The sequence below is a fragment of the Malus domestica genome, chromosome 17 (assembly GCF_042453785.1).
Source record: "Malus domestica chromosome 17, GDT2T_hap1".
Taxonomy (NCBI): Eukaryota; Viridiplantae; Streptophyta; class Magnoliopsida; order Rosales; family Rosaceae; genus Malus; species Malus domestica.
In genome coordinates this window covers 34,074,318-34,196,498 of record NC_091677.1, presented here as the reverse complement: position 1 = coordinate 34,196,498, position 122,181 = coordinate 34,074,318, and the positions used below count along the sequence as shown (strand labels likewise).

The window sequence follows — 122,181 nt, the reverse complement described above, 5'->3', positions numbered from 1 at the left end:
AGCAAGCAAGAAACAGAAATTAAGGTACTTATGTTTAAATTTGGTTTTCTCGATCCATCTTCGAATGTTTTTTACAAGAAATGTGGTTTATGGTTTCCAGTCTGGTCTGTTGAGCTAGCTAGCTTTTTATTAAAGACCCTTCCAAAAATAAACTTCGCAAAGCAAGGCTGAAAGGCATAAACATCGCTCGATCATGAAATTGAGAATCCAATTAAGTTTTGAATTGAAAATAATGAAATTAATATCGGGACAAAAGTAGTTTATGGTAGTTGTGTGCTTGTTGCTTTTTGTATGTATGGGAAGATTCTTATTTCTTCTTCCTCAAAAAGAGAGAGAGAGAGAGAGAGAGAGAGAGAGAGAGAGAGAGAGAGAGAGAGAGAGAGAGAGCATTAGAAAAGCCCGGGAAAGTTTCTTATTTTAATTTCTCTTGTATTTTGTAGCTTTATATTCGTGGGTGCACAAAGTGGAAATTTTCCTCGTTTCCAAAAAAAAAAAAAAGTGGAAATTTTCCTCCTGCAGCAAGTGTTGGATTGGACACGAGGAGGGCTAGCTTTTAGCCCAAATTTGCGAAGGGTCTCTAATTTTGGGGTCCATTATTTTCCAGATTTGTCAATTGAAGATTTGAAGCTTCTTTTGTTAATCCTAAACAGAAACAGGCCTTCTCCTCTCTGCTAGTAGTAGTACACACGTATTATATAAACGAGGAACTGTTGTAAATAGTGGGTATGTATGCCCACATGCACATAGTAAATCCACATGCACATAGTAAACCTTTCACAAGTTTAATAGTGTTTTGTTTGCTATATAAATAGAGCATTACAAGTGTTCAAAAGGGGTGATAAAAAAAAAGAAGGAAGAATTGGAGATGAATGTGAGGGACTCACGGGAGAGAGAGGAAGGAAAAGAAAGAGAGAAAAGAGAGGAAGAGGAGAGAAGATAATAGAGAGAGTTATCTTTGTACTCCTATTATTTCAGATTATAATGAAAGCACCACTGCTGCCCCGAGGACGTACTCCAATCACACTGACTGTAGAGGAACCTCGTAAATTTTGTGTCTTATTTATTTATTCCACTGCACGCACCATCGATTTTACAACATGTTATCAGCACGAGAAGCTCTCATGTCAGTGGAAAGCACAATGCCACAAATCCTGTTCACCTGTCGCATGGAATCTCATAGATAAGAAAATCTTTTCATTTCATCTTAAAATCTTTGTACTACTGATTTTCATGAAGTAAATATATATATATATATATATATATATATTGTTATATGACTGTATATCATTCTTTGCAGAAGCAAAAGAGTACAGACTCAAAATTCGTAGAGAATTTGACAACCATGTAAACAGCCTTGGAACTCCAACTTGCGGACCTCGGATTGAAATACTTTCTTCTTAAAAGTTGTTCGTCCATTTGGCGTCGAGGACTAATTTGGAGATGTGCGGTAAAACTTGGGTCATGCGACCCCCATCTTCGTTAGTTCACATTCTCAACAAAGATGGACTTCATTGCCCTCCGTAAGTGTTTTTTGGTGTGGGCGTGGGTTGGGATGACGTCTCACCTTTGTGGTAGCGTCTTTGTTCTGTTGTTCTCCCTCACATAGCCCTTTGTCTGTTTTGTTGTGCTTGCCTTTTGTGGGCTTTCTGTGTTCAGTTGGCTTTTGCCCTGGGTTTTTTATGATATAAAAAAAGCCTCGTGTTCAAAAAAAAAAAAAAGTTGTTCGTCCACTCAATATCTACAACATATCAAAATTTCAGAAAACTTTAACGGTGCGATCGTCACAGATGTCTGAAATACCAAACTAGTTTCCAATTTCGACAGAAAACTGGACAGCCACCTTATGAGTACCAAAACTCCATTTCGGTAGCTCAGATCGAAATTGTTTCTTCAGGAAAGTTGTTCGGTATCCTCTTAACCATATCATACTAAAATTTGAATTAAATCTAACGGTTTGATCTTCTCATAAGTTGTAGACACTCTTGACTCCAAAACTTATAGGAACTGTTTCGACTTTTTCGAAACTCACTGGAGGAGGAATACCAATTGGAACTTATTGTTACTATTATTTCTTGAGTAACTAAAATGACTTCAGAATTGTGAAATAAAAATAAAAGGAATCAAACAAAAGAAGTGGCAGACCAAGAAAAAGAAAAAGCAAAAGATGAGGACTTAATCATTGCATTTTCTGTTTTGGCATATTTATGTGCACGGTGTTGGTTTAAAGCCCATGTCACAAGTTCTGTTTATTTAAAGCAATTTATTTACAGTGGGTAGAATTATTACCCTTTGCTTTAAAGATTTGATATTTATGTGCATGGTGTTAGTTTAAAGTCCATGTCACAAGTTCTATTTATTTAAAGCAATTTATTTACAGTGGGTAGAATTATTACCCTTTGCTCTAAAGCTTTGATATTTATGTGAATGGTGCTGAATCAAAGCCCTTGTCACAAGCTTTATTTACTTTAAAGCAATTTATTTACCATGGACGGTTTTACCACCTATTGCTTTAAGTTTTGATGGTGCTGAATTAAAGCCCTTGTCACAAGCTTTATTTACTTAAATGCAATTTATTCATTATGGCTGGAATTACCGCCTATTGCTTTAATTTATTTATTGCACTTATCTTTTGTTACAATGAGTATATATAGGATCTAAAATTCATTGATCATATCAGAACCTGCAGTTTCTTGATCTTCATCATATAAAAATGATTGGACCTGAAGTTCCATCACGCAAAAAAGATCAGGACATGAAGTTCCTAGATGAGAACTGTAAGTTTGAAGTGCCGTAGTGCCTTAACTTAATTGTAATAAAAGAGTCTCAGTTTACAGACTATTAAATAAGGACTAGAAGTTCCTTATGTCCATACTCAAAATGGTTTAGCAGAAGCCTTTATTAAGCAAATGAAATTGATTTCCCGCGCTCTGCTCATGAAAACGAAATTGCCAGTTTTCTATATGGGGACATGTAAACTTTACATGATGCATTATTAATTCGGTTGAGACATGTTACCAACCATCAATACTTCTCAGTACAACTCAGGTTTGGGAACCAGCCAAACATTATACATTTACGAGTTTTTGGTTGTGTTATTTATGTGCCTATTGCACTGTCACAACGTACTGAAATGAGGCATCATCGTGGATTAGGCATTGAAGTTGAACACCATCTATCATTCAATATATAGAACCCTTGATTGGAGATATGTTTACCGCATGGTTTGCGGTTGTTATTTTGATAAGACAATTTTCCCGCTGTTAGGGGGAGAAAATATCGTTCCAGAAGAATGATGAGAAAATACCGTTCCAGAAGAACGAAGAGAATTTGTCTTATTTTGATTCACGAAGCAATCAATGAGAAAATGAAATAAATGAATGATGCAACGAAAGTGATGAAATCATATATACTTGCTGCAAATGTGCCTACAAGAATTGATGTCCCTATTGGACAAAATAATATGGCAGCAAATGATTTATCTGTTGCACGCCTGAAGCGTGGCAGACCATCAGACTCAAAAGGTTCAGTCCTTCGAAATAAGAAGATTATTGCATTACTAAACTATTGCATTTCCGAAGCATAACTATTGCATGCCAGAAGTATGACAGTCGTCGCATGGATATACGTCCCAGAAAGGACGATCCGCGGACATGGGAATGTTGATGTCTCATGCATGGAGCATAATAGACATATAGGTTCCAATGACTCAACTCCCCGGAAGTGGAGATTAAAATCCAAGCTCTATAACGCTCAAGAGGAGGTTATGATCCACATTCTCTAAATTATGACTATCTTGGAAGAGATAGTGTCATGCCATTGAAAAGGCAATGGATATCCAAAGAAATGAAAAACTTTTATGCATGCGCATGCACATGAGAATATGGGATCACTAATTGATGATAACCAATGGTAATTTTGGTTTTTACAAGTAGCTACTAAATTCATCAATGAGCTGTGTTAATATTGAGTCACGTTCTTTTGTTCATCGACAAAAGGAAAATTATTGGCCAAAATGGAGAAAGGCAATTCCATTACAATTTTGTAAGAACGTAGGAAATGAACCTATATATTTGAATACAATACAAATAGCCAAAAGATGTTGAACCAAGGAGGTTACATATGGCATTTGTAATACAGTGTAATACACTCACATGATATGACACAAGGTTACTAATTGAAACCTGAAATTATACTCTTGTAAACAAGTTCATATAAATGGAGAATTGTATACGAAGGGTTGTGAGTCGCCCACATCATATCTCCATAAGTAAATCCCTCAAGTATACATGGGAGCAAATTGCTTTGTATAAATTCCAAAGGAAAATGTGTCATGAAGTGTAGAAAATCCCTGAATGATTCAAATTGCTTGAAGTAAGCCCCCGAAGGGTAAAGCATAAAATATGTACTCAATACCAATGGATGGTATAAATTGCCTTAGTGAGTACTATCATTATGATATTGTTACAACATACTAAAATCTCTTGCAAGAGTCAATGACATTAAATTAAGACTCCTGAAGAGTTGATGATATTAAATTAAGACTCCTGAAGAGTCAAGAAAGATTATAAAGTGTTGAGAGAAATATTGTTCTGAGCTGCAAATCGAACAATCTACCAACACGAATCTTATCCATGATGTTTATGATATTAAATAATCATATGGATTGAAGATTATGAGTTAAATACTCAAATAATGTCGACACTAAGAATGATCATTTATCTTCGTAAGGGAAAAGTTGAATTGATATTTGGTCCAGAAGTACCACATCTTAGTGCAGTATATGTTTTATTGTATTTGACACAATACATTGAATGAAATAAAGCTTATCTATTGATATCTCAGAGAAATTATAGACATGTACATACACATGAAAACATGAGGGAGTCTTCACAAAGGTTGCTCATGTGAAACCTCAGTACTCGGAAGTATCCCAGAAGGGGGAGGCACCAGAGGTTGATTATTTGGAGTCTCAATACTAGGTAAAACTCCGGATGACGAAGGCAATAGATGCCTTTGGAATAAAGCATCAAACTTCTGATTGTCACTTTAAGTCCGACTTTCGGATTCCAATAGCTGGTCGAGCTTTCTTTTCATACTCGTCAAGTAATTATTTGCAAGCACGTGTAACACTCTATTCTCGTGCTTGAGCCCTCTAATCTCTTGTTTAAGACTTGTCACCTCAGCCATCAATGATTCAACTTGGCGAGTTCGAGCAAGTAGGCGTTGGCCTATATTGGATACAGAGCCCGCACATTGAACATTGAGAGCCAATGAGTCTTGAACCACCAACTCATCAGATCATTTTGAAAGGATTCTGTTATCCTTTGGAGTGAGAAGATAGCTACCACAGTAGCGGTTATGTTATTCTTCATCACAGAGCCCCCAACCGTAAGAGGACCATTAGAAGATAAGAAGGACGGGCGCCATATGTTATCCTGACACTGCTCATCTGTATCACTCCTAAAACTCAAATCTAAGCAAATGTTAGATGGGCAAGTCATTTTCAGAAATGATAAAGGAAAAATGAGGTCAAGTAAAATTTCAGAAGTGCAAGTAGAGGGAAATTTCTACAGGTAGCAACTTTCTGAGCATACTCTTGAATACAATTGATGTCTCTATACAAGAAGAGGCAACAAAGCCACTCGTTCAGAGATCGAAGAGGCACCGCTCTCCGAATTTCAAAAGCCAGGTTTTCCTTAATAAAGTTTGTTGGCATTTTCATACGCAATCTCAGTTTTTTTGGATATCGTGTGCCACTTTGTCAAAGATCTCTAACAAAGTTGAAAACGCGTAAATCTTACTGTTCTAATTACACCACAGTTGCTGACAAGAGTAAAGGCACAACACCACTACTTGCTATTGGGAAATCTCTATATATGTCGACCTCTGTTCTTCATAACAAGGCAGACCTGCAAAAATATCTAACTTTTCTTCCTCCCCGAGAATGCATCTTCAACAAAGCATCTCGAAATACTCAGTTTTCTTCCTCTCCGAGAATACCTCTTCAAACAAGTCACACCAGAGCAAGATTATCTCATATATTCAGGGACGAGAGCAAGAATATCTCATATCATGCAATCTCCCTGTCATTTCCTTTGTCCTTGTTCTTACTAGCAAAAACAAGGATAAAGAAAGCAATATGTCGGAACCTCTACTCAAACTCCCAGTAAGGAACTGACTGCCTGGAACCTTTCCTGATTGCTTACCTAGCTCTCGAGTAGTCATCTTCAATTGTTGTTGGAGCTGGGTCTCCAGTCACCAAGAAGTGATGAACCATCAAAATACAAGGGTTGCATTCCACTCCTGCATCAGAGGGCAAATACTGCAGGAGAATATGCCACACATGCATGAGGGAAAACTAGGGAAAATACTACTTAAGCAAGGGGAGCAAGTAAGGCAATTGAAAATGATACATTGAAGCATATGGAGACAAGCGCAACAAACACGTGTTGATTCATCCCTGACAAAACCGAAGATCACTTGCCACGTGAAGCTCCTCATGGTCCAATTTCATTCAAGATCAAGCCTCAAAGTCCTTGAAGAAATCACAAGTCCGATTCAAGATCAAGTGTCCACCACCCTTAAATCAAATTCCGCTCCAGATAAAAGAAGTAAATTCAGATTTTTGAAGCAAGTCTAGCAGAAAGCCCTCCAGCTCAGTTCAAGAACAAGCCTGTGGAAAGTTAACAACAAGTAAAGCACCCCTTTTGGAAACTCTTCTTACTAAGAGACTGAAGCAGAATGATCAACGATCAGCCTAAATGATTTGAAATCAAGGGGAGCATCCAAAACAGATCAAGATCTTAACGAGTCAATTGAAGACTTATGTGGGCATCCAAGGGGGAATGTTGTAAATATTGGGTATGTATGCCCACATGCACATAGTATGACACGCCCCGATCCTGATATTTCCTTGAATACCAGGATAGGCACGTGCTGGCCGACACCCGAAGGTGACGAAAGCCATTTATTGAGTGCAAATGCTGAAAATAAGGAATAATTAAGACTTATAAATATAAAAGAATAATGAATATGCATTTAATGAATATGCATCTAGTTAGTTGTATGCTCTGAACACGTTCCTTAAATGCATATTCATTATTCTTTTATATTTATAAGTCTTAATTATTCCTTATTTTTAGCATTTGCACTCAATAAATGGCTTTCGTCACCCTCGGGTGTTGGCCAGCACGTGCCTATCCTGGTATCCGAGGAAATATCGGGATCGGGGCGTGTCAGATTGGTATCAGAGCATATTTAGGATCTTCTCTTACTAAAGTAGTGTGTCGATTTTGACATCATTTGGATGTCAGGACTTCTAGATTTGGTGTCATTCGGCGCAGTTGTGCAAATCTTTCTCTGTTTGAATTGTCATCTTCTGGTTGATATACAAGAATTTATGTTGGGATTGTGCCTCATCGGTGATGTGTTTGATTTGTTGGACGACTTTCAACATCAGATCAATACTCGGCAACATGCATTCCCTAGGGATTACGGACGGAGTTGGATCTATTTAGGAGTATTGGGAAGCGGAAAAATCTTGGCAGTACGAATTGACTAAGACCAACTGGAGTTCTAAAGCGGTGTTGTACTCTGCGACATGCGTTCCCGAGGAATGGCAGGTAGAGTCGTATCTCTTTGAAAATTTCTCGAAACTTTCGAAATGCGTATTGGGGAAGCGAGAAAACGCGAGTTGTTACGAAGCTTAGTAAGTGGTGATTAAGGGAGAGCAAATCAATGTTCTCGAACTCATTACCACTGAAGAAACTCGTGTGAATCTGTGGAATGAATCTTCCACGATTGTTCTATCGATAACATTCTTAATTACTCCAACGACGAAGTCAAGTTCCTTAACCTTTGACTGTCAGCTTTACACCAAATTCTTCGAGTGTTGACTTTGTTTACATTAATTGCTTTTCTTGGGAAACTCCTCGGTAGCAGATGATATTCTCATCAATTCCCCAAAATGGAGTTGTGATTCTTGTTGTTGTAGTTGGATTTGGATGATGAAGATCCAGTCTTGTTTGGATAAACAAACTCCTTGAACTTCACCTGGGTCTGATACTTGGCAGTAAACCCTAGTTCCTTGTCCACGTACTTTTCGGTAGTGGTGAACTTAGCCTTTTGCTTGTAGCTTAATTGACCAGTGATCTTGTCCACCAACTGTTTAGCCTTGTAATTTTCAGTGTAATGGCTTGTGACTTTACCATATTCATCACTGTATGAAGATCGAGCTTTACTCTAAACTTCTCTGAACTCATTAAGCTTTGGTTAGCTCAAGGGCATCACTTTAAGGTAGCCAATTGTGTCACTGCATGCATACACAAGCTGCTTCATATCTTTCTTCTTCGTCATTCTGTTGATTCAGAGGTTTTATGTTTAATTTTTGAACTTTGAAGCAGCTCTCACAAAGTATCGTGAATTGCGAAATGTCTTTGACCTCGTCAAATCTTATGAACAGTTCTTAACTATGCTTGAGCTTAGACCTATTTTCTTTTGGCTAAGAAACCAATCAACCTTACTGTGATGATTAGCCAAATAATCATAAACAGTGACTTCTATTTCTGCAACTTCACCTTCCTTTGCTGGTTTGTTTCTTAATGTGAACTGGATCATGTCGGAACAATACACCGAGGGTGGAAAAAGAAAAAAAAAAGTTTGTTCTCGGTGTGGTTTCTCGTTCAAATCCAAATATCTTGTACTTCAAAAAGACTTGTTTTGATCCTCAAATCCTAGATTGTTCTTTTAGCCTTCTCGACATGGTTTCTCGCTCAATCAGTGAGGAATTCATAATCGATCAATTCGGCGGAAGTGTGCGCCTAATTCTTATTGATTTGGACAGGAATGTTAGGAGCATAACCTTTTCACAAGCTTACCAGACTTACCAAAAAGAGTTCCACGTGGGTGTGAAGTTTAAGCCGTCTTTTGGTAAGGGACTAGTGAAGATTGTAGTGCAGATGATCAGCAAATTGCATCACTATCTTCACGCTAAATTGAATGGTCACCATTCTTTATCCTGCTGCAATTCATCGCCATCATATCTTACTCTGGTAAACCTTTTCGATGATGTGATGTGTTTGCCTTAACGCAGCTTTTCACTACCTCGCACCCGGATCCTTCAGTTCTCAAGCACGTGGGCGTGAGGTTTGTGTGGTCTTTTAGTAAGAATTGGTTGAAGGTTTTAGTACAGAAGGTCAGCAGATTGTATCACCATCTTACTAGAATTCATAGGCATCACATCGGTTCTTTTCCAACGTTATGTGTTCGTCTCAACGCATCTTTCCACTGCTTCACTTTCGAGCCTTATTGTTATGAGTACGTGGTTGTCGAAACACTTCTAGTAGATCTGTTTGGTGCATTCTGGGATGGCACTACAGCACGATCGAGGCAAGAATTGGATAATCTTTGCACTTCCCTCAAAAGATGTGTACTCTCTTTTGTTTTTAGGTTAACCATTTGCGAGTCGTTCTTCTTTCCACCAACTTTGGCCTTGTTTGACTAGAAATATGAAACTAAGCAAAAATGGAGAGGTGGATTGAGCATTGCAACAACTCCTAAGAGATACTTCTTGTTGGGAACTAGGACTTCTCGTTTTCTGCAGGCTTAGCTCGAGTTTTTGGGTCTACTATCTTGTAGTGAGTAACTAATGGATGATGGAAATAATTAATTAGATTAATTAAGTGTTGTGATTAATTAGAAAGTCTAAAGAAATCATAAAAGCGATATAAGATCGTTTTGGGCTTAAAGAAACGTTCGGGTTTAATTTTAATTGGGCTCATCGGGCCTAAACCCATTGGGCTTTTATTCAAGCATTGGATGACTTGAAATAAATAAAAGCCCAAATCCCAAACAACACAAAGGGGGCCGGCCAATGGAGGGAGAGAAAGGTCAAATGTTGACTTGTTTCTTTTTGGCTATAAAAGGAACTTTATAGCAAATGTTTCATTAGGGTTTTTTGAAGTGTTAAAAGAACCAAAAAGAAAAAGAAAAATATCTCTCTAACATTCAAAGGGCCGGCCACCTTAGGGGGATTTTAGCTAATCATCTTTTCACCCCTTTGGTTATTCCTTCATCCTTCTCACTACATTAGTGGGTGAGGATCTTTAGAGGTTTTCCATTTTGGAAACTTGAAGAGAACCTAGGAGCACTCATACTAAACAAAGTGGAGGAGGCAAGGAAGGAGGCTAGGCTCAAGAACTTCAAGGAGCAAAGGGCTTAGAGGTGGTCCATCCTTGGTCTAAGATCTAGATCAAGAGGTATAAAACTACTCCTAAACTTTGTTCTTATATAAATTTGTTTTTGATGCATCTGACATAAACCTATGCATCTTGAAGGGGATTTTCATGACTAGAGCTTTGATATTATTTGATAACATGCTTCCGTTGCTTTCGTATATAAATTTTGAATTGTATATGCATGCTAGTCACTAGAAATCCCACATGAATCTCATAGAATTCCCTTCACTGAACACGTTCCTTAAATGCATATTCATTGTTCTTTTATATTTATAAGTCTTAATTATTCCTTATTTTCAGCATTTGCACTCAATAAATGGCTTTCGTCACCCTCAGGTGTCGACCATCACGTGCCTATCCTGATATCCGAGGAAATATCGGGATCGGGGCGTGCCATAGTAAACCCACATGCACATAGTAAACCTTTCACAAGTTTAATAGTGTTTTGTTTGCTCTATAAATAGAGCATTACAAGTGTTCAAAAGGGGTGATAAAAAAAAAGGAAGAATTGGAGATGAATGTGAGGGACTCACGGGAGAGAGAGGAATGAAAAGAAAGAAAGAAAGGAGAGGAAGAGGAGAGGAGATAATAGAGAGAGTTATCTTTGTACTCCTATTATTTCAGATTATAATGAAAGCACCACTGCTGCCCCGAGGACGTACTCCAGTCACACTGACTGTAGAGGAACCTCGTAAATTTTGTGTCTTGTTTATTTATTCCACTGCACACACCATCGATTTTACAACAGGAACTCATTTGAATGGGGACTTATATGTATTGTGGTCCTGTACCTACTTTTTGAGTTTTTGTTGGCCTTTTCTTTTCTTTTTGGTCGATGTTTGGCTTTTAAGGATTGACGATATTTTCTGGTGTTCCTACCACCCTTTCCTTTCCCTCCAGTTAAAAACTGAAAGCTTACTATAGTCCACAGTTACTCCCTCCCCCTCTACTTCTAGCATAGCTTTTACTCCTTCACTGTTCATGTATGTGCGTGCCCGTGTGTGTTTGTGTATATATGTATAAAGGCTTATTATACAAAATAGTCCCGAGATTTGGATGATCAATAGAAATGGTCACTGAGATTGAAAATCAATAGAAATGGTCCCTGAGATTGTCCACCATCCATGATTTTGATCATTCCGTTAAAAAAAATTTGGGTAATTTTCAAAGCTTCGTAACTCAATCGATTCTTAACCAAATTCAACCCATAGTATATCAAAATGAAGATAAGAAAGTGTAGAACAAGATTATACCTATTTGGGAGCCCAATGATTGCCAGAGATGGCCGGAAAATAGCCTGAAAGTTGACTTGTCCGCGGGAAAACTGAAAAACTCGCCGGAAACTGGGTAAACTTTAAACGTTCATAACTTCTTCAATACTCAACGAAATTCGAGTGATTAAAAAAAAATCATACTTCTTGACGAGACGAAGAGAATGGAATCTTTCTTGACATGGCCGTGGTTTGGCCGGAAAACTGCTTGAAAATGGCTAACTCGAAAATGGTTAGCCACTTTCGAGCCGTTGTCCGACTAAACCATGGCTAGTTAGCCTTCAAAAAAGGTATCATTCTCTTCTTCTCATCAAGAAGTATGATTTTCGTTTTTAAATCACTCGATTTCGTTGAGTATTGAAGAAGTTATGAACGTTTAAAGTTTACCCAGTTTCCGGCGAGTTTTCCAATTTTCCTGCAGACCAGTCACTTTTCACGCTATTTTTCGGCCATCTCCGACAACCATTGGGCTTCCAAATAGGTATAATCTTATTCTACACTTTCCTATCTTCATTTTGATATATTATGGGTTGAATTTGGTTAAGAAACGATTGAGTTACAAAACTTTGAAAATTGCCCAAAGTGTTTTTAACGGAAGGACCAAAATCATAGATGGTGGACAATCTCAAGGACCATTTCTATTGATTTTCAATCTCAGAGATCATTTCTATTGATCATGAAAATCTCAGAGACTACTTTGTTTAATAAGCCATGTATAAATTACTAAATCGGAGGATTGCATTAGTTATAATTCACATTTGATTTGTTAAGTAAACCGATTATCCTTCATTAGTTTAACCACATATGTTTGTGCTTTTGGTCCCAATTTCCACAACTGTCCCTTTAAGCTTTTGAGCTTCTAAGCTTCTTCAATTTCTTTTACCCAATTTCAACAGAAACGAAAACAGAAAGAGGCTTCTTAAAACACTCCCCTCTTTTGATTTTTGTTTTTGTCTTTTAAGGACCCTATGAAGATGTTGGGCGAAACTAAGTTGTAATTATTTCTCTCTGTTTTAACTTTGACGCATGCAGTAGCATAGCATTCTCTGCCAAACTAGAACAAACTTGTATCCTAATTTGTAAATTGTTGAGAGTATGAATCTTAAATAAGAAAAAGAATAGAGTTTGCAATTGTTTATAAATAGTTGGGTTACTCTCCATACTAAAACTTAAACATCATTAAAACAACATTTGCTTTCTTAATTAAAGGATTGTTTGTGCTCTATGAAACTATTGCCATCTGCTCCTATGACCCAATTAATTTTGGGTAATCCAATTGGCAACCGACTCCTATATTAATATTTTTAATCCCCTTTAGCATGCCGGCATTTCATTTGTGTATGATTTGTTATGCGTCACATAAGTTAATGTTAAGAAATCAGAATACTAGTTGGTGCCCTAAATTAGTACTACTCTTCAACTCATTGGTAACTTCGATAATTGTTATTATTGCCTCAAAAGTTCTTGTTCATAAGGCACGGAAAGGAATCTTTTATGGATTTAACCCATCTATAAACAATCCATTTGATAGTTAAAATTCATCATGTTAGACTAAACTAACAGTGGCACGCTCAGTATTGCTTTAGCTTTGATTGAACAACAGGTCCCACAAAGGCACCTTTCAAACTAATACAAACATATAATGCAGAGAAACAGGGGAGGTTATATGAAGGACATTCTAGTCTTTGTTTACCGTGTTTTTCATGTGTACTCATCACCATGCGATTTTCCATCTCTTCGAATAATTTACATGACAAGTTGACGCAGCTCAGCTCTTGATAACATGAGAAAAGAAAAGCTCTGGAAAAGAAGTTACTTTGTGTTTGTCCTTAATTCGGTCCCAATTTCCACAACTGCTTCTTTAGCTTTTGAGCTTCTTTAACTTCTTTTACTGTTTGTATGTAATTCAACAGAAACATAAATAGGCCTCTTAAAACTCTATTCTCTCTCTCTCTATTTTTTTTTTTTTTTTTTTGGTCTTTTTAAGGAGCCTTGCTTAATTGATGAAACTAATTTGTGGTCATTGTGGATGCAAATTTTCTCCTCTTCGATCTTGGACGATTTTGCACCTACAAAACAACTAGCACCTTAGGTTAAGGCCAAAAGCCTCACGCGCCCACGATGAATGGGGGGGGCTTTGGCCGAAGAACCTCCGATGCCAAAGTTAGAAATTTAGAGAGAAATAGTGTTTAGAGTGTTTTGGAATTTTTGCAAGAGGTTTGGAATTAGCTTTTTGGTGAGAATGGGAGTATATTTATAGGGATAGGAGGTGGCTAGGGTTTTTAGGTTTAATTAGCCAATTTATTTGGCTATTAAACATAAAATGAATGTTTTGGTGGTTTTTTGTATAATTGGCTAATAAAAAGGAAGAAATGGTGGGAAAAGGTAGAAAAAAGGTAATGGATTAGGTTTTTCAATGGGATAGCCGGCCCTCTTGTGTTTTTAGGTTTGAGTGGATGTTTCAAATTGACAATTAAGGGATTGATTAGGTAATTAATCCCTTAATTAGTCAATTATTATGATTTTATGAAATATGAAAGGAATAAGTATATTATTTAGCTAATTGATTAGCTAAATAATGAAATGGGAAATATATGAATAAATTAGGTTTTAAGTTGATACCTATTTTGGGCACTTTTGACTTGGTTGAAAAAATGATTCTCTACTGCTCGCGTGTAGGAAACCCGGTATGCCTCGAGGGTATTTTTGTCCTCTTTTGTCCAAAAGTCCACGTGTCGCCTAGTGAATATTTTTGGCTCCACAAATGCCCCCACACCTGTTGGGCTGCTTGCAAAAAAGGGCAGCAGGTGTAGAGATCTTCTTGCTTTAGGAAACTTAAGACTGCTTCCTATTTTGATGTTGATTCTCTCTTTAATAGGAAATTAGATCCTTCTAGGAAAGGGAAATAAATTTCTCTCAAAGCCTATTTAAGTCCACCTTAAGTGGGTTATTAAATCAACTTTGGAGAGCGATTTATTCTACCCTACAAGAGAGAGATAGCTTAGAGGATATTTGTTCCCCCTCCTCTAGCAATCTTCTACATCTTGCCCGTGCAAAGGACCGTCTTTCGTTGCTTTCTTCGTCTTCTTCGTGCCGCACCGATGTAAGAAAAATTTAATTTTTCTTGCCTTATTCTTGGATAGTGCTATTGCGGGGCAGCCGTCTCGTGGTGCGGCACATCGGCTGGCAGGGGCCAGGAGTTGGCTCGGCATGGGCCGAGGAGATGTTGTGGCAGGGACCACTGCTTGGGCAGCTTGGCTTGGCTTGAGCCAAAAGGCAGCTTGTGCAACTAGGGTCGCGGATTGTGGTGCTGGGGCGCAGTGCTAGGCGAGCCGCATGGCTCATGTCCTTTGGGCTCTTGGACCTGACTCGGGCCAGGCTGGTGATTGAGAGAAATAAGGAGATTGCGGGTCTCATGGGCTGCTGGAATGTTGGGCATGCAGGCCTCCTGCCTGTTGGAATGCTGGGTTGAGCTCCCTTGCTGAGTACCATGAATGTCGTTGGCTGCTTAGTCCTCTTTGCCGAAAGAAAGGTGGGCTGCTCCAAAAAGAGGAGGTAAAGAGGATCAAGGCGGATGCATTGGCTCGTCTGATCGCTGTCGTGGAGCTTACTATGAATGAAGATGGAAAGAAGAGATCTTCCCCGCCTGCTCATGAAATGCCAGTTAAGAAAAAACTGAAGACTTCTTCTGCTGCTCATGAGGGTCCGCTTGCTACCGAGAGGTATGTGATTGACATGATTTTCCAATGGGAAGAAATGTAAGGCTGCTAGATCTGAGCATGTGGCGTCTTCCATGTTGAGAATGGCTAGTACAATTGTGGATAAGATTACTCAGCGTAAAGGTTTTATCATGCCCCCAGTGCCGAAGTCTGTAGGACGTTCTTTGGGAGCCAAGTCCGGTTCACCTTTGTAGAGACTTGCTATTATGAAGAGTGGTAAGGTGGACTCTGCTGCTAAAGTGGCGCCAAAGCCTGCTCCATTTGCTGCTGAGATTGATTCGCCTCAGATTCAAGATCTTAAGCTTGCAATTTCTGAGCTTCGTTTCGCTACTTATGCTAAGAAGAGAGTGGATGAGCTTCTCTATTTCTCCGAAAGACTTGCTTGCTTTTACTTTTAAGGCTTCCATTGGTGAAGTAGTTGGAGAAATTAGTGCCCAGACTGGGGCAGCCGGGGGTGAAGCGCCGGATGATGCCGCTGCTAAGAGCGTTACGGCTGTTGAAGGTGTGGCGACCGAGTAGTCGTGGAATGTCCAAGCTGCTGTAGTGTAGTATTTTAGGTAGCCTTTAGGATTTTCTTTGTTTTTCCTTGTAGCTTTTGTTTTGCTTGAACTCCTTCAACCTTTGCTAGTTGTTTATAAACATGTTTTCCTTCGTTTTTCTTCATCTTCACTTCTTTTGTTCATGCCCTAACCTTTAGACTTGATAGACCAGTGGCAGGCATGCTACTTTTTTATAAGCAGACAAACTCGCGTAGCCTATGCAGCCGTAGGTGTTGGTGTAGAACTTTGCAAAGTTGTTAGCCATAGGGTTGGCAGCCGGATGCCTTACTTACAGAAGCAGACAAGTCCGCGTAACCACTAGGCTGTTAACTTTGACTTTCTTCAATTCCGTAGGTTGCGTAGCAAGTATCACAACACTTTAGGACTTGGTGTAGGTTGTTCCGCGCTTGGCAGAGGTGAAGCTTATCGACTACGTAGCATGTCGGCAGTGGATAAAACTTCGTATATGCGCGCTAGCTTGTCTAACCTTTCACAAGAATGTGCGGTTGTATAAGTCTAGTGCGGCTTCACTGCTCGAAGGGCAAGCCGTAGGCAGTCTTCCGGAATCCGTAGGCTACCTTAGTGCACTCGGTAGCAGCTTTAGGATTCCAGGGCAGTCGTCCATCGGATATACTGCGTAATGTGCCCTCTCCGTCTCTAGGGCCCGGTTCCCCACGGATTAGGCCAAGAGACCCAAAATCCTTCAGTTAGCTAAACCTTGAAAAAGACCATTGCGGCTACTTCTAGGAATCCCGGCGCAAGCCATCGTGCATCTAGTTATACTAGGGCAGCCAGGCTCATCCACGTCTGGATATTCGGAGTGTAAAGTTTATCCTCCCGTCTTGGAGAGCTGACCCATATGGGTGTCGGAGAATTGGTTTACCCTCTCGCACTGGAGAGCATGGTCGGTCCCTCGGGGGGCGCAATTCCTGCGATGAGTCCCTAAGAAGGGTGCAGTCTTCTTTTGAAGTGCAAGAGTGATTAGTTGTTGTAAGCATGCAGCCAAGCCAAGTTGTGATTACTTCTAAATTCCTCATTGAAAAACGAGTGAAACGAACGAGAACTTTAGCTGTAAGGTAGGAACTGCATAACAACTGGATAGTCCTCAGCTTGTGAGGTGGTGCCCGTCGAGCTTATTGAGTCTTCGGGTTTTGATGTAGCGGGAGGTCACACATGGTACTTCTTCAGATTGTAGGCCATCCATTTTTTTTTCAATCTTTTTGCCGCTTCATGGTGGTGAGGGTGTAATTACTCTTGCCCCCTACTCTGCTGATCTTGTACGGACCTTCCCAGATGGGATCCATCTTTTTGGAGCCTTCTCTGCCGGCAGTGATGAAGGCTTTTCTGCGCCGTCGACATGCAAATGCCAGAAGTCTCCATCGGGTGGAGTAGGCGCAGCTAGAGTGTGCTCGGCTACTTCTGAGGCATCGTTGGGCCGCTCTGTTGCGTCACCTAGGCTCGGCGTGAAGGCGCAGTAGGGAGCTGTGGAGATGGGGCCATCTCATACGCAACAGGAGATGCTCAACCGCCGGTATTGGGCCACTCTAGAGTTGAATCATTGAGCAAGGGTCGGCTAGGGCCGTATGATGCGCAGCAAGAAATGGTACTCAACTGCCGGTACATGTTGCTCCTATGTAGAATCTTTCAGGGTGACGAGGACAAAACTTGCTTTCAAGTGTGTCTTTCCAGTGTTGCGTTCGTCAGAAAACTTTACATCCGCCAGGGTCTACGCCTTTATCGTCGCGCGTCTGGATTGGGCAGAATAGTACGTCATTAGGATGATTGCATGCGTTTGAAAGTAAAATTTGTGCTTCTAGGTTGCAACAACTATCGCCAAAGTTAACTTTTGAATTTTTAATAACATCGAGGAGAGCTTTTGAACTGTAGAATACAGGTAACTGTGGAATACAAGTAGTCGGGCCCCCATCTCTTCTCGCATGATGGTAGAGCTTATTGCTACTTTAGATAACGTCAAACATGTGAATAAGTCCTCCGCTGCTTCTAGGGAGGTGATGTCGGGTACTTCTTCAAGTCCTTGAATGTGCATTGGCGAGCCTCATCCCAAAGTGCATACTTCTCTGCCAAAGCAAAAGAGTCTGCCAGAGTTAGATCTTCTTTCATGATCAATTTTCCGAATAGCGGGTGGTCTGCTGGAAGTCCTTTTTGGAAGGCTGCTCTAGCTATCGAGTCGTTGCATCCGACTATTTTTGCCTTCTCTACTTTGAACCTCCTCACATAGTTGCGAAGCGACTCCTTTGGGTTCTTCTTGACGTTGAACAAATGATCAGACTTCTTTTTGATCGAGCGATAGGATGAATATTCTTTGGTGAAAACCAAAGAAAGTTCGTAGAAATCCCGGATGGATTGTGGCGGCAAGGTGTAGAACCAATCTTGCGCCTCGCCTTGTAGAGTGGTGGCGAATATCTTGCACATGAGCTCATCGTTGTTTCGATAAAGGATCATTGCGCTTCGGTAGCGCTTTAAGTGTCTCTCCGGGTCTTCATCCCCTTTGAAAGATGTGAAATGTGGCATGCTGAACTCTCGTGGAGGCTCTGCTTGCTCGATCTCGTCCGTGAAGGGTAACCTGCTTATGTTGGTCATGTTCCGTCGTAGTGCCTCGTCGGTGACCTCATTACGTTGGAAATCATGCAATCGCTTGGTCAAGAGTCTCTCTACTTCTTCCTGAATTTGCCTTTGTTGGGGTAGTGCAGCTCTCGGCTGCCCCCAGCCATGACTTGCTGGTCTAGGCTGCTCTTCCATGTGTTTGGCTCGTCTATGCCGCAGATGCAGTGCATATGGTGCATTCCTAGCAGGCGAGCGAGTTCTTCGCAGGCTGCTGGTTGAACTTGAGCTGGATTGAGTGACTGCTTCTCTCCGTCCGTCGTGCTGCCTACTCTGATGTGAGGTGGATGATGCTCCTTGTGGGCTTAGCCGCGAATGAACACTTTGTCTGGAAGGTTGCTCATGTTGACTATCGGAGTGTGACCCCAACCGTGAATGTATGCTCATCCGTTGGCCTAGTCGAGAGTACACGCTCCTCCGCGCGCTAAAACGGGAGTATACGCTATCTCGGGGGCCCAATCGGGAATGTACACTGCCTGAACGTTCAGCTCGTGGCTGGTCGAATGGCTGCTTGCTGGGATGCTGCTGGAAAGGTTCGTCTGCCCTTGTCCTACTTCGGGATACCTCGTCCGGGGCACGTTGGATCCCGATGCGTTGCAAAAGTTGATTCACCAAAGTTGTCTGTTGTGCAAGGGCGCTCGTCAACTCTATGACTTGTCGAGACAAGTGTTGTTCGCCATTTGGATTGGAAGAGCTTGGAATGAATGCGCCTCCTTGAGCAGTGGAATGGTGGTAGACTCCGGGCGCGAGATTTGAGTTGGGAAATGTCAAATCCGTGAAAAAATGTGGTGAGATTGCCCCCGGCTCGATGGTAGGTCCAGATGGTTGAGATAGTTTTGGGCCGACTTGGGCTGCTTGGAAAGCCACGGGAGCAGTGTGGGCCTTGAGAGTGGGCTGCTCGTCGGGAGTGGGCTGCTCGTTGGGAGCAGGCTGGGTCACGAGAGCAGGCTGCTTGGCAGGAGCAGGTTGCTTGGCGGGAGCAGGCTGGGCCACGGAAGCAGGCTGCTTGGCAGGAGCATGTTGCTTGGCGGGAGCAGGCTGGGCCACGGAAGTAGGCTGCTTGGCAGGAGCAGGCTGGGCCACGGGAGTGGGCTGCTTGGCAGGAGCAGGCTGGGCCACGGGAGTGGGTTGCTCGACGGGAGCAGGCTGGATCACGGGAGCAGGCTGCTCAATGCGCGGTGCATGTGAATGCGAGGCTTGGGCTTGGGTCCACGTGAACTTGGATGGCACGGCTTGGATCGTGGTCTTGGTACCGTGAGCCTTGGATGGCACGGCTCGGGCCGTGGTGAAGGCTCTATAGACCTCGCCACGAGTGGCTACCGAAGTAGCCATCGTGGTGGTTCCCATGGTGGCCGTGGTGAAGGCATCATGGACCTCGCCGTGGGTGGCTACCGAGGTAGCCACCACGGTGGTTCCCATGGTGGAAGCTCGTGGTGATGATGCCGCTCCCCTTATTGTCGCATTTTGCCTTACGGATCTCCGGGTCGTGGTGAAGGCTCCATGGACCTCGCCACGAGTGGCTACCGAAGTAGCCACCGCGGTGGTTCCCATGGTGGCCGTGGTGAAGGCACCATGGACCTCGCCGCGGGTAACTACCGAAGTAGCCACCACGGTGGTTCCCATGGTTGAAGCTCGTGATGATGATGCCGCTCCCCTTATTGTCGCATTTAGCCTCACGGATCTCCGCAATCCCATTTCTTGAACATTAGAATTTTCACTTGTGGAATTTTCTAAATTTCTAGCCATTATATTTTGCTTATACGTTTTATCAAAGAACCTTTGCAAGTAAAAAATTCTAATAATAAGAACGTATGAAAAATATTCAAATGGACTAGAAAATAAAGAAAAAACCTTTTTTGTGCGAGAGTCTTCTACGAGTATGGATTTCAACTCTCAATGAAAACACCAATTTGTGGATGCAAATTTTCTCCTCTTCGATCTTGGACGATTTTGCACCTACAAAACAACTAGCACCTTAGGTTAAGGCCAAAAGCCTCACGCGCCCACGATGAATGGGAGGGGGCTTTGGCCGAAGAACCTCCGATGCCAAAGTTAGAAATTTAGAGAGAAATAGTGTTTAGAGTGTTTTGGAATTTTTGCAAGAGGTTTGGAATTAGCTTTTTGGTGAGAATGGGAGTATATTTATAGGGATAGGAGGTGGCTAGGGTTTTTAGGTTTAATTAGCCAATTTATTTGGCTATTAAACATAAAATGAATGTTTTGGTGGTTTTTTGTATAATTGGCTAATAAAAAGGAAGAAATGGTGGGAAAAGGTAGAAAAAAGGTAATGGATTAGGTTTTTCAATGGGATAGCCGGCCCTCTTGTGTTTTTAGGTTTGAGTGGATGTTTCAAATTGACAATTAAGGGATTGATTAGGTAATTAATCCCTTAATTAGTCAATTATTATGATTTTATGAAATATGAAAGGAATAAGTATATTATTTAGCTAATTGATTAGCTAAATAATGAAATGGGAAATATATGAATAAATTAGGTTTTAAGTTGATACCTATTTTGGGCACTTTTGACTTGGTTGAAAAAATGATTCTCTACTGCTCGCGTGTAGGAAACCCGGTATGTCTCGAGAGTATTTTTGTCCTCTTTTGTCCAAAAGTCCACGTGTCGCCTAGTGAATATTTTTGGCTCCACAGTCATTTCTCTCTGTTTCAACTTTGATGCATGCAATACCCTTCTCTGCAAGACTAGGACAAACCTAATTTGTGAATTGATGAGTGGTTAGTTATAAATTATAGATGATCTCTATGTTCCTATGAAGGTTTCATTTATGATTAATGTATCTCAACTATACAAATTTTTCATTTTCTTTCTCTCTATTTTTCTCAGAATTTTTAACTTTAAAAATAATTTAAAATCACCACTTATACTACGATTCTAAACACCTTTAAAATCCTAATAAAATACATCCAAATTTATGTGGATTCTTATAAATTCTCTTAAAACCGTTATTGAATACACTAGGATTTGAAGAGAATCATTTAAACTCACAATAGATACATACATGAATAAAGAATTAAAACGCCTCAAATTCCCATTTAAACTTTATTTTGTATTTTGAAACATAAAATTGTGATAGTTTGTCTTGTTAGCGTATTTTTGTTAATATGCATGCACACAAAGAAATTGAACCAACTATAAATAAGATGGTGTTATTTATTACTTATTCAAATAGTCCTCACATTTGTAACTTGTGTGGTTTAATAGGACCGCACAAACAGTTTAACAATCTAATGTGAGAATTAAGAGACTTTTGATTATGGGGTTTCCTTATGCTCTTGCGAGTGTGCAGATGAGGCTTCAAATGTTAATTTCACCAATTCCTTTGACCATCTTCAAACCTGGGCTAAAAGCCAAATTATCCCCCAAATTACCCTCCCCCAAACACTCTCCAACCCATGTTAAAATTTTAGGCTAAATGCCAAATGTTATTTCTGGGTCAAATACCCCCCCCCCCAACTTCCCCCGGGCTAAATCCCAAATGTTTATCGGAATTTAAATTTTTTTAGATTAAAATGTTCATAAAATTAATTTACAATAATCTACATATTTATTTTTTTTTTTTTTAAATTGATTTAAGAAAAAAATTAGCTTAAGTTAATTCGTTAATAATTTGGGACTAAAATTTTAGGGCAGAAGGGTTGGAGCAGAAAAGATGTTTCTGGGCTAAAAGCCAAATTTTCCGGACTAAAAAATTTGACTTTTAGCCCAAGGGTTGGAGATGGTCTTAGGACAAACACATAGACCATCCGCGTTGCATTTACATTTGGCTGGGTCATCACAATCTTCAGGTGTTGTGCAGAGACCAGGTTGCCATAGGTCCCCTGCTTCGACTCCAACTTGTACACCTACCACAAATATTTCCTTAATTGTTAATTAGAAATATCACATGCTTATAATATATACTATGTATGTGGCAAGTTGCACAAGTTTAAAGAGAAAAGGTGATCAGGGAAATATGAGAAAAAGTGAGCGAAATAAAAGTTATTCGAGCAAAGTATTTTACCAGCAGATGCGACCAATAAAACAACAAGGAAAATCAGCTTGAGCAAACCTTTCTTCATAGTTTTTCGAGTTTTTGATACCTAGAGAAAAATGATTATGATCGTTGTGCACTTGCAGTGTCTCCAAATTACAGTATATATGGTTGAACTTAAGAATTGTTTTCAATAATTTTAGGTCTTGATAAGGTTGGATGAAGCTGAAAACATTTTTGTAATAATTGCATATCTGTAAAGGGTTGGGTTCAACGAATCGTCTCATGCACGAGTTGCAAGTTTTACAATTTGTGCAACATTAATAGTAAATAAATTGGCCGAATCAGATTCCATGCTATATTACTTCTAGTTCATGCCTTAAATTATATGGTGTCTAAAATTAGTCAGATCTTGAGTCAAGCTTTATAATTTAATTTCTATTTTACTAGTGCTCTCCAAACCTACAATTAGATTAATTGAGTTGAATTTGGGTAAATATTAAATAGAAACTAAAATATAAGTTTCAAGAAGAAAAAAATACTTGTTTAAGGAAAATATCAGCCCAATTAAATATGTTAGTATATGTCACAAACTTTATTGCAATTTTGGCCTATTACTAAATGAAAGGTATGAGAGGATACCATTTTTCCTCAAGCTTATATTTTTTACGATTTTTGAAGGTCTGTTAGAGCTCAATGTTAATAAATAAAAGGAGTGTATGAGATTAAAAGTGGTGGATAAATCATTTTTCAATGGAAAAATTGGCAGTAAGTGTCCCAGATGTGGGGCACACTTCCATGCCAGCCAATCGAGTCTCAAGATTCTTCAATATGATCGAAACACGGGATAGTATATCACGTGTTTTTATACAAGTAGTGAAATTTTTATGTTAAAATATTAATAACATAAAAAGTAAAATTTTTCACCACTTATATATAATACACGTAGAGTACCACTTATGTTACGGGTACAAGAAAAAATTTCTCCAATAGATGGAAGTGAGGGTGGTGGTGATATAATTGTAAAGCTACATTGGTAAAAGTTGACAAAATCCAAAGTAAAGGGACGTTGGTGGTAATTAGGTCAAAACTATAAGCGGCATTCTTAAAATTTTGCCCAAAAATAAGTACGACTCGCTCCTTCCAGTCTTTTGCATTTACATTCAGACTGCATTCTAATTGGAAAGTTCGAAGCATTGCCAAAACAAAAGGGAGTCCGTAAGTAATAAACAAAAATAAACTTCGGCTTTTACGTGAATCACATCCACTCGTTAAATAAATTCATGATCGCATTACCGGTCATTAAACATAACAATATATATTATACATTGGCGTACTGAAGAATTTTCGTAACAAGGGAATCCCCACACGTATGGTTGAGAGTGACCAAATCTCTGTTTTGAGGGGAATTGTCCAAAATAATTTGAACAATAATCCGATTGCAAATTACAATGGTGTCCTTGATTGATCGGATGGGAAGGTGAGCTGGATGCTTAAATCACTACATCACCATAAGAACCAATCAGGAAAGGGATCAAGATACACATGGATTCTGGATAGGATTCTGGATCTCACAGGACCCCCTATAAAAACAAAACCATCATATTCTGCATACTCAAATCATCAAACAATTTCATCAGCATCTCCTCTCTCTCTCTCTCTGTCTCTCAGCCTCTCTCTCTCATCCCCAATGGCAACTATGGCTCTCTCATCCCCATTCACTGGGAAGGCCATTCCTCTTAACACACAGACAGAGTTCTCAGCTGTCCAAGGAAATGGTAGGGTTTCTATGAGGAAGACGGGCAAAAAGCCTGCTGTCTCATCAGGGAGCCCCTGGTACGGCCCTGATCGTGTCAAGTACCTCGGACCATTCTCCGGTGAGGCTCCATCTTACCTAACCGGTGAATTCCCCGGTGACTACGGGTGGGATACTGCTGGGCTATCAGCAGACCCCGAAACCTTTGCCAAGAACCGTGAACTTGAAGTCATTCACTCAAGATGGGCAATGCTTGGTGCTTTGGGCTGTGTTTTCCCGGAGCTCCTCTCCAGGAACGGAGTCAAGTTTGGTGAAGCAGTGTGGTTCAAAGCCGGAGCTCAAATCTTCAGCGAAGGTGGCCTTGACTACCTTGGAAACCCAAGCCTGGTTCATGCACAGAGCATTCTAGCAATCTGGGCAACCCAGGTGGTCCTCATGGGTGCTGTTGAGGGTTACCGCATTGCCGGAGGACCCCTTGGTGAGATCACTGACCCACTGTACCCCGGAGGCAGCTTTGATCCTTTGGGACTTGCAGATGACCCAGAGGCATTTGCAGAGCTTAAGGTCAAAGAACTCAAGAATGGAAGACTTGCCATGTTCTCAATGTTCGGCTTCTTTGTGCAGGCCATTGTCACTGGAAAGGGCCCTATCGAGAACCTTGCCGATCATCTGGCTGATCCTGTTACCAACAATGCCTGGGCCTATGCCACCAACTTCGTGCCCGGGAAGTGAGGAAACCTAATCAGTGTGTACAATAGATGATCTTTAAGCTACCTGCTTGTATGTAAGCTCAAGCTTTAAAAACTGCATCAATGGACAATTTTAACTTTATCTTGAAAACTCGTACATCCATTGAAGCTAAATTATACAATTTACTGTCATGTCTATTATTTTCTGTTACACTTCACAACTCAAGATTTTGCATTCGAACCCCAAATCTGGATAAATTGGCTAAAATATACTTTATGCTTGGCATCAAAGGCCCAAAAGAAAAATGAACCCTGAATATAAAGGACCCCTTATCACCATATCATAATCCTCTAAGAGTTTACAATTCTTGTTGCAATCAGAGAACAAGAATTTGCAGAAGGCATACCAGTGTGGAAATTGTGAAGACTCTTCTGATAGCATGATGGCTACTACTAAAATAGCTGTTAAAAAATGATTGCTGGGAAGAAAATGCCTCGCCATTTGGATTATAAAATCACCTAAAATAACAACTTGACTCTTCTGCGTTCATCAACTGACATTAGAAGATTCAGAGAACTCAAGCATTTGCATTCCTCTTCCAGCCACTGCAATCTGATAATGGTTCCTAAACAAAACACAAACAATATTTGGTAACATGTCAAAGAAATATGGTATCAGTTCATAACTTCATATCATGCTGAAATACTAAATAACTCTGCTATAAAAGCATTTTTGAATCTATGTTAGTACAAGGAACTTTACTCACCTGCCACACAATTTAGCATCCAGTGCTTCTGGCTCTGGCACACTTATGATGAAATAAGCACCCTCAATTAGTTTGCCTTCATCCTCAAGACGCCAGCACCTAACACGTTGATCAAGACCAGTGGAAAAAACCCAAGATCCGTCTGTCCAAACACCTTCATAAAATAAAACACAATTTGATTACACAGTAAATACAGTGAATTTCAGCAAGAAAAATCACTAACACTAGTCCTTCAAAGGTTCTGGGGAAGGAGACGTCAAAAAAAACAAGAGGTTAAAGTCAGTCTTTATTCTCAATATTGTGAATTACTCTACAGTGGGATAGTAAGCTGGTTTCGAAGAATTTCCTTTACCTTTTACAGCAGAGCTATGAGCTGAGGGGACCTTATCATGATTTACGAATCTGATCCAATAGTTCTTGCCTTGACCAGAGTGAATAATTTTTTTTTGTACTTCCAAGTTCAGTGACTGAATTTCTAATTATCAGTGCCATATTCTCAAATTCAGAGTTTGATGCTGAAACTTACAATTCAAACGTAAGACAACTAAGCGCTTGATCATCACCCCCACTTATTAAATTGTATAGAAACCCAATTTCAGGACTTCGACAACCCTCTACACCTGAAACATGGAGAGAATTGACACCAGATTGGTGAATGTTTTCAAAAACAGCTAAAGGAGATATTTCACATATATCAGAGGAGGAATCATAAGCATTCACTTCTGAAGCAGTATCAATAGCTTGGGAAGAAACTGTTCTGTTCTCGTGAAATTTTGCATCGATGACATTCCATCCATAATGTGATTAGGCAAATTGCGATTAGTTTCCTCTCCAGCTTTTATAGCGGTGGAACCAGTGCCTAGTCTATTCTTTGACATGCTACTGCCTAAAGATCACTACCGTCCACCTTGACTTCCCCTCCCTGTCTGTGGCCTTTTTGGACAATCAATGAACTTTCCTACATCAAGTACTGACACAAAAGGCAATACTTCCATCAGTAGCTCCACTAATGAGAATATACATACTCCCCATCTGAATATTATCTGCAAATCAAAGTTATAGAGACAATAACGACTTTAGATGAGCTGTGACAGTAGCAAAAGTCTAAGGGAAAAAAGGTGGAAACATCGGATCAGAGAAGGCCTTGCATACAGAAAATTTAATCAGTACAAGTTCATTCCAAATTCAGAAGAGGGATCCAGAAATTTAAATTGGTGTGTATTTCTCAAACCCATACAACTATTTCTCATGCCCATACGTGGTCCATTCAACAACGACTGACCTTCAGAAGGGACACATGTAGGAAGGATAACATGCTGAAATGCCAAAACTGGTGATGCCAGCGGAAGCAATACAGCAACATCAAACCTACAATATCATAAAGAAAGAATTGTCGTAAATGAGGTTACAAGGAAATCATTAAGAATAGAACAACATAGGGCTCCCCCATTATTACCATAGCCTATAGGGCAAAACTAGAGCCCGCAATGCAAGGGTGGCATCTGAGCAGGCGACAACAATAAAACAGACAGTAATCCTGAAAGGAAATCGAGAACTTGGAAGTAGATCAAAAAGGGAAATGAGATAAGGAAATCAAACATTAGTCATTTCCTATTACCTGGAACCAGCACATTTGACCAGAAACGCAGTGACAGCAAGGTATCTCCAGTCATCTTCATATTTATCCTTAAGTGAAGATTTCAACTCGATATTTCCCTTTTCCGAAGACAATAATCTAGATCCTGCATTGGTTTCTGCAGTAGAATCATTCCCTACATTTTCTGGAAATTTAGGATTACTAGAATACTTGACTGGCATATCTGTTGAACGCCACTGGAATGACATCGAAGTTGACTCTTGCAACAAAACTTTATTTCCATTTCCAGTGATGTTATGCCGCTGATCAGATAGTGTTTCATCCTTTTTGTTTACCTTATAACTTCTTAGTAGCCAAGAAGTAAAGACCCGCTTTGCACCAACAGAAATCAATAGAACTGGAGTTTCTCTGTTCTCTGCTGCTGCATTTTTTCCATTTATGTTGGCAGTATCTGATGGAACAATGTATAACTTTGAGGCACAACATATTGATCTCACAGCTGATCCACCAACCTGCTCCCCAAGTAATTTTGATGCAGACCAATTTTCAACACCTGGTGTATACCTAAGTAAATCATTAGACATTTAGCTGGTCTTGCATAGCCCTCTGAAAAACCCCTCAGTTTCATAGCGGAGGTGCTCAACTACTTTCTCTTTTTTTGAATTTTAAATTGTAAATTGCTAATAATTGTTACCACTCCTAGTCAACCTCACAGTTCCATCTTCACACCCAGCAGTGATCCAACTAGATCCAGTGAATAGGCTGTGCTTCTCATCTACCCCAGGTTGCAAATCTTCAGAGACAAAGCATATGGAATGCATCTCTCTCCCATGGAATTGCATATGCAAATTCCTGGAGAGTATCTTCCTTTCACCATCAAGCGCCCATCACCTATGGATATAAATGATCTCATCCTGAAATTCAAATGAATATTGTAGACTTTTAAGATAAATACATCACTTCTATAAACTTGATGAAAACTTGCTCTTTTTATTTCAAAGTAAGCAAATGAAATGTATACGGAATGATCAAATGATGAGATAGAATAATGTGCCTAGCAGAAAAAAACATTTCGTGGCCTAAATAAAACTAAAACAACTCATATCATAACCTGCTATGGATGTCTACTTTTTGGTCAATTACGAACCTTAACATATGCAAAACAGTTCTTTATTTCTGGTATATCACCAAGATAACAGGAATGCGGCCGCCCCCATCCACCTCATGGAATTTGGACAACCTGGAAAATATATGGACCCTCAGGCACCAAAATAAATAACACAAAAAAACTTACAAGTCATTTCATGGGAAAAAGTTAGCCATACAGGAAGGGACGATACCTTGGTTTCAGTCATTAAATTCCAAATTACAAAATCCACTGATGCAAAACCAGCAGCACAATGACTGGTTGACAACTCATTAACAGAGCTATTACCAGCAGAAACGGATTCAATAAGACTCAACTCTTTTACTTGTTTCATCCCTATAAATTCCAAACTCTTCATATCTCTTTCATACTCCAGAATGCATATTCACCCATCCGCTCCTGTCTGAGAAAAGTAGGAAATTAAGAGAGCAATCGCATCTTCTCTGGTAACAGTTACAATATTTCTAATTAAGAAAAGGGAGAAGGTAAGTTTAAAAGGCATTACAATTTCTCACTATGCACAAACATCCACATGCACATTCAGAAATACTGGAAAGCAAGTGTTATAATCAGTCATCACCCATGCAGATTAAAAGTCAATTGTGACCATACCGAGCGTATTTCAATCTTTTTGGAGCTTAGTCTAGCAATAGCAAGACTTGAAACACTTGATATTCCATGAGCTCCTTTGAAGTAATTGGACGGAGATACTTTCAGGTTAGGTTCTACCGTTCCATGCAAGACACTCTTCAACAGAGGGAACAAAACAAGATTACCATGTATATCTCCACATACCAATACCTGCAAAAATCAACCAGAAAGTCATAAAAACAATTAAGTATATCCGGATACATAATAGTTTCTAAAGAAATTAGACTAACATCTTGTTTTCTCTAGATTTAATTCAAGAACTGAAAAGTTAACCAAGCCACATCTTCTTTTCACATGATCAACAGTTCACGTTTACTCTTTTATAAATTTAGGCAAGCTAAATATTTCCTTAGACTTGTCCTTAGAGTCTTCATATCTATCTGTACACGAGCAGTAGTCATAGTCTCCTTTTATCTAAACATACAAGAATATTCAAAGACATGATTTGATTGGGTGTGTGTGTGTGTGTGTGTGTGTGTGAGAGAGAGAGAGAGAGAGAGAGAGAGAGAGAGAGAGAGAGAGATGAACAAACACTAATGTTGGGAAGGATCAGGATATATGATATGTGGCTTAACACAACAGTGACCACCTTGTGTTATATTTTGTCTCAATTTAAGCTGGCTAGGGTCAATCCACACTCCACGGGGTTTCTCTGGTGTTTAACTAATCCATTGTAGTGTTTCTGCACGCTTCATGCCAATCATAGGAGCATGTGCAAATCCCATTCACATGAAATTAAGAGGAAAAAGAAGACAATGGAAAACAGTTACCTCTTCGTCTAACAATACATCCAAACACATGATTCGAGTTCCGAAGCTTGATGTGAACTCTGCTATAAGAGAGACATTGCAGCTCCTTGCAGAATGGTCAGACAACTTCCAGAGCCTTAATGTTCCTCTAGGATCAGCAGTGAAGAAACACCTGCATGGTATGAACAGCAGAATTGGTGACTTAAATATTTTAAACTTCCGAATCTAAAAATTAAAGCAAGGCTTAGATGATGTCTATCATCAGAAATTTAAGTTGCATGGACTGGTACGTGTGGCCATTGTATGATATGGCCCACCTTTGCCAATTATGGACAACAAATATCTAGAATGAAGACCTTGATAACATAGTAGCCATGAAGAACTCAGGTATTGAAGAGATAATTGATAATTATTATTTAATAGAGCAATAACTGATCATTACCCAGAACCTAGTGACTTGGACCAATGTGTTCCTAGGAGTTGTTGCTCCATCCCAGCTGACCAAGTATGGGAGAAACCCATTTTAGGAGTACAAGCATCACATATAACCCCTACAATTGTTACGTTTCCTTTTCCGTCTCCAACAGCAACCCAGTCCTCAACGTTGGAGCAAAGTTCAAGCGGTTCTGAAAATAAATCCATGCAAACAATCTGGACCTCTTCACTGAGGCGGACAAGTTCAGTCCATTCTACTTCTCCAGTGTCCAATAATCTAGCAAGGTACAGATAGCCATAGTTTGTTGAAACATAAAGGGTATCCTCACAAGCAAAGTGCAAGCGACAGACATATTCGCTTTTGCTGGACCAAATCAGAAAAAGGAAACAATTCTTCTTAAGACCAATGTAAGTAAGATAACATTACTATATTCAATAAATTTCAGGAAGACAACATCTAGGAAACATAAACCAAAATAAGGAAAATGTGTGCATACTGCATATAGAAGTCATTATAAGGTTTGCTTGGATTTCGAATATTGAAGCATCAATTTCTAGACCTTAACTACCCATCCATTGATTATTCACAACACATTAAAAATTCTTATAGAACGTCTACCATTTAAATGACCCTTAAGAGAAACAAGATTTAAGATGTTGGACTCTTACAGCCACAATACTTCTTAGCTGTGGTACCAATGAATCAAAACCCTAGCCGAGCAGGTGGAGGACCAAATTGTTATATAGCATTTTCTAACACAAAACAATACAAACTTAGGTTTTTATTTCTTGGAGTTCAGAATGTTGGGATAGACCCCCAAACATTCTTCAATAATCAGAGTATTACCTGTTCATAGGTCCAATATTCTCTGAAAAAGTAGGGATATGAAATGTGTATGTAATCATTCTAGTAAATTCTTTTGTCTCTGCATGTCCCTCAAGGCCCCCAGAGGAAGTGTGCAGCTGATGCACTTCAATTGCAGAATCAAAACCAGCAGTAATGAGAAGTGAAGAGTTCGGATCATACAAACATCGCCATATGCCCCTTCCTCCGCACATAACAGGACCACAAAAAGGGAATGATGATCAAGGCTGTTACCAGAACATCAATGTTTCTGGAATAACTACCAACAATTTTTTTTCTGTAAAATTTATTCTTCCTATTCCAATACGAGCATTTCATATACAAGTTCAAGTTAATTAGAAAATGAAAGCAATAACTTGCTATTTCAAATCATTGACAGAAAAAGAACCACAAGGCACTTACGTGTGCTCCTTGATCATTCGAAGGTGTTTACCATCCAGTCCTCACACACGACATGTGCAGTCCTTGCCAGCAGTGACAATCAACTAAAACAAATAAATGGTTTTGGAATCAGCAATCCATACATAAGGAATTTTACAATCTAGTCTAAACCACCAGGACCATTTCCATCAGGAGTTAATCACACGCAAGACAAACCCAGTGTGATTACATAAAATGTTCAAGCTGACTAGGATAATTGATTTTGGAAAGTTAATTCTTCTCACCCTACATATTGACACAGTGCACCATTAAATGGCAAGCTTAGAGAGAGATAGATAGGATTGAAAACCCATTTTAAAAAAATTCCCCAGGATATAACTGATGGTAATAATCTGTTCTTATCTATGTTGCACGGACATGGTGAGTTGATTTTCCATTGATGTTATTTTGTTTGGATAAGAGAAACGAAAACAGAAGGGAGAAGAAGACAATGACTGCTCAAAAGCTTTTGTAAAGCTTACCAAACCAAGAAGACAGCAGTCCCAAACTCAGGCATTGTGACCAAACAGCACAAGGCCAATGGTGTCTCCTGGCTTCTCAGAATGCTTTGTTTCCGCACAAACCGCCCAGACACAAGCACTGTACCAAAGAAGAGACCAAGTTGAATGGAAACACTCTCAAGGGGGAAAACACATGATACTGAATTTAGGATCATAGAATTGAAGCAATAAATTCACCTACGATCATCAGAGACAGAAACCAATTTGGTTCCATCAAAAGACCAGGCTATCCAAAAGATTGAACCTTCATGTCCAACAAGTTTGCGTATATGAACAGCTTCATACTGGCAAGCATGAGGCTGATAAGAGTCTGAGAACGAATTTATCTGATCAATGCCGTCTTCTACTTGATTACTTAAAGATGCAGCATTATACTGAGATGCCACTTTCCATACAATGATCTGTGCAAACCCAATTGTTCAAAAGTTAAGAACTTTAGAAAACAGAAACATCAGTATATTAAGACTATTAAAAGGAGCATCGGGGGAAGAGGGGGTGATTCACAGAAGATGTAATCGATCAAATCACTGTGAAAGACTTTTGTACTAATGATAGTTTTCTTTTTTTCATTTCAGAACCTCGGTGAAACTTAAAAAAAGTAGAACAATTTAAGCATGCACTGGGTGCATATAGTAATCATTTAGGTGGGTTCGGAGAATCATGGAAAGAAAAGATTAAGCACCTCATTATAGATAGTGCCAAATGCAACATGGAGAGCTTGAACAGTGTCACCCCATAACCGCATTGAATAAAGAAGGGTCCTCTCTACAGTTCAAATTAAAATTTTAGTATTTGAACTTCAAATATAAATTGGAAATTGAGAAAGAAAGCTCAAAACAAATTAGTTAATTCAGTTAGAACAACTAACCAGGATGTCGAAGTTGAAGAACCACGGAAGAAGCTGAGACATCCCATAGAAGGACAGAGTTGTCACTACAACCTATAGCAAGACAATCACCCTCCCCATTTGAACCACTCACAGAACCCTGCAACCAATTCACCAATCAAACAACAAAAACTAAATTCTCAACCCCATAACCCAACGTAAGCCAGCCGGAAACCGAATAGTTAATGAGAAAAAGCATTGGAATTTGAAGTTTTACCTTGAAGAAGGAAACATCCAGGACCCAATTCGCGAACTTGGCAAGGATTGCAGGAGAGTCAAACAAACATTGACTTGCTGCTCCGTTTCAATCTGCAAACTAAACATCTTCACTCTCCTTTCGCAGAACACGGTGATTTCAAAAGCAACAGAAGAAGCCAGTGTTCCCTCTACGCATTCAGTACTAGAACTAGAGCCACAACAGATTATCCCGTGCACTTGGATCCCTTGGAACACGTCGAAGGACCTCACCATTCTTCCCATTTCCAAATCATACACCATGATTTGCGAACCCGACCCTGTTTTGTGCATTCAAATCAACATTACAATGAATTTCAGCTGAAAGATTTGAGAGAGAGAGAGAGAGAGAGAGAATCGTACCTGCGAGTAGGTAAGGGAGAGCAGAGAGGGGAGAAGGAAGGTGGAGGAAGCACAGGGCTGAGATTTCTCCGAGGTATTGGCCGCTCTGCAGACGCCATGAACCGCCCTTCTTCTTCTTCTCCACAGCCATAGCCATGATTTTGCCTTTGCGCAGTGCTCAAAGCCTGAAACCCCTTTTGCTTGTTGTCTGAGTTTCCGAGTCAACCGTTTCCGTTTGAACTGTGAAGGGTTTAAGCGTTTTGATAGGCCTCGCCCGGTCGGGCCCAAATGTTGGGCTCAAAAATTTCGTCAAAGGGCCAAAAGTACCCAAGATAGAGAATTATCCGGTTTGCAGTTGCATTGCGTTTTAGGCCGAATACCCTGATCGAATCCCCGTAAGTTGTTGTTCTGAGTTTTGGGCTCCAACTCTGTTACATTATATTTGAATGAACGAATTTAAAATTATTAAAGAATTTTTAAAATGACAAAAATTAAAATGACAGAATTTTATTTTTTAGAATTTGTAAATTTTCTTGTTTGGTTAACTTAAAATAACAATGAAATTGGATACATAATTTGTTATTTTTAAACTATCAATCATAGAAATTGATAAATGACGTTTATTTACATGGAATTTAAACGTGGGAATTGGAGGTCCCAAATTCCAAGTTTTTTTTCCACGCCGAAATTCTAAATTTATATGGTTATGAATCCAAACAAGGGAATTGGTGTATGCCAATTTATAAATTCTAACTTTTTCCCGAATTTCAAGTTTATTTCCTTCATCCAAACATAGTTTTAATCTCCTGTATTATTATCTTTAATCTTTGTTTTATTTTAAACTTGAAGTAGAATAGTAATTAGTCTTTAATCTTTGTTTGATATCAAATTTGTAAAAACTGAAGGGGATAATTTCATCAATGCTGCTGTAACACTTGTAAGATTTTGACTTTAATTTTGAACATCAAGTCACAATTTATTGCATATACAACGGTAACTCGTTAAAAACACTGACAGCGTCAAAAGTAAGAAGGAGCCTAGTATTTTCTTGTCAATTTAAGGTTAAGAGGTTGGAATGTTTGTCTTGGTCACCAGCATTTAAATATGAGTGTTACTAGACCCACCCGTTGTCCTATTTTTACACCCACGTTATAATCACACCCACCATAAAAAAATAAGAAAAATAACCTACTATCTTCCCACCAACCATTATCCCCAAAGTACCCTTCAGGTTTCCACCATTGACATCGTTTACCAACACAGCCTACCCCTTCCCATAGCCATATTACTGACCCATGAGAAGCACAAAAACTGACATCCATATTGCTTCTCTAGCATGTTCTCCCATCGATTGTTTAATTATTTAAATAATATTTTAATATAAGAAAAATGATTATATTTATATGATTGAAATAGAGGAAAGTAAAACAGAGACCACCCTTCTGCACTTTTTACCACCATCCCGACTATTCCCATGGCTGACCAAGGAGGCGATGCAACAATAGAACGAACAGTGAGTCGCTCAACCAATCATAGAATCAAAGCCGAAAGAATAAGAAGTGAAATCGGTAGAGAAAGAAACTCAGTTGACATCCATACATGACTTGATGCATTTAGTTTGTTTGGGATTTGTATTACGTACGACGGGCTTGACGAATAAAAAGATTAATTCGTGATTCAATAATTTAGGATCCAATAAACATAAATTCAAATTTAGAAGGAATAAAGTGACGACGAAACGTTTGGGAATTGAGATTACGAGTTGCTGGGAGTGTGGGTGGAAGTGAACAATCTGATCTTATTTTCCCTTAGTCCTTATTTGACATTTTACGTGAGGATAAATTGGTAATTAACTTTTTTTAATAAAAAGTGGATGTAGAAATAAGAAGGGTGGTAATAGTAGCAATCTTAAATATTTGTAGCGGCAGCATTACCAAAGTATCTAACCTGTGGAATGGATATACCTTGTTCTTCGGGACATGTCCGTCGGCCAATTCGTTTACGTTTTGAGTATCCGACTCGATCTGCCCCTGTAAAAGCTCTCTTCCTTTTTGTGAAGGAGGCAACACCTCTTCTTATTTTTTAAATTTTGAGTACAACACCTCTTTTATTTAAATACAAACGATATTCTACATTGAAAAAAAAAAAAAGTTTGAATACAAAATACAGCGGGTTCAAGAGAAAACTGTAACAAAACTGTGACAAGCAGATCAATTCATAACTCGCCCCTCTTTTTCCATTAAATTTATTCTTTTTCCAATAACAAAACCCTCCCTCCTTTTCTATTTCTAGAAATCGCAAGAAATCCAATGAGGATCCTCAAACTGACCCTTGAGCTCGTCTCCTCCAACTTCATTTCCCAACCGCAAGCCCCCCATGTCCAGCTCATCACCACCCTCGTGCCACGCTGGCGTCCCATTTTCGTACCCATTCCACGTCAGCCTCCTCAACCCACTCCCATCCATTCTCACCACGTACAAATCCCCGTACGGCTGAAACTGATTCGGCAACGACACCGGCTCAGCTATCACGCCGCTCAAGTTCGCCGTGAACAGCAGCCACTCCCCGTCCTTGCTGAAGCACACGTGGTTGATCCTCTCCCTGTGCGACTCATTTCCCGCCACCGGGATCCTCCTCAAACCGGTACCGTCCGGTTTGACGACGTAAATGCCGAACACCGCTGCGTCATCCGGATTGTGTCTGTTCGAAGAGAAAGCAATGAGGTCACCTTTTGGTGACCAACTTGGCATGGTATCGATACAGGGGCCCTCAGTTAATTGACGCACACTGCCGTTAAACTCGCCGTCAACGGCGTCAATAATGTAGAGGTTCTTGTGCCCTGTCCGACCGGAGCGGAATACCAACGACATGCCGTCTGGAGAGCACGAAGGGAAAGCGTTATTCCCTGTTTCTTCCTCAGTCAATATCTTTACATTGCACGGGACGTCCTCTTTATCGCCGTCGAGATCTGACGGGTGAAATTCGACTCGTGCAATCTGGACAGTTGTTTTGGCCGACTGGAATATTGGGCCCACCGAGGTGTAGATGACGTGTTTCTCGGTTGGACTCCAGGCGTTGTAGAAGGCTGCGCGGCCCTTGATCAAATTCCAGCGCTTTGAGCCGTCCGATTTGATGACCTTGATTCCGCTGTCCCCATCCAAATCCTGATTATACGCCATCAGATCGCCGCTCGGAGAGAAGGTTGGGAACGAACCCTGAATCCTCAACATCTGGAGTTGTTCAGTAGGCGAAGACACTCGCTCGATATAAGGAATTGTGGAATCGGACTCGCCCCACTGAGTCGAATCACCACGGAATCGGTGATACCCGAGGAGCTCTGAATCGGGCGAAACAAACGGGTTGTAATGGTGGAAATTCGGGTTCAGGATCTCTGTCATCGGCTGAAACGTCTTGGATTCGACATCAAAGAGCTCAATGTGTCGGAAATTCTTACCGGGCCGGCGAGTCGCGACGGCGATTAGTTTTCCGTCGTGGAAAGCTGCCGGAGTGAAGCAGTGGAGCCCCGATGGAGTGACTCGAGTGGGAGTGATCGGGAACCCAGAAGAGGACTCCAGATCTTTGGGAAAATGGAAATCGACCCGGAAAATGCTCCACCAGCCGTCGTCATGTTGGCGGTGAAAATATATGACGGAGTCGCCGGACCAGGTGGGCCAGCCACCGCGCTCGCAGACGAGTACGCGCTTACTGGGTCGCGATGCTTCGAATACGACGATATCGGTGTTGAGCTCGTGAAACTCACCGTCCCATGGACGGGATCCGTACGAGGCGACGGCGACGAATTTTCCGGAGAGAGAGAGGGCGGGACTGTAATCGACGGAGTCAGAGGGAGTCAATCGGGTTGTGATTTTGTCATGGAGGAGTGTGGAGGAGTAGAGAGCAGACCAGGATTTGAAGTATCGGCTGGGATCCTGGTGAGCTGAAACGAAGTAGAGGGTGTGATTTTTTATGATGGGTCGGTCGTGGAAGAGGGATCCGGGTTCGGAGTGCACGAGCTGGGGATGGGGGAGTCCAGGTCGGGTTAAGTAAATGGCGGGAAAACCGGTTCGCTCGGAGATGAAGACGAGGGAGTGGGGTTCGTGGCTGTTGTCGGCGAATTGGGCGTTGAAGTTGATGGAACGGCCGTCGGAGAGGCGGCGCTCAGGGCCGATATTGGTAGAGGAGGGGTGGAGGAGGGTGGGGAGGGCGAAAATGTCGAAGCCATAGTGGGGTCTGCCAACGGTGGAGAAGACGACAGTGCCTTTGGGGGTGTTCATCGTGGGAGCTGTGAGATGACGAAGGAAGAAGACGACAATGGTATTTATGGGTGGATTATGTCGTGGAGGAAAAGAAAAAGATAAAGATGGTGGAAATCCTGGGCAGCTGCTGCGGATATGTCCTGGCGTAGAGCTGACGTAGCATTGTCGCTACTTGGTGGAGATAAGCAGACACAGACAGACTAGCTCAACAATTTATTTTTCTTGTCAATCAAGCTGAAATATTTTCCATTTTTTGTTTTTTGTTTTTTTTTTGAAAGATTCCATTTTCCATTTTTTGGACCGAGAAGCCAAGTAGTCCTCACGGGTGACGTCTACTAATTTAACTCTTTGAGAAACTAATGTGAGAATTATTTAGAGACTAGTGATTTGGGGATTTTCTTTGTGCTTTTACACATATCAAGTTCTTGCATGAACAATTCAATTAGGTCCAGCGATATGATTAGATACTCTGCAGAAAACTTGGACAACCACTTCTGAATTGAAAAATCGGAATTTGATTCGATTTTGAAATTTTGAAATGAAAATTGGAAACGCCCAGTATCAATTTAGGCTTTTAAAAAAAAACAAAAAACAAAATTAATGGTATTGGCTCATATTGTAATTAAGGAACTTTAACATAAAGTTTCCAGTACTGTTCATTTTAACGAAAAACCTTATTTTTACACTAAAAAGTTAGGGTAAAGTACAAAAAACTACCTTAACTATTTGTGTATCGACACTTTCATACCTCATCTTTTGAAATTGACAATGTCATACCTCATCTTTAGAATTTGTGCCAATAATTTACCTTCCATTAGCTTGCCGTTTATTTCTCAGTTCAATGCTGACATTGTTTGATCCGAGACCCATTTTCTATTAAAAAATTAATAAAATATTATTAAAAACTAAAAAAAATTTATTTCATATTTCTTAAATATTAAAACAAAAGTAAAAAAAAATTAAAAAATTAAAAAAAAAACCCTCACGTCCCCTTTCCCCTTTCCCCAACCCCCCCTTCTCTCTCTTCTCCCCATCTTCATCTTCTTCCCCTTCCAACGCCCTTCCTGCAACCCAGAAAAAAAGAAGAAAAAAAAAAAACAATTTATCTTCCCCCTCCCCCCCCCCAACTCGCAATTTTCCCCGACCCCGCTTCCTTTCTTCCCCCCTCCCGTCTTCCCTAAACCCGCACCCACCCTCGCACCCACTACCTGCAACCCAAAAAAAATGACCTAGGAAAAAACCCAGATCCCGTTGAGGTGGAATTGGGAAACCTTCATGATGGGGTGGGAGTGGTGGATTTAGGGTTGGCAGGGGGTTGGGTTTTGGGGGGAAAGAACTGGGTTTGGTTTGGGTTTTTTTTTTTTTTTTTTTTTTTCTTCCTTCTTCTTCCTCCTTCTTTATGGGTTGCAGGGGTTGGGTTTGTTGGGAGGGGGGAGTGGGGGACGAACTGCGTTTGGTTTGGATTTTTTTTTTCCTTCTTCTTGTTCTTCTTCTTTCTGGGTTGCGTTTTTTTTTTTCGTTCTTCTTCTTCTTCTTCTTCTTCAGGTGGGGGGGGGGGGTTGATGGGTTTTTAATTATTTATTTATTTTTTGTTGTTGAAGTTTAAGCAGGAATATGAAGATGGGGGAGAAGAGAGAGAGAGGGGGGAAGGGACGAAGTGAGGGCTTTTTTTTTATAACTTTTAATAATATTTTAGTAATTTTTTAATAGAAAGTGAGCTTCGAATCAAGTCACGTTAGCATTTAATTGAAAAATAAACGACCAAGTTAACGGAAGGTATAACATTGACACAACTTCTAAAGATTAGGTATGACATTGTCAATTTTAAAAGATGATTTATGAAAGTATCGTGACATCAATAGTTGAGGTAGTTTTTTTGTACTTTACCAAAAAAGTTAATCTTGTACTATTCACTTTACCTTTTATTTTGTCGTTAAAATTCAAAGTTTTCAATCGTTTTCTTTAGTTTTCCTTTGTAATTCATGGGGCATTTTGCTGCCCACTAATTAATGTGCATAAAAAGTCTATTCTTGCATTTGAGAGCCTGAAGAAAGCCAGCAAGAATATCCAAACTGAAATAACAACTATGAATGCGGGTTCAATACAGCAAGAAAACGATACCTCATGAATGGTTGCTGCATCTACCAATCAATAGATGGTTTTCAGGAGAAACGCTCGATGGAACGTATTTGACAAACTCTGCTTCTAATCCACGATCCTTCATCCACATTAATCTGCCCGTGTCTATAATCTGCTTGCACATAAAGCCTAACACAGCTCTTTCAACCGCCTTCATATTTCGCACAATGTCTTCAACTCCATCCTCTCCCCCACATTGCTTCCTTTCACTGTCACAACATAGTTTTCCCACTGATAAGCAACCGTTACAAAAGAGGAGACAAAAACGGAAAGCTATCTACTGGAAAGCATTGACTATAATTCCGGCTATTCAAGTAAACACAAGTTCAAGACGATTACATGGATTCTAAGTGCAGTCTGCGATAAGTAACATCGGGAAGATTCGCACCATGATCAGCATCTACTGCCCAACTAGTAAACCATGTAATTGCATGGAATACCTCTTTTGTGATCCCCAACTCTAATAAATATTTTTTATCTGCAGGGAAGCGAAGCCAATTGTATAAAGCCTGTTTAACGATGAAAAGATATATGCAGGTAATTTAAATGACATATTAACAACTAATTCATGAATTTTATGGAGAGAAAATTTGATTAGTGATTACTTATGTAGTGCTTCCACTGGCAAAGATGATGGCAACATGTTGCTACAGCCAAACCTCTTGGGTTTGGGTTAACACTGCGCCATTTCACATTACTTTGATTTAAGTGTTCCTCAAGGCAACATCTCAGAGTTTTTATCTGCATAAGAAACATACTAAAAATATTAAGAAGAAATACAATGATCACTATGAGACTCTAACTTCTTCTCTGTGTGATGATTTCTGTGGCTTTTAGGTGAGTTTATCGTTGATTACCTGTTGCAGGCCAATGACCTCCTCGCAATGACTCAATAGCATTCACCAACGAGTAAAATCTCCTTCCAAATAGGAACTTGCTAATCCATGGGCATTGTTGAGCAAAAATGTACACAATATGTAAGTAAACACAATTTCACTCTCATTCATTTTTCCAAAGAGGGTTTTATTAATTTGAGTTCGACATATTCTAGACTATGCGTCTATTAATTATAACCTTTCACTTAAAAAAGGGAACACCCTTTGATTCTAACATGAAAATATGAATTTCGAGGGTTAGTGTTTTTATTTGATTTTGTGGCTACATTTAAGCGAAATGCCTAAATTGCCTACATACCCTCGTTGAGGGATCAAGCCTCTCGTAGTTCTTTTGATTTGATATGTGGATTTTTAGTGAGTGAATGACCCACTAAAAAGGATTTGGTGTTTGGTTTATTTGGGTGAATTTGGTTGAATGAACTAGGAATTCGATTTTGTGTTTGAGCATTGCGATTGCATCTAGAATATGGTACTAGATTGCCTACATATCCTTGAAGGAATCAAACCGGCATAGTTCACAATGTATTTGTTGATATTTGATGCCTGTATAGTTTAGGCTCTTGCAAGCGAGGACTTTGAGTCACTTGGAGCTAAACGCAGCTTCATGCCATTAGAAACTTGTCGCGGCTTCGTGCCATTTGATATTTGATACGGCTTCATGCCATTTGAGACTTTTCTTCGACTTCGTGCCATTTGGGATTTGATACGGCTTTGTGCCCTTTGAAACTTGACGTGACTTCGTATTGTCCAGCCCTATTTTTATTCACAGAGTCCACAAAATATAAAGTTCATGTGAATAAAAAAAATTGTTGTTTTACTTCAATCTCACATGAGGCAACATTTATATATAAAGCCAACAATAAAGTGAATAGTGTTTTTTGATGTCACAAGCTTCAACAAAAATAATTTGACAAAAATGCCCTCAAACAAAAAACTTCAAAAGCAACCCAAAATAATGCATCAAATGTGACAGTGGTATTTTTATCACTTTAACAGTGTTTTTTTAATAATTAATTTTTTGGTACTTTTTTTTTAATTAGACAATAAGCTAGCAAAAATATGATTCAATCAGTTGTTTATTCACTTATTATTATTTTTTTAAACACGTCCAAAACATTTTAAGAGACTTGTAATCCAGTTATAAAAAAATCTTTCGCACGCGAATAATTATGTAATTAAATTAGTTGTTAAATGATTTTTTTTTTTTTAAATGATATTATCTATACTAAGAGGGGAAAGATGGGCAAAACTTACTTGTTCAAAGTACAAAACTTTAGAACCATCCACCATTTCAGTTGCTGGGGCAAGTTACCATTCTGTAAGAAAATAAAGAAATCATGTCAAATTCAACCACAAAACCCTTGAAACAAAAAACCCAATTCAATTAAACATGAAAGGAATGAATAATTGGAGGCCAAATGGGTATTGGAGAAGGTTTTGGGTCCCCGTTTGGGGGTTAGGGTTCTTCGAGCTGGGGTTGGGCGAGAGAGATTTTCGAAGAAAAGTGTTGATGCACAAAACCGGAGGGGTCTTAGAACAACGTAAATCCGACTGTGAATCTGCATGAAAGTAAATAACACAAGATGTATCGTGGTTCACCCCAATGTTTAGACTACGTCCACACTGATTATTGTATTTCTCTAAAATGTTGAAGAGGGAGAGAGAGAGCTTCTCTGTGAGGATGAGAGCTCTGAGAGGGTGAGGGTATATCCTAAGAATTGGCCTCCTCTATTGTGAGGGTGAAGAGTTCCTTTTATAGAATAATGGCTCCTCACTTATTACATATTTGCCCCTTCCTTTATTACATAATTACATTTGAGTCATCCGAGTATTTATATGAGATCTAAATACGGAGGCCCTAAGTATGGTATAAACAGTAGTCCTCCAAGTCTTCAATCAAGAGAGTCTTTTGGCTAGAGACTTGAAATTCAATCCATGTGTGGGCCGAAGTAACTAGATGTCGTCTTGAACTGATACTTGATATGAGATGGCGCTCAAAATGAAATGATGCTCAACTAGAAGTAGCACATATTGAGAGGTTGCTTTGCTTGCGGCTTATGTTGCCTTGGTTGGCTCGGCTTGTGGCGTTGAAGATGAGGGAGTCCCTTTTATAGAATAAGGGTTCGCTCCTCAATACATAAATGATGGGCTAGAGTTGATGCTCGCAGCGAGGCGGTTGCTCAGTAGGCGGCGATGCTCTCTAATGATGGTGAGGGAGTCCCTTTTATAGAATAAGGGCTTGCTCTTCAATACATAAGTGATGAGTGTTTTCTAATGAAAGTGAGGGAGTCACTTTTATAGAATAAGGGCTCGCTCCTCAGTACATAAATAATGGGCTAAGTCTCTCGAGTATTTTTCATGAGGCCTAATATATGGTACATAGCGTAGTTTCCCAAGTCTTCAGTCAATAGAGTATGTTGGCTGGAGACTTCAAATTGAATTCATGTATGGGCCGAAGTGGCGGTTGTTCGGAGGCGGTATTTGTATACCCTGCCCTGAAGCTTTGTAGGTGAAGCTTTGCAAGTGAAGCTTTTGAAACTGGAGCTTTGTAAATGAAGCTTTTGAAGCTGGAGCTTTTGTAAATGAAGCTTTTGAAGCTGGAGCTCTATAAATGAAGCTTTCAAAGCTAGAGCTCTGTAAATGAAGCTTTTGAAGCTAGAACTCTGTAAATGAAACTTTTGAAGTTAGAGCTTTTGTAAATGAAGTTTTTGAAGCTAGAGCTATTTAAATGAAGCTTTTGAAGCTAGAGCTCTATAAATGAAGCTTTTGAAGCTAGAGTTTTTGTAAATGAAGCTTTTGAAGCTAGAGCTTTGTAAATGAAGCTTTCGAAGCTAGATTGACATGAGTGATGCTCATGAATGTTTATATTGATTGACATGAGTGATGCTCATGGATGTTTTGACATGAGTGATGCTCATGAATGTTTTGACATGAGTGATGCTCATGAATGTTAACATGAGTGATGCTCATGAATGTTGACATGAATGATGGTCATGAATGTTTATGTATGATTGTCATGAGTGGTGCTCATGAATGTTTATGTATGAATGACATGAGTGATGCTCATGTATAATTTTGGAGTACTTGACGTACTTTTGATCACCTGGTTAGCGATAATAGCGACGGGATGCTGAATAATTTTTTGTAGTACTGGGCGTACTTTTGGTCACCTAGTTGGTGATAATAGCGGTAGGGTGCCCAATAATTTTTTGTAGTACTAGACATACTTTTGGTTACCTGGTTGGTGCTATTTTGAGCTTATGGGCCTTCGCCCTCCACACAACATTCCAGCTCATTTATTTTGGGCTTTGTTGTTTTTTTTATTACCTTCTGATGGGGTTATACAGATATCTACGGGAGATAAGAAAAATAATTACATCATTAAAAAACAAGAAAAGTAAATCACATCATTCTGGTGGGGTGTTTATTCCTTGCTTTTGCTTTCTGCTTTTCCTTTTCCCTTTTTGCTTTTGCTTTCTGCTTTCTGCTTTTTTGTTTTTTTTCTTTTCTTTTCTGCCTTTGTTTCTCCCACTCCATTTCTTTCTCTTTTCTCTTTTGGCAGATGGCAGACAATGCCAAAGCGGAATAATAATGGTATTGTTGTCAGACAGCTTATCTGTATCTCTACTTTCATCATTGGCAGTGGACGACGATGTCATCTTTTGCTGAGCAAGCATAAGTTGCTGGTGTTGTGGTGTCAACATCTGAAGCTGATGAAATGGCTGGGGAGCTTGTATGAAAGGTTTCGGTTGTTGAAGTAGTCCCCCAATGAAGCTGCTCCAAACCCTTGATGAAACAAAGAAATGACCCAATCAAAGACCCCAAAACTCCCATAAATGCCAAGAACCAAAATTTGTATACCACCTTGTCTAAGTATTCATTGACGGCTTCTACTTGATTTGGTGAATTTGCTGAATTCTGACTGACTCTGGCTTCTACATTATGGTATTGCTGCCAGGGCGGAAGACTTGTAACGGCGCCGAGATGAGCCGAACTCGGTCTGGGCCCACCGGAGTTAGGTGGCGACGGCCGCAATCTGGTGAGGATCGAAGTCACAAATAAGTCTATTAATCACATCTCTGAGATAGAGCCCTTGGGGAGAGGTTACAGGAACCTCCATGAAATTGGGGTGTTCAAGCTGCCGATTTCGAGAGAGATAGTAAACCACAGGAACTTTGCAGTTCTGATGGTACCTGGGCGACTTCTCAGTCCACACTTTCGCCCTATACGGACTCACTTGGCTATACTTCTTCATCCTACACTCCATTGCTTCCTTCGTTTTCTGAAAAAAAATTAAAGCTTTTGGGTTCTGGGTCATCACCAAAACCTGCAAAACTCAATTTCCCGAGCTTTAATGGAGGCTTTAATGGGGGATTTACGGCTCAAATCAGTGAGCTTTAATGGGGATTTACAGACTGGACGGTGGATCGTCGGGTGGCATTGCCTAAACCGACCCACAGAGTAATGGTATCGGGCGATCGAATTTTATGGTTGTTGCAGCGGCTGAAAGCTCGTCAATATGGTTCGATTCGGAAGTCGCTGAAGGTGGATGACACCATCTTTTCTTACTTTTTCCTCCTGAGCCCAGTTGGAGGTCTGAGTAGAGGAGGAAACCTGATCGAGTTGGAGAAATTGAGGGATGAGATTGCTTCGAGAGAGCTTGCAGACGCCATGGATGGCAGAGGAGATGGAATCGCAGTGAGGTTACAGGCTGAGCATGGCGGATCTATTGGGTCAAAAGCTCTGGAGTTCAAGAACAAGGTGGCGAAGAAAATAATGGGTTTCTCTCAAATTTGCCAAATTTCTTTCCTTTTTCTCTTTCTTTATGTATTTTAATGGCGGACACAAACAGCAGTAGTGGAGAAAACCGAAACGTAGTGGTGTATTTGGTAGATCTTAACTGCAACCAAGAGTTTGGTTGTGTCTCTGTGTGGGTTTTTGCAGATTTTGCAGATTCACGGTGGATATGAAAAATTGAGAGAGAATCGACATAGCTTTTTATGTCGATTCCCACAGACGGCGCCAAATGTTGATGCACAAAACCGGAGGGGTCTTGGAACAACGTAAATCCGACCGTGAATCTGCATGAAAGTAAATAACACAAGATGTATCGTGGTTCACCCTAATGTTTGGGCTACGTCCACATTGATTATTGTATTTCTCTGAGATGTTGAAGAGGGAGAGAGAGAGCTTCTCTGTGAGGATGAGAGCTCTGAGAGGGTGAAGGTATGGCCTAAGAATTGGCCTCCTCTATTGTGAGGGTGAGGAGTCCCTTTTATAGAATAAGGGCTCCTCACTTATTACATATTTGCCCCTTCATTTATTACATAATTACATTTGAGTCATCCGAGTATTTATACGAGATCTAAATACGGAGGCCCTAAGTATGGTATAAACAAAAAGTGCACGACATATAGGTGGGAGGGAATAACTCATTTATATACGAGAGCAATTTGGTCATTTCAAGGTGTAAGAAAATCCTATTTCTGTCCTATTTTTTTGCATGTCATGTGCATGGTCTGTGCATATTCGGTTCAATTTTGATTTTGGCAAAAAACCGAACCATTTTGAACCGAACCCAGCCCTGAAGGAAACTTCGCTTGTGTTTGTGTGGTGTCGATTGGAAAATTGGAGAAGGATTTAGGTCGCACCATTTGGGGGTTAGGGTTTTTCAAGCTGGAGTTAGGCGAGAGAGATTTTCGGAGAAAAGTGCACATGACTTCTAGGTGAGAGGAAATAACTCATTTAAATACAAGGGTAATTTGGTCATTTCAAGGTGTAAGAAAAGCCTATTTTGTCCTATTTTTGTGCATGTCGTATGCATGGTCTGTGCATATTCGATTTGTGCTATTTTAGTCCTAAGATTAAGAAAAAAAATGTAATTTTTGGAATTTCCCTATTTTTTTTGTGCCTTAGATGTTTTTAATCTCACTTATTAAATAATATGGCTATTCTAGTAAAGTTTTTTGGTAGTTTAAAATTATCAAACTAACTTTTTTCTTATCAAGTTGACACGAGTTACATGTGGGTAAACTTGTTAAGAACCCTTTATTAACGAATCCTTAACGTGTGACCAAATAACGACTCGATTAACGTGTTAACCCGAAACTTGTTCTTTTTGTGTTGTTTCAAATTGGGTTAACAAGTGATATAAGAAATTGACAATCATTATTTTACATTAAGAGGAAGGGAGAGAGTTTAACCCAAGACATAGCGGGTCATTATTTGTGTCACACTATTTTCATTGCTTGCACCCTTTAGGTTTAAGGTGATTGGACTAGGTTACGCTATGTGCACACCACAAACTAAGTCTCAAACTCAACACAAATATAATACGTCAATGTCATGAATATGAGTAGAAGCCTTGAGACTTATCACCTACAAATAAAACTACCTCAACTATTGGTGTCACGACACTTTCATACCTCATCTTATAAAATTGACAATGTCATACCTCATCTTACGAATTTGTGCCAATGTTATACCTTCCGTTAGCGTTGGTGTGAATTTCTCAGTTAAATGTTGATGTGGCTTGATCCGGGACCCATTTTCTATTAAAAAAATTAATAAAAAATTATTAAAAACTAAAAAAAAAAATTAATCTTTTTTAAATATTAAAATAATAAAGAAAAGTAAAAAAAATAAAACCTAAGGTCAGTACGTCCTTCCCCCCTCTCTCTCTCCCCCATCTTCCTGCAACCCAGAAAGAAGAAGAAGAGGAGGAAGGGAAAAAAAAAACCCCAAGCCAACCCAGTTCCCCCCCAACAAACCCAGAAAGAGGAAGAAGAAGAAGAAGAGAGAGAAAGAAAAAAAAAAAAAACCCAGTTCGTCTGTCCCCCGCCGCGCCTACCCTTTTCCCTCCACACCCATTCCCCCCATTTTCTTCGTGCCCAGGTTCTCAACCTTCGAAATCGGCCTGGCGAAGGTTTCCCGATTCCACCTCAACGGGATCTGGGGTTTTTTTTTTTTTGGGTTGAAGGTAGTGGGTGCGAGGTTGGGTGCGGAGAGTGGGTGCGGGGAGAAGAGGGGGGTGGGGAGGGGGGGAAGACAAATTGGTTTTTTTTTTCTCTCTCTCTCTTCTTTTTCTGGGTTGCAGTTGCATGAAGGGGGAAGAAGATGATGATGGGGAGAAGAGAGAGAAGGGGGGAGGGGAAGAATTGACTGAGTGTTGGTTTTTTTTTTTTTTAATAATTTTTTTTAACTTTTCTTTATTATTTTAATATTTAAAAAATATTAAATATTTTTATTTTAGTTTTTAATAATTTTTTAATAGAAAATGGGTTCCAGATCAAACTACGTCAGCATTTAACTGAGAAATTTACGCAAACCCTAACGGAAGGTATAACATTGGCACAAATTTGTAAGATGAGGTATGACATTGTCAATTTTAAAAGATAAGGTATGAAAGTGTTGTGACACCAATAGTTGAGGTAGTTTTTTGTACTTTACCCTAAATACTATTAGACTGTAACATTATTTGGTTGCAAAGATTGTCATTAAAGCTTATAATTTCCTTGACCTATCTACATATTCGTTGATGACCAAATAGCCCTTATTATGTCAACAAAACTAACGCGTCTTTCATCCCAATCAACTAAATGGAGTAACATGGGGCAAGAATAATGAGGACATGAGGTAGTGCGAAACAGATAAAATATACTGTTAAAATGAGATTTTGTGTACAATACATACATGATGGCTAAATATGTTATTTTCAAGTAATTTCTGCCTATATTGTCTCCTACATACTTTTGTTCCTTAATTTTTTTTTTTTCACTCATTCAATCTAATGACTAAACAACACAATAAGCCAATTTAAAATGATTTATGCCCTCTCTTTTTAACTTTCTATGGTCTAATAATTGTCAAAGGATTACATTATTAGATTGGTGGCTTTGCGTCGACACCATATGGCAACCCATAAACCTACAAGGCAGAAGCCCACACCGACAGCAGGCACAATTTTTTTGGTGCAGTGGAGGAAGCTTTTTTTGGTGCTAACATCAAACATTAACAAGAAAAACACCTGATAAAACCGTTGCTGAATAAATCGAAACTAATCTTGTGAATAATCAATCATATACGCCTGAAAAAATTTGAGGTCCAAGCTGTGTATATTTTCAAAACAGAATGTAGAAGTAGACAATTATATAGAGCGAGAGGGAGAAGACGGCAACAATATGCTGCCAGAAGAGGAGAGCAGAAGCCTCTCTGACTGCATAACCCCTCAAGCTTGCAACTGCTCCTAACAATATGGCAGAAGGTGTGGTGTATTGCAGCAAAAGAACGAACCGATACAATTGATCATCGGCTACCAAAAGGTTCAATTTATCCGACAATAGAACCACACCAATCCCAATTAAAGGAAGTACCAAAAGCCTTGCAACAATAATCCCAATCGTAGTTCTCATTCCTAGATTGGATTTGTTGGGACCTTCAGCTAGCATTCCTCCAAGAACAAGCACAGCCGAAGGCACCATGGCCTCCGCTACAATTTCCAAGCTGTCTGTGAGGAACGAAAGGACTTGGTCATCATCAAACACAAGAGATTTCAATGTTGGAATCATGCCAATGACAACGGCCAACAGAAAAGCAATTGTTGGCGGCTGAAGAATGCGATGAATTGGTGTCCTCCAAGCAACATATCTGAATTTCCTCACGATCCTAGGCTCTGCCAGACACTTACTAGGCTTGGTACTTCTCGGATAACCTCCCTCCTCCTCCTCCTCACCAAGTTCCGAAAGACTATTGTGTGAAAGTACACCATTGCTGCTATTAAAAAGCCTTGCAATAAAGGGTGTCTTGCAATGTTCAGTTTCCTTATCTTCAATTCCAGGCCATTCAGCCTCAACGAGAAGCGGCCTAGCAAGATCACTTTCATCTCGATTCCCATTCCCATTCCCATTCCCATTCCCATTCCCATCCGAACCCAGTTCCGCAATCTCATGATTCTCCTCTTCCTCCACAACTGCATAAACAGCAGACTCCAATGGGGGCTCCATCATATGGTAAACAAGAGTGTAAACAAGAATGACAGAAACCCATTGGGAAAAAGAAACATATGCCACACCAGCCTCAGTACAGTCATCTTCTGTACCGAAAGGGTTATCATCACTATGGCAAACAGATGCAACAATTGCAAGAGGGAGATTACCCGTGTTTCCGAACGCAGTCATGATCACGGTGAATCGAAAAAACTGAGGTGGAGGCCTACAAATCACTGCAACCAGCAAACCCAACACACACCCGATTGCCGTACTTATTACAACATTAACAGGAATGAACCACCAATTTACAAAATTCTTTAGACTAATTGATGGCCCTAGATTTGTGAAGATTAAGCAGGGTAAAAAGACAGCAAATACCAACTTACTGAGAAATGTGAAAGTGAGTTTAGGGACAAGTTGGTATTTTGGGTGGGCAAGAAGAAAACCAATGGCAGCCATTGAAAGGAGCTTCAGCAGAGGAAGCACTGCACTTAGCAGCAACCCTCCTTTTAGATTGCTTCCTTGCATTGCAGGTAAAATCTCCATATTTTGTCGATCCCAGATGACAAAACTACTAATTAAGCAAACTTTGATAAAATCGAATCAAATCAAACACTGTTGAATTCAGAAATCACAAGACAATGAGAATTGGAGATGTGGGTTCTGACCTTTGAATCCGAAACAATCATTTGGTGGTCGATTCAAGGATCTGAAAAGAGAGAAGAACCAAATCTCAGAGACGTTCTTGTGTTAAAATGCAGAGCTCTCATAGAACTTACTCAATTGATATTAAGTTTAGATGGGACAGCCAGAGAGTTGAAGAAACGGATAATCCAGAAGAGCCGTAGGATTCGCAGCAAATCATATACAGACTACAGTTGTGAGAGTTGAAAATTCGAAGGTAGAGGGCCATCACATGATGCACGTGATGTCTTCTATGATTGTCTGTGGCTATGATAATATTGATAAAAATAAATTGATAAAAAATTATAATAAAAGCAAAGGTGGAGGGGCAACACATGATATACCATGGTGAAATTGCTCCTCTCTTCTAATAATTAATAATTTAATCCATTAATGTTATCTTTTGAAATATATATACGGTAGAGACTAGCTGATATGATCACGTGAGTGGTGTATTTAGGAAAAGGATGCTCTCAACCAAACTAACCTTGAGAAATTTTGATAACCAGCCACTTTTTGCACCACAAAATGAATTTTAGCCTACATTTTATATTTCTTACAAGTTTATCCATATGTCCTTGTGAAATTTCAAAAATATCCTTAAATTAAAACACTAATTCCCTCTCTCACTGATCCCTTTCCTTTCTTATGCTACAGAGAGCCAGTGGCCTACCCATCATACCCCCTCATCGTCACCCGCCCATTTTGTACCTGTTCATTCGAAAACAAAATTAGCATTACCAAATCAATATCAATGGTGTCGTGAATTCTACTATCTGTGCAAACATTATTTGATTATGGTCGTTGGCGGCCACCTTGGGTACAAATGAACTTCAACTTGTACGATTTCCTTCCTCTCAACCAAAAAGACCTTTTTGATCCCATAACAATCTGCTAGCATTTGTGTCAATCATCCTCTCCCCGCTCCAAACTCAACCACCGCAGGAACACCATTCACATCAGCAAAGTCAGCCCTCTCTCCTCCTTCCGAATTCTTCAATGCCCCCAAAATCTTCCGAGTTCCCAAGAATTGACACCTGCTGCATAACATGTTTCTCTTGAAATGGCAATTTTCTGCAAAGAACAACTTAATCTAACATAATCAAACAACCCCCGTCAAGAACAAACCAAACATACCAGCTTGTACATACATACCTATCTACCTCTCGTTTAATCCACATCCCACAAGCTTCCGTCACCTTATACGACTCCCCAATATCCTTACACAAAGATTCATGAACAGACTCAATTTTTTCAACTAAAGGTCGTCCAGTGCACAAGGCTCCCGCTTTATGCAGGGTTTGGGAGAGTCAATGCCAAATCAGGCACAGTCATATTATAAACAGCATTCCTCTTCATCTCCGAAACAATGTTATCCACAGCTCCCAACACGGGACCATTAGACAATGCCAAATCTCCGGTCCCCTCGACTCCCAACGATTCAATTTCATCATGGTCATCTTCTTCGCCAGCATTGATACCCTTTTGGTAAAAGGGTTGGTGGGTCAAAGACTCCACTTGTTTGGGTAAAGGGCACCTCCTAACATGTGCTTCCAGATTTTCGCCAAGTACACAGCTATTAAATCACATAAACCAACACAACAAACAAACGATTTCAACAACTCACTCACACAGAGAGACCATGTTTTCTGAAAGCAAGAAAGATTCAAACTTCAAATTACATAGACTAATAAGAGAACGAAGGAACTTACTGAGAAGGGTCAATTGGGCATGGAACCCCCTCGCCATCCGGCCTCTCCATGTGGTTCCCGCAAAACCTACCAATCAGAAACCATCTCTAGAGAGAGATAGAGAGGAGTGAGAGAGAGAGCGCTTACAGAGAATCGTTGAGGGGGACATTGGCACAAAATCTCTTCTTTTTCGGAAGCCAAAACCTGCATCGAGTCTCCATTTTTTGCTCTGTTTTTTTCACTCTCCACTTCCACCCCAGAGAAAAAAGAAAAGTTTAAAACTGCTGCTTCTACGTACCTTTGTCGTATATAATCAACGACGCGACGTATTCTTATGTTAGTGCTGGGCCAAAGCCCATTTGCTAAAGCCCAGGGACAAAAACGTCCTCAAAACCATAATCCCCTCTCCCTTCTAAAAAGCGCGCATTTGGAGAGAGAGTTGAAAACCCTAGCCGAATCTCCCCCAATCTCTCTGTGTCTTCTGCGGAGAGCAAAGGATGCAGATCTTCGTGAAAACCCTGACGGGGAAGACGATAACCCTAGAGGTTGAGTCTTCCGACACCATCGACAATGTGAAGGCCAAGATCCAGGACAAGGAGGGCATCCCGCCGGACCAGCAGCGCCTCATCTTCGCCGGCAAGCAGCTGGAGGACGGCCGTACCCTCGCCGACTACAACATCCAGAAGGAGTCGACTCTGCACCTGGTGCTCCGCCTCCGCGGTGGCGCTAAGAAGCGTAAGAAGAAGACCTACACCAAGCCCAAGAAGATCAAGCACAAGCACAAGAAGGTGAAGCTCGCCGTCCTCCAGTTCTACAAGGTCGACGATTCCGGGAAGGTCCAGAGGCTGAGGAAGGAGTGCCCCAACGCTGAGTGCGGCGCTGGGACTTTCATGGCCAACCATTTTGACAGGCACTACTGTGGTAAGTGTGGTCTCACCTATGTTTACCAGAAGGCCGGCGGCGACTGAGTTAAACGCACCGTTTAATATGTTCGTTTCTGAAACAGATGGTTAAGTTTAAATAATTTTGATTTAGACTTGGAACGGTGGTTGTTATGGATTATGGTTTATGTTTTTGATATGGTACTTTAGAATTTTAATTTCGACTTTGAAGTTCAATGGTTAGCTATCACAATTTTGTTTTATTATTTGTCCTGTGATTTTGTGTGCCTTAGATTATTGAATGGATGGATAAACTCGTTGTTATTGAATTGGTACAATCTGGTTTCCGATTGTTTCTGCTGCGATGGCGTGTAATTGGTTGCGTAATAACGTAACAAGTGACGATTGTCATTTGGACCCGTTTGCAGTCGGTTCTTTAGTGTTCATTCCGGAGTGGTTTCCAATGGTTGAGTGGAAATTCTTTATGTTATTCGATTGTTAAACAATGTAGAACTTCATAATAATTTATGTTAGTTATGTGTCTTTGAATAAATCATTTGGTTGGAGGCCTCTTTCATGGACTAGTTTTTAAATTTTTGGTTCTGCTCAACGTATGCTACTTTAAACACGGAGTGAGTGTTTGATTGCTTCTTATGTGCTCCTCACTTGCTGCTGAAGCACTAGTGCTTGTATTGGTACATGATATATATACTGCCATTTCTCGTGTCACAATTGCGTTTTGAGGAGTAATTTCTGTTGGAATTGCTATTGGATATTCCTGCATTTGAATCGAATTGGTAACTTTCAAGTTAAAGTTGTTAGGAATGCATTACGAAAATTAGATAGATGGAATTGAAAATGACTAGATACAATAACATTTTAGAGAAGTATCAAGCGACACCGTGGAAGGTGTCATTTAAAAGTCCTTTATTTAGTGTGTTTGTAGTGCGTTGTAGTGTTTTCGTAGTAGCTTGTTGGTGCTTTGAGTAATTCATTGGTTGTGTCCTTGCATTTTTAACAACTTAAACTTCCAACTCCTTGAGTAGTATGTAATTCATGCTTGCTGAAGTAGTTAATGGTTCTGCGTTTCTTTCTTCATCATTCTGCATTTGGTTTTTCCTCACCCGCATTGCGAAATTTGGGTTGATGTTAAATGTAACCAAAACCTGTGGAAGTTTGATATCCCTTCTTATTGAATAATATTCTAACACACATGCTTATATGAAATTTAAAATATGTTTAGGCTAGTGAATTTAACACGTTTTAAAATGTAAACAATGGTAGATGGCTGCAACTCTCGTCGTCGTTCGTCCTAGCATTAGGATCGTAGAAATGAACGAGGAAACAATCTGGGGAGGATTGAAACTTTAGAGTTGATGATGAGGGAGTAAATCCAGTAACAGGGGATGTGCCACACTGCCAACCCAAAATACCACAAAGGTGCCAATGGTGTGTTCAGCTCAAGGAAAGGATATGGCCACCTGCACATTCAACCCATAATTTCCATGCATTTTATTTTTATTTTTAATAAAACTAATTCCATGTTCCATCAAACAATAAATAAAAAATGGAACAAAAATGGCTTACCATTTAACACCAAAGGCGTGGATGAGCCATTGAAAACTAATATAGAGGACTCCGAAGAGCGCAAAATATGCAAAACCCAACTTCGAAAATGGCTGACAAAACAACGCCACAACATGCATCATTCATTAGTTTAGTGCTTGGAAGGCCAAGGTATGTTCTTCGTGTAGCATTTAGACCCCACGACTCTACGAAATTATGTCAATACATCAATGTAGTAAGGCTAACTAAGGAGGCATTTGACAACACTTTCGTTTTCGCTTTTCACTTTTTTGAAAATTCAAAACTGAAAAACGAAATGGTTATTATACGGACCTAAATTCACCAAGAAAACGAAAAGCAACTCTTTGAAAACTGAAAATGAAATGGTTATCAGACGGGTCCTAAATTCACCAGGATATAGAAAGGCAACCCAAATTAAATAGCATGTTACTTACGAGCCTATTGAGAGCAGTGTCCACGATTAGAAAAACAGCGTTGAGAGCATGTATGGCACCTATCAACTGCAAACCAAACATCAAGTTAGAGGAAATTAGGGTTGTGGGTTTTAACAAGTATGTCTATGAGATAATGACAAACATCAAGTTAGGAGTGTGTGTCAATTAAGTTAGAAGATGAGAAACTCACAAAGGTTAGTTGGAATTCCATACTTGTGAGGAATGGCAGTATCAGACACCAAAATACAATGTCTGTTAGCATTACAGCACCTGCGCACGTCTGATTCGAAAAGACGTGCATTAGCTTCTAATCTTCAACCATATAAAACCGCAAATCATTCGAAACTAACTGTTTGGTTTTGGAATGTAAGGCAAGACGAAGATCATATTGATTTAGAATGACCAACAACGCCGCTACTCACGCCTAGCTACAACAGCTTCAAAGATTAAAACTACTCTTAACATGTTATCGTTCGATATATCATACCAAGGATGATCAAAAGTTGAGCACTCGAAAAAACCGAAAAGATGAGAAATTTGACGGACAAATTATTGTTAACCTGATAAATGATGAGCATCAGATTTCCAAAGAATCCAGCTCTTTGTTGAATCGCATTTCGAGCTTGGTTGCTTTTCGGTTTCACTTTACCCTTGATTTGATCATCTGTGTAAGAAGACCTTCCAACCCAACATCCATGCGCAGATATAATTGTCCCCAGCTACACCAACACAAATCCAGACTCATGATATTACGCAAACTTAAACCAATTCTAAGCTAAGTTACTGAGCGAGTAAAATTAGTGAGAAACAGGGTTTAATTAATTAATTACCCCGAAATAGAGCATAACCAAAGCAAAGGTCCACCTGCAGGCCGGCCAGTTTAATTAGTTAAAACCAGATTAGAAAGATTAGTTAATTAAATGGAAGGGGAACGTATAACTTACTGGGTGTAGAAAACGAGCGTGAAAAGACCAAATTGGGAGGTCATGTCGAAGAGCAGTTTGGCCATTAACACAAAGGCGAAAGCTCGATAGAAGAGAAGCCAGAGAGGATCGAGGGTTCTCCAGCAAGTGCCCCACAGCTCCACCGATTTCAGTGGCGGCTCCGGCTTTCCTTTCCATGCGAATTTGAGAGCTACGGTGGCCGGAGCTGCTATAATCAGAGCGCAAACCAGGACTTGCCATTGAAGCCAGTACCCGAGGACGGGTACTTCTCCTTCACTCCACATCTCTCAACACTCTCGGATCAAATGACGAAATCAGATGAGATTCTTTCAGGATTCTGGGTTTGTGGCTAGGTGGTTGAAATGGAAGACAAACACACGTACTTATTCTACAGGTATGAGCACATATAAAATGACCAATTCCAATTATTTTAGTGTGGGATGGAGCCTGCTCATTTTCTCGTGATATATCATGCATCATTATATAAATAAATTATTAATTATTTTAAAATTTATTAATTTTTTAATACAAATATCACTTCATGTATATTGTCGGTCACATTAACAAATCTTTGGCTGCTGATGCCTCAACACTCTGTCCAACGGATGATGTGCGTTTTGTTTTTCAGTCTTGTATGTTTGTAACTGTCCCTTGTATTTGGGGAGCAAACCAGAAGGATATTCAATTTCTTTTCTTTCAAGATAACGCTTTATCACAATATGGTATAGTCTGTAAAGATTTATATTTAAAATTAAAAACTTAGTCAATTCTATATTAATTATTAGTACGTAAGCTATAAATATTGGATTAAAATGGAACTTTCTGTTAATTATTAGCACGTGGGTTTACCTATTTTATCTTTTTAGTCTCACATATAAACTAATAATTAATAGAGAGTTAACAAAATTTTATTTTCAACTTTGGGCCTAAATCCTAACAGACTTCACCACGGGGCTGAAATCCTAATTTTTTAACCAGAAGAATTATCTTTCAACTATCTTATCACCACAAAGACTATTAATCCAATTAAGCCTAATATTATGTACTTACTACAAATCGATCCTTGCTGATTTTCTTCTCTTTTACTAAGGATTTGCCTTACTGATTTCCTTTCTTTTTATCATTTAATAATTTAACTCGTTAATATTATCTGTTTGTCAAAAGACAAAGAAACTTGTTTTTTTATTTAATTTTCGGTTTTCATTATTATCAGCTCTTTCTTGTAGGAATACAATCAAATCATATTTTATCGGAAAAAAAAATTAATTGGGTAAAAAGGGAAGGCAGCACAAAGTCGGTGGTCGAAGGAAGTTGTTAGTTGGCGATACTCCTTAAGTTGTGTTTATTACTTGGTCAAACTAAAGCAGCTGCCAACACATTCAACGTGTAATGCAACTATCCAAGTGAGGAAAAGCTCATTAGTTGAAAACTAAAAATGATTAACCATAAATCATATGCCCACGTATTTTTTATTTTGCCCAAAGTAAAAATGTTCTTTTGATCACTCGGTGATCGAGGAATGTAGGTAGAAAATAAGTGGATGTGCATTTAGGTACCATTTGGTACGCAAACGGGATGGAACGGGACGGGCGGAACGGGATGGAACGGGACGGGCGGAACAGGACGGAACAGATGATGTAAATATTGAAAAAGATAAGGAGAAATTTTGTCATAAAATGTTATAAATTTGTGTTCCACGGATGTGGAACGGGTCGTTCCAGGGGGAAGAGGTGGAACGAAAAATCAGCCAAATTTCGTCCCATGGGACAACCCGTTCCACAGATGATTCTTTTGTTGATGCGATTCAGTTTCGTCTAGGATCTACAACCATTGACGAACTTCATGGCTTGCTTGTTAGCAAAGAGATTCAACTTGCAAATCACAAAAAAAACTACTACTTCTTCTGGCGTTTTTCAGGGTTTCAATTCAAATCTTAGATCATTAACTAGAATTCTACCTATACTGACCTCGAATTCTAGTTCCCAAGCCTTTCTTGCTCAGAATTCATCCAATTTCAATTAGTATCAAGGTCGTAATCAAGATCGAAATCAGTCAAACCCTAGGTCTTTTCAGAATAAGGGAAACTTCTATGGATATCGTGGCAATAATCAGCGTCAGAATTATAATCGGTATAATCAAAGGAATAACCATGGAGGTCGTTCAAGCTACAATTTTTCTGGAAAAATAACTACTTGTCAAATCTGTCGCCAGTATGATCATGAAGCTTTTGAATGTCCTCACCGTATGAATCCTCAGTTTGGCAGTAGGAACTCTCAGACAATTATGTGTGCCAACACTTATAAGAATGCTTTTCCTTAATGGCTCATTGATTCTGGAGCTAGCTCTCAAATGACAAGCTCTTTGGCAAATTTGCAAAATCCAAAACCTTACACAAGCCTTGAGCAAGTCTACATTGGTGATGGCAAAGGCTTGCCTATCTCTAATACTGGTTCTTCACACATAAATACTCCTTATCATATTTTTGCTTTAAATATTGTGTTACATGTTCCTAATTTAAAGCAAGACGTACTCTTTACAAATCAATTTACACTTAACAATTGGTGTTCAATTCACATCTATCATTTTCACTTTACTGTGAAGGATCTTTCTTTGGAGAGAATGCCTTTTAAAGGCCTGTGAAGAATGGTTTTTATCCTTTCTTTGCCTCTGTCAATGCTGGTTCACAAAAGCTTTTTGCAGCTACTATCAAAACTTCTACAGAGATTTGGCATCCCTCTTTCAAAGTTTTACATAAACTTGTCTCTCAGTCTAGTATTCCTATTTCTACTAGTATGAATAAGACTTTCTGTCCCAATTGTGCTTTGAGTAAAAGTTCAAAACTGTCATTCGTGTCAATATCTAGTGTTACAACTAAACCATTGGAACTTTATCACACAGATGTCTAGAGTCTAACTCCAATTCTCTTTGTATCTGGTTATAGATATTACCTTCTTATAGTGGATGATTTCACTAGATATTGCTGGTTCTTTCCTATCAAATGTAAATCTAAGGTGTTCAAAACCTTTATTGAATTCAAAGTTCTTGCTGAAACTATGTTAAATACCAAAGTTGTTACTTTGAGATTTGATTCTGGAAGTGAATTTCTTAGCTCTGTGTTCACTCAATATCTCAAAGATAATGGCATACATCATCAATTATCTTACCCTCACACACCAGAACAAAATGGTTGTGTGGAGCGCAAGCATAGGCCTTTAGTGGAAATTGCTCGATCACTTCTAGCTGCCTCTAATGTTCCTCATATTTACTGGGTTGAGGCATTCTCCACAGCTGTTTATCTCATTAATAGATTGCCTACTATGACTAGATCTTGTCCTTGGGAAAATCTTTTCAGCAAGTTTCCAGATTATAAAACATTAAAAGTGTTTGGGTGCAGGTGTTTTCCTTGGTTGAAACCATATACATATTCCAAATTAGAGTCTAAAAGTAAACCTTGTGTCTTCCTAGGCTATAGTCTAAATCACAAAGGTTATAGGTGCCTTGACATTCAATTAAAAAGGGTTTACATTTCTGGACATGTCATATTTGATGAATTGACATTCCCATTTCATCAAGTTTTTCAGGTTTAACCTTCTATCTCTTCAGCTTCTAACCATTCTTCTCAAATACCTTCAACCCTAACCTTTACTAAGATCACTAATGGACCAGCCTACCCTTCAATACCTATCAATCAAGTTGCACCCTCACTTAACCCTAACACTTCACCACCTCTACCACATCTACCACCTCTATCCCTAAACATTCATCACCTCTACCAACACCACTACGTCAAAACATTCACCCCAAGCAAACAAGATCCAAATCTGGGATTTTTAAACTTAAGGCATACTCTGCCATTAAACATCCTCTTCCTTCTCACATCTCTCAAGATTATCTACCTACCACTTATCTCTTAGCCTCAAAACACCCTCATTGGAGACAAGCAATGCATGATGAGTTCAATGCATTGGTAAACACAGACACTTGGTCTCTTGTTCCTTCTTATCCATCTCATAATCTTGTTGGGTGTAAATGGGTGTTCAGAATTAAAAGGAAGGTTGATGTACTATTGATAGGTATAAAGCTCGTTTAGTAGCTCTAAAGGTTTTCATCAACATGAAGGTTTAGACTACATAGAAACCTTCAGTCATGTAGCAAAGCCAGTGACCATTAGGCTCCTTATTACACTTGCATCTCAGTATGATTGGTTTCTCAACCAATTAGATGTCAGCAATGCATTTTTGCATGGAACTCTATCTGAAAATTTGTTTATGCAGCAACCATCTGGTTTTCAAGATCCTACCAAGCCTAATCACGTCTGTAAGTTACACAAGAGTCTTTATGGGCTCAAGCAAGCTCTTCAAGCCTGGTATGAGAAGCTTCATGGTGCACTTAAGTCTCTGGGATTCAGTGGATCACAAAATAATCATTCACTATTTGTCAAGAATGATCATTCTCTTTATTCTTGTATATGTTAATGACATCTTAGTCATAAGTCCTTATTCCCAAGCTTGTAAAAACACAATTGCTCAACTTAGTGTTCTTTTCCCAATCAAGGATCTGGGTTCACTTCATTTTTTTTTCCTTGGAATTGAAGTTAAAAGGTCTTATTCTGGTATCTTTATATCTCAGACCAAATATCTTCTTGATCTACTAAAAAAGACAAACATAGCATGTGTAAAACCATGCACTACACCTCTAAGTACATCTAAATTGGATCATTCATCCCTTTTGCTTTCTAATCCAGAGGAGTATAGATCAATTGTAGGGGGTTGGCAATATCTTACTCGGTCCAGGTCAGATATTTCCTTTGCAGTTAATTTGGTTTGTCAGTTCACGCATCAACCAAGACAATCTCATTTTCAGGCATTCAAAAGAATATTGCAATATTTGAAAGGCTCACTTGATTTAGGTCTTTGGTTTCCTAAGACTTCAAACCCTCTCACTATAAATGCTTTCTCATATGCAGATTTGGCAGGGTGTGCTCTAGACAGAAGATCAATATGAGGTTTTTGCATTTTTCTGGAAAAGTCACTCATTAGTTGGAGTGCTAAAAAGCAACCAACAGTGGCACGTTCCTCCATTGAAGCAAAATATCGATCTCTGGCTAACACTGCTACTGAGATTACTTGGCTTTGCAAATTACTGGTTGATGTTGGTGTGATTCTATCATGTCCTCCTAAGTTGTGGTGTGACAATATCTCTGCTATTTTTTTAGTCAAGAATCCCTTGTGTCATGCACGGACCAAACATGTGAAGATAGACTACCACTATATCAAGGAAAAGAGTACCTTCACATGCAGTCACTGTTCATTTTGTGTGCTCGTAGGATCAAATTGCAAATATATGCACCAAATCACTGTCCAAGCCAAGATTTTTGTTGCTCCGAGACAAACTTTCACTTCGGTTGCCCAAGTTCAATTTGAGGGGGCATATAAAGGATAGTTTTGTAAAAGACAAAAGTTAACAGTATCAATTTTGTAATTACATTGATTTTCTGTTATAGGTGGTTATAGGACGGTTGGATTTGTTATGGGGAGCTGTCAAGTGCACAGCTATTGTATAAATACCAGCCGATGTAATCTTATCATTATTCAATGGAATACATTTCCTAATAGATTGATCCAAGTTGCAACTACTTAACAATAACAGTGTAAATTGTAAAATATGCAGAGGGAGGGGAGGGGGTTGGATTCGATCACCATGATAAATCATTCCCAAGTTCCAACTGTAAGTTTCTCTTTTAAATAAAACACAAGATTAGGCGAAAGTTACTCGTCCGAGTAAGACGATGTAGGACAGAGAACGTACGCCCTTTCTGGAGGCAGGAGACGATAAGGAAGAAAGCAGCTAATCTCTACTAGTAAGGCCTCACAAAAGCGTGGGGAAACCATTTGGGCAGAAGTGAATACTTTGCCTTTATAATCAGTGCAAAAATCCCATAGCAAGGGATGTGAACCACGGCCCCACAAAAATACCTGTCAAATTAAAAGATTTCATCACATTTTTCTTCTTATTACAACTTGAACTGAAAGGAAAAACGGAGAATAGATAAGCTAGTGTACCATAGTGGAGCCCATGGCGTATCGAGCTCAAGGAATGGATACGGCCACCTGGGAAGATACTCAAAATAATGTTACTAGCTCTTTACCGCAAGTAAATGATCATGTTTGTGCACGAGAGAAAATATTTAATTAATTACGCGTACCATTGGAAACCTAATGCATGAATGATCCACTGGAAGGCAATGTAGATGCAGCTCCAGAGGACAAAATATGAAATGCGGAACCATGGAAATGGCTGAAAAACAAGATGGAAATGACATCAGTAAACAGATGACGACAAAGAAATGATAAAACCGGTGTACAAGGGCTTCCAGACTGCCATAACAAAATACTTACAAGGCTGTTAAGAATGGTATCCAGAAGAAGGAACGCTGCATTTAGCGTATGCATGCAACACATCAACTGCCAAGCACATGTACAAGTCAGTTACTGATCAATCTATTCAGGTACGATAGGAAATGGAATAAGATAGCAGCATTATTGTTCATAGATCAGAACATAGCTAAGCAAAAAGAACCTAGATTTAAAGGATGCGCTAGAATTGGACATATTACAAAAAGCAGACTCTCACCGTATTGAGGCCAAGGTGAGCATTTGATAAAAATGGAAGGATGACACACCAAAAGACGATATCTGTGAGGACAACAGCTCCTGCACAAGTCTGTTACTAAAACATATCAGCTTCTGAGCATACTGCATACCTCAAACAAAATTCGTTCATCAAAATGTTTCGAAAGGCAAGCTAATATTCCCTACCATCAGACACAATGGATATTACTATTCGACACAATTGTATATTTCTAGCAGCCCCAATTTGATATTAGTTAGTTAATGCATGTGTGTGTGTGTGTGTGTGTGTAACCAGGCTCACCAACAAAGTACAAAATCTGGTTCTTGATTAACTAACCTGGAACGCAATTTGCATAAGATAACCCCAAAATCCTGTTCGTTTCTGAATTTCCTCCAGAGCATACTGGCTTTGCAATTTGATGGTACCGTTATTTCCCTTTTGCCTATAGGTATTTGCAGTTCCATTATTCTCTTCCACTTCCCTTCTCAAAGCTTCCGTCCTTGTCCCATTTCCAGTGGGGGGCTTGTTTAAGGATAACCAACAACCGTACCCAGACACTAGAGTTCCCAGCTATATAAAGAAATTACCAATAGGTAAAGGCAAAGCAGGACTGATTTGAAATAGATATCCTTTTGCTAATTCATTAGTTTAAACATCCAAAACCCAAATTGGCTCTATACGTTGTTCATGTTTGTTTCTCTATGTGGAAGTCTCCACCACAGAGGGCATAGAGCATTTAAGATATGGACAATTAACAAAACAAGCCAAAAATAAGGGAAAACATGTGTCTTATTTTGAAGGAGAACATATGATGTTGGATAGCATGACATACCGCAAAATAGATCATAACCAGTGTAAATGTCCACCTGCAGATTAACAAGATCGAAAAACTGTTAAGGAGATCGTTGGCATACCATCAACACACATAAGGTCACGTATTGTAATCAACTGAAAGTGACATAGATACGGAGGATAACTAGTGCTTCAATCTAGTTTCCACGCAAATAGTATCCGTCCTAGTTAAAAATCCATTACTCTCTTGCACATGATGTGTACAATGTTAGGCGAGCTCGATGTATCATCCTCTTACACACTGAGACAAACTGATCACTGGTCTCGCCCTTTTCATCAAATCACTACTACTATTCTACTCGAAAACCAAATTCGTTTTTACGGGTGGAAACTAATGCATCATGTTCATAAAATTGAATTCTTACTCAAACTTCACTACCCTAATTGATTATCCACAGAAGCGGTGGATTTCCCCGGTGGTTACCAAGTTTAAACCCTCTCCCTCCCCTTATAGTGTATATTATCGCTTGTAATAGAAAAATAATAACTGGTTATCCACGAGTTACATAAAACAACGCATCAAGTTATGAAACAAAATCTTACTCGGTGTAGTAAGTGAAAATGGAAGGACTCCATTTGACAAGATCCCAAGCCAAGAACCCAGCCAAAGCCAGAAACGAGACGAACCGAGACGCGAAGAGCCAGCCGGGGTGGATCCCTTTCCAGCAGCTAGTCCAGAGCTGGGAAGTGCTGACGTGGCCCTTCGGCAGGGCGCTGACAAACACATGGCTTTCGGGGCGGGTCACCAGAAGGCTGTCGTACATGGTGCTGTCTTCGAACCTCTTCGAAGCTCCTTCCTTCCGCCAAATCACCCACAACGCGGCCACAAAAGAAACCCCAACAATGGCGAAGCAGACGAAGTCGTACCAGTAAACTTGCAGCGCCATTGTCGGAGATGAAGACTTTCAGTGAGAACCCAGAATCAGTTGTTCCGAATTGGGAAGTGCAATCGTGATAAGATGGACGACATTTGTGGTGGTTCTGGAAGGTGTTTATTTGTGTTGGTTTGGTCGTTCGTTGGCGACGACTAGTAGTTATGACTGTCTGGTTTTGCTAATTGACTGGTGAGTCATGTCGACTACGTTTGGACTAAGATTGAGTGATTGGGCGGAATTGGTAGATGGGATCCAGAGATGATCTCTTTATATACTTCACGATGTAAATTGTTCTCCACATAACAATATATTTTTAGACCAGAATGTCGTAATAACAGTAACCAATTTCATGTTTACTACTTTTAATTATGAGTACTCTTTCGCACATTATTTTTCATAAATGAGTATTTGAGATTTAACTAAATCAAGTTTAGTAATTTAGTTAAATCTCAACAGTACTATGATCTAGTAGTATTATTCTTCACTTGTAGGTGTAGATGAGAGGTCTTAGGTTTGATGCTCGCCAAAACAGAATTTGAACCACATTATTGTTAACTTATTGTAAAGCTTAGTTCACTTTCTTGGTCTTAATATAGATAATATAGTTTGTTTAAAAAAAATCTCAATAGTTCTTTAGGGTATTTGATACTTAAGAGGGGCAAAGCTCCAAGAATGATAGAGTTTTTATCTAGGGAACTTTAACGAAAAATCATATTTTTATCCTAAAAAGTCAATCATAGTACTATTCATTTTATCCTTTATTTTGTCCTTATCGTTAAAATTCAAAATTTTCAAATCATTTTCATTAGTTTTTCTTTTTATCTATCTGACCAAAGACAGGGCCCAATTAAAAAGTACGTCCTTTTAGATTGTGACATTCCAAATAAATGATTTACGTCAATGCCGTGGACCCGTTAGCAATAGCTACAAAAAACAAAAGAAGAAAAGCTTTCTCGGGTTAGGAAAATAGCTGGTCTTTTGAATCTTCCTATTCTCTCCTTTCAATCTCAACCGTTTAAAACAAATTTGATGATTTTATGTCACATATTAGTGAGCTTTATTTTGTTGAACATAATCAATAAAGTAAGACTGATTAAATACGATTCTAACCTATCATATTTCTTTTGAATGATCCAGATTAATTAAATAAAAGAAAAAGGACAAAAATTAAAGAGGAGAGAATCTAAGTCGGTAATTATTATCGTTGTGACGGGTGTAAAATTTATCGATGTATCTAGCTAGTATTATTCCTAGAAAATGTTGAATCGTTGGCTTTTGCATTATGAATGTGCGCAAGTGTTGGACTGATGGAAATTGAATCAAATCCAGCAGAAATTTTTCAGACAAGGATTGTTTGCTCTCCTTGTTCTTGTGCTCTTTCATGCCCTCCTGTTTGTATAGTCACGGTTAAGCCACGTCAACATTTTATGTTACTATTTATTTTTGTCTTATTATCTCTATAAAAAAAACAATATAAAATGTTGTCGTGGCTTAACCGTGACCACACAAAATAGGAAGGCACGGGAGGGCACGGGAACAAGGAGGATAGACAATTCTTGTCCAAAATTTAAATGCACGTCTAGGCTTACCCACGTCAAGTTTGTGCCTCGGGGCTCTGGCAAGGATCACGTACCAAAACTGAAAGTTTTCTTTAAATTTCTATTTTTCTTTTAAATGAATGGGGCAATAATCTGTTGAAGAATATCATATTGGAAACGTAATTACAATATACAAGAAAATGAATTATTTTCTGCACACATGTTTTCTTCTCTCTCTTTTTTTATTTTATAAAAAAGATAATCAATGAAAAAGGTTAATCAGGAGCGCATAAGAAAAAAATAGTGTGTATAAACCGTCTCTATATTGAATGATTCACTACCACTTACACTGAGGCCGTTTTGTATTAATCCCACAGCTATTAGTATGTGCAAGTGGTTAAGACAAAGATATGAGAATCACATATATCAAACATCCTCATTTATGAACCACGTCCAACAAATAGAGCTTAGTATTAACGCATGGGAAGGATCCGAACTCAGTTACGAAACGTTTTTCAGTGTGCCAAGAACGCTACTCCGTACACCAAGTGTTATAATACTTTTCAGTATGCTGAGAACACTGTTCCATATACCAAGTGTTATAATACAAGTGGTTGGAAAAATATTTTCTTCAAGTATCTAACTAATTGTATTGTGAAACTTGGTTTATCGGATTGCGTTCTTAGACCAGTGAAAAATCATCATTAATAAAAGTTAAAACTATATACAACAAATTTAACTATTTAACAATAACTTTGACCTGTTTGGTACTCTACTTGAATTCAACTTTTTAAACTCAAAATTTTTTTTCAAGTTTTAGGCCTTAAAAATTTGTTCAGTATGATTATTTTAAAAAACCGAACTCAAGACTAACTCAAAAATATAGTCTATTCTCTAAAAATATAAAAAGTGAGTTTTTAAACTTAAACTCACTTATTTCTTTTCCCTTCATCCTCCCCTCTCACTCCAAATCTCTCTCTCTCTCTCTCTTCTCTCTCTTTTTTTTTTTTACCTTTTTCGTCTCTCATTCAATTTTCTCTCTTCATTCTCTCAATTCTTTCTCTTACTCTTCTTCCTTTTTATCTCGTCTGATCCTCTCTCTTTTCTCTTTCCTTGAATCATCTTTTACTTTCTTTCCTCCTCTCTCCTCTTTCTCCCTCTCCTGCGACCTCCTCTTTTTAGATATCTTTGTTTAGTTTAAGTCGTAAGATTTAAAAATTTTAAATCGCAAACCAATCAAGTTTTTTAATTTTAAAAAAAATATTTTTAAGAAATGTTTTGAAAAATGATAAAAAATTTCAAATAAGATACCAAACAGATCCTTAAGGACTTGGACTTGTTTTCACTTTGTAAGAAACCTTAAATAAATAAAGCTTAAATTAGAGGGATTAGGGGTATAATAATTGGAAGAATATAACATTGCAGTTGCAGATTACAAGGAAAATGCACATGCCATTTACTCGTAACAAAGTTTGACTCTTTAAACAGAGACTACCCTTTAATTCAGAAAATTAAACAAATTAAAATGCCAACCTGCATTAAAAGAGTTGGCTCTTTTGGCGACAACAAACCGCAGTTTTAGTTGGCCGAAAAACTGTGATCAACCACCGTGAATCCGCCGTCGACAACCAAGTTGTGTCCACTGACATACGCCGATTCATCGGCCGCAAGAAACAGAGCCGCGTCCGCTACATGCCTAGCCTTCAACACAACGCCCTTCAAATTTCCTATGGCGGAGCTATTGGCCTCAACCTCATCTGGCTCCAAATTGTACGCTTTGCACGCAAGCGAGGTTGCGACTCCGAATGGCGAAATGCTGTTAACTCGAATCCCGTGAGCTCCGAGCTCACTACAAGCTCCTCTGACCAAACCCAACAGAGCATGTTTCGAAGTGGTGTAAGCGTGCGGAGCCATGCCTCCGAGAGAGGCTGCAACACTCGTGGTACATATGATTGAACCACGCACGGCACGTGCCACCATGGCGCGTGCGGCGTGCTTGATGGTTGCAGCAACACCGCGAACGTTGGTGGCCATTGTGTTGTCAAAGCCTTGAATGTCGAGGTCTAAAATGCCAGTCATCGGACCCATGACACCTGCATTGCTGAACAAAATGTCAAGGCCGCCGTATTTTTCCAACGTGAAGTTCACCGTGTTTTCGACTTGATTTTCATCTCTGACGTCGCAGCGGCAGTAGCTAACTCTGTCTGAGCCGATTGAGGCAACAAGTTGATGACCTAATTCGTCTTGGATATCAGCAACAACAACAAAGGCCCCGTTGGCTGCAAATAATCTGACCGCCTCCTCACCAATCCCAGCTGCCCCACCAGTTATCAGGGCCACCTTGCCCTCCAACCTATAAATTTGAATCTTAAGATTAATGAAAAGAAGTAGAAGGTTGAGAAAAGAAGATATGGCAAATATAATTCATACCTTGGCTTAGACATTGATTGATGAGAGTGCTCAAACGTGCAAATAAGGCTATCTTTGGATCTGCATCTGCTGTTTATAATGCTCCCGTGGTATCATACACAACCATATATAATATTTGCTGGGCTGCACAGCTCAAGGCATGGACATGTGATATGTAATTATATGTATAGCCTATAGGCACGTGCTCAAACTTATTTATAATGCTCCCGTGGTATCATACACAACCATATGTAGTAAGCGTCTTGGATCTGCACAGCTCAAGGCATAGACATGCGGACATATAATTATTAAAATGTGTTCGAAATTTAGAGGCTGCTTTTTGTTTTCTTCCACTTTTTAAGTAATAGAGCTTACTTTGTCAAACAAATCCTACTTTAACCGTGATGAAGTTGAGTTTTCACATCATTTTTACCCTTTTCACAAACCTCTTTTTGACTTTGACCATTAAATTGAATAAAACAAAATGAGACATAAATAAAGACTTTTTACTTCTCTCGTTAAAAAAAGAAATGTGTTTGTCATTTTTCCATGCAAATATTTACTTTTGAAATAGTTCATAAAGTTAGCCCACGTAACAATCGAGGGCAGGATAATGAGTAAGGATTCCATCAGATTTATATTCTGTTAATATGAAACTCCAAAGCTAGACTTCAAGGTCGGCCCGGCCTCTCGTTCTTGGTCTCCGCGTCTCGATTGTTGTCTAGGACTGGCTTGGATATGATAACTCGCTAGATTCAATAGAAGTAGAACGAAGAATTGAATATCTACTTGCATATTTTATCCAAGTGAAGGTAGAAGATGAATAAGCCATGTATAAAACTATCCTCAATCCTAGGAGAGATTAGCTTTCTTGTAAGTTGTGGCTAATCCACCTTACATACATCTTCAGTTAAGCCAAAAATTACGAATAGGCATCCACTTTTATTATTAACATTCCTTGGGGGGGGGGAAGGGGATAGTATCAAATAACATGAAAGAATGCACATCTATAGCATCCAAATTCTGGCAGGCTTCCCTTCATCTCAAATTTAATGGGAATTAAAACACCACAAAATGAAAACTCCTGGTTTTCGAATTCAATCCATATCCAAAAAGGTTGCAGATCCACACACCCCAAACCAATCACACCACTTGGTAATTCTCCGTCACCAACTGCGTTCTTTGAGAAAACTTGGGAGCGGCTCCACCTTGCAGAGGTATAATGTTCAAAACCTGTGCAAAAAGGATTCAATGTCACCATCTTCAATTAAATTCTTACATAATCTACTACCATAAAGGCTGCCGAAAGTAAGTCAGACGCAGGTGACGGTAAGGGGCATAATATCAGGTTCAAAGCAATCCAAGGCCCTAAGTGTTAGTGGTGTGTGAAGCAGTGAATTCTTGGCAGTGTGATGAACGTTAGAGCATTATATAATACTTCACCGAGTCTAGAAGTAAAACATCCACAAAGGAATCAAGTAGTTATACTCATCGCACGGGTTTTTAAGTCCATAAAAAATGAGCTAAGTATAAGACAATGGAATCAACAAAGTATTTGCACTTATAACATGGGCTCTTAAATCCACCAAAATGAGAAAAATATAATAGCACAAGGATCTTCATCAAGAAAAGGGATTCAAAGTCCAGCAGTTGTACCTTCAGGTCACTGAATGTCTCAGTGGCAGCAAAGCGCACAGAAATGGGGAAAAATACAGATGGGTCTGCTGGGGGAACAACAAACTCCATTGATCCACTGCCAAATATTCAAGAAGGATAACAATTCCATTAACATTAGTTCACAAAGAATATGTAACGACCAAAAAGAATCAGTCCAGCATTTACAGACCTGCGGTTCGAGTTATCTACGAGAAGTATGGACCACTCCAACATTGAATTCCTAGCATCGTATCTGCAATGCAATTGTGATATCAAATTTATGCAATATAAATTCCACCGGAGCATAGAATTTTCAAATCCTTCTGCTCCAGGAGGAAAGCTATCCTGTCACATTGAAGCAGGAGCATTCGGCATTATTTCTGGGTCAATTCCATTTAGTATCTATTCCCAAAATCTATACAAAAGGTTTACGTACGTGAAGCAATACAAATGTCCATGAAATCAGAAGCATATACATGTGCTTAATCTGAAGTAGCAATCAGACAAGAACCCCTCTACATTCACACTTAACATTCACAGTGGATACTTTTGTACAGGTAAGATAATAACCACATTTCAGTTATGTATAGCTGTAGTTCTAGGTTCCAAGAGCAGAGTAAACAAGAAAAATAAGATGAATTTTCTTACCTCCATTCACCTTCAATCTGGTTTACACGTGGAGCCTCTCTCGCAGCTGGGAGAGGTACAGAGATAACAACATTTCTCAGATCAAACATCTCTGAAGCCTCATACTCAATGTTGACATAAGTTTCATTCCCGGAAACAGTGGGCCAACAGTTGACTGTAACAAAGATAGATTGATATATAATGATCAGGACACACGAGATAAAGCGTACACCAAGATGATGAAATAATTGAACTCACTTGTCAGGGGCACCATTGACTCATCTGAAGTCTGCATTCTCCATCTCAAAAGACCAACACCTCCTGCATCACCAGTTTGACCAGTGGGAAAAGGCCTAGAAGTATCCTTTAGGGCTAGAATGTTATTATTGGAGAATAGCTCTTTGTTCATGTTAGGGTGTGTTTTGAAAAGGATGCCAGGATTTCCACCAGTTTCAATCTGAAAAATAAGGTAAAATACATTTCAACGACACAAAACATTGGACCTACTTCTACAAGCTTATTAACCACAACCAAAAACAGATCACCACTCAAGATTTACCACAAATCAGAATGAAAACAAGTTTCAAAAGACAAAATTCTAAATAGGCATATCTCTATAAGTCTCCAATGGCAAGGATATCTGTGCAGTTTCCATCAGATTCAAAGAAAACCTAGTATTCAAATAAGGTTGCCAGATGTGTGACTTATACATGACATATCATTATGAGTGCTGATGAAACGTTACCACCTAGATTGTGCAATTGTGCCCATAGTAATATATGAGGCATAGTGATGAAATACCTGGACTTGGATATATGCATCTTCCTGGTTAAGAATTTGCAGAGATAATGTCCCTTGAACATCAAAGTTGCTCAACCCACCATCACGTTTAAGTGTTACGTTAAGTTTCTCTTCAACATTCAAAGTGACAGGATCAGTCAGAGGCGGGGCAGCTGATTTAGGTTGGCCTGCTTTTGGCTGTACATCTTCAAGAATCACCTCTCCCTCTGCTTTCAAGGACTCTAAAAATTGGTTGGTCCTTTGTGATTTTCCCAACTGCATACCCAAACCCTTTGGAGGAGCAGTAGCAGATGAAGGTGGACGACCTGAGGATGGAAGATAATGCATCAGAATAATTAGGAAAGCTTTAGAACTGCGCCAAAAACTTAAAACAGACCAAGGACACAATCTCTGGAATCCACCAGATTGAATAAAGAAACAAAGTTTGATTAAAATAATCTGAAGTCCGAAAATTAACGAAGAGAACTGTAGCCTTCAACTCCTAATCATTCCAGGGAAAATAAAAGTTGAGTCCAAATTAACAAGGAAATTGAAATCTTATTTGAAAAGGGAAATCCTAAAACATAAAAAGAAAAAAAATAAAAAGAAAAAAGAAAATCAAATAGGAAAAAGGAAAACTAACTTAAATCCTATTGCTAGTGGGATGAATAAATCCTAATCAAGTTTGGTTTGGTTGTCCTACATCAGAAGTGTACATGGTGAAATTATACAAATGAGAAAAAGAGGATGTATAAGGTACAACGGTGGCCAATAACAACCTTGCACATTATGTGCTTATAGTGTTTTCTTAAACAGAACAAGACAAGCTTTACCAATTGTAGCATTTTAATTATCATCAGGGAACTAGATCATAAAGTTTCTGCTTCCCATAATCAAACAGGAATCAAATCACATAGTACACACCACCATCACCACCATCATTGATTTCAGAGTGTATTCCGCAATTCAGGCAGACAAACAAACACAAACCTTTAGTCTTTGTGGAAAATGAGTCGATATCAGTGCTCAATCCGAAACCAGACCCACTTCCAAAGCCACTTCCACTACTGGATATGCTCATCTCACTAAATGCACTATCAATTTTTCCAGATCCCATTGACTGTAAAGACATAAATCCGCCTTTATCAGCTCTGCCCCTGTCAATCTGTAGAACATAACACAATATTATGGAACAGGAGGCTTACAAGGCTAGATAATTATGCAAAGCACTAAACTAGTAAAGGAGCCATCACATGACCCTAAACAAATACCTTGCTTTTGTCAATCTCACTAGCCTTCCGTTTCATAACATCCTTGGTCTCATTTATCTTGCTCTGCATCACAAGCTTGTGCAGTTTCTCTTCATGACTCTCCATTTCACAGTACTGCCTCACCTGTGCAACAGTCACATTTTCCTTGTGCCCAAGAGAGATGACTTCATCAAAAGCAAAAATCAGCTCGAAAGCTGTCCTGCATATACCCTCTTCATCTAGAGACATAGCGTATTCGGGAGCCTAAAAACAATTAAGGAATCAACTCAGCAGTTCTTTCCAACATTTAACACAAATATCCAAAATAGGAAAAGGCATAGCTCAAAAACAACTTATGGCCCAATTTGACCAGGACCATGGTATGTTCTGGAAACACAATACGCTCCTATGTCCAGTACAGGGTACATCACTGTTAAATTTTTGCCGATGGGATCACCATGCACATTGTACTTATTACTTGAGTTGCTTGGGCATAACTTGAAGGAACATCCATGCATGCATAAAAGCATAAGCACTTGCATACAAGCACATAGATGGGTAAAAGATATCGTACATACTTTGGCCCAAGTTCAAGCTTTATAATTTGGACATTTTAACTCCTTTTTTGTCACACATATCATGGCATGTTTAGAGACCAGTTTTGAAGAACATGATCTCCAAGTACCATGTGTTAGGATATGAGATATAGATCACCGTTCCCACGTGTAGTTGGAGAATATGTTAAAATGAAGGCATCAGCAAATGAATTGAAACAAAAAATGGGATCAAGATCCATGCAAACATGTTTTAGCATTCAAGCTTATGAAAACAAATTATTAACTCTACAAAACCAGTAATGATTCATGGATCCAAGAAGTTAAGTCACCAAAGGAAGATGAAAATAATCATATGCCAGAGAAAAAAGGATACAAGTTTAGAGAGTAGCCTCAGAGTCTCCAAATCTTCCAATATATTGCTCTGCTTGTTTGTAACAAGTACCAAGAACAAAGCTTCTATAGGCTGGTAAACATAGCGGACATTTTCTGTCTCAACATAAGTATGTTGTTTGCCAGTGCCTACCAACTTAGGGAAAGCCGCAAGAAGACCCTCAATTCTTATACGAGACATATCCACAAATTGTCTAGAAACAAGCACTGCACAATAAAAGATAAAAATCAATTATAGACTAACCGTAACAACTCTAATGATATGCACCATTTTAACAATTTATTTACTAGCAAGTCAGATTAAAGAGAAAGCAAGTGAACGGATCACTGACAGCTCCTGATATTGTTAAAAATTAAGTAGACTTTACTGTGTAGCTAAAGTATAAGAATGCAAATGTTGTAACAACTCAGCCAAAAGGAAAAGAAAGTGAAGGGATCACAGCCAGCTCCTGCTACAAATAGAAGCTACATATCCGTGAAAACATCTTCTAAAAATTAAGTAGGATCTACTGACTACATAATCAAGTAATACGAATGCACATGTTATAACAGCTCAGCCAAAAGTACAACCATTTCAAAACAGAAAATAAAGCCTGAATATCCGTCATTCCTGCAACAACCCAACCTAGCTCCTCTAAGGAGAAATCCAAAGAAACCCATTGTCTCAATCCATAACCAAGATGGTACTAAAGTCTCGTGAATCACAATGAAACAAAAAGACTACTGCTAACGTCTGGTTTAATCTTACTGCACTTGGGCATAAGAACACAACTTAGACCACTTTATGGGTGCATCATATCCCCAATTCAATCAGTGTAATTCTTATATTTAATCAATCCACAATTGTTAGAGACTTAGAGTTCCTCGTGTGAACTAGGAATAGACAAAAAAGGGCAAGAACTGTTCTTTTGAAGCACCAGCCATTTGCAGGAGAATTAAAAAAACTGCACAGAACTCACCTTTCCCAGACTTGCTTATAATGGAAGCAGCAAGCACAACCTGAATTACAAATAAAGGGGGGAAATGAGAAGGTAAATTCCAAGAAAGCAAAAATTTATTAGGCCAACACTCTTAAGTTGTTTATACATTTTAATGACGCTATGTGTTACAAAATTAGTCCCAGAAATTAAACTCATATATAAGTTTCAGCATCTTCAGTTGTATTTGCATCCAGAATTGATTTTCAATTACCAAAGACGTATTATCATTATCTCACTAAGATCATCACTCTAAAAAATTAATTGGAAAACTGAGAAGAAAAGGTGAATATATTACCATCTTGACTAACTCAGCGGTTATTGACAGCCACCAACTCAAAGGCAGCAAAAAAGATTGCAGGGCACACCTTAAATATGAAAATCTCATGAATGTCAAAAAATTAAGAATAATAAATTAATCACAAGCAACCAAAATTAACCACAAGTATGAAACAGTACGAAACGAAACATCGTGATCTACCACAATTTATGAACATGTGCATGAGTGCAAACACAACTCAGCACCAAACAAGACACTAAATATGTGAACATTCGGAATCAGTAGCTCAACTATACGAATCAAAGGCTCGAATCCCAACTAGGTTGCATGGGATCTAGTCACTGCACCATCGAATTATTTATAAACAGAATTGAGAAGCAATTTTCCCACAACAAACTAAACTTTTCCAAAATCCAACTAGTCCTAGCTTTGTTAATCCGATCCAACAAATTAGACCTCCACAAATTTCGCAACGTTACACAGCTCCTAAACCTTGACGAAGCGAAATCTAAATGCACTACTATCAGATGGCATAGCAAAATTAAGGAAGTCCTGAAAGAAAATTCACAATTGAAATTGTATCTCAGCAAATCACGCATTGTAAAAGATGCAAGAAAAAATCAAACTAAAAGATCAACCTAAGATCTACACCCTAATCACCATAATCTCAAGCGACGCAGTAGAAACCCTAAACTTCCCACACCGATTGCTCGCAAGAAAAATGAAGAGATGGAAAGCATTTGAAAACCATAGATCTGGAGTGCAAAGCAATTAATGTAAACAAAATACACCAAAATACAAAATCAAGGTAGTGAGATCTAACCTCTTACCGGCGGAGAAGAAGAAGACGGGAAGGAGGAGGAGGAGAAAGTGAGGAAGGCGATTCTGCAGTGCAGGCAGTAGCAGACAAATATAAGTTCGGATCCCGGCCAATCGGATTAAACATCGTGGCAAATGGCAACAAACGTTTTAATTTACTTTGGGTTTAAGTTTTCTTTTGGGTCAATAGAGCCCAAAGCCCAAAGGCAACATCACACTTATTTCTCCCTGTACATGCTATGCACGTATTTTGTATTGCGACCATCTGATTGATGTGGACGGTGGATATCAATGGAGTTACATTTGAAATCGAAATATACCATGTCAAGCTATGTGATGAGGTCCTGGGCTAAACACAGCATAATTAAATAAAAAGAAAACATTGATAACAGTTTTGACTCGTAACAGAAACACACCAAAACACAATGGCGGAGTCAGAGTTCTTTGTGAGAGAGGGCCCTTCACATATGCATTAAGAAAAAAATTTGAACTCATAACATAAGTAATTGAAGTAATTTTCACAAAACTGAAAGACTCATTAAATTTAATACAGATAACCAAAAGAAGTGTATAACACAAATAAGTGGAAGGTAGAAAGCAGGGTAACGAATAAAAAAAAATTGAAATTATAGGAATAAAATATAAAGAAATATGGTTTCAATCGTGTGACCAAAAAAAGGATGGCAAAGAGGAAAGCCACAAATAATAGCTAATTAGGTTATTTTAGAAATAATATTAAAGTCGATTTCAAAACCCAATACAAACAAAATTGTTAAAAAAAACATATAACGACATTGTTTGACTCAACTTCTTCACAAGAACTAAACTTCTTTAGAATGACAATTCATCTTCTTCATGTCTCAGGGTTATACACTTCTAGGATCAAGGACAAAATTTTTTTACACTATAAAACCACTCTGGTCCCTTATTGACTCCGTCCATAAACACACCATAATTACCAAATGGGATTTTCCAGAATAAAACTATGAGCGTGGTTAGTTGAGATCGAACACTCACACCAAAATACAAAGACATAATTACTTTCCTTGGTCGAACATCTATTGAAAAACTCAACTAAGCACACATGCGTGGAAATTCAAGAAAAGTAGCAAGTTGCAACCAATAAGCGAGCAGTGTACATTTCATTACGTAGGAAAAGTGAGTTGCAGATTTTGCTAGAATACAGAAGAAAAGATAATCGTATGTTTTAGTCAAAGCCTTCCAAGAAAATTCAAGAGGATTTGACATCTCAACTTTGAGACCCCATATGACACGTGTTAATGGCACTTATGACATGGCAAACCTACGTGTATTGGAACCTTTTAGAATGACAACCCCACCCACATACATTTCTTTTATTTTCCCACAAGTATATATTTTTCTGTCGTAATTCTAAAAGGGCAAGTAAATTCCATGCATGCAATTAACCGTGTATATTTTTGTAGTTTGTCTCCCTTGCAAACGTCAACAAATTTTGTAGCAATTTAAAGTTGATTCGTAAATGAAAACGAAATAACAAATGAAAACGAATTGACACAGACAAGTCAATATGACGTAATACCAATAATTTAATATTGATACGAAAATTGATGTTAAACTGTGAGTTGTAAGAGAGTTATAAAGAGTTTGAGAGTCTCTTTAGCATTTTTCTTAATCTTTATACAGGAATGCTAAGGAGACTCTTAAAAATGAGATTCTCCATAAATTTTCCGCCACCTCTTGTTATTGGCAAAATTCTCGCTTCAATATTATAAAACATTGTGCCAAAAAAATAAAAACGCAAAGAATCTCACTTTAAAAAAATTCCTTTAGCATTTCTCGTCAAATTGAAATTCTTCAATGTAATAATTATGACAGAGAGAGATAAAAACGGTTAATATTTTTGCAAGCAGCCCCTCGTATAGGTTACAAATGCATGATACTTCTAAACTATTCCTTAACCAATATATAGAGAACAAAAAATAAGTGAGGAGTTGTAATTGATTCTTTGCTTAAATTCTTTTAAACTTCATTTAGTTGGACCACGCAAACATTGTGTATGTGATGCTCTTCCATCATTTTTCAACTAATTTTTACCATTTTAAATTCTTTAGTATTTAATTGTCTATCTTCAAATTTTTATCATTTTAATTAGGAAAACTGCTAATAAGCCTTTCTAAAAAAAAGGAAGTCTTTATGAACGCTTTGTCACCTCATAATTTTAGCATAATATTTTATAATATTAACATAAAAATTCAGATTAAATTGTAACGTAACAGATAATTCAACGAAGAACTTTACTTTAGGAGAGTATCTTTACCATTTCTATTTAATTTGACCTTGTGTCTGTCATGCTTCTGGATTATTCTTTCTATTAACTAATCACTTTTTTTTTTTTTTTGGTAAACTTAATTAACCACTTTGATATAACCATCTTTGTTGTATCTCTTAGTAAACTAACCCCGCACGTGCCTCTTCACCCAGCAAATATGGAAAATAAATAATTAGGCCTTCTGGCATCTTCTACTCCACGGTCCAGAGTCCCTCTCCAGAACTTTCCCACAACAACCACTCACCGTAGGATCCAGCCAGATGGACACGTGTATGGCATCAACCTCATAACCACATTTGACTGAATTTACCACAAATTTCGCTCAAATTTCATTTCATTGATTCTCACCCTTATTTAAACCCACCACCACCCCCAACACCGAACCACCCACAAGAAGACAGATAACGACGACGTCCTAATCTACGCCGTGTCTTTCTCTCTCTCTTTCGTCGCATTCAGCTAGTTTTTCTCTCTATATTTCCAAGGGTCAAGGCCTTCCTCTGTAAACCCTAGTTCCCTTCTCCCTTGGACACGTAATTTCTCATGGCTCCCGAACTCGTCCCCACCAGCGTCCCCAAATCGGGTTTCACCACTCCCGCCACCATGCCTAGTCGGGCGTACGTGACCTTCTTGGCCGGAAACGGCGACTACGTGAAGGGCGTCGTCGGGTTGGCCAAGGGGTTGAGAAAGGTAAAAACGGCGTACCCGTTGGTCGTTGCAGTCTTGCCCGACGTCCCGGAAGATCACCGTCGCATTCTTGAATCTCAGGGTTGCATCGTCCGTGAGATCGAACCCGTTTACCCGCCCGAGAACCAGACCCAGTTCGCCATGGCCTATTACGTCATTAACTACTCGAAGCTGCGCATTTGGGAGGTACGTTCTTCTCGCTTTGGTTACGTGGAGAAAATTTTCTTTCGTACCTCGTGTTTTTATATAAATGATAAAAAAATTTATTTTGTAAATTATTAATTTTTTAACACGTAAATTTTATTATTTATATATAGATGCCTGAAAAATCTCTCGTTTACGTGACCTTTGTTATGCGTTCTTTTTGTTACACGTGGAATTTGGGTTGCTTTGGGTCTTACCCGTGGCAGTCTATGTTGGAAGCCAATAAAATTTTATTTCTTGTTTTTCCTTGGGGAAACTGTTTCAATCAAACTTTTTGTGGTAGAAGGTTGTAAATTTTAATTGCTCTGAACTTTTTGATTGATTTGCAGTTTGTGGAGTACGAGAAAATGATATACTTGGACGGGGACATTGAGGTGTACGACAATATAGACCACCTCTTTGACTTGCCAGATGGACATTTCTACGCAGTCATGGACTGTTTCTGCGAGAAAACCTGGAGCCACACGCCGCAATACCAAATCGGGTACTGCCAGCAGTGCCCGGAGAAGGTCCAGTGGCCCACATCGGAGCTGGGCCCGCCTCCGTCGTTGTACTTCAACGCCGGCATGTTCGTGTTCGAGCCCGGCCTCGAGACCTACCATGACCTGTTGAGGACTCTCAGAGTGACCCCTCCGACCCCGTTTGCAGAACAGGACTTCTTAAACATGTATTTCCGGAAAATATACAAGCCAATTCCTTTGGTATACAATTTGGTCCTCGCCATGCTTTGGCGTCACCCGGAGAACGTGGAGCTGGACAAAGTCAAAGTCGTTCATTATTGTGCAGCAGTAAGTATCGTACTTTTGATTAATAATTGACATATTTACGACATGTCACATTTTCGCTAGGGTTTTGATTAGTTAACGTTGATTGTTACAGGGATCGAAGCCGTGGAGGTATACAGGGAAGGAGGAGAACATGCAGAGGGAGGACATTAAGATGCTGGTGAAGAAATGGTGGGATATATACAACGACGAGTCGCTGGATTACAAGAAGGCAGCTGGAGGAGCAGGGGCAGGAGGAGTTGTGGGTCCAGAAGCAGCTTCAGGTGGTGAACGGGTGAACATGCGGCCGTTCATTGACGCTCTGTCGGAAGCTGCGGTCCAATACGTGACAGCACCGTCAGCGGCTTAGTCGATTAAGAGCATTCATTCATCTAGGAGTAGTCGAGATCTAGAGAGAGGGAAAATATTTAGATGAATGAAATCCCAATGCTTGTTGGATTGGATCGGGGGGAAGGTGAATAAGTTAAGTAAGCAGCTTTTGATTTTTTTCGTTTTGGTAAATCCATCAACCTGCTTAGGTGACAAGGTTTGATGCGTGTTGATAATATTCTATGAAGGAGAGAAAAAGCGCCATTTATGTAATCATCCTCTTATGGAGAGGAGCAAATGGTGAATTAATGAAAAATATATGTTTATTAGTAGGACTAATCAATTTGTTCTATTCTCCTCTGCACGCTTCTTGGTTCCATTCTGGTAGTGATTCAAACCAGGATAAATTTTGAAGTATGGCAATGTAAATAAGAGAAAATCAAACGTCTGTCCAGTTTTTAGGTAATTTAATTAAGTGGGAATAATTTCGATGTCGTTTAGTACAGTGAGCAATTGGAGGACTCTGATAGCATTACTGTGTAGCTAAGCTCCGTTAAACGATATGCATTGGGTTTATATATGTGTGCTACTTGCTTTTCTCCAGGAATCGCCGTATGTAATTCAACGGAGTCATGAAGGGACAATAATAGTCCCGGGTCGTCTACCTCGACAAACTTTTTATGAAGAAAAAAAATTAGAGTCAAAGATTTTTCAAGGAATTAGGACCCAATCCGAGGGAGAGAGAGGAAGTAAGCGAGACAATTGGTTAACTTTTTACACATGGTACTAGTGGTTGTTGACAAGCTTGAATTTTTCTTCTACTTATGTGCGATTCTCGTGTTTTCATTAGACATGTTAATTAGGTTTTTTTCTTCGTCAATTAACACGGCTTCGAACTGTCAAAATGTACTGATTAAATTAAGTGGTATTGAAAAAATCAACACCATTGTCGCTGAGCAAACAAATATCATAATCTGATAAAAAACCTAAAGTAGTAAAGTAGTAACTGAGACAATGAATGAGACCATGGTTGGGAGATGGATTCATGAGTGTGAGAGAAGAATTTGCGAGCGTGTTGCAGGGTTGGCGGTGATTCAACATTTTTTTTTAAACCTTTGTGAGAGACTCCTCCTAACCCGAAATCTTGACTTGGCCATTGTAATTCTTGATTTACTACATGAAGAAAGTAGCTCTTTATAAGTTAATGTTGGACACTTCTTCCTTCGTTTGCATTAAAATCCCTAGTAAATTCTTTATCGAGGATCATCCTCTTTATTTGTATATCATACTTTATACCTAACCAAAAAATAAAACACTAACGAAAATTATTTAAAAACTTTGAGTTTTAACGATAAGGTCAAAATAAAAGGTAAAGTGAATAGTACTAGGATTGACTTTTTAGTGAAAAATATGATTTTTCATTAAAATGAACAGTATCGAAAACTTTTCGTTAAAGTTCCAAAAAAAAAACCCTATATCAATAAAGAGAATCTTCTGGACTAACTAGGCTAGAAACATCTTGTCAAATTCTCGAATACTTGAATTTAAAAGTTCTAAGTTTTGTAAAACAACTTTTCGGTGCTCCTATTCTCATACACTATCGACGATGAATGGCCTAGCGCATCCACCACCGTTGCCAACGCCATTGATGAAGTACGAGACATTTGGGAAACATTGTCAACCATGTCACCTCGTATCCCGTCGATAAGCAACGCATTCAAGTATGCAATGCAATACCAGTCTCATTACCATCATTTGATGCATCGGTAAGTTTTTATGAAGACACCGGACCTGAGGCATGATTCCAAGCGTGTGACACTCTAATGATCTTTTTATTACGAACGATATTACTGTTTAAGCTACACTAATTGAGAAAGGGATTATAGTTTCGGATTATGACAAGTTCCCGGTTCAATCACTCGAGCCGTTCTAATATAAGGAAAGAATAAACAGTTGGGCACAGCCCCTGCATACATTATCATAGTTAGGGATTTTGGATCCTGTTTATAACTTCAAATCAGAAGATAATTTAAGAGGGCAAACGCTACTTCCCAAATGCATTTCCGATAAACAGCTACGATATGAGTTTTGAGTATGTGAGAGATAACGAGGGGAGAATTATCTTCCATAATCTCCGTCAAAGTAAATATAAACAAATCGATAACAGCTATTTCATTTCACAAAACAAAGCTATTATGTTAATACCATGAGAATTTTTTTGCAAAGAAAACACAAATATGGTAAAAACAGGTACTTAAGATAAGAGCGGAGCAAATGCAGAACACCAGGACCGATAAATGTCAACTTCATAGTACAGAAGAATGGACGCTACACAGAATTCAAGTCAAGCCATCTATGCCTGCAAAATGTAATATCAGAAAACCAAAGTCAGAAACGGAAACCGTAATGAACAATCGAGTTATTCAGAATGTATGAGAGCATGAGTCCACCTTGTTTGCAATATTGTTTGAGAGCCAGTCAAGACCCTCGTAAAGTCCTTCACCAGAAGTGGCGCATGTGCTCTGGATATACCTGCAAGGGTTAGTTTACAAGGTTAGTTTCAAGGAGGAGCGTAGGTGTGAGCGAGTTTGTGAGAAATATAAGCTACATTTGGTTTTACCAGTGGCGTTGACGGAGGGAGTGAAGGCCAAGCTTATCAGTTATTTCAGCAGCATTCATGGCATTTGGAAGATCTTGCTTGTTTGCAAATACAAGAAGCACAGCGTCCCTCAACTCATCCTGCCCAATACAATAACAAAAGGTTAACAATCAAAATAAAAAAGATACGACCATATAGCAATAATAGTACACAAGTTTTCAATGTGCTATATTTCACCCCTCTTTATCATCAGCATAAGAAGTTCCAAAGTTTATGTATACCTCATTCAACATTCTATGAAGCTCATCTCTGGCTTCCACCACACGGTCACGATCGTTGCTGTCAACCACAAAGATAAGTCCTTGTGTGTTTTGGAAGTAATGCCTCCACAAAGGTCGGATCTGGAAAGACAATACAACAAAGTGAAAAGCTGGCATCCATAAAGACATTTAACTGATAATGAGAAAGGATATTGACTATAGTAGTACAGTATGCAAATTGTAAGCCACATAATGGCATCATCCAAACAATCCTGATGAACAAGATGTAGTTGGCCATTATTCTGAAAGAGAACAGTCACGGAGGACATGTACGTCCCAAAGTTGATAAACATAACAAAGGAAAAGCCATCCTCAAAAGAATAAGCATGTCCTGAGCCTGACCCCATCGTTGTTTAAATGATGAGCTTATAGGATGGTAGGCAAATGGTGTGAGTTGAGTGGATTCATTGACTAGTCGATTGGAAAGGAAGGTTAGGATTAGGAGCTCTAACTAATACGCATTAAACATTTGACCTCGATCCATGAAAATGGAGATCATACACTTCATGTTGGGCGTGGCACAAACTTGCTGAGTTGCTATAATTTTCCACAATCTAATTTTTGATCAGGCAAACTCGACTACGTAAATCAGATGCAGGAATGAACATTTACCAGTACCAAATTGCATAACCGAAAGAAGTAACAATTTCGAAAATAAGGAAGTTGAAAAAAGCGTCCATACCTTGTCCTGACCCCCGACATCCCACACAGTAAAGCTGATGTTCTTGTATTCCACAGTCTCCACATTGAATCCTAACCAGATAATTCACCATAAATCAGAGCAATTAATAACTAATACAATGTTAAAATGATGAATAAAACGGAAATCGAGTGATGAATCGAGATCAAGGAGCAAATGGGTTATGCAAGTGATTGACATACCAATGGTGGGAATGGTGGTGACGATCTCGCCGAGCTTGAGCTTGTAGAGGATGGTAGTCTTACCAGCCGCATCGAGACCCACCATCAGAATACGCATCTCCTTCTTCGCAAACAGACGGCTGAACAGCTTCGTGAATGAAAGCCCCATTTTCGAACCTTCAAAATTTGTTCAAAAATCCAACCCGAAATTTCAAATATTTATATATCAATCAGCATTCACATTCACAATGAGGTTCTAAAATCATATAAATTTCATCACAAATTCGGGCAAAAATCGAGATCGGAAAACGAAAAAGTCGGAAAATTCGAGATCGGATCAAATCGCGAAAATTCAAGCAAATGGGCACAAAAATAAACGAAAAAGTAAACAGCAATTGCCGGTGTAGATCTGCGAAGAAGAACAAGGAAGGGTAAAGTTGGAGTTACCTGAGGAAGATGGAAAAATTGAAGAGAGAGAGAGCAGATCTGCGGTGGTTTCTCTCTCTAAGAAGAAGGGGAGGAGCTGTCCTTCGCAGCGACACGCACGCTATATTTCACGTTATATGTGGAAGGAAGGATCTATCTCTGCATTTATAGATGGGCCGGAAGGAAGGGCACCGACCGCACCAAATTTTTATTTATATTTTTTTACGTTTTAATTTTTGAAAATTTGATTAGAAGAAAGAATACAATTTTCAAAGCAGTTGGTTGTTGTCGTTTGATTCGTAATTGGCCTCCAAACAACGCTAGGCTTTTATGATCTCCATGATTTATCAACGGGGGGAGGGAAGAAGGGTATCAATCATTATAAGTAGTATTATTAAACAGGGGTGGACATGTTTGATTTGAATTAACCCGCATTTAATTTATTACTGTAAACGAATCAATTACAATAGAACTGTATGGTTCAATTTATTTTGAACGGTCTACTTTGATCTGGTTTGATTTTTCTTTTGCATTTTTTCAACTTTGTTAGTCCAATTACGACAATAAAATTTTGTAACATTTTACATGTTCTTCTTTTGTAACATCTCACGTCAACCAACGGAAAATGGATGATGTGCCTTATATGTACATGCTCACTCCCTGTAGCACGAGGCATTTTGGGAACTTACTAGCTATTTTGAGAACTCACTGGCTTCGGATTCCATCGGAACTCCGAAGTTAAGCGAGTTCGGGCAAGAGCAATCTTAGGATGGGTGACCCACTGAGAAGTTCTCGTCTGAGTTTCTAGAAACAAAACCGTGAGGACGTGACCCAAAGCGGACAATATCGTGCTACGGCAGAGCCTGTCTGGGATGTGACACACTAGCTGGTCCCTTTCTTGCCTCATTGAACATTGCAACACTCATCTTCTCATTTTTGTGTATTGTATAACATGGATCACACGGCTAATAATTTGAAGGATTCTTTCTTATTCCTCTCATCAGCTCTCACTCAATTCGTCTCCATATTTGTGCATTGAGTGGCTAAGCTAAACCACTTTAGCAGCTCAGCCACAATCTACCTTCCGACATTGTTGTTGATCGTCAGCAATTCTGGTTAGCCGAGCTGAAGCTTCTGATTCTTCATCTGCTGGTATTCTCGAGCAGATTCTTACCTTACTGCCTGGAGTTTATGAGCGGTTTGATCGGACTGATGAGCCAGATTGCACGGCTAAGTAAGCATGTTGATTTCATTAGTTATCAGGCTTGAGATATTCAGAAGAACATTAGCATTCGGCCTCCTCTGGTCGTAGATTTGTGTTTGTTAACTTCCTTGCAGAAACGCATTTGCATAATAAATTGGCTCACAAGTTAAAGAAGCTTACATAGACTGTATATCATACTTCTTCCAAAGATAAAGAGAAGTTTCCGATATGCCTTTCTGAAAAAAAAGATAGAAGCTACCTGACTAGTATTACACCTTATTTTACTTCGCCATCACCGCATAGACTCCGAAAATAAAAGAACAAGCACTAATCTTCTAAGATCTAATGGTCAAGGGGGAAATATTGGATGGGGGGTCGATTAAAGTGGTACTCATGAAGTTCTGTCAAATGTCACTTAGTTGAGAACCGAAATGGGCCATGCAGCTCAAGCAGAGGAAGAGGACACGTCAGACCGCCCTCCTGTCATCTTCTCCGCCTTCTCTCCACGCTCCCCTGAAAATGACATATACAAGACAAAAACTTTAGGCAAATTCTAGAGAGCAAGCAATCCAAAGAGACACAAACAACTGGATAGATCATCTTAAACTTGAATCATTTGGCGAGTAAAATGTTACCAGTGCGAACTCTTATGACATCTGAGACTGGCACCACTGCAAAAGATACAAAAACTCTGTTAGAAAGTTTGATGAAACCTCACTGGAGAGGCCAGAAAATGATACGGTCCTTGAGTTTTTAAGTTTTACATGTAACTAGCACAGTGACTGCAGAATACGGAGCATAAAGATTTCTGGCAAATGATCAGTGTTGTCAAAAATAGCTACTTGTCCTACCGACCTGACTTTAAAGTACTTCCCTAAAACTTTTAGACGACTGTAGTATCTCACATCACAAACCCGATATCTAATGTAAACTAACAAATCTGATCCTCCCTAATTCTGGAAGGGTATGTGGATAGAACATCTATAGGTGACAAAATGGAAAGGTGCAAAGCCATCAAACAATTCTGTATACCTAAAAAATTGTCTGAAAATAAGCTAACTTATATAGGTGTTTTAGTTTGAATTCAGTTTACATCATGTTCAACGCAATTAAATAATTATCTATGTTAAAGAAATCGATATTAACATGTTAAAGTAATAATTATTCATTTAAATTTTATTTTAACCTGCTTACGTGCTTACTGTAGACTGTATCTTTGTAGTTTCAAACTGAACAAGTTTAAAGACTTACCAAAAATCTTGCCATCACCGATTTCTCCAGTCCTGGCTGCCTCAATTATTGTGTCAACCACCGCTTCAACCTAAGAAGTGATCAGAGCAGGATTCAATTGGTGATTTTCAACCCCTCTTCCTTGAGCATCAATATCTCAAAAAGAATGCATTATAGAACTAAAATTATCACTCGCACTCTTCATACCTGGTCTTTGCTCACTACAATCTCCATTTTAATCTTAGCGACAAAATTGTCTTCAGAAAATTCAGAGCCTAACAAAGTAATAAAAAAAGAAGAAATTATGAAATGATATAATGGCCGGGGAGTGTTCCAAAAAATCTGCTAGATTTAATTAAAATGAAGAGAAAATATCCATGCCAATGCAAGAACATACCACCCTGTCTCTCTGTTGAACCACCTTGAGCACCAAAGCCTCGAACATCAGATACAGTAACGCCACGAATTCCAATTTTCAGCAGAGCCTTCGGTTTCCACAAAGGATGGAAACAAAAAGATTAGTGCTTATGCTTTTATCTCAAGGAGCTCTAGAAAAATGACACAAGAAAACATCGAAGACACCAGAACCCAAAGTAGTGCTTATGCTATTATCTCAAGGAGCTAACAACAATACTGTAAAGGTCGTACCCAGTGCACAAGGCTCCCGCTTTACGCAGGGTCTGGGAGAGGTGAATGTCGGCTAGCCTTACCCCCATTTATGGAGAGGCTGCTCCCAAGTCTCGAACCCGAGACCTACCGCTCATGGGCGAAGGCAATTGCCATTGCACCAAGTGCCATCGCACCAAGCTAACAACAATACTGTACATTAATAAAAATTTGAAAACGTGCAACCAAAAAGTCTTACCTAAATATAGACTATAGCCCCATTTTCTTACAATAAATTCATTAAATATGAACCACAGGAAACATCTCATTTCTTCAATTTCTAGTGGCCGTTTTGCTTCTAGATTTCTTTCAGCAAGCAAATGACGTTACTTAGTGCATCTCGGACAACTCCACTGGCAATGCATCCCAGGCACCACGGACAACTCCACTGGCATGGCATCTCAAGCCCCAACGGATGCCTCATGGATGTAATGAATTGTAAGGAGAGAAGTGGTAAAAAATTCCGAGAATAGCATGAGTGTTATTACAAGACCAATGCTACCTTGCCTTGACTATGGTCAAGGCAATGCATACAAAGAGGAGTCAGAAACTTGGCCAGCAAGTTACTGATAAGCACTAAGTGAGGGCAGTTATCATTAAATTCCAGAATTGAATAGTGTAGTGGTACAATTAACAACTACCAATTGATCTTTTGAAACGTCACAACAGGGCAAACCGGAATCAAAATTTAGGTCCAGTGTCATCAATGGCACTCTGCTAGAATTTCATTAACCTTCAATTTTTATCATGTTTGAACTCCAATCTAAATCCGTTATGACTGTGTTCGATATATGCAAATGGATTTGAGTGTGTAAAAAGGATTAAAGCCAACTGCAGAAGAAGACGGGATGGTGCTTCGATAACTACACAGGCTTAGAAACACAGAGCTATTCTTCCTATTATCTAGTAAACAACATTTGAAACATCATTTTATTGCTTTCCTAATTTTGTTATGCTAATGCAACGCCAATTAGATATGCAGTAAGCTGTGCTTAAGGTTCAACAGTTCTTACCGAAGAAACCTGCGAAACTCGCCAGGGCCTAGCTCGTCCCATAATCATAACAGAGATTAAGAAATAATTAGATATAATCAAAACCCATAACCTCATATATTCCACACACAAAAATAATAGGAAAAAAAGAAGAAGGAAAAAACACAGCAGACATGCAGAGCTATAAACAATCAACCTAAACAGAATTAACAACCAACAATGCAGATAAGAACAGAAGGGTGAATTGTTTCCGCACCTCAGAATCGCTTCGACTTTGTAATATTTGGAGTCTGGGACATAGCCTGCGAGCAACCAACAATACAGAGTCAGAAGCCATGCCAAAGTTTGAAATTTAAAATCTGAGATACCCAAATCATAATTTGAATGAAATCTGGAAGAGCATTCAAACCCATGAACTATTTTTCCAGAAAAATGGGAGGAAGACGAACCAGAAGAACTCTGTGCTCGCACAACGGGAACAATGGACGCATTTCTTGCGTGCTTTAGAGCGACATTGGGCTGACAGAACCGAAATTCTGCGAGCTTGGTGCGGATCGAGCACGAACCCAGAAGCGGAAGCTCGTTGAGGTGGCATTGGAGGGGGCTAAGCAGGCCTGCATTCCCAATTGTAGCCATGTTTGTCAACCGTTATGTAAAAAGCAGACCACCAGCTTCAGTGATAGTGAACCCAGTTTGGGTACCCAGTCTACTCACGACCGAGGCAGTGAAAGTTTAAAGCTTTAAGAACGACGCGTGCAAGATTCTTCATGCAATTGCAGCTTGGGCTTGGACTCTTGGAGTTGGAATATCGTACGGGCTCACTGTCGCCTCAAAGCCCATCAAAGCCCAACAGGGTCCAGTAGTATTGGAATATATGAGCAGTAGCGTCCAAATGGTTGGTGGAAGACTTTCAATCTCCAGAGCAATGGCTGCAGGTGGAGGTGAAGGGATGGAAGAATATGTGTACAGAATCAGCACTGCTGCGGAGTGGGGAGAGTTGCAGAGCTCTGGCTCTATTTTTGGTGGAGAGCTGGACAAGAAATCTGGGTTCATTCATCTTAGCAACCTCAATCAGGTCACTCTCTCTCTGTCTCTTCAAACACACACACACACACACACACACACACACACACACACACACACACATATATCTATCTATATATCAGACCCAGTTGCCAATTTGATTATGTTTACCCTTTGCATCGATTAAACCTTAGACATAGTCCAACTGAAAGAAATTCTGGGTGGCAAATGGGTTGCCCTGGTGGATAGAGCCCAACCCAATGCGTTCCGGGTTCAAACTCTCCACCTCCCATTTAGTGAAAGTTAGATTAGAATTATCGCTAGTAATAAAAGTAAAACAAAAATTATGGGTGATGAATTGCGTTTAATTGATTTATTGATGCTATAAAATGGTTCAATTTTTTCAGGTAAAGTCGACATTGCAGAATTTTTTCGTGAATACGAAGGTGGATCTTTACTTGCTTCAAATTGACACCAATAAGGTACATAGATATGAACATCCATTTTGGTTATACTCTAACTTTGATTGCTATGGTTCGTTTGGATGAGGAACTTTAAAGTTCCATGCAACGTACGTTAAATTTGGTAGGCATGCACTACAAAAGTTGGATTAGGGGACTTCCAAATAACACGTTGAAAGTCGTTCGTCTAGTGTCTTTGTAGTTTATTTGTGGTGTTTTGGTAGTAGCTTTGTAGTGCATGAGTAGTTCATTGGTAGACTTCTTGTAGTACATTTTTAATAATCGAGTCTAAAGTTCCATATAACTTTAAAATCCCTTGTCCACATGCACTACTGAAATCAAAGTGAGCTATAGCGATTCCTATAGACGGAGACCTAATATTGCAACTGCAGCTGCCCCATGGTTCTGCCTATTTTTGGAATGAGAAGTTACAAATGGATACCACTATTCTGCGGATTAAAAGAGAGGAAGCTTATGAAGGTAATATGCACTACTGAATGAAGGGAATCGAAGGAAGCACGGATTTCAGATACTAACTTCTTCGGAGTTGCTTGGAGGCGTTGTTGATTATAGCAGACTTCTTATACTATTGTTTGGTTTACATAGAGGAACAAGACGTGGTAAAATTACCCTGAAACATTTTGAAACAAATAACATTAGGGCCAGAAGGTAGCTGATGATGAATCTATAAGATTTTCCTTCCTGCACGTACGCCTTGGAATGATCTCTCAGTCTCAGTCTCAGGGCTGGTTTGGTATTGCTGTGCTTTGAAAAAAAGTTGCTGTGAGAATAAGCGGTTGTGAAATAAATCAGCAGAGTGTTTGGTAAACTTTTTTGTAAACATGCTTTTGGAAAAAAAAGCAGTCTGATAGTGGGTCTTTTCATTAAAGGAGCATTGTAGCTCCGTGTGCTTTGAAAAAAAGCCAGTTTTCCAAAGCTACAAATAGCAGCTTCAGTTTTTTCCTTTGATTTCAGCTTATTCTCACATCAGCTTCCAAAATAAGCCCTTTTTTTTCAGTTTACCAAACACCTAAAACCATCACAGTTTTTTTTCATGGGTGCTTTTTTTTTAAGCACCTCACTCCCAAACCACCCCTCAGTCTCAGTCTTGCCCATGAGCTTCTGGGACTAGCAGGGTGGGATTCCTGGCGACTTCTGTTAACCAAAGAGATGGCAGTACTTGAATCTACCTTCTGAAAATCCATGTTTTGCTAGCTCATGGCACATGTAGCTCCCCTAAAGTATACAAAGACTTCATGAATAGAAAGTTAGAAACCTAGACTGAATGAGAAACCCCTCAATCTTTCCCCATCCTACAGTCCTACTGTTCTGTGACCTCCACCACCCGCATTTTCTTGGTTTCCTATTGAACAGCCGTGGGTATTGAGCCTTTCTTTCCACTTGTTTATATAAGTATCAACATGAAGATCACACTCGAAGTTCGTTGGCATTGTTTTCTTTTTTGTCTTCATACCTTGTAGTCTTAGTATTTAGATAAATTTTCTCTGTTTGCGTTGTTGCAGCTAGGTGAAGGGTTAGTATATGAAGTTGTTGATGGTTCCAATAGCTTCCCCCATTTCTATGGTCCATCTCGAAGTTTCATTCCTCTTCCTCTTGATGCTGTTACAAAAGCAGAGAAGCTGCATCTGTCGGGTGGCCAATTCAGTTGCAGTATGCTGGAACGAGTCGCTTAAGCTTTGGTTTGGTATTCTTTCATCTCAGCCTTACATTGTGTGGAATAGGAGATATTAACATCTCCCAACTCTCTACTGCTGTAATTGTTATGTCCAAGTATTTTGTGTTCTTTTGGAAAGATATAGCATTTTCGATTTTCTTCTCTTTGCCTTCTTCACTCTTGTTCAATTCTTTGTGCAATTTTCTTCGGATTTGTTTAATTTTGCTAGATTTTGTTTGATTTTCTGCCAGTTGTTCATACAAGCTTTTATTGTATCTTCTTCTACTTCGTGGTTTTTGAATGTGCTTGGTCGTTTTGTGTACTTCAGGTGCATAAACAATTTTGTGTTTATAGAGTAGGTTCAATATTTACAGTTTGTCAAAATAGAACTAGATTATTGTTGAAAATTTTTACTTTTGCAGAACTAATTTACTATTTAACCCACCAGTCATTAAATTTTTTGAATTATTCTTACACGCATTTGATCTCTTAATTCAACTATTATGTTACTCGGCACTGTCACTTTCATTAACAAGTCACACAAGTTTTTGTCATCGACTACATTTTCAATAGTTATTAGTTAAAGATCAATAATTATGATATTTAACCCATCTTATTTGTCATAACACGACTTTTTACCATATATACCATTAGAGATAAGAATATACTATTATCTTGAATATCATCTTCTTATTTTTTTTCGTCAAACTAAATTACTTCAATTACTTAAATAAAAGACAAGTACAAGAAAATGAGTGGGCAGCCCACAACCTAAATACAAGCTCAACAACAAAAATGAAAATACAATGGAACTACTCAAAAGTGGCCAGTTGAACAACAACAAAAAACCCTAAGACTGAAATGGAAACCAACAGCCACCAGATGCGCCTTCATCGCAAGGCTGTTGCCATCACCACCAAGAGAACAAACCAAAGGAATAGCTGGATCATCTTCTATTTCACATCGGAAACAAAGAAAAAGTCTTCAACTTTAGCCAATGTACATAAAATTTAATTTTTTATTGGAAAAATAAAAAATAAACAAAAAATTGCCCCTGTTATCTCTATTAATCTATGTTAATCTCTATTACTTAATGAAACTCTTTGTCAACCAAAAGATGGTGAAAAAACTACTTAGTCTTCTATCACAAAAAAAAAAAATAATGGACAATAATTTAATTTCACACGTTAAAATTTTACTGTTTTTTTTATTGAAGTCTCATTTACAAGTGATGTTAAAATACCTCGAATATTAAAAATAAAAAACCTCCCACTCCCCTCACCCCCAAGTTCTCTCTCTCTCTCTCTCTCTCTCTCTCTCCCCCCCCCTCTCTCCTTCTCATTTTCTAAAAAAATATGTTCATACACACAAAATGTGTAGGCAAATGTTAGTTAAATGTTAGTAATTATTTTAAGGGAGCTGTACTCTTTTTTTTCTCTTTAAAACTTTATATATTGTAGGAAAAACGAAACAGAAAGTCAACGAGTGATTGTGCTGGCAATGCCTCCTTGTATTTTGTCAGGTTTATGAGTATTCCTTGGCTGTAAAGGAAGAACACTCTACGTATTGTGAACCGCGTAATTTATTTGATTAAATTAGTATTCTTGTTTTATTTGTACGTGAAAGGTTCTTGTACGATTCTAATAAAAAAACGAATTTGAATCAAATTATTATGGCTAACTTATTATGAAGCATAGCTCACTCCCTAACGTCTTAATGTAGATAATATCGTATGAATATGATATTATTATATTCTTTACTGATATTATTATATTCTTTACTTGTAAAGAGATCTTATCTTCAACTATCATAAGTTCAATACAAATTTATTATAATTGACATATTGCATGACTCAAGCTAAATCTCTTACCTCTTATTGTAAATATATCATTTGTAAAAAGTAATCTTCTTAATATATCATTTGCAAATGACACTTTACAAAAACAGTGAAAAATAATAAATGTTTGTATTCTACTGTGGGTGTGATCTCACCGATTCTTCTCTCATAACAACTATCTATTTAATCCACCAATGTTATCGCTTTATTAAAAACTAAATATTGAAACCACACCAATCTTTAAAAAATTACATTGTGTTAATAAATACAAGAAATTTGTAGCTGAAGAATGTATAGTAGCATATCTATCTACTTAGGTCTTGCGTTTAATTCCTTCTTCTAGTATTGCAATTTGCTTGCACAAAAATACCAAAATCCCAACAAAAAAAAACATAAAGAAGGATACACTATATTTTCATCACCCAGCTGAAATGCACATACATTTCAGAGACGAAAGATATGGAAAAGACTTTCCGTCAATTGAGGTTGAAGCACACCCTAGGACCTTCCCCAGTCACCATCCGAGTAAACTCTTCGGAAGACAGTTTGATGGCAAAGCCCGGAAACCAGTCTACCTACCTGCTTGAAGATCCAGCTGGAATGGAGTGAACAAAATAGATTTCACTTCTTGCGAATAACGTGTCTTTAATGTATACATTTTATGATCGAAATTGTTCATATTCTTAATCTTTATTGAAACAGCATCCCTTCAAAAAAATAATTTGAATCGAAGATCGTTAGTTGGTACTCGCACTACTAATAATTTGTTTCATATAACTATATTTAGATTATAAAATGACAACATGATGGTGATGAACATGTTACTTGATACTCACATCGTCAATCAAAGATCGTTCTTGTCTTTGAAGCATTCATCATGAACATCTTACTTGATACTTTCACAGTCAATTTATTCCGTACATTTAGATGACTAAACCATCTCATATTCATTTTATTATAAAATTGGCAAGTTGACGAGAGTTGAGTACGATGATTAGTGTTGAAAATATTATTAATATGCATGATTGTTTTGCAACGAACAAAGAAGAAGATTATTATTATTAGGACCTCCAAGCCCAAAGACAATGTGGTGGCGGTGAGATGACATAAACAAAACAACAGAAGTAGAGAAGTGTGGGAGATTAACTGTCTCTATAATTGTATACTCTCTTCCAAGGTATTGACAGCGAGATTCACCTCCATTCTTCCCTTCTGACCCGAATTCTGTCTGCCCTGGTCAACTTTTTTTTTTATTCTTTTTATTTTTTGAACTCGAAACATAATAAATTGAAGAAAAATACCGCTATAACACGGCATTTTCAAACCCTTTTGTGAATCTTATATATTTAGACATCCCAAACCACTTCTGTCATCTCAAATTAGTACTCTCTTCCAAAATACCACGACTACTAACTCTGCTTTGCTAGCTCTTTCTAATTTCCCCATTTGGTCCACCCTCCTTGCATTTCTCTCCACATCGCGTTGATTGAATCTGGTATAAAATCTCAGACAATGTAACTTTAGGTGGTTACTTTGATTGCTAGTTCTTCAAATTATTGCAATCTCTTGCACCCTGCTTGCTGCAAACTGTTAGTAATTTTTCAGTGACGGAGGCTATCTATATTTTTCTCAAAGAATTAAGTGGAACCAATCTGGCATCAGAGACAGAAGCATGGAAGAGACATTTGTGCCATTGCAGGGAATCAAGAATGATCTCAGAGGAAGATTGAAGTGCTACAAGGAAGACTGGACTGGGGGCTTTAAAGCTGGATTCAGGTATATACTATATTTAAAACTTCTCCCCACTTATATGATATTTGGTGTACCTTGGCCACGTTCTCGCTACACGAAAAAATTACTCCGTCAACTCATGGAATATCGTACTTTTTTCCCTTAATGTTGAATGAAATGCAAACTCATGTTGATATTGGGTTTTTCAGGATTTTGGCTCCTACCACCTACATATTTTTTGCTTCTGCAATCCCAGTCATTTCATTTGGTGAACAACTGGAGCGAAGTACTGGTATTTTTTGCAACTCATCAACTGCTCCAACTCCAAGTCTTGAATTTATTTATTTATTTTTACTTCTTTCAATATTTAGGGTAGCAATTTGATTAACTCACAATGAATTCGTCATAGTTAAATATTCTCATCATGCGTCGAATTTAAAACCTTTTGCTATAAGTGCAATATTAGATTTGTTCACAACGTTAATTACTCCTTTTTAACCTGAAAGGCACAACGATATAATATTTATTGTTGTTCTCTAAAGGTTTAACATTTCAAGATAGTTTACTTGAATCTTCAGCTAGCTTGTTCGATCACCATAGTTTACTTGGATCGTCAAATTTGGTTTTTTCGGTTGGAAAACATTGTTGCTGTCTTTTTTTTATTGTTAATTCTGATTTAAACACTTTAACATCTCATTTGGAGATACTCTAATTAAATTACTGTTTGCAGGTGGAGTTTTGACAGCAGTGCAAACCTTAGTATCGACGGCAGTTTGTGGGATCATACACTCCATCGTCGGAGGTCAACCCTTGCTGATATTGGGTGTGGCCGAGCCTACTGTAATCATGTACACCTTCATGTTCAATTTTGCCAAAGAACGTACAGACTTGGGTCCAAAGCTCTTTCTAGCATGGTCCGCATGGTAAGCCTTTATTCCTAATTTTTTTAAAGCTCTCGAGTTACAATTCACTTCTCATGTGTGCTTTTGTTCGAGTTCCATGAATTTGCCTAGTAAATATTTCTTTGAAGCTGTTTGACTAACCCCAATTTGTGGGGAATATTGAAATTTTGTAGGGTATGTGTATGGACAGCTGGGTTACTGTTCTTATTTGCTATATTAGGTGCTTGTTCCATAATAAATAGGTTTACAAGAGTGGCTGGGGAGTTGTTTGGTCTGCTAATCGCCATGCTTTTCATGCAGCAAGCCATTAAAGTATGGTTTCCTCTTACCCTCTTATCATTATTATTATTATTGTAAATATTATTATTATTTATTCTATACTCAATAATGTTTTGATCACATGATGAACCTTAAAATATTACAAATGTCAGTCCACAGTTTGGTTGACAAAAGAAATGGAGCATTTTTTGTCACCACCATAACTTGATGTATGTTTACCATATACTTAATTATTTGTCATGTGTTTTTTCACCTAATTATAGTTAAATGTTTTTTTATTGAAAACAATTAACCAAAGTTAAGTAAAATGACACGTGTTAAATGGTTAGGTGTATGATGAGCATACCAAATTTTGGGTGTTGAGCAAAATGGCTCCAAAAAAAAAAAAAGTAAATAAACAAATGCATATCATTTTTTTTTTTTGTTCTACTTCTCCCCCATTTCACCATGCATCTTTAACTCTTTCCACCGCCACTTCTTATTTTAATATATGTATTTTGAGTCTAGTATTAAAAAAATTGTAAGGTTTATTTGTTATTTATTTTATTTTTTATATTTAGTCTTTTATTTTCTCTCACTAGATATAGAGAGAAACTAGATGGAAGGATAGACGAATCAAGAATGCAGAGGGGAGTGGTGGAAGAGAGGAGGAGAAATGCACATGAAATTATGCAAAATGGACCCTAGAAATGATAATAAGAACACATACTTGCACGGGGAATTGTCTGGGATTTGGACATTCTTCTTCAACCTACCACGTTCCAAATTCTAACTCTTTCATCTTTCTTTAGTTTAGATCATAATAGAATATTGTTTGTCATCAAGAAAATAACACCTGCTTAAAGTTCTTTCTATTTTTGGATTTTTGTTTTCATGTGGGGTTCCATTTTATATACACTTCTTTCACATCCTTCCCATCACCCTTCTTCAATCCTTATTCATTCCTTCATTTCTTCCTCGTATTCTCTCTTTATTTCAAACCCAAAAACTCAAAACTAAAAACTACAAACAAAGTGGTTATCAAATAGTGTACCGGCAACTACTGTTATTCACACTCCGAAATAGCCATTTGTCCATTCTCACAAATGTTAAAAAGCCATTTGTCCATTCTCACAAATGTTAAAAAAAAAAAAAAAATTGGAGTGCGGAATGATTAGTTAGAGCTAAAAACACTAATGTCCTTGAAAAACATGAAAAATGAAAACTTGAACTGGGCAATTTTTGGTGGTCTGATTTTGTAGGGAATTGTGGATGAGTTTCGCTTACCAGAAGGAAAAGATACTAGCCTACTACAATTTATACCTTCATGGAGGTTTGCAAATGGAATGTTTGCTTTGGTGTTGTCATTTGGCCTTCTTCTCACTGCATTAAAAAGCAGGAAAGCAAGGTCATGGCGCTATGGCACTGGTAAGACTAACATGATGTGCCACTAATTTCCGCTCCCTTGTTGATTATGAAAGTAGCATGTATATATAGAATGTAGTTTGATTTTATGTAATGCGGTGCTTTTCGGCGTTGCAGGTTGGCTAAGAAGCTTTGTAGCAGACTATGGTGTGCCACTTATGGTTCTGGTGTGGACTGGTGTGTCTTACATTCCAACTAGTAGTGTTCCACATGGCATCCCAAGGCGCCTTTTAAGCCCAAATCCATGGTCGCCTGGCGCATATGACAATTGGACTGTCATTAAGGCATGTCTACCTAATTAAATTCTGCAATTAGTTTCGGTAGATTAAGAAGATGAATTAAGCTGATGGTTTACTGGTTTATACTTGGAATCATATCGCAGGACATGCTCAATGTTCCGGTCCTCTATATCATCGGAGCTTTCATTCCAGCAACGATGATCTCAGTGCTTTACTATTTTGATCACAGTGTAGCATCCCAACTATCTCAGCAGAAAGAGTTCAATTTAAGAAAGCCATCTTCTTACCATTATGACTTGCTTCTTTTGGGGTTTCTGGTTGGCAAAGCAAATTGATCTTTCCTCGCATTCAACTTTTCCTTTTCCATAAGCAATCCTATATAACTCTCTTGCTTTTTCATGGCAGACTTTAATGTGTGGTCTGCTTGGAATTCCTCCGTCAAATGGAGTTATCCCACAGTCTCCAATGCATACAAAGAGTTTAGCTACTCTTAAACACCAGGTAATCACACAAAACCTTTTCTTTATCAAACTTTTTTTTTCTTCGATTGTACCCTTTTGACCATAATGATGTTTACTTGTGCAGTTGCTTCGTAATCGACTTGTAGCAACAGCACGCACAAGTATGAGAAATAATTCTAGCTTGGGACAACTGTATGGAAATATGCAAGATGCCTATCGACAAATGCAGACGCCTTTGGTTTACCAGGAGGCCTCATCTCGAGTATGACAAGAATATATATTTTGATTTTCAAGTTTGTTGATATATTGCACCTGTGGCTTTGATTTGCAATGGCAAGAAGGCCGTAGTTTAGAACATTTGATGACATTAATTACCAGGTGATCATCTTGCTTTAATTGAAACACTTTTGTATGCAGGGACTGAATGAATTAAAAGAATCAACCATCCAGGGAGCTTCAAGTATGGGAAATTATATTGATGCACCAGTTGATGAGACAGTATTTGATATTGAGAAAGAGATTGATGATTTATTGCCGGTTGAGGTGAAGGAGCAGCGTCTCAGCAACCTGCTTCAAGCGGTATTGGTGGGGGGATGTGTTGCAGCCATGCCTATCCTCAAAAGGATCCCTACTTCAGTCCTTTGGGGATACTTTGCCTTCATGGCCATTGAAAGCTTACCCGGTAACCAATTTTGGGAACGGATCTGTTTGCTCTTTACAGCTCCAAGTAGAAGATTCAAGTAAACCTTCAAATGAAATCTTCTTTCACTTGTTTCATACCTGTTTAAGTTTACTTCCTCCTCATATATGGCATTTCATCATCCTGCAGAGTCCTCGAGGATAATCACGCCACTTTTGTAGAAACTGTGCCTTTCAAGTCAATCGCGATGTTCACAGTTTTCCAAACTCTGTACTTGCTTGTATGTTTTTTGCTTACTTGGGTTCCAATTGCTGGGGTTATGTTTCCAATGATGATCATGCTCTTGGTTCCTGTGAGGCAATACATACTCCCCAAGTTTTTCAAAGGAGCACACCTTCAGGACTTGGATGCAGCAGAGTACGAAGAGGCTCCGGCTTTAACATATAACCTAGCAACGGTAAAACCTCACTTTCCTTTTTTTTCATATAAACATATGGCGACATAACATGACAGGCTGCGTGACAAAAAGAAAATTTCACCATCTTATTTATAGTTAATGAATTTCAATACATTAGTCAAATGCGAACCAATATAAATGTTGTGTTTAATGTACTTGGAATGAAACAGGAGACAGAGCTGGGAGCTGGAGCTTCCTGCGCAGGGGATGCAGAAATATTAGACGAAGTTATGACCAGAAGCCGGGGTGAGTTTAGGCATGTCAGCAGTCCAAAGATCACAAGCTCTACTTCAACACCGGCAAATGCCTCTGAAATCCTTGCGAGTCCACACCCGACCTTCAGTCCTCGCGTAAGTGGGCTAAGAGGAGAGCGAAGTCCTCATTCTGGCGGAAGAGGGTCACACAGTCCAAGGACCCCTGGCTCTTCTTCTATGCTTGGGAAGAGTCCTAGTAACAGCTAACAACACAGTATCACGATAGCTGTGTGTTTTTCTTCGCCTTCTGTTAAAAACATATAGACGGGTTTCACCATTTTTCGTTCCACTATTTCACTTTGTTTTGTTTTGCTTTGCTTCTTTGTAAAGAAACATTTTCCTTCTTTTGTCTTCCAAAAGTGTACCTTTGTAATCTTAACACATTAGCATTGTGCTTATTTCTAGTAAACATTATTTATATGGTGAAGGTATTCTATCTGATCGCAATCGACTCAAACACCAAATCCTAAACACCCTTATTTATTCTAATCAGTTCTCTTTTTTGATAGACAAAACTCTCAAATTCTCCATCTTAGAATCTTGACTGCAAATTGATAAGGTAAAGAAAGAGAAACTTTTACTCTTTTTTTTCTTTTCTTTTTTTATAGTTTTTTCTTTTTGAGTTATTGGGACTTTTTTCTATGGTTTAGAAGTAGACCAACATTATTAATGTGTTTGTTACTTGGCTCGATGTAGGTATATTTGAAAATTGTGATAATTTTAGGAAAAATTAGCATCTGATCCCTAGTTTCTAATGTTTATTGATTGAGACCTTATAAGTTTTCATATTTTAATCAAAATCCCTAGAATTAATGTAAATATTAATGAATTTACATGTCAGATAGATCATAAATATACCAATTTGTCATATGTAAAATGTACCCTTTTTTAATATCAAATGTACTCATTTTTTTATATAAAATTAATTAAATTTTTTTCTAATCTATTTTTCTAAATTATATGGGTACATTCTATTTCATTGATTTGAGAATGTATCAATTTCAAGTTTAATCAAAGAAATTTAATAATGTTATTAAGCCTAATATCTTTTTAATTTTTTTTTAAATTTTTTGGCAGTTATGAAAAATGTACCCATGTTTATATATATACAATATGTTGATGCACAAAACCGGAGGTCTTGGAACAACGTAAATTCGACCGTGAATCTGCATGAAATGTAAATAACACAAGAGGTATCGTGGTTCACCCCAAGGTTTGGGCTACGTCCACACTGAATATGTATTTATCTGAGAGGTGAGGGAGAGAACCTCTGAATATGAGAGGGGATGTGAGAAGGGTGAGAAGGCTTCAAAAATGGCCTTCCCTAATTGTGAGGGTGAGGGGTCCTTTTATAGAATAAGGAATCCTCACTTATTACATATTTGCCCATTCCTTTATCACATAATTACATTTAAGTTCCCCAAGTATTTGTATGAGATCTAAATACGATGCCCTAAATATGGTATAAACAGTAGTGCCCCAAGTTTTCAATCAAGAGAGCCTTTTGGCTGGAGACTTGAAATTCAGTCCATGTGTGGGCCGAAGTAACTAGATGTTGTCTTGAGCTGATGTTCGATATGAGGCAGTGCTCAATTTGAAATGATGCTCCACTAGAAGTAGCACACACTGCGAGGCTGCTCGGCTCGTGGCTTATGTTGCCTTGGTTGGCTCGGCTTGTGGTGTTTGAAGGTGAGGGAGTCATTTTTATAGAATAAGGGTTCGCTTCTCAATACATGAATGATGGGCTAGAGTTGATGCTCGCGGCGAGACGGTTGCTCAGTAGGCGGCGATGCTTTCTAATGATGGTGAGGGAGTCCCTTTTATAGAATAAGGGATCGCTCCTCAATACATGAATAATGTGCTAGAGTTGATGCTCTCTAATGATGGTGAGGTAGTCCCTTTTATAGAATAAGAGTTTGCTCCTCAATACATAAATATGGGCTAGAGTCCCCCAAGTATTTTTCATAAGGCCCAATATATGGTGTATAATGTAGTCCCCCAAGTCTTCGGTCAATAGAGTCTGTTGGCTGGAGACTTCAAATTGAATCTATGTATGGGCCGAGGTGGCGGTTGTTCGGAGGCGGTATTTGTATACCCTGCACTGAAGCTTTGTAGGTGAAGCTTTGCAAGTGAAGCTTTGAAGCTAGAGCTCTGTAAATGACGCTTTTGAAGCTAGAGCTCTGTAAATGAAGCTTTTGAAGCTAATTGACATGAGTGATGCTCATGAATGTTTATGTTGATTGACATGAGTGATGCTCATGGATGTTGTCATGAATGTTAACATGAATGATGCTCATGAATGTTGACATGAATGATGGTCATGAATGTTTATGTATGATTGTCATGAGTGATGCTCATGAATGTTTATGTATGAATGACATGAGTAATGTTCATGAATGATTTGAAGTACTGGGCGTACTTTTGACCACCTGGTTCGTGGCATGAATGAGGGTACGGGTTGTACATTTCATCACCTGGTTGGTGGCATGAATGGCTAGTTGCCAAATGATATTAGAGTACGGGTTGTACATTTCATCACCTGGTTGTTGGCATGAATGGCTAGTTGCCAAATGATATTAGAGTACGGGTTGTACGTTTCATCACCTGGTTGGTGGTAATAGCGGTAGGTTGCCGAATAATTTTAGAGTACTAGGCGTACTTTTGATCACCTGGTTGGTGGTAATAGCGACTGGTTGCCGAATAATTTTGGAGTACTGGGCGTACTTTTGGTCATCTGGTTGGTGATAATAAATGGCCTGGCTCTTTTGGGCATATGAGTTTTCGCCCTCCACATGACATTGCAGTCCATTATTTTGGGCTTGCCCCTTTTCTTTTATTTTTTTATTTTTTTAATTACCCTCTGATGGGGTTTATACATATTACCCTCTGATGAGGTTTATACAGATGTCTCCGAAAGATAATGAAAATAAATTACATCATTCTGGTGGTGTGTTTATTCCTTGCTTTTGCAGTGTCCCCATGTGCCTCCCTTTTGCTTTTCTTCTTTTCTCTTTTATGCTGCATCTCTCTTTTCTCTTCACCTGGTAGACAAAATGAATTGTAATAATAGGAACCTTATAATTTTGCCCATTTTCTTCTTTTCTCTTTTCCTTTTCTGCTTTACTTTTGCTTTTGCTTTGTAGAGTGCAGATGGCACTCAAGTTCTCTGTTTCTTTTCCTGTAGCTTTACTGGTGGTCTCTCTGTTTCTGTCAATGTGGCTAAAAAATAAAAATCCTCATCCTCCACTGCCCCAAAGTACATCTTGCCGCTCCAAGTTGGCTTAAAAGCTCCAGTATAGTAATCCTTTGGCAGGTAGATGTCCTTAAGCACGCCAAACTGCCCAAATGGCCTGCGGAGATCTTCTGGCCTTAACCCACTCAAACTTCTTCTCGGGAAGCCTGTCTGCATCAAGCATTTCCCATGACTTGGAAGTGTTTACTGCTGGCAACCTCAAAGATATCTTGAGGCCAGCTGTCATCACTCAAGCTTGCATCATAAGCCGTTGAAGATCCTTGGTTTGTAGATGTCGGTGGAGACAAGTACGTGCTCGACGTTACAGACGACGGTTCCCTCCAGGATCGATCTGAGAGGCAACATACTCCCGACCACCAAATTGGCGTTCTTCCCGCAGTAGATGAACTGAGCCGTGTATACTCCCTCGGGGGTGACAAAGAGCTCGTTCTGCTGCTTCTTATACCTAAATGGATGGTGGAAGCTAACGCAGGCCAACGAGGCACTGCGACCAGGAGCGTGGATGATCTCGGTGACGGCACCCTTGAGGTAGCCGTTGCGTTTGCCGAAGTCGAGGCTCCGGAAGCGGGCAGGACCCTTGTGGTGGTGGGTATGCGACTCGAAAACAGAGCATGCACCCTTACGCTGAGCTCGGATAACCCTTCCTATGGCTTCATCGATTGATTTTCCGTTACTAGGCAAGGATGAGGGTGGCGATCGCAAGGGTGATCACTAGAGTCAGGCAGATGACGGCAGGGATGGCCAAGGTGGAGGAGATGCGTTTTTTGAAAAAATCCCAGATCTCAAAGTGCTTAAATTAAGTTGTTTTTTTGGTCTTTTCTCTAGCTGGGAGACTGTTCTTGGAATGAGAGAGAGACAATGGGCTTTAACAAAAGTTGAAATGGAACACCAAAATCAAGGGAGAGAAAGATAAAGAGAAGACATTCAGATGGATTCATGTTTTTGTTGTTGTTAGGCATATGAAAATGGAGAACCGTGGGGTTTCTCTGGGAAAGCTTTGGATTTTTTGGGTTTTTGCAGATTTTGCAGGTTCTGCAGATTCACAGTGGAGGTGAAAAAATGAAAGAGAACCGACACAACTTTTCGTATCGATTCCCACAGACGGCGCCAAATGTTGATGCACAAAACTGGAAGTCTTGGAACAACGTAAATCCGACCGTGAATCTGCATGAAATGTAAATAACACAAGAGGTATCATGGTTCACCCCAAGGTTTGGGCTACGTCCACACTGAATATGCATTTATCTGATGTGAGGGAGAGAACCTCTAAATATGAGAGAGGATGTGAGAGGGGTGAGAAGGCTTCAGAAATGACCTCCCCTAATTGTGAGGTGAGGGGTCCTTTTATAGAATAAGGACTCCTCACTTATTACATATTTGCCCCTTCCTTTATCACATAATTACATTTAAGTCCTCCGAGTATTTGTACGAGATCTAAATATGAAGCCCTAAATATGGTATAAACACAATATATTGGAGAATAAATTTTATCCTTTAATTTAATCTCACAAATTATGAGTTTTTTTTAAATCTTATTAATATAAGTAACAAACTTCAATTTTTAATTTAAAAATATAAAACCTACATAGAAAATATTAGGGTAAAGTACAAAAAACTACCTCAACTATTGGTGTCACGACACTTTCATACCTCATCTTTTTAAAATGACAATGTCATACCTCATCTTACGAATTTGTGTCAATGTCATACCTCCCTTAGTTTTTCTGTTAATTTTTTTGTTAAGTGCTGATGTGTCTAGATACAGGGACCACTCACTAATCCAACTGGATTAAAATATAATTAAATATATATTTTAATAATTAAAAATTAAAAAATTAAAATTAAAAATAATTTTTTATATTAAATTGTGGGATTCACTTCTCTCTCTCTCTCTCGCCTCTCTCTCTTCTCTGCATCCCCAAAATCCCAAAGCCCAGAAACCTTTATCACCCATCCCCCCAACCTTCCTCCACCACTCTTTCTCACCTCTCTCCTTCTCAAAGTTTGAAATTTTGAATTTTTCTTCAAAATTTGGAATAGTTTGATACTGGTAGGTAGGAAATTAGGGATTTTGGAAATGGTGAGCCCCAAATCTGGAGGTGTAGAGGGGGTGTAGCGACCAGCCAACAGTTATCTACTGTTGGGCAGACTCTACCAAGCTCTGCTTGTTCTGCGACCAGCACGTGCGCTTCGCTAACTTGCTATCTTGGAAGCATGTGCGCTCTCAGATATGTGATAATTGCGCTTCTAAAGCCGTCTCTGTCCGTTCCTCCACCAACAAACTCGTTCTCTGCCAGAAGTGCGATTGGGACGCCCACGACAGCTGCTCTGTCACCGCTGCGCACGATCGCACCCTTCTCGAAGGGATTTTCGGCTGCCCCTTGACGCTCGAGCTCGCGTCTCTTTTGGGTCTGGATCTCTAGGATAAAGGTTTACCAGCTCGACCCGACCCACAACACCAGAACTGGGATATAGGTTTTACGTCCATGGATTCGTCTTGGAATGGGTTTGGGATGCAGGACTTGATGGTGCCCATCCAGAACGGCATCGTTGACCTGACTGGTGATATGAAGAGGTAGAATAGTGGGGGCATAAGCGAGAAACAGAAGCAGTTGTTGTAGTTGCTTAAGAGGGACTTGGATGGAGGCGGAGGTGGTAGTGTCAGTGAGAATTTGCTACCAGGGACGCAGACAAGGAATGGTTGGCATGAGGATAATGGGAATGGAAATGGGGACGCAGATAAGCACCTGCCCCAAATTGACTACCTAGAAAAAATCGGCTTCTCCTGGCACAACGCGATATCGATGTTCCGGCGGTTCCCGCATCTGTTCTGCTACAGAAAAAAAAAAAGGAAGAAATGGAGGTTTGATGGGATTTTGGGTTTTGAGATTTGTAATGGGATTCTGGGTTTTGGGATTCTAAGGATGCAGGTTGCCCAGAGAGAGAGAGAAGAGAAAGGCGAGAGAAAGAAGAGAGAGAGGGTGGTGGAGGAAGGTTGGGGGACGGGTGGGAAGGGTTTCTGGGCTTTGGGATTTTGGGGATGCAAAGAAGAGAGAGAGGCGAGAGAGAGAGAAGTGAATCCCACAATTTAATATAATTTTTTTTTTTTTAATTTTTTAATTTTTAATTATTAAAATATATATTTAATTATATTTTAATCCAGTTAGACTAGTGAGTGGTCCCTGTATCTAGCCACGTCAGCACTTAACAGAAAAATTAACAGAAAAACTAACAGAGGTATGACATTGACACAAATTCGTAAGATGAGGTATGACATTGTCATTTTAAAAAGACGAGGTATGAAAGTGTCGTGACACCAATAGTTGAGGTAATTTTTTGTACTTTACCCAAAATATTATTACCTTAATGTCAGGGATTCAATAAAAAAATGAAAACCAACAAGATTTCAATCAAAGAACATTGGAAATTAAGGACCGCATCCAAAGTCTTCCTATTTTTTGTCACATCCCGGCCCGGGCCCCCACCACATCTCGGGCTTGACTCCACCGTAACACGATATTGTTCGCTTTGAGCCTTGACCACGCTTTCACGATTTTTGTTTTTGGGAACTCACACGAGAACTTCTCAATGGGTCACCCATCATGGGATTGCTCTCGCGCTAACTCGCATAACTTTGAAGTTATAATGGAACTCGAAGCCAGTGAGTTCCCAAAAGGTCTCGTGCTAGGTAGAGATGAGAATATACATATAAAGCTTAGATGATCCACTTCCCTGGGCGATGTGGGATGTTACAATCCACCCCCTTTAGGGGCCCGACGTCCTCGTTAGCACACTTCCAGCCAAGGATTGGCTCTGATACCAAATTGTCACATCCCGGCTTGGGCCCCCACCACATCCTAGGCTCGACTCCACCGTAGCACGATATTGTCCGCTTTGAGCCCCAACCACGCCCTCACAGTTTTTGTTTCTGGGAATTCACACGAGAACTTCCCAGTGGTTCACCTATCATGGGATTGCTCTCGCGCGAACTCGCTTAACTTCGGAGTTCCGATGGAACCCGAAGTCAGTGAGTTCCCAAAAGGCCTCGTGCTAGGTAGAGATGGGAATATACATATAAGGCTTAGAGGATCCACTCCCCTGGGCGAGTAATAAGTGTACTTAGTTACTTTGACTACTCTTCTGTAGTCTCACTGTCTATTACGCTCTGAATAATTGTAGTGGGTTTTTCCCACGATTACGCACTTTCTCACTATTTAGTATAATTAGCTCTAATTAGTTTTAAATATATTCACTTTTTGCATCACTTACCCTTATGGTTACGTCACCTCACGGTGATGGCCAGCATGTTTCGACCTTCCCAGGTCGGGGTATGTCATTTTTAATAAGGTACCGTAAAATCTCCTTTTTCTTATTATTCATCATGAAAAATTCTAATTTTATAATATAAGAAAATATGAAGTTTCTAGTGATATATTATTGTTTTAGGGCTTATAATAGATTCCTTATCAAATATGGATTTACTAGTTAGATCTGATGATCCGAATATGATATATAATTATAAATGAATCCTTATATATATCAAAATTGACCCGCTTTGAACCCGATCCGTCTAAAAAACTCGCCCTTGATTTAACACTACTACAAAAAACACTTTGCGCAATGAAATAAGTTTGTTGTCCAAAGTACAATTTCGTCGCGCAAAACCTTGTGCGATGAAATTTTGGTCGCGCATGGTTCGTCGCGCAAGCTCGTGAAGATAGGGTTTGCGCAACAAAATATTTTGTAGCGCAAGGTTTTTGACTTTTTGTTTTATTATTTCTCTTATATTAATTTGTTTTATTATTTCTCTTATATTACTTTGTTTTATTATTTCTCTTATATTAATTGTTTGCGCGACGAAATATTTGGTAGTGCAAGATTTTTCGAATTTTACTTTTTTTAATTTAATTTCATTGTATGATTTTATTTTTTTAATTACTTTAATTTAAATTGACATATTCAAAATAAAATTACATATGAAAAATAGTGATCAAATTATCCAATATATATAATATATTCAAAATGTACACATAAGTTAACAAAGTACAATAATAAAATCCTAATACAAGTATATTGTGGTGGTAGTGGCAGGGAATATAGTTCGATAGCGTCCTAATGCTCAACTTTAGCCTTCAAAGTCTTGACGATTCCCTACAACAACAAAAAACATGGTCAAGTAGCCAAAAAATAACATAAAATAATACCAAAAATTAGCATAATCTCCCCTAAAATTGGTATACCCCAGATCCGACCCCAAACTCCACCCATCACCCTATACTCGACCCCAAACCCCGCACCAAACTCAAAATTAACTCCAAAAACACATATTAATGAAAAAAAAATTAAAATTTGGGGAGAATATACCTTTTGGCAAGATTGAGAGTGAGTGAGAATGAGAAGGAGGAGTGAGTGTGAGAGAATTAGAGAAGATAGTGAGAGAGAGATGAGAGAGTGAGTGAGAGTGAGAGATAGTGAAGAGAGAGAGAAGAGAGATTAAGTGAGATGAGTGAGTGTGAGAGAGAGGGTCGGATTTGGGGAGAGGGAAAGAGAGAGGAGAGGTAAGAGAATAGAGAAAGACATTGAGAAAATTGTGTAGGAGTTATTTTGGTTTTAAAAATCGTATCACTTTGAGCGACAAAATATTGGTCTTGCAAAGTCTTAAAAAAATTCCCGTGTCCCATTTTTGCCGCTTGCCCAAATTTTTAGAGTTTTGCGCGATGAAGTGTTGGTTGCGCAAAGGTCTTAAAAAAAAAAAATTAATTCCCGTGTCCCATTTTTGGCTCCCGCTCAATTTTAAGGATTTTGCGCAACGAAATATTGGTTTGTCACGCAAAATTTATAAAAATACTTTTTATAAATAATAAACAAGAAAATAATTTTAATTTACAATTTAAAATATAAATAAATAAAAATAAAAAATGTTTATGTAACATCCCACATCGTCAAGGGGAGTGATCATTAAATGTATATTTCCATCCCTACCTAGCACGAGGCCTTTTGGGAGCTCACTGGTTTCGGGTTCCGTAGGAACTCCGAAGTTAAGCGAGAAGGAGGCTAGAGCACTCCCAGGATGGGTGACCCATTGGGAAGTTACTCGTGAGTTCCCAAAAACAAAACCGTGAGGGAATGGTAAGCCAAAAACGGACAATATCGTGCTACGGTGGTGGAGCGGGCCCGGGAAGTGATCCGTCCCGGGCCGGGATGTGACAATTGGTATCAGAGCCTAACCCTGGCCGTGGTGTGCCGACGAGGACGTCAGGCCCCTAAGGGGGGTGGATTGTAACATCCCACATCGCCCAGTGGAGTGATCCTTAAATGTATATTTCCATCCCTACCTAGCATGAGGCCTTTTGGGAGCTCACTGGCTTCGGGTTCCGTAGGAACTCCGAAGTTAAGCGAGAAAGAGGCCAGAGCACTCCCAGGATGGGTGACCCACTGGGAAGTTGCTCGTGAGTTCCTAAAAACAAAACTGTGAGGGAATGGTAAGCCCAAAGCGGACAATATCGTGCTACAGTGGTGGAGCGGGCTTGGGAAGTGATCTACCCCGGGCCGGGATGTAACAGTTTAGGCAACCAAATGTGTATTCGTTGCGCAAAGAAAATAATAAAAAATAAAGAAATAATTTAGTTTAACAATATAAAATATAAAAATAAATAATAATAAAAAGTAAATAAGGTTTAGACGAAGAAATATTGATATTCATCGTGCAAAATTTTAAAAAGAATAATAAAAACTTATGAAAATAACTATATTTCAAAATTTATAATATAAAATTAAATAAAAACGAAAATAAATTGGTTTAGGCGGCAAAATATTTGGATACGTCACACAAAGATTTAAATTTTTTTTTTTAATTTTTGGAAAGATTTTGAGTGACGAAGTTTAAAATTTCGTTGCGCAAAGTGATTTTGTGTGACGATGTGTGTTTTGTCGAGCAATATATTTTTTTTACTAGTGTAATTTCATAAATCAGCAGCAAACAACCACTTTTCTTCATATATCCATCTCTCCTCGCTGTCGCCCGTACCAATCCTTTCCCCGTCCTCCACCGTGAACCTCTCCATTGCCAACAACATATGCATGATTTGAGCACATCAGTTCAATACTACTAGAGTCAAAATTGACCAGGAAAAGAAAAAATGCTACTAGAGTCAAGTTGATAGAAGAAATCTTGACAAGAGATTTTGATTACTCATTTTAGTTTGATCTTTGATGACGAAGATCGAGGAACAAAAGTAGCTTGTGTTGTAATTGTTGATACCTATATATATATATAAGCTATGATTTATTTATATTTTAATTATTACTATTAAGGGATGGAGAAGAGGAGATTTCAAAACTATTACGATAATTAAGGGGAGTGAGTGTTTCAAACCTCATAGATAGGATCTCAACTCCCTATTTACTAAGACATTGGACCACATACAAATATATCGATATGCTATCCGTTCAACTCGTGTTTTAATAAATAGCTTAGTTTGTTGCCATGATTATTCTTAGTTTGTCTTCTTCAATTCGTAACCTATAAGGCTACGACTTATAATTACACACACCAAATGATACATAGATTATTCTTAGTTTGTCTTCTTCAATTCGTAACCTATAAGGCTACGACTAATAAGTAATTACACACACCAAATGATACATAGTTAGAGAGAAAGCCTAAGATCTAGATCACCTTTTTTACAATGTTCTCTCTTACTAACCCGAGAGATGACATGAGGGATTTTGATCTGAGTCGCCGCTTCCGTTAAATCTTCAAGCTGAAAAGTTGGCTTCCAAACTCCAGCTGTGGTCTTCTCTTCCTCATCTTCCTCTACCACTTTCCCTTTATTCTTCTTGGTTGATACGTTCTCATGAATTTCGCTCCCTTTCGACACATTCGAACCATTCATCAACCGATCACGAGCTTTCCGGATGTTGTTGATAAGAGCAAAGAACAACTCAATTTTCTCTTCTTCATCGTCATCATCAACGTCGCTATTGATCATCTTCCTTTTGTTGCTCTCCTTGCAGGTCTCCATGTGATGAATCATGTGAACGTGAATGTGATATTTGGTTGGAAGAGCCACCGTCTAGTTTAATTCACTAAGGTACAGAATGATGATCGTATAAAGATAATATCCTCTCAATCAATTTCTAGGTTGCTTCTGCGCTCCTTCTTGGCTTGGCTGGGACTCCGTGATACATTATATATTAGGTCATGAGGATGACAGGGTTATATCATTATTGCTTTGTATCTTTCATGGGACCCAAATGGGTTTGTCACCCTTGCCTAGTTGAAATTATTTTGTTTCAACATAACTTACTAATACACGTGTTATAACATGTATGTACGAACATATTATACTCTTTTATTCATGGTGAAATAGTAATAAGATTATAAAATACGTAGTGTAACATAAATTAATTGATAAAAACTTACTTGTCAGTGTAACGGTCACATCGGAAACACACCGAAAACTTTATGGCATGGTTGTATGAACCCATATCATATCATGACCTTTTCCTATGAGCTAATATTTGTATGGAACGCGTATGAAACATGGGGTAGGAGCATGGAATTAAATATCGATATTATCGGCGAAATATCGCCGATAATATCGTTATTTTCACATAGCGATATTTTCAACGTTTACAGTTAATTATCGTAATAATATCGCGATAATATCGCCAATATCGATAATATCGCGATATTAGCGATATTGTTGCGATATTAACCATAATATCGCCGAGGATCCTCCGTCGTCGTCGCAACGACAGCTGAAAATGAGCAATCCACGCTCAGACCCTGAAAATGAGCAATCCTCTCTCTGCAATCCACGCTCAGACCCTGAAAATGAGCAATCCCTTTCTCCAGATCCTAAAACCCGCTCGGATTTGATAGGGGGGGAGAACCGGAGAAGGATCGAGAGACTGAGGGAGAAGAAGAAGGATGGAGAGGCTGAGGGAGAAGGATGGACGGAGAGACTGAGGGAGAAGGATCGAGATCGAGGCTGAGGGAGAAGGATGGACGGACGGAGAGACTGAGGGAGAGAAGGATCGAGATCGAGGCTGAGGGAGAAGAATGGACGGACGACGGAGAGACTGAGGGAGAGAAGGAGAGACTGCGTGTGTGGTGTGTGGTGTGTGCGTGTGTGGTGTGTGGGTGTGTTGCAGAGAAGAGATGGGGGCATAAGAAGAAACAAGGAGACTGGGAGAAGGATCGAGAGAGGAAATAGTGCTAAAGGAAGAAAAAACATGTATATATTATTGTCATGTGCTAAAGGAAATTGTGGTGTGTGCGTGTGTTGTCAGATCTCACATGACAATAATCTCTGCAGCACCGCTAGAAATGCCGTGTGAAAGTTTCCATATTGCACATGTATATATTATTGTCAGTTTTTCTCTTACTTTTCAAATTGTTTGTTCCACATTTGTTAATTTCATTATATATAAATGATTTTGGTGTGTTTAAATTTTTTTCATTAATTACTACATATTTTCTACATTCACAATGTTTGCCAGCTCGCTATATTATCAACTTAAATCAATTAAATTCATCATGCAATGCATTTCCTTCCAATTTTTTGTGATAAACTAATAGATAATTGACTAAATAAACATCCTGCAAAGTTTCAAATAAAATTTCCAAGTTTTTCTTACAATTTCCGTGGTTTCCATGTAATTTTTATCGATATCGATATTATCCCGATATTTCCATCGATATTTTCGTGTTTTCGGACTACCGATATTTCCGATACTACCGATATTTTCTTCCTTGGGTAGGAGTATGGAGAGAAGAAGCTTCCAAAAAAAAAAGTATGGAGAGAAGATGGATTGTGGCCAAAAAACGAATTAGTGCATCGGGTTTTGGGTTACTTGCAAAACCGAAGCGCTATATATCATTTTGTATATTTCGCGGAAGGTGCAGGATTGTCAGTGAGACTGTGACGCACACTTTGCTTCTTGCGATGGCTTTTCCTTCTCGACTGTCCTCCTCTTTTTTCAGTCAAATTATGATCCGCGTACAGCGGTGTGGATGAGTATGTTGTGGCCTTATGTGAAGTTTTTTCTATATGATGTTATATCATTGACAGAAGATGTCATGATAATTTTGTACTCATATCATGTAAATGATTTTCGAGATTAAAAATGTAAGATATCACGTTGTATGATGTGTTGTTCTTATTATATATGGACCAATTATTGATAACCATCTCATCCTTGTGGGTGTCGGTATCTCGTGATAAATGTTCTTCCAATTGGCTTTTTTATACTCGGATTAACAATAATATGATTCAAATTCGTATTTGATAAATATTGAACCTAAGATCTCTTATTTACAAATGAAGAAGAATACTATTAAACCATAGTGCTAAGTGACTCGCCCTCACCAACTACTAGGCTGTAATCTTCTTGTTTCTAAACAAAATCGAGGGTCTATGCGGTTCTTTGAATAATATGTCCATAGTAGTCTATTTAAAGCGCTCATGCCTCTTGCATCTTGACAAACTAATGCCAAACAATGGGGCTAGCGAAGCAGACACGAATGTATTTCAACCACTAGAAAAGCATTTAGGGTCTGACAATTAAGACGATTTTTGTTTTTTTTGTGTTTTTGGAAGACAAGACGATTTTTGTTTTGTGGCTATCATAAAGTGTCACATGATATTCTTCATTCCCGTGATGCAATATAAGTGAATAATAAAATAATCTATGCATATTACTATCAAGAAAACCGTCTTTTCTATATTTTTTTCTTCTTCTGCACTCCTCCGAATGCATGCATCGCATGTACAATTCCACTGCCTAAAAACACACATTATTCATATAAGGGGCATTTGTTTAATAGGAAAAATAATGAAAATGGTTTGAAAACTTTGAATTTTAACGATAAGGACAAAATAAAAGGTAAAGTGAATAGTGTCAGGATTGACTTTTTAGTGTAAAATGTGATTTTTCGTTAAAATGAACAGTACCGGAAGCTTTTTGTTAAAATTTTCTTGTTTAATTTCCTTGTTATATTTTATTTCTTTTTTTTTTCCCTGTCGATTCTGTTTTTTATTCTTTGGTTTATTATGTTCTTTAACATAAAAAAAATTAAAATAAAATTAAAATAAAAAAAGTCGCAAACTTATGATTGCCGGATGTCATGGGGCGTGATTAAATCATAAAACAAACATTTCTTGCGCCAAAAGCACAAAATGCACGGTGCATCCCCCTAATTAGTTATCCCTACCTAAAATCATTTCGCCTGTTTTCTCAAGGAACCGAGTCGGAGGTTCTTCTGCGGCTGCCTCCCTCAAGTAACCAATTCATCCATCTTGGATTCATATTTCAGGAGAGAGTAAAGATCAAAATATTAACATTCAAATTAAACATCATCAAGAACTGAGAACCCTAATTTAACACATCAAGAAACTTCAATTAGTTAATTACAGGTTAATTTAAGATGTACTTGCAAATCACACACTGGTCTATAGGGTGAGCCTCAAGTCCAGGAACTCGTTCTTTCCATCATCTTGTTTTTGTTCTGCAGAACTAGCAGTACTTCCTGTACTAGTAATAATATTATTACAAGAATAGAGAGAACGTCGAAACTCCACCTCGTTGGCAAAATCCCCCACCTCAAAACTTGGCACCCAAATTTTCCCTCCACCTCCTCCTCCTCCTGCATCATCATCATCACCACCCATTTTCTTTCTTCTCTTGTTGCTGTTGACCTTGTTGACCGACAATACTTCATGATCATCACTATGAACTTGTGGTGGCGGCGGCGGCGGCCGTGTTGCGTTCCTTAATCTTAGACGATTACGAGCTTCGTGGTAGCTCCGAATCAACGAATAAAACTTCTCCATCTTCATCTCCTCGCTCTCTTCTTCTTCTTCTTTGAGTCCATCATCATCCTGATGTTTCCAGCACACCTGGTCAACGTCTTCAATCTTCTTCTTATTTTCCATGGTTGGCAACTGTTGGGGTACCGTGCTGCTCTCTAATCTTAGACTTCTTATAGAGTTATACATGCATGGTGACGTAGTCATATTGAGGTCACCAAAAACCATCATCATTATATATGCACCGTGAATCCTGTGATCAATTAAGAAGGAGCCCGGCCCACTGTCCGATTTGGCATAAGGACAGAAAGACGAAATCACCCCCACCGGCCCTTGCAGAGAACTCCATATTTCATATTTGTACCCTAACTGGATGGAGATAATGGTAAAATCCAGCTGCAAAGAACATATGACGTCACCGGGAATGGAGCGTGACTTTATTCTGTTCTAGTACTACCAGTTGCTACTTTTTTAATTAGTTGGGTGGATTTTGCGTATGGCGTGACGCATGTCAGCTGACGTCCCAAACCCCCGGCTTGCGTTTCGGACTGACAGATGATCTGATATTTACAACTGGACCCTCATTTTTTATTTTTTGACCCTAATGTATTTATTAAATAAGGATGATTTTGACCATCGCAATCTGCGTCTGGGAACAGGGAAGGAAGGCATATATATATATATATAAGGGATAATTCTACGAAGATTAAATATTTAAATCAAATAATACGTTATTAATAAGAAATAAATATGTTGATCGATATTTAATTAATAATTCAATCATTTATAATCATATTATTTTATTTTTAAATTTGATTTTTTTTAGCATTACTCGTATGTATAAGATATTTATTCATCACTAGCATTTGCCTACACACTTTTTGTGTATGAACATATGTTTTTTTTTAATGAGAAGGAGAGAGGGGGAGAGAGAGAACATGGGGGAGAGTAGGAAGTTTTTGTTTTTTAATTTTTTTTAATTTTAAATATTAAAGATATTTTAACATCATACAATAAAATTTAGATCTATGAAATTACATTATTGCCCATTATTTTTTTTGTATTATAGAAAATTAAATTGTCCTTTCATCCTTTTTTTTTATTAACAAAAACAAATTCATTAATTATTAGATATTAACGGTTGTTAGCGTTATGCACACACAACTAACGTTTGTTAATGTTATTGGACCTCAAGTTCTGTCTCCCTTGAATATTTCTAAATTCATAACTGGCATTTAACATCTCAGCCAAGAAATATTGGACCTCTTGCAAAAATTAAAAAGATGTGTGAGAAGTAAAATAGGGTGTGTGAATATCACATCCTTGTATATAATAGAGACTAACTTATGTGGAATAACTTCCATGCCATGTATACCTTACATCTTCACATTGTGTCTTGTGCCGATGAAATGAGAACATAGAACAAAAACTTATTGAAAAATGATAATATTTTAGGTATTTTAAGTATTAGGTTTTTAAGGGTTTATTAATTGTATGAAGAAAAAAAGAGAGTTAGTTAACATGTAGATCTCGATTTGCAATGTTTTGACAATTCAATGGTTCCTCCATCACATCACCACTAATTCTGAGGGAAAGTATCCTCTTCGGATTCTTTCCACCAAGTCAACCAAAACATATAATTCGGACTTTTGAAACTTGATCTAATGACTACAAACAGGGACACACTTTAAAAATTATAATAATTTTAGTTATTTGATCAAATTTCAAAAGTCTGAATTGTGTGCCTTGGTGGACTTGGTGGAAATGATCCGAAGAGGATCCTTTCCCAATTCTGAGCAACACTTGATGGTTAGTACCTTTCTCTTCTAAAATTTAAACCTTCCCCCTTTTCTTCTTAATATATATTAGTGTAGAATGTCATTTGTATTAAAAAAAAACACATGGAAAGATTATTAGAGAGAAAAGCTTCATAATTGTTTGTTGTACTTTTTTGAGAATGAAACTTGACAACTAATTATAAAAGTATGTAAATTACTGATTCTCCAATATTCTGGACCATGGATTGGATATAGATTCTTTTAAAATTATGTTTTTGTTGCAGTTAATATTTAATTAAGAATGTGATTTTGTAAATTTTAGTAGATTGTATACAAAAATTCTATGAGATCTTCTAAATATTTCCTATTGTACTCTGTATTATTTGTACGACATGTAAAGTCCATCATGTTTACTATAAATAAAAGCATAAGATATAAGGAATATCAACACAAAATTCCTCCAGTCCTTCTCTCTTTCTCTCTTCTCTCTGCCGATCTCCCTCTCTCTTCCCTCTCTAAATTCATACTACAACATTTTTATATGATTTTGCTACATTTGCAAGAGGCTTATAGTTCAAATGAGGTAAAAACAATTACTTTTGTACAATTTGTTACATTTTTTGAAACTTTGAAAATGTGATGGGCTTTGTGGCAAATAAAAAATGCGATGGCTAGACTCGGTACCCAACTCGGAAATAAATACCAAGGGACCGCACTTCAAAACCGCATTTAGGCCCTGACAACTTCGACTCTATAAACATGTCCCTCACAGAAAGCCCAGTTATACTAATCCTGTTCCAACTGCATCTTTTCCAGGAAGATTATCATCGGATCATTTTTGTGAGGGTATTAAAAATCCTCAAATCACATTTGTTTATTGTACATCATGCGGTCAGGAATCATTGTAAATTTTTTAATTTAAAATTGAATATAAACAGTATTTAACAAAAAACTAAACGCATGATGTATGATGAATAGATGTGATTGGAGGATCTCCGAATCCTTACAAGGAGGATGGCGAGATCCTCTCAACATGGCTTGGACCCTTGCTCCTGCCAAGTGTCCTGTTGGAAAATTAAAGTGTAATTGCCATATTAAATACCTATACAAATTTTGAATTATCTTTGTTTAAATTTTTTTTTATAAATTATCATGCAAATGAGTACACACTTTAAAGCATGTACGTGATTAACTAAATGTTAAATGAACATGACATAATAAATTAGAAAAATTAGAAAATTGGTCGAGACAAATGTGAGACATTCTGCTTTTAAAATAAGTTTACGCCCCATTACAATGCTTATAGTTGATCGGCGCTTGACTTCTAAAATACAACAACAACATCTTTGTAATAGTAGCACTCCAAATTACAAAATTCCAATGAACTATGATTGTGTAGAAAACTCTTTCATATAAACTAATTTTTTTCTCACCTAAACCCTCATGATTATGGCAACCAAACCAACCAAATTTATAATTACAAACTTTCCCCATCATTCCATTTATTGTAAATAAAATCATAACCTCAGTCTACGAGTTTGTTCAAGCTCAAAATAAATAAATTAACGGATAGATCATCATGATTCTCACCCATATACTCAGATTCCCAGCAACATTTATTGGCAGAATAAATATTAGAAATTCTAGCCATACACATTGGCAAAATATGTATCAAACATCAAGCAGCAATCCGAATTGGCTAAATAAATACCAAATTATCAAACCACATCTACCATTGGCTAGATAAATATTAGCATAATAACCACAAGCGTTGGTAAAACCACTTACCATCATTGACTATACATAGCCGTTACCACGATTCTTCCTCAAAATTTCTAGCCACACTCACTGGTGATACCAACATCAAAAAAAATTCACCATACTCATCATTAGCAAAACAAATGTCATAAATTCCAGCCATAACCCTCATTGGTCAAATAAATATCAGAATTTCAAGCCAAACCATCAGAATTGGTAAATCACATATAAAAAATTCCAACCAAATTCATTGGAATTCCAAATCACAATTATTCACCATTATATATTAAACCAATCATAGCATCGGGTTGCGATTTCATTCCCGCTCATAAAATCATCATGACTTTCATAAATATTAAAATTTTCAGCCATAATTAGCATGGCCATAATATTTGAAAATTTCTAGCCATAATCATCATTGGCGAAACAACAATTTCATCATCTTTTTCTTTTATCCACATAAGTGACTAGTAGTTTGGAAAAGATTATAATATACCTGGCCAAAACACGTCACACATATTTATCACTTTGATAATTTATTCTCGCAGCCCACACATAGAGCTTCTCCCCAGAAACATTGGGTCTTTGTGCCCACTCATCCATTTCTCACATTCCACAGGCCTTTTTGCCCGAATTAACATCCACGGCCTTGGCCGCCCAATTCAACATTTCTCAATTGCACAGATATAATACGACATTTCTATCTACTTATCACAATTGCACAATCATCTTAACGTTCAAAATTTTAATATCGCATAACATAATATCAACCCAATTCAAGATTAATTCGAGACTTTAATCAAACACTCATCTTTGAAGCTATAACATGAAATATGATATTTTAAAATTTTTTATTCTCCCATTCAATCATATGAACACAACCATTTCACAATCATCCATATCCATGGTTTAAATGAAGGCATTCTAACTACTATTTGAAGTAATGATGATGCATGTGAATTTCACATCACATTTTCTAGGATTAAGTAAAAATTAATTGAACCACTTATTCAACGCACTATCAACATGCTTTGAAATAAATTAGCACAATACATGAGCTCAACACATCGATACCAACCAAGAGCAATGTCACATAAGCAACACAAGGCTTCAAACTGACAAGATCAAACGCTTAAGTAGTGTCCCGTCAAAGTTACAAATGGCATTACCCAAAAATCATTCCTACACTAAGGTAAAGGTACAAGGACCTAGTACCTAAGCTCTAGTACCACAAAAAGTTGTCACGCCCCGATCCCGACATACGTCCAGGATCGACACGTGACGTCACCAAATACTCGTATATCTCACATACCCCATCTTCGAGATATGGCAAATCACAACTCGAGAATCAAATTGCAATGTAATTTTTCCTTTACTTTATGGCTGCATATAACCTCCTCGTTAGACTGCCTACGTACCCTCAATAAGGATCAAGCCATTCGTAGTTCACTCATCACAAAATCAGACGTTTATTCCACTTAGTTCAAGCAGAAAAGCATAGCATTCCTCAATCATTTATTATAACCCGACAACATGTAATTCCTGGACTCAGGCTACATAACCAACCCCCATGAAAACATGATTTCTATCCCATCCAACATATAAATCATTATGTCTCATCATGATATCGTAATTCACAACATACATCATATTTAAGAACCGACGAAACACAAAACCATTCTCTAGCCACATTAATTAATTAATTTGATCAAAGTAATAACAATTATTTCCATATCTTCTAAATTCATACCTTATGAAATCATAATCGAATCATAGAAAATCCCGAAAGAGTCACTCAGACGTCCAACATCTTTTCTAACTCAATTCACAAGATTCTCGAAACCATTGACACAAATATATATAAAACTAAGGTTAGAGTGACATGGTTAGACCAAGCCTACTTCTCCAAATAATGGGATTTTAGACTACTCCACGAAATTCAACAACCTCGGGTTCCGGACCACTCAACGGAACCAAACTAAATATGATCGGCTATCAAATGTACCAAGTATAACTAATCATCATCACCTAATCATCATCACCTCTAGAATGCGTATGGTCCCCTATCGCAGATATACCAAGCAGAACCATAGGCATAATCTCATCGTACTGTACATGCAGTGATCACCCATCGCGGTATACCAAGCATGATTACCCCTGAATACATATGGTCCCCCATCGCTGATATATCAAGCAGGACCACATTCTAACTCTAGGTAGTGACCACCCATCGCGGATATACCAAGCGTGATCACTCCTAGCATGTGTATGGTTCCCCATCGCGGATATACCAAGCAGAACCATATGCATAGTCTAATACCGTAGGCAGTAATCACCCATCGCGGATATACCAAGCATGATCACCCATAACAGTCCCTCATCGCGAATATACCAAGTAGGACTGTATCATATAGCTCTAGGTAGTGATCACCCATCGCGGATATACCAAGCATGATCACTCCTAGCATGTGTATGGTCCCCCATCGCGGATATACCAAGCAGGACCATCCATGTACCACTACTACATGGTGCAATCTCATCATCACACATTATACATATCACACACATTCCTTATGTCTAGATCCCCAACAAGAGTAGTCCAATGTCACTCACATAACACATAATACATACCAGAGGTATCACTAGAATGTCCACATCAGCCACTCCTTATATTTTGTCAATAATTCCACTGCTTGTGATCCATATCCAATCTTGTCAATAGTTCCACTACTTGTGATCCATATCCAATCTGGGCTGAAGTTCAATTCGACCGGGAAAAACCCCAAAATCACTCAAACCCGCCGGAAACCCTAAGATGGGTGTTATTCGATTCGACTTCCTCGATGTTCCAACACCCCTACAACTGATTGGGTCTTATTCCTGGATCCAAGGGAAGTTGATTAGGGGTGGTGGTGGGTGGTAAAACTTGCCGAAACGGCTGAATCGCCCTCAAACACCTCTGATCACCCGCACTGTTTTTGGGCTTAAAAATCACCAAATTTGGGTGGAGATGGTAGATGGGAGGTTGTGGAATAAGTTGCAGGTGGTTGAGGGGTGAGAATGGCTTGAAAATGGTGGAGATTGACTGGAATTCATTCGGGTTGAAGTTGGGTTTGTGGGTGCACGGGTTGACCAAATGGAAAGGGGAAAAATCCCTCTTTTCTTTTCTTTTTCCTTTCTTTTTCCCTTCCACCTGATAGGTTGCTTCCCCCTCCTTTTTTTTCAATTATGATGGTCCACTTAACCCCATATCGATCGATCTGGGCCTCTTACCCACAAAGTGGGATATAATTAATTCATAAAATCTATAGTATCACAACTTCAAACGTTTGTAACTATACCGTTATAATTCGGACTCACAAATGGCTTTCGCCTATGTGCTCGTGGCTTTGAGATCTATTCGAAAATATAAACCGTGACCTCGAAAGGTCTATGGATTTTAGATAATTAATTTCCAAACTTCTACCCTACCCTCATAACTAGTTTAATTAAAACCTAATTTCAAATAAATTAATATAAATTCTCGAAAAATAATATAGAACCTCAATAATACAAATACATAGATTATCACAGTGAAATCCAGGAATGGGATTTCACATTAAACGCCTTGTAATCTCTTTGGTGTAGTTCTAAAGAGTTAGGTATTGAAAGAGGGTTGAAAAGTAAATAGGTTTACATAAGAAAATTGATACTACAACATTCGAAGAAGGTAGCAGAGTTTTTACATAGACAAAAGATGTCTTTCTAGGGGGAGTCTAAGGCTAAAAGGGGTGCAGAATCTGGACAAAGCACAGCTTTCTGGATATTTGCTTGACTGAGAGACAAGTTGTATGTTTGTTTGTTTGATTGTTTGTGTGCCCTTATCTCTGGGCCCTCTTCCCTAATTTATAAATGAATTAACCCGACTGCGTTGTTTCTGCTCTTGCCCAAAAGCAACTGGAGGGTAGTGAGTCATCAGCATTTTTACATGTTCTGCCATTCGGAAAAGTGCTTTTGGGCTAGGAATTGGTTGATTTCCATTAGTTGTCACTTCCCTTGTA

The 122,181-nt window shown here is 38.7% G+C and overlaps 14 protein-coding genes, 3 long non-coding RNA genes and 1 pseudogene across 26 annotated transcripts; 5 read left to right on the top strand and 13 right to left on the bottom strand.

Annotated features, from left to right (window-relative positions):
- The first annotated feature begins 23,867 nt into the window (after positions 1–23,867).
- LOC103426241 (chlorophyll a-b binding protein of LHCII type I, chloroplastic) lies at positions 23,868–24,974 on the top strand. Its single transcript, XM_008364335.4, has one exon. It carries the CDS (start codon positions 23,868–23,870, stop codon positions 24,864–24,866), a length of 999 nt encoding a protein of 332 aa, XP_008362557.3. The 3' UTR covers positions 24,867–24,974.
- LOC103426266 (uncharacterized) lies at positions 23,996–33,663 on the bottom strand (annotated as a pseudogene).
- Positions 33,664–35,485: 1,822 nt separating this feature from the next.
- Positions 35,486–37,918, bottom strand: LOC103405949 (uncharacterized). The gene has a single exon (XM_008344980.4). It carries the CDS (start codon positions 37,709–37,711, stop codon positions 35,726–35,728), a length of 1,986 nt encoding a protein of 661 aa, XP_008343202.2. The 5' UTR covers positions 37,712–37,918; the 3' UTR covers positions 35,486–35,725.
- A 3,283-nt stretch (positions 37,919–41,201) lies between these two features.
- Positions 41,202–42,118, bottom strand: LOC139193828 (uncharacterized). Its single transcript, XR_011578324.1, has 2 exons — positions 41,983–42,118; positions 41,202–41,481 (listed from the first exon to the last, which is right to left on the bottom strand). It is a non-coding gene; the product is annotated as an uncharacterized lncRNA (long non-coding RNA).
- A 6,705-nt stretch (positions 42,119–48,823) lies between these two features.
- LOC103426239 (protein PIN-LIKES 2-like) lies at positions 48,824–50,651 on the bottom strand. 6 transcript variants are annotated; one of them, XM_070817538.1, is made up of 5 exons: positions 50,495–50,650; positions 50,384–50,424; positions 50,102–50,302; positions 49,883–49,948; positions 48,824–49,696 (listed from the first exon to the last, which is right to left on the bottom strand). In XM_070817538.1, the coding sequence occupies exons 1-5, from the start codon at positions 50,626–50,628 to the stop codon at positions 48,849–48,851; spliced, it is 1,290 nt and encodes a 429-aa protein (XP_070673639.1). In that variant the 5' UTR covers positions 50,629–50,650; the 3' UTR covers positions 48,824–48,848. The 6 variants fall into 6 exon arrangements, with proteins under 6 accessions (XP_070673639.1, XP_070673636.1, XP_070673635.1 ...); XM_070817535.1 differs by having other exon boundaries at positions 49,883–50,302; positions 50,495–50,651; XM_070817534.1 differs by having other exon boundaries at positions 48,824–49,948.
- Positions 50,652–51,117: 466 nt separating this feature from the next.
- On the bottom strand, positions 51,118–52,311 carry LOC103405948 (tRNA:m(4)X modification enzyme TRM13). The gene is made up of 3 exons (XM_070817539.1): positions 52,238–52,311; positions 52,112–52,177; positions 51,118–51,975 (listed from the first exon to the last, which is right to left on the bottom strand). The coding sequence occupies exons 1-3, from the start codon at positions 52,309–52,311 to the stop codon at positions 51,690–51,692; spliced, it is 426 nt and encodes a 141-aa protein (XP_070673640.1). The 3' UTR covers positions 51,118–51,689.
- Positions 52,312–52,587: 276 nt separating this feature from the next.
- On the top strand, positions 52,588–53,234 carry LOC103417465 (ubiquitin-ribosomal protein eS31 fusion protein). Its single transcript, XM_008355651.4, has one exon. It carries the CDS (start codon positions 52,588–52,590, stop codon positions 53,056–53,058), a length of 471 nt encoding a protein of 156 aa, XP_008353873.1. The 3' UTR covers positions 53,059–53,234.
- A 904-nt stretch (positions 53,235–54,138) lies between these two features.
- LOC103417464 (uncharacterized) lies at positions 54,139–56,380 on the bottom strand. 2 transcript variants are annotated; one of them, XM_008355650.4, is made up of 7 exons: positions 55,937–56,380; positions 55,823–55,856; positions 55,553–55,711; positions 55,183–55,272; positions 54,993–55,058; positions 54,559–54,650; positions 54,139–54,452 (listed from the first exon to the last, which is right to left on the bottom strand). In XM_008355650.4, the coding sequence occupies exons 1-7, from the start codon at positions 56,218–56,220 to the stop codon at positions 54,290–54,292; spliced, it is 888 nt and encodes a 295-aa protein (XP_008353872.2). In that variant the 5' UTR covers positions 56,221–56,380; the 3' UTR covers positions 54,139–54,289. The 2 variants fall into 2 exon arrangements, with proteins under 2 accessions (XP_008353872.2, XP_017182853.2); XM_017327364.3 differs by lacking the exon at positions 55,183–55,272 and having other exon boundaries at positions 55,937–56,355.
- Positions 56,381–61,491: 5,111 nt separating this feature from the next.
- On the bottom strand, positions 61,492–64,629 carry LOC103426237 (uncharacterized). The gene is made up of 8 exons (XM_008364330.4): positions 63,965–64,629; positions 63,402–63,435; positions 62,906–63,139; positions 62,570–62,659; positions 62,335–62,400; positions 62,142–62,233; positions 61,999–62,046; positions 61,492–61,911 (listed from the first exon to the last, which is right to left on the bottom strand). Exons 1-8 carry the CDS (start codon positions 64,306–64,308, stop codon positions 61,794–61,796), a joined length of 1,026 nt encoding a protein of 341 aa, XP_008362552.3. The 5' UTR covers positions 64,309–64,629; the 3' UTR covers positions 61,492–61,793.
- A 2,600-nt stretch (positions 64,630–67,229) lies between these two features.
- Positions 67,230–68,466, bottom strand: LOC103405943 (short-chain dehydrogenase reductase 3b-like). Its single transcript, XM_008344974.4, has 2 exons — positions 68,265–68,466; positions 67,230–68,187 (listed from the first exon to the last, which is right to left on the bottom strand). The coding sequence occupies exons 1-2, from the start codon at positions 68,276–68,278 to the stop codon at positions 67,413–67,415; spliced, it is 789 nt and encodes a 262-aa protein (XP_008343196.2). The 5' UTR covers positions 68,279–68,466; the 3' UTR covers positions 67,230–67,412.
- A 699-nt stretch (positions 68,467–69,165) lies between these two features.
- LOC103405942 (coatomer subunit delta-like) lies at positions 69,166–75,781 on the bottom strand. Of its 2 annotated transcripts, none has more exons than XM_008344972.4 (12): positions 75,584–75,781; positions 74,779–74,848; positions 74,463–74,502; positions 73,487–73,710; positions 72,578–72,820; positions 72,297–72,471; positions 71,328–71,632; positions 70,785–70,983; positions 70,548–70,701; positions 70,090–70,152; positions 69,900–69,996; positions 69,166–69,476 (listed from the first exon to the last, which is right to left on the bottom strand). In XM_008344972.4, exons 2-12 carry the CDS (start codon positions 74,779–74,781, stop codon positions 69,387–69,389), a joined length of 1,593 nt encoding a protein of 530 aa, XP_008343194.1. In that variant the 5' UTR covers positions 74,782–74,848; positions 75,584–75,781; the 3' UTR covers positions 69,166–69,386. The 2 variants fall into 2 exon arrangements, with proteins under 2 accessions (XP_008343194.1, XP_008343195.2); XM_008344973.4 differs by having other exon boundaries at positions 75,591–75,731.
- Positions 75,782–78,272: 2,491 nt separating this feature from the next.
- Positions 78,273–80,214, top strand: LOC103405941 (galactinol synthase 1). Its single transcript, XM_008344971.4, has 3 exons — positions 78,273–78,763; positions 79,111–79,569; positions 79,661–80,214. The coding sequence occupies exons 1-3, from the start codon at positions 78,434–78,436 to the stop codon at positions 79,913–79,915; spliced, it is 1,044 nt and encodes a 347-aa protein (XP_008343193.2). The 5' UTR covers positions 78,273–78,433; the 3' UTR covers positions 79,916–80,214.
- Positions 80,215–82,030: 1,816 nt separating this feature from the next.
- LOC103426236 (ADP-ribosylation factor) lies at positions 82,031–84,455 on the bottom strand. 2 transcript variants are annotated; one of them, XM_008364329.4, is made up of 7 exons: positions 84,103–84,455; positions 83,677–83,832; positions 83,477–83,547; positions 82,756–82,875; positions 82,496–82,614; positions 82,326–82,407; positions 82,031–82,234 (listed from the first exon to the last, which is right to left on the bottom strand). In XM_008364329.4, the coding sequence occupies exons 2-7, from the start codon at positions 83,822–83,824 to the stop codon at positions 82,229–82,231; spliced, it is 546 nt and encodes a 181-aa protein (XP_008362551.1). In that variant the 5' UTR covers positions 83,825–83,832; positions 84,103–84,455; the 3' UTR covers positions 82,031–82,228. The 2 variants fall into 2 exon arrangements, with proteins under 2 accessions (XP_008362551.1, XP_028953179.1); XM_029097346.2 differs by having other exon boundaries at positions 82,218–82,407; positions 84,103–84,393.
- Positions 84,456–85,394: 939 nt separating this feature from the next.
- LOC103426235 (nitrogen regulatory protein P-II homolog) lies at positions 85,395–88,902 on the bottom strand. Of its 2 annotated transcripts, XM_008364328.4 has the most exons (8): positions 88,623–88,902; positions 88,430–88,475; positions 88,195–88,222; positions 86,913–87,000; positions 86,723–86,790; positions 86,537–86,606; positions 85,921–85,956; positions 85,395–85,798 (listed from the first exon to the last, which is right to left on the bottom strand). In XM_008364328.4, the coding sequence occupies exons 1-8, from the start codon at positions 88,807–88,809 to the stop codon at positions 85,731–85,733; spliced, it is 591 nt and encodes a 196-aa protein (XP_008362550.2). In that variant the 5' UTR covers positions 88,810–88,902; the 3' UTR covers positions 85,395–85,730. The 2 variants fall into 2 exon arrangements, with proteins under 2 accessions (XP_008362550.2, XP_017185284.2); XM_017329795.3 differs by lacking the exon at positions 88,195–88,222 and having other exon boundaries at positions 88,623–88,898.
- Positions 88,903–88,947: 45 nt separating this feature from the next.
- LOC103405939 (uncharacterized) lies at positions 88,948–91,496 on the top strand. The gene is made up of 3 exons (XM_008344969.4): positions 88,948–89,248; positions 89,604–89,678; positions 91,181–91,496. The coding sequence occupies exons 1-3, from the start codon at positions 89,048–89,050 to the stop codon at positions 91,349–91,351; spliced, it is 447 nt and encodes a 148-aa protein (XP_008343191.4). The 5' UTR covers positions 88,948–89,047; the 3' UTR covers positions 91,352–91,496.
- A 3,032-nt stretch (positions 91,497–94,528) lies between these two features.
- Positions 94,529–99,977, top strand: LOC103426233 (probable boron transporter 2). Its single transcript, XM_008364325.4, has 12 exons — positions 94,529–94,945; positions 95,110–95,192; positions 95,631–95,823; positions 95,976–96,114; positions 97,323–97,488; positions 97,603–97,769; positions 97,868–98,041; positions 98,130–98,225; positions 98,310–98,447; positions 98,603–98,925; positions 99,015–99,282; positions 99,453–99,977. The coding sequence occupies exons 1-12, from the start codon at positions 94,842–94,844 to the stop codon at positions 99,741–99,743; spliced, it is 2,142 nt and encodes a 713-aa protein (XP_008362547.2). The 5' UTR covers positions 94,529–94,841; the 3' UTR covers positions 99,744–99,977.
- Positions 99,978–107,773: 7,796 nt separating this feature from the next.
- Positions 107,774–108,681, bottom strand: LOC139193827 (uncharacterized). Its single transcript, XR_011578323.1, has 2 exons — positions 108,154–108,681; positions 107,774–107,940 (listed from the first exon to the last, which is right to left on the bottom strand). It is a non-coding gene; the product is annotated as an uncharacterized lncRNA (long non-coding RNA).
- A 1,567-nt stretch (positions 108,682–110,248) lies between these two features.
- LOC139193826 (uncharacterized) lies at positions 110,249–112,007 on the bottom strand. The gene is made up of 2 exons (XR_011578322.1): positions 111,215–112,007; positions 110,249–110,966 (listed from the first exon to the last, which is right to left on the bottom strand). It is a non-coding gene; the product is annotated as an uncharacterized lncRNA (long non-coding RNA).
- Positions 112,008–122,181: the final 10,174 nt, after the last annotated feature.

Bases quoted from the DNA above. Each gene is read 5' to 3' on its own strand.
- LOC103426241 (XM_008364335.4), top strand. From the start codon at position 23,868: ATGCTTAAATCACTACATCACCATAAGAACCAATCAGGAAAGGGATCA.
- LOC103405949 (XM_008344980.4), bottom strand. From the start codon at position 37,711: ATGAACACCCCCAAAGGCACTGTCGTCTTCTCCACCGTTGGCAGACCC.
- LOC103426239 (XM_070817533.1), bottom strand. From the start codon at position 50,628: ATGGCCCTCTACCTTCGAATTTTCAACTCTCACAACTGTAGTCTGTAT. The intron at 50,425-50,494 runs GTAAGTTCTATG...CTCTCTTTTCAG, and splicing joins CTAAACTTAATATCAATTGA to ATCCTTGAATCGACCACCAA. The intron at 50,303-50,383 runs GTCAGAACCCAC...ATTTTATCAAAG, and splicing joins TGATTGTTTCGGATTCAAAG to TTTGCTTAATTAGTAGTTTT.
- LOC103405948 (XM_070817539.1), bottom strand. From the start codon at position 52,311: ATGGAGACTCGATGCAGGTTTTGGCTTCCGAAAAAGAAGAGATTTTGT. The intron at 52,178-52,237 runs GTAAGCGCTCTC...TCTGATTGGTAG, and splicing joins GTCCCCCTCAACGATTCTCT to GTTTTGCGGGAACCACATGG. The intron at 51,976-52,111 runs GTAAGTTCCTTC...GTGATTTAATAG, and splicing joins TGCCCAATTGACCCTTCTCA to CTGTGTACTTGGCGAAAATC.
- LOC103417465 (XM_008355651.4), top strand. From the start codon at position 52,588: ATGCAGATCTTCGTGAAAACCCTGACGGGGAAGACGATAACCCTAGAG.
- LOC103417464 (XM_008355650.4), bottom strand. From the start codon at position 56,220: ATGTGGAGTGAAGGAGAAGTACCCGTCCTCGGGTACTGGCTTCAATGG. The intron at 55,857-55,936 runs GTAAGTTATACG...GCCGGCCTGCAG, and splicing joins ACGCTCGTTTTCTACACCCA to GTGGACCTTTGCTTTGGTTA. The intron at 55,712-55,822 runs GTAATTAATTAA...GTGTTGGTGTAG, and splicing joins TGGTTATGCTCTATTTCGGG to CTGGGGACAATTATATCTGC.
- LOC103426237 (XM_008364330.4), bottom strand. From the start codon at position 64,308: ATGGCGCTGCAAGTTTACTGGTACGACTTCGTCTGCTTCGCCATTGTT. The intron at 63,140-63,401 runs GTATGTCATGCT...TTCTTTATATAG, and splicing joins TGGTTATGATCTATTTTGCG to CTGGGAACTCTAGTGTCTGG. The intron at 62,401-62,569 runs GTGAGAGTCTGC...TGTGCTTGGCAG, and splicing joins CTCACCTTGGCCTCAATACG to TTGATGTGTTGCATGCATAC.
- LOC103405942 (XM_008344973.4), bottom strand. From the start codon at position 75,706: ATGTTTAATCCGATTGGCCGGGATCCGAACTTATATTTGTCTGCTACT. The intron at 74,849-75,590 runs GTAAGAGGTTAG...TTCATATTTAAG, and splicing joins CGTCTTCTTCTTCTCCGCCG to GTGTGCCCTGCAATCTTTTT. The intron at 73,711-74,462 runs GTGAGTTCTGTG...TTTATTGTGCAG, and splicing joins TATAAGCAAGTCTGGGAAAG to TGCTTGTTTCTAGACAATTT.
- LOC103405941 (XM_008344971.4), top strand. From the start codon at position 78,434: ATGGCTCCCGAACTCGTCCCCACCAGCGTCCCCAAATCGGGTTTCACC. The intron at 78,764-79,110 runs GTACGTTCTTCT...ATTGATTTGCAG, and splicing joins CGAAGCTGCGCATTTGGGAG to TTTGTGGAGTACGAGAAAAT. The intron at 79,570-79,660 runs GTAAGTATCGTA...TGATTGTTACAG, and splicing joins TCGTTCATTATTGTGCAGCA to GGATCGAAGCCGTGGAGGTA.
- LOC103426236 (XM_029097346.2), bottom strand. From the start codon at position 83,824: ATGGGGCTTTCATTCACGAAGCTGTTCAGCCGTCTGTTTGCGAAGAAG. The intron at 82,876-83,476 runs GTATGGACGCTT...TTGTCTTTCCAG, and splicing joins ATGTCGGGGGTCAGGACAAG to ATCCGACCTTTGTGGAGGCA. The intron at 82,615-82,755 runs GTATACATAAAC...TGTATTGGGCAG, and splicing joins TTCATAGAATGTTGAATGAG to GATGAGTTGAGGGACGCTGT.
- LOC103426235 (XM_008364328.4), bottom strand. From the start codon at position 88,809: ATGGCTACAATTGGGAATGCAGGCCTGCTTAGCCCCCTCCAATGCCAC. The intron at 86,607-86,722 runs GTATGAAGAGTG...ATCACTTCTTAG, and splicing joins TTGTAGTGAGCAAAGACCAG to GTTGAAGCGGTGGTTGACAC. The intron at 85,957-86,536 runs GTAAGTCTTTAA...TATCTTTTGCAG, and splicing joins CGGTGATGGCAAGATTTTTG to TGGTGCCAGTCTCAGATGTC.
- LOC103405939 (XM_008344969.4), top strand. From the start codon at position 89,048: ATGAGCAGTAGCGTCCAAATGGTTGGTGGAAGACTTTCAATCTCCAGA. The intron at 89,249-89,603 runs GTCACTCTCTCT...CAATTTTTTCAG, and splicing joins ATCTTAGCAACCTCAATCAG to GTAAAGTCGACATTGCAGAA. The intron at 89,679-91,180 runs GTACATAGATAT...GCGTTGTTGCAG, and splicing joins TTCAAATTGACACCAATAAG to CTAGGTGAAGGGTTAGTATA.
- LOC103426233 (XM_008364325.4), top strand. From the start codon at position 94,842: ATGGAAGAGACATTTGTGCCATTGCAGGGAATCAAGAATGATCTCAGA. The intron at 98,226-98,309 runs GTAATCACACAA...TTACTTGTGCAG, and splicing joins TAGCTACTCTTAAACACCAG to TTGCTTCGTAATCGACTTGT. The intron at 98,448-98,602 runs GTATGACAAGAA...TTTTGTATGCAG, and splicing joins ACCAGGAGGCCTCATCTCGA to GGACTGAATGAATTAAAAGA.